The sequence below is a fragment of the Phalangium opilio genome, unplaced genomic scaffold, assembly GCF_054372755.1.
Source record: "Phalangium opilio isolate 3A_F unplaced genomic scaffold, DU_Popi_V2 ptg000009l_1, whole genome shotgun sequence".
Classification (NCBI taxonomy): Eukaryota; Metazoa; Arthropoda; class Arachnida; order Opiliones; family Phalangiidae; genus Phalangium; species Phalangium opilio.
Window position 1 is genome coordinate 14,145,380 of NW_028324146.1, and position 138,631 is coordinate 14,284,010.

At 40.2% G+C, this 138,631-nt stretch overlaps 1 protein-coding gene, 2 long non-coding RNA genes and 67 other non-coding genes across 73 annotated transcripts in view; 7 read left to right on the forward strand and 63 right to left on the reverse strand.

Moving 5' to 3' along the window:
- Positions 1-69,669: 69,669 nt before the first annotated feature.
- Positions 69,670-70,537, reverse strand: LOC149716382 (uncharacterized). Its single transcript, XR_016369398.1, has 3 exons — positions 70,461-70,537; positions 70,281-70,379; positions 69,670-70,176 (listed from the first exon to the last, which is right to left on the reverse strand). It is a non-coding gene; the product is annotated as an uncharacterized LOC149716382 (long non-coding RNA).
- Positions 70,538-71,516: 979 nt separating this feature from the next.
- On the reverse strand, positions 71,517-71,588 carry TRNAE-UUC (transfer RNA glutamic acid (anticodon UUC)). The gene has a single exon. It is a non-coding gene; the product is annotated as a tRNA-Glu (tRNA).
- Positions 71,589-71,804: 216 nt separating this feature from the next.
- On the reverse strand, positions 71,805-71,876 carry TRNAE-UUC (transfer RNA glutamic acid (anticodon UUC)). Its single transcript has one exon. It is a non-coding gene; the product is annotated as a tRNA-Glu (tRNA).
- A 380-nt stretch (positions 71,877-72,256) lies between these two features.
- Positions 72,257-72,328, reverse strand: TRNAE-CUC (transfer RNA glutamic acid (anticodon CUC)). Its single transcript has one exon. It is a non-coding gene; the product is annotated as a tRNA-Glu (tRNA).
- Positions 72,329-73,159: 831 nt separating this feature from the next.
- On the reverse strand, positions 73,160-73,231 carry TRNAE-UUC (transfer RNA glutamic acid (anticodon UUC)). The gene has a single exon. It is a non-coding gene; the product is annotated as a tRNA-Glu (tRNA).
- Positions 73,232-73,761: 530 nt separating this feature from the next.
- On the reverse strand, positions 73,762-73,833 carry TRNAE-CUC (transfer RNA glutamic acid (anticodon CUC)). The gene has a single exon. It is a non-coding gene; the product is annotated as a tRNA-Glu (tRNA).
- An 830-nt stretch (positions 73,834-74,663) lies between these two features.
- On the reverse strand, positions 74,664-74,735 carry TRNAE-UUC (transfer RNA glutamic acid (anticodon UUC)). Its single transcript has one exon. It is a non-coding gene; the product is annotated as a tRNA-Glu (tRNA).
- Positions 74,736-74,964: 229 nt separating this feature from the next.
- TRNAE-UUC (transfer RNA glutamic acid (anticodon UUC)) lies at positions 74,965-75,036 on the reverse strand. The gene has a single exon. It is a non-coding gene; the product is annotated as a tRNA-Glu (tRNA).
- Positions 75,037-75,554: 518 nt separating this feature from the next.
- On the reverse strand, positions 75,555-75,626 carry TRNAE-CUC (transfer RNA glutamic acid (anticodon CUC)). Its single transcript has one exon. It is a non-coding gene; the product is annotated as a tRNA-Glu (tRNA).
- Positions 75,627-76,457: 831 nt separating this feature from the next.
- Positions 76,458-76,529, reverse strand: TRNAE-UUC (transfer RNA glutamic acid (anticodon UUC)). Its single transcript has one exon. It is a non-coding gene; the product is annotated as a tRNA-Glu (tRNA).
- Positions 76,530-77,059: 530 nt separating this feature from the next.
- On the reverse strand, positions 77,060-77,131 carry TRNAE-CUC (transfer RNA glutamic acid (anticodon CUC)). The gene has a single exon. It is a non-coding gene; the product is annotated as a tRNA-Glu (tRNA).
- Positions 77,132-77,961: 830 nt separating this feature from the next.
- TRNAE-UUC (transfer RNA glutamic acid (anticodon UUC)) lies at positions 77,962-78,033 on the reverse strand. Its single transcript has one exon. It is a non-coding gene; the product is annotated as a tRNA-Glu (tRNA).
- A 380-nt stretch (positions 78,034-78,413) lies between these two features.
- TRNAE-UUC (transfer RNA glutamic acid (anticodon UUC)) lies at positions 78,414-78,485 on the reverse strand. Its single transcript has one exon. It is a non-coding gene; the product is annotated as a tRNA-Glu (tRNA).
- Positions 78,486-78,714: 229 nt separating this feature from the next.
- Positions 78,715-78,786, reverse strand: TRNAE-CUC (transfer RNA glutamic acid (anticodon CUC)). The gene has a single exon. It is a non-coding gene; the product is annotated as a tRNA-Glu (tRNA).
- Positions 78,787-79,683: 897 nt separating this feature from the next.
- TRNAE-UUC (transfer RNA glutamic acid (anticodon UUC)) lies at positions 79,684-79,755 on the reverse strand. Its single transcript has one exon. It is a non-coding gene; the product is annotated as a tRNA-Glu (tRNA).
- A 208-nt stretch (positions 79,756-79,963) lies between these two features.
- TRNAE-UUC (transfer RNA glutamic acid (anticodon UUC)) lies at positions 79,964-80,035 on the reverse strand. Its single transcript has one exon. It is a non-coding gene; the product is annotated as a tRNA-Glu (tRNA).
- Positions 80,036-81,317: 1,282 nt separating this feature from the next.
- Positions 81,318-81,388, reverse strand: TRNAE-UUC (transfer RNA glutamic acid (anticodon UUC)). The gene has a single exon. It is a non-coding gene; the product is annotated as a tRNA-Glu (tRNA).
- Positions 81,389-81,768: 380 nt separating this feature from the next.
- On the reverse strand, positions 81,769-81,840 carry TRNAE-CUC (transfer RNA glutamic acid (anticodon CUC)). Its single transcript has one exon. It is a non-coding gene; the product is annotated as a tRNA-Glu (tRNA).
- A 78-nt stretch (positions 81,841-81,918) lies between these two features.
- Positions 81,919-81,990, reverse strand: TRNAE-UUC (transfer RNA glutamic acid (anticodon UUC)). The gene has a single exon. It is a non-coding gene; the product is annotated as a tRNA-Glu (tRNA).
- Positions 81,991-82,370: 380 nt separating this feature from the next.
- Positions 82,371-82,442, reverse strand: TRNAE-CUC (transfer RNA glutamic acid (anticodon CUC)). Its single transcript has one exon. It is a non-coding gene; the product is annotated as a tRNA-Glu (tRNA).
- Positions 82,443-82,520: 78 nt separating this feature from the next.
- On the reverse strand, positions 82,521-82,592 carry TRNAE-UUC (transfer RNA glutamic acid (anticodon UUC)). The gene has a single exon. It is a non-coding gene; the product is annotated as a tRNA-Glu (tRNA).
- Positions 82,593-83,724: 1,132 nt separating this feature from the next.
- TRNAE-UUC (transfer RNA glutamic acid (anticodon UUC)) lies at positions 83,725-83,796 on the reverse strand. The gene has a single exon. It is a non-coding gene; the product is annotated as a tRNA-Glu (tRNA).
- A 380-nt stretch (positions 83,797-84,176) lies between these two features.
- On the reverse strand, positions 84,177-84,248 carry TRNAE-CUC (transfer RNA glutamic acid (anticodon CUC)). Its single transcript has one exon. It is a non-coding gene; the product is annotated as a tRNA-Glu (tRNA).
- Positions 84,249-84,326: 78 nt separating this feature from the next.
- Positions 84,327-84,398, reverse strand: TRNAE-UUC (transfer RNA glutamic acid (anticodon UUC)). Its single transcript has one exon. It is a non-coding gene; the product is annotated as a tRNA-Glu (tRNA).
- Positions 84,399-84,778: 380 nt separating this feature from the next.
- On the reverse strand, positions 84,779-84,850 carry TRNAE-CUC (transfer RNA glutamic acid (anticodon CUC)). The gene has a single exon. It is a non-coding gene; the product is annotated as a tRNA-Glu (tRNA).
- A 78-nt stretch (positions 84,851-84,928) lies between these two features.
- On the reverse strand, positions 84,929-85,000 carry TRNAE-UUC (transfer RNA glutamic acid (anticodon UUC)). Its single transcript has one exon. It is a non-coding gene; the product is annotated as a tRNA-Glu (tRNA).
- Positions 85,001-85,378: 378 nt separating this feature from the next.
- On the reverse strand, positions 85,379-85,450 carry TRNAE-UUC (transfer RNA glutamic acid (anticodon UUC)). The gene has a single exon. It is a non-coding gene; the product is annotated as a tRNA-Glu (tRNA).
- Positions 85,451-85,830: 380 nt separating this feature from the next.
- TRNAE-CUC (transfer RNA glutamic acid (anticodon CUC)) lies at positions 85,831-85,902 on the reverse strand. The gene has a single exon. It is a non-coding gene; the product is annotated as a tRNA-Glu (tRNA).
- Positions 85,903-85,980: 78 nt separating this feature from the next.
- Positions 85,981-86,052, reverse strand: TRNAE-UUC (transfer RNA glutamic acid (anticodon UUC)). The gene has a single exon. It is a non-coding gene; the product is annotated as a tRNA-Glu (tRNA).
- Positions 86,053-87,184: 1,132 nt separating this feature from the next.
- On the reverse strand, positions 87,185-87,256 carry TRNAE-UUC (transfer RNA glutamic acid (anticodon UUC)). The gene has a single exon. It is a non-coding gene; the product is annotated as a tRNA-Glu (tRNA).
- Positions 87,257-87,638: 382 nt separating this feature from the next.
- TRNAE-CUC (transfer RNA glutamic acid (anticodon CUC)) lies at positions 87,639-87,710 on the reverse strand. The gene has a single exon. It is a non-coding gene; the product is annotated as a tRNA-Glu (tRNA).
- A 78-nt stretch (positions 87,711-87,788) lies between these two features.
- On the reverse strand, positions 87,789-87,860 carry TRNAE-UUC (transfer RNA glutamic acid (anticodon UUC)). Its single transcript has one exon. It is a non-coding gene; the product is annotated as a tRNA-Glu (tRNA).
- A 1,132-nt stretch (positions 87,861-88,992) lies between these two features.
- Positions 88,993-89,064, reverse strand: TRNAE-UUC (transfer RNA glutamic acid (anticodon UUC)). The gene has a single exon. It is a non-coding gene; the product is annotated as a tRNA-Glu (tRNA).
- A 380-nt stretch (positions 89,065-89,444) lies between these two features.
- TRNAE-CUC (transfer RNA glutamic acid (anticodon CUC)) lies at positions 89,445-89,516 on the reverse strand. Its single transcript has one exon. It is a non-coding gene; the product is annotated as a tRNA-Glu (tRNA).
- Positions 89,517-89,594: 78 nt separating this feature from the next.
- TRNAE-UUC (transfer RNA glutamic acid (anticodon UUC)) lies at positions 89,595-89,666 on the reverse strand. The gene has a single exon. It is a non-coding gene; the product is annotated as a tRNA-Glu (tRNA).
- Positions 89,667-90,046: 380 nt separating this feature from the next.
- TRNAE-CUC (transfer RNA glutamic acid (anticodon CUC)) lies at positions 90,047-90,118 on the reverse strand. Its single transcript has one exon. It is a non-coding gene; the product is annotated as a tRNA-Glu (tRNA).
- A 78-nt stretch (positions 90,119-90,196) lies between these two features.
- On the reverse strand, positions 90,197-90,268 carry TRNAE-UUC (transfer RNA glutamic acid (anticodon UUC)). The gene has a single exon. It is a non-coding gene; the product is annotated as a tRNA-Glu (tRNA).
- Positions 90,269-90,948: 680 nt separating this feature from the next.
- Positions 90,949-91,020, reverse strand: TRNAE-UUC (transfer RNA glutamic acid (anticodon UUC)). The gene has a single exon. It is a non-coding gene; the product is annotated as a tRNA-Glu (tRNA).
- Positions 91,021-92,153: 1,133 nt separating this feature from the next.
- Positions 92,154-92,225, reverse strand: TRNAE-UUC (transfer RNA glutamic acid (anticodon UUC)). Its single transcript has one exon. It is a non-coding gene; the product is annotated as a tRNA-Glu (tRNA).
- Positions 92,226-92,605: 380 nt separating this feature from the next.
- TRNAE-CUC (transfer RNA glutamic acid (anticodon CUC)) lies at positions 92,606-92,677 on the reverse strand. The gene has a single exon. It is a non-coding gene; the product is annotated as a tRNA-Glu (tRNA).
- A 78-nt stretch (positions 92,678-92,755) lies between these two features.
- Positions 92,756-92,827, reverse strand: TRNAE-UUC (transfer RNA glutamic acid (anticodon UUC)). The gene has a single exon. It is a non-coding gene; the product is annotated as a tRNA-Glu (tRNA).
- A 229-nt stretch (positions 92,828-93,056) lies between these two features.
- Positions 93,057-93,128, reverse strand: TRNAE-UUC (transfer RNA glutamic acid (anticodon UUC)). The gene has a single exon. It is a non-coding gene; the product is annotated as a tRNA-Glu (tRNA).
- Positions 93,129-93,357: 229 nt separating this feature from the next.
- Positions 93,358-93,429, reverse strand: TRNAE-CUC (transfer RNA glutamic acid (anticodon CUC)). Its single transcript has one exon. It is a non-coding gene; the product is annotated as a tRNA-Glu (tRNA).
- Positions 93,430-93,507: 78 nt separating this feature from the next.
- TRNAE-UUC (transfer RNA glutamic acid (anticodon UUC)) lies at positions 93,508-93,579 on the reverse strand. Its single transcript has one exon. It is a non-coding gene; the product is annotated as a tRNA-Glu (tRNA).
- Positions 93,580-93,808: 229 nt separating this feature from the next.
- Positions 93,809-93,880, reverse strand: TRNAE-CUC (transfer RNA glutamic acid (anticodon CUC)). Its single transcript has one exon. It is a non-coding gene; the product is annotated as a tRNA-Glu (tRNA).
- A 78-nt stretch (positions 93,881-93,958) lies between these two features.
- TRNAE-UUC (transfer RNA glutamic acid (anticodon UUC)) lies at positions 93,959-94,030 on the reverse strand. The gene has a single exon. It is a non-coding gene; the product is annotated as a tRNA-Glu (tRNA).
- A 981-nt stretch (positions 94,031-95,011) lies between these two features.
- On the reverse strand, positions 95,012-95,083 carry TRNAE-UUC (transfer RNA glutamic acid (anticodon UUC)). Its single transcript has one exon. It is a non-coding gene; the product is annotated as a tRNA-Glu (tRNA).
- A 229-nt stretch (positions 95,084-95,312) lies between these two features.
- TRNAE-CUC (transfer RNA glutamic acid (anticodon CUC)) lies at positions 95,313-95,384 on the reverse strand. Its single transcript has one exon. It is a non-coding gene; the product is annotated as a tRNA-Glu (tRNA).
- Positions 95,385-96,218: 834 nt separating this feature from the next.
- On the reverse strand, positions 96,219-96,290 carry TRNAE-UUC (transfer RNA glutamic acid (anticodon UUC)). The gene has a single exon. It is a non-coding gene; the product is annotated as a tRNA-Glu (tRNA).
- Positions 96,291-96,821: 531 nt separating this feature from the next.
- TRNAE-UUC (transfer RNA glutamic acid (anticodon UUC)) lies at positions 96,822-96,893 on the reverse strand. The gene has a single exon. It is a non-coding gene; the product is annotated as a tRNA-Glu (tRNA).
- A 531-nt stretch (positions 96,894-97,424) lies between these two features.
- On the reverse strand, positions 97,425-97,496 carry TRNAE-CUC (transfer RNA glutamic acid (anticodon CUC)). Its single transcript has one exon. It is a non-coding gene; the product is annotated as a tRNA-Glu (tRNA).
- A 530-nt stretch (positions 97,497-98,026) lies between these two features.
- Positions 98,027-98,098, reverse strand: TRNAE-UUC (transfer RNA glutamic acid (anticodon UUC)). Its single transcript has one exon. It is a non-coding gene; the product is annotated as a tRNA-Glu (tRNA).
- Positions 98,099-98,177: 79 nt separating this feature from the next.
- Positions 98,178-98,249, reverse strand: TRNAE-UUC (transfer RNA glutamic acid (anticodon UUC)). The gene has a single exon. It is a non-coding gene; the product is annotated as a tRNA-Glu (tRNA).
- Positions 98,250-98,780: 531 nt separating this feature from the next.
- On the reverse strand, positions 98,781-98,852 carry TRNAE-UUC (transfer RNA glutamic acid (anticodon UUC)). Its single transcript has one exon. It is a non-coding gene; the product is annotated as a tRNA-Glu (tRNA).
- A 681-nt stretch (positions 98,853-99,533) lies between these two features.
- Positions 99,534-99,605, reverse strand: TRNAE-UUC (transfer RNA glutamic acid (anticodon UUC)). The gene has a single exon. It is a non-coding gene; the product is annotated as a tRNA-Glu (tRNA).
- A 531-nt stretch (positions 99,606-100,136) lies between these two features.
- Positions 100,137-100,208, reverse strand: TRNAE-CUC (transfer RNA glutamic acid (anticodon CUC)). Its single transcript has one exon. It is a non-coding gene; the product is annotated as a tRNA-Glu (tRNA).
- Positions 100,209-100,738: 530 nt separating this feature from the next.
- Positions 100,739-100,810, reverse strand: TRNAE-UUC (transfer RNA glutamic acid (anticodon UUC)). The gene has a single exon. It is a non-coding gene; the product is annotated as a tRNA-Glu (tRNA).
- A 79-nt stretch (positions 100,811-100,889) lies between these two features.
- Positions 100,890-100,961, reverse strand: TRNAE-UUC (transfer RNA glutamic acid (anticodon UUC)). Its single transcript has one exon. It is a non-coding gene; the product is annotated as a tRNA-Glu (tRNA).
- Positions 100,962-101,492: 531 nt separating this feature from the next.
- TRNAE-UUC (transfer RNA glutamic acid (anticodon UUC)) lies at positions 101,493-101,564 on the reverse strand. Its single transcript has one exon. It is a non-coding gene; the product is annotated as a tRNA-Glu (tRNA).
- A 982-nt stretch (positions 101,565-102,546) lies between these two features.
- TRNAE-UUC (transfer RNA glutamic acid (anticodon UUC)) lies at positions 102,547-102,618 on the reverse strand. Its single transcript has one exon. It is a non-coding gene; the product is annotated as a tRNA-Glu (tRNA).
- A 682-nt stretch (positions 102,619-103,300) lies between these two features.
- Positions 103,301-103,372, reverse strand: TRNAE-CUC (transfer RNA glutamic acid (anticodon CUC)). The gene has a single exon. It is a non-coding gene; the product is annotated as a tRNA-Glu (tRNA).
- Positions 103,373-103,601: 229 nt separating this feature from the next.
- On the reverse strand, positions 103,602-103,673 carry TRNAE-UUC (transfer RNA glutamic acid (anticodon UUC)). Its single transcript has one exon. It is a non-coding gene; the product is annotated as a tRNA-Glu (tRNA).
- Positions 103,674-104,396: 723 nt separating this feature from the next.
- Positions 104,397-104,468, forward strand: TRNAE-CUC (transfer RNA glutamic acid (anticodon CUC)). Its single transcript has one exon. It is a non-coding gene; the product is annotated as a tRNA-Glu (tRNA).
- Positions 104,469-105,451: 983 nt separating this feature from the next.
- On the forward strand, positions 105,452-105,523 carry TRNAG-UCC (transfer RNA glycine (anticodon UCC)). The gene has a single exon. It is a non-coding gene; the product is annotated as a tRNA-Gly (tRNA).
- A 683-nt stretch (positions 105,524-106,206) lies between these two features.
- On the forward strand, positions 106,207-106,278 carry TRNAE-CUC (transfer RNA glutamic acid (anticodon CUC)). Its single transcript has one exon. It is a non-coding gene; the product is annotated as a tRNA-Glu (tRNA).
- Positions 106,279-106,503: 225 nt separating this feature from the next.
- Positions 106,504-106,575, forward strand: TRNAE-CUC (transfer RNA glutamic acid (anticodon CUC)). Its single transcript has one exon. It is a non-coding gene; the product is annotated as a tRNA-Glu (tRNA).
- Positions 106,576-106,804: 229 nt separating this feature from the next.
- TRNAE-UUC (transfer RNA glutamic acid (anticodon UUC)) lies at positions 106,805-106,876 on the forward strand. Its single transcript has one exon. It is a non-coding gene; the product is annotated as a tRNA-Glu (tRNA).
- Positions 106,877-107,701: 825 nt separating this feature from the next.
- On the forward strand, positions 107,702-107,773 carry TRNAE-CUC (transfer RNA glutamic acid (anticodon CUC)). Its single transcript has one exon. It is a non-coding gene; the product is annotated as a tRNA-Glu (tRNA).
- A 1,655-nt stretch (positions 107,774-109,428) lies between these two features.
- Positions 109,429-109,823, reverse strand: LOC149716450 (uncharacterized). The gene is made up of 2 exons (XR_016369400.1): positions 109,691-109,823; positions 109,429-109,628 (listed from the first exon to the last, which is right to left on the reverse strand). It is a non-coding gene; the product is annotated as an uncharacterized LOC149716450 (long non-coding RNA).
- A 27,493-nt stretch (positions 109,824-137,316) lies between these two features.
- The window catches only part of LOC149716451 (uncharacterized), a 2,111-nt gene continuing 796 nt past the window's right edge, over positions 137,317-138,631 (forward strand). Inside the window, exons 1-3 of one of the 4 annotated variants that reach the window (XM_089843936.1) lie at positions 137,317-137,917; positions 137,984-138,334; positions 138,408-138,631. The exon at positions 138,408-138,631 is cut by the window's right edge and continues 97 nt beyond it. In XM_089843936.1, coding sequence (XP_089700062.1) covers positions 138,615-138,631 — 17 coding nt within the window. In that variant the 5' untranslated portion in view covers positions 137,317-137,917; positions 137,984-138,334; positions 138,408-138,614. Of the gene's footprint in view, positions 138,335-138,407 lie in introns of all 4 variants that reach the window. The other 3 variants (XR_016369406.1, XM_089843935.1, XM_089843937.1) reach the window with 3 other exon arrangements.

Below are 138,631 nucleotides of genomic sequence, written 5' to 3' on the forward strand. Positions count from 1 at the left end.
CACGTCGAAATTAGAACCTCTCCGTGACATACGTCACTCGGAGAGGTAAAAAGCATCAGTCAATATACCCCCAGGCTAATTATAAACCCCGCACTCTCAAGAAAATCTCGCGATAAAGATCATTCAGTCCTCAGCTTTTAAACCGTAAAGACCTGCCGTAAGAATGCCCACCAAGATCAGAGATTACCGCGTGAACGCCCGTGTAAGACTAGGGGCTGATTGCTCGGCGGTGTTTGGGGTGAAGGGATGCGAGCCAAGCCTGATTTTGACAAAAAAGGACGGGACTATTGTTACAATCTCGGAAGACGTTCTGAAGGAATTTATGGAGGAGTGGACGGAGATATATTAAGCTATGGAAACTGGCGACTGGGGTAATTATCGTTACTTGAACTTGAAAATAAAAATAACCGTCATGGAGGGGGGTATAGTATTCGACGATGGTAGCGTATTCACTCTAACAAAGGCCGAAGCAGGGAAACTGAACTAGAAATTTAGTTTTATGAGATTTCACTTCAAGCTTTTAAATGATCAAGCCGAAGTTATTAAATGCATGTACGAAGCTATTGTAAAACGCATGAATGATATATATCAAAAATATTATGTAAGTCGTGGTACTATGTCTCCCAATGATTACGACCGTGTAAAAAATTTCCTAGCAGCGTGTATAGTTCCTTCGAGCATTTTCGAAGATTTTTGTAACTTGGTTCGTGACAAAAACTTGACGCGTAAGCTACAATTATATAATTTATTCTACATTTGCTTGAATAACGACGCGTACATTCGCGAATTAATTGGAATTGATTGTGTTCATTAAATGTTTTTGACTAAAATCTGATTCATAATAATACTAAGCCTAGAATAACCTAGCATAAGCCTACCATGATCTACAATAGCATAAGCCTACAATAGCATAAGCCTATCCCTACAGGTACCAGCCACGTGACGTTATCAAAAAATTAGCCGTGACGTCATACCAATACACTAATAGAGTTTTCCTTTGGGTCCTCGCGGAGCGCTCCCACGGAGGAATAAAACTAGGAGATCCTATTCTTCAAAAACAGTCTTTAACGAAGCTGGAAACTACTACTACCATTTTTATTGCTCCTTGGGAGCGCTCCGCGAGGACCCAAAGGAAAACGCTATTAAAATAAATTCAAATTTCCCGTGACGTCATCAATTCCCCCAACCAATCCCATCCCCCCTCCCCGCCAACACCATCACGTGACGTCATCAATTCCCCCCATTCCCCCCAACCCCCGGGATGACGGTATAGATCCAAAAATTTTACCCCCCTTCCTTCCCCCCTTTGGGGGTGGTAAAATTTTTGGTTCTATACCGTTATCCTTACTCTCTAACCTCTAATAATTGCTGCTGATGGAAGGTCGGATTCACCTGGATTCAGTGCTAAATATGGAAGTTACAGCTTTCAAGACACCAAGCACAATAAAATTATACACTTTGAACTGGTTCAAGTAGGTTTTCCATTTTTATCACTAATCAGGTTTGAGTTGATTCGGAATTATCTCATGGCCATAGGCCTAGATTTTGGAAAAACAAATATACCATTTGAAAATTTCAACATCTACCTTTTTGGACGACCCCCAAAACTGCTGACGGGGTTTTGTGGGTCGTCCACAAAGGTAGATGTTGAAATGATTTCTCCCATGCTGTATATCACACCCATCTTCTATAAATTTTATCTTTGAGTATTAAAAATTAAATCGAAAATCTATATTTTTTAGTCAAACGAGGTTGGGGGAAGTGGATACATGGAAAAAGGTCTTATCCGTGGACTAAGTTTTTGAAAGAGAAAAATTTAAATGGGACAGATCGTCACAGATCAATAAGAGCTTATTTACGGGATAACCGTTCAGATATCAAGCACTACTTTGACACCTGGCACATGGCTAAAGGTAAAATATGATGAATTAACCAGTTCACATAAAAATCCTGTTCAAAATTTTCAGGTTTTGGAAATCAATTAAAAGAGCTTGGAAAAAGAAAAAAATACGCTATTCTTAGACAATGGATTGCTAGTATAAAAAACCATATATACTGGCTGGTGAGACAGAGCAAAGGGGATTTGAAATTAATGGAAGCTATTTGGATGTCCATGCTCAACCACATCGCGGATAAACACAGTGGTCACGAGGAACCCTTCAATGCCTGTTTGGTTGGAGATCTAAGTGAAGAAAGACCAAGGAAATGGTTAGTTCAAGACTGTAAGCCCCACAAAACTGGTAGGCTTACCCTAGAGTAATACAGCACTGTTTTTCAATACAATAATTTATTCTCACTCACCCATTCATCGTTTAAAGTTTAAAATAAAAAGTACAAGGTAAAAAGAAGAGCTTCCTCTCTTCGGTGAGCAGCCAAAAGATAAAGATGTCTTCTTCGTCCCCGGCCCCTCCTTTTATAGACACAGGGTCTCGAGTCGGGTCTAAGGGTTCCTTCCCCCTTGACCTTTGGTCAAGGGGTTAAGTCTCTGTCGGGATTCCGACGACGACAGTTTCGCGGTGCAATAGGACTTTCTTAGACCCCCCCTGATAGTTTTACAAGCGTATGCTCGTTCCGCTGCCACCCCAAGCTCGCTAATTTTAACGTTATGAGGAGCAACGGCCTACCAGGGGTAACGCCATTTCGCGTTTGCGATATGGCCGTTACAACTCCCCCACCCAAAAAATACTTATTGGGTAGGGCTGTGCTAACCCAATGCTGGGAAGAAAAGGTCTTCCTCCTCCTCCAGCAATGGCGAAAAATCCAACGCGTCCGAGAATTCGGACGAACTCGACGGGACCGATGACGTATCCGACCACCGTGGAACCGCGGCTGCGGCCCCCCATTCCCCTTACTCAATTTAAATAGCGCGTATGCGCCAAATAAATTAGTCATCGAATATTTATAGGGGTTCCTATAAAACTCGGAAATCGCAAATCAAAAGAGTGTTCCCCCACCCAAAAACTTTACAAAGGGTTTCCTCTGTTAGAACGTAAATTGTACAAATGCCTAAGGGGGCTCTTTTCGCTCTCTCTCCGCTCTCTCCTATCACGTCTAGGCTGAACTTTACTGATAGCATTGTCAGGTGAGTTTTCACCGGCGACTTTGCTATCCAGCGGAGAGTCTCCCGTCCAGGGTGGAGTGTACCGTTTCAAATTTGAGATACCGGCGAATTTTCGCGTAGTTTCCTCCTCCAACCTGTACGTCAACGGGGTTGTTCTTTCCTGCACTACGAATGGGCCGTCGTACTTTTTCGCGAGCGAAGCCGTGAAACCACGACTCGCATCGGAAAGTGGGTGCGTACGGCGCAAAACAAGGTCGCCACGTCGAAAATACACGTGTCTCCGACGCTTGTCGTAGTGCAGTTTCTGCTTCAGCTTCGAGTCCTGCAGGTTATGCCTTGCATGATCGATAACATCATGAAGTCTAACCTTCAGTCTCTCAGCATATAGATCTGGGTTTCGGTTCTGGTAAGTATTTACCGGTTCCAATTCCCAACCTAACGGAGCGCACAGTTCCCTACCGAAATTCATCGCCGCGGGCGTGAACCCAGTCGAGCTTTTTTCAGCCGACCTTAAGGCGAAGCCCAACTCAGGAATACGAGCATCCCAATCCCTATGTTTCTCAATATAAGAAATAATCATAGGCTTGATATTCCTATTCATGCGCTCAGGTGACCGGCAAGGGGCTCGTCATGAAAATATTTAATTGCCTCTAGCCTCGAGCTTCGAGGTAATACTACCTTCCAAGCTTTCTCTAGGGCATCCTCATCCTCCTCGTCCCATGGTGCGAAGTATCTTAATAGCAGACCATCTTGATCCATTACATACTGATCCAATACTGCCCCGGCCTTTATTGCCGTTTCCGGGTCTACAGAGCTTCTAACGCGCTCTAACTCCTCGATTAAACGAGATAACTCTGGATCAGTAGCTTGGGATTTTATTATCGCCTCTATTAAAAGGTAAACCCAACTTGGGTGTGTTATCCCCCACTACTTCATTTGCAACCAATATGACGGCTTCTTCATCGGCCAATTCGGTTTCGATTGGTGCCCGACTTAGAGCATCGGCTGCCAAATTTAATTTACCAGGGCGGTATCGCACCTCGTAATTAAATGGTTGGAGGCCTAGAGACCAGCGGGCTAATCTTCCAACTGGCTCTTTCATCTTTTTAAGCCATTGAAGGGCCTGATGGTCGGTTTCGATTCAACATACATTTTAAATTTCTTGAGAGCGAATACTACTGCAAAACATTCTAACTCTGTAGTGGAATAATTACGCTCTGCTGGAGTCAGCCCACGACTTATAAACCAGATAGGCATTAATCCTCAATCTGTTTCTTGTGCCAATACTGCACCCAAGCCGTGGCTACTAGCATCGGTTTGAATAAGAAATTTCTTATTCAAATCCGGGAGAGCTAATTCCGAGGTACTCTTTACCTTTTCCACTAACTCCCGCATAGCGTTGGTATGGGTTTCCTCCCAACGCCACGTGGAATCCTTCTTAAATAGGTTATACAAAGGATGAGCTATTCCCGCAAAGTTCGGTATAAACTGGCGGTAATAACCTATCATGCCAAGAAATCTTTGTAATGATTTCACGTCTCGAGGGATGGGGAATTCCTCAATCGCTCGAAACTTTTCCGGATTTGGCATACAGCGCCCTGGACCAACCTTGTAACCGAGAAGATTAACGGTATTCGTGCAAAGTTGCACCTTGCTCGGATTAATAGTTAATCCGGCATCTTTAAGGCGGCCTAGAATTTCTCGAATGTGAATCAAATGATCCTCAAACGTCTCGGAATATATGGTGATATCATCATAAAAACCGAGAGCGAAATTCCATTTACAGGGTCCTAACACACGGGCAACTAATCGCATGAAAGTTGCCGGTGCGTTTTTAAGTCCAAAGGGCATCTTTACGAACTCTTAAAGTCCCCTATGGCACACGAAAGCTGTCTTTTGTAAATCGCTATCTTTCATCCTCACTTGGAGGAACCCCTTTGTGAGATCTATTGTCGTGAAATACCGCGCCTTCCCTAAGTACGCTAAAATATCAGGTATCGAAGGCATTGGATACCTATCGGCGGTAGTCACGTCATTTAACCTCCGCACATCTACACAAAGCCGTTTGATCTCACCCGACTTTGGGTTAGCATTCTCAACAAGAACTATCGGGGACGCCCAGGGACTATTGGATGGTCGTATAACTCCCAGTTCCAACAACTCATCAAAAGCCTTGTCGATCTCCTCCCTCTTCTTATTGCTAACCGGACGGGGATGACACGCTATAGGCCTAGCGTCACCCGTCTCTTAAGAGTGCTCAATTAAGGTCCGTCCACACTAGAGGTATTTTTCAGTTTCGCTCGCTCGCTCGCGCGCGTGCTTCGCACGCCAGTTACGCGCCTCGTTCACACACAAAATATTTGCTTTGCACGCGAGATCGCTCTGTACGCAGCACCAAGAAAGTTTGTTTGAAATTTCAAACATTTTTGCGTCGTACGCGCCTACGCAGCCAATCAGGAGAGGCAATGAATCACGTGATCTTTTAAAGATGGCGTCGATCGTTTGAAACACACAGCAAGCAGTGTTTAGAAATGAATAATCTCGTGATATTTTCTCTACTTTTAATAAACCGTAGAAATAAAATGAAAAATAAAAATAGAAGAATAATTTGGGTTTTGGGAAGTATTCGCTGACCGTGAGAAAGACGGAGATTTTCATAATTTAGTCCCGATTTTAAGGATGTTCACAACAGAATAAATAAAGCTGAGAAAGGCAAAGAGCAAACTAGTCTTCGAAGTTCCGACATTTCCTATTGGTTGAAACAAACAGGCGTGGCGCTTGCGCTCGTTACAATGGAAAATAAACTTCTTGTGTGTGGACGAGATGCGAGCGAAGCGTGCCAAGCTAGCGATCAGGCAACGCGTGCGAGGCGTGCGAAATATCTGTAGTGTGGATGGCCCTTTAGCGAGGTTTCGCCAGGTTTCTTTGTGAATATACTTCGGAATTCCGAGAGCATATCCACCAACCTAGCTCTTTCATCTTTGCTACAGGTCGATTTCGACGCTAAAGCTTTTAACACATTTGAGGGGTCTTTTTCGCTTTTGACGATTTCGCCAAAGCAATAAGACGCCCCTTTTTCCATTTCTTCGGTATCGAATGGGATGACTTTTTGAGGGAAGGGGCCGATTGACCACCCACCTTCACTTAACCTAATGTCTATCCCCGTTCCTCGAAGAAAATCCCCCCCAAAAATAACTGAGGGTGTAAGACCTCGGACAATAAGAAAGCGCTGCCTTCTTTTCCCTCCGGGCCAATATACCTGGAGACGGATATCTCCGGCTACGCGGCATGTGCCGCGACCGAATCTAACCATTGTCCTATTAGCTTTTATCGCCATTCCTCGTTCTTCGAATATGGGTATGAATTCATCGCCCAACAAAGAAACTGACGATCCGCTGTCTAACAAGCCAAGGAACGATTGCCCCATAGCTTGAAATCTCAACAATGGGGGAGTATTCCCGCCAAAATCGGAACAGCGATTAACCGATGGCGCGAAAATTCGAGTTTTCGAATTTCTTGCCTGGTTTTTGGCCCTCGTTATTTTGGTTACAATTTTATCACGAGGCCCCTCCCAAGAATAATTCGGAATTCCGATTTTCTTGGTTGCCTCGTTTGCCCATTTCCCGGATTAGTACAATACCTTTTGAAATGGCCGGGTTGGTTGCACTTGTAACAGCGCCCAATACCCCGATTACCTCTCCTTTGGACTGGATTTCCGTCATTGGATTGTGCATTAAAAGTTGCACCAGAACTATTACCTGAGCGAGTATTTACTCCGCTCATCACTTGTCTCTGTACTCTAAAATAAGAGTACGGATCCAAGGCTGCCAATCCTACTCCCACCTGATTTCCCGCAAATGCATTTGCATCCGCAGAAACAGACATAGTGACGGCTTTACTAACGGATTGATGCGATTGCTCAATCGTAGCGCTTGCCCCGTATGCCAAACCAGGTTCTAAGGATTCCGCCATTGACGGTGGGGGTCTGTACTGTACATAACCTCGGCTAGGAGGTCAGATTAAATAATCTTAGCCTCCTCAGCCAATTCAGCAAGGGTAGCGAAAGCTTCCCCCTTAGCATTCTACGGTATGTCGGATGACACTGCCGTAGGACTCGCTGAATTTGTACCGACTCAGACTCCGGTGTTTCTAATCGGTGAGAATACTCCGACAAACAATGGATGTACTGAGTCAACGGTTAATTTTCTCCTTGAGTTCGGTTATCCAACTCAATTTGAATGCGCCTAGAGTAATCAGTAGCCTGATACTCTTTTCTAAAACAATCTCGGAATTCCGAAAGGTTTTTGAAAGCGGCTGAACCCCCCACAAATTTAAACCAGCGATCGGCCGCCCTTGTAAAGACAAAGGGATCACGTGAAAAAGAATATCCTTATCACTATAGCCGGTCGCTGATTGATACCGCAGAAGAGCCTCGAGGAAATCCATCGGAGATTTCTCATCTGCGGGTCCTAAATAGGTTGGAGCGTCTACTCGCAACCTAACCTGGGGAGTTTGCGTTGGATTTCCAACACTACTTGAGGCAAAACCTTGAAAGGCTTGACGCAAGACATCACTAATAATTTGACTCATTTGTAGCTCCGGATCCCTGGACACTGCGCCTTCGTCATTATTAGTGGAACCCCCGGATCTAGTTTCCGGCATAACTAAATAATAGCGAAATCGCTATATCTAATTTTACTAACTCTACTAACTAACTATCAACAAAAGTAGATAGATCCATAAAAACAAAAAGTTTATATCGGCAACCTTTGACTCTGACATGTATTTTGTAGAACCCCCTTTTAACTCAGAACCGTTTCAACCCCCCTATAGATAGAGCTGGTTTCGCGGACTTACACAAGGGAAAATGCGTAAATCGGCTTAAAATATAGTTCGAAAAGACGAACTTCTTGGTAACATTACGCGACTCGTGTTGTATCGGGTTGCCGCTTGCCAGAGCTCGGAGCCAGCTAGGTTGCTAACGACGATTTCTTGTTAGTTATTAGTCGTGTTTACCACTTGATAAAAGGATTAAAATGCCCCGAAAGAAAAGTAATTCAAATTTTAAAAACCAGCAAACACAATGTAACACCCTAATTAAAAATAAACGCGAGATTGGTGTACAAGTTCATATAGACCCGCTGGAAAGCAAAGGCTTAACGTCCAAAGAAATTCAAACTGAGTCTTGTTTTAATAGGGGATTGTAAAAAAGAAAGAGGTCACGTGAAAGTGTTTTCAGTACTGCCAGATAACTTTAAAAAGAAGGCTGGACATATTTAAAACGTCCTACTACACCCCCTCCCCCGCCCATAATCGTTTTTTTTGGTGGGACAAGGCCTAACTGAAAACTTTATTTTGTGGATTTGGGCGCTGCAGATAATTAAACGTTTTAATTTAAAACTGAAGGTGAGTTTTTCTTTTACTACGTGCAATATGAAGTACGTATGCATTACATTGATGTTCATTTTTTATAAATAAACGTCCAACTAAAGGAGCGTCTGCTCAAAGGTTCAAAGCAGCTGCACCACGTGACGAAACACTTTTTAGTGCCTTCCCCCCTATTTGTTTCCCCTCCTAATCTTTTTTACAATCCCCTATTGTTTTAACGTGTCGACTCAATCAGAGATATTTGGATTTAAAGTTCCCTCAGAGAAATGGGACGAAATAAATAGTTTTCAACGTTTGAACCTCTCCGAAAATACACGTAAGAGAAAACTGTTTGTTGATAAAGGAACCTGCATATCCGATGAAGATTTTTACCCAAAACGAGCGCTTCTCCAAAATCAAACCAAACCACAATGTCTGTCAAAATCATTTGATGCTGAGCGTCCTGAATTTACCCTTCCTCTAGCTTTATCAGCTATAAAATGCTTTGTTGAAACTACTTTTAATAACCTTAAGAAACATTCTTCATTATTGTATACATTGACGGAGACCTGACTTCTCTTATATCACACAGTTGAAATTGGTATGAAACATGTAAAAAGCCATGATGGCTTAGTAGATTCTACGGAGATTTACCACAAAAAAGGATTATTGGATGTAGGATCATATTACGATGCTCCAAGACGGTTGCTATTTTGATCCAGAGGGACGTTACTGATATCAACACTTTTCAAGTGTGCGGAAGAATTAAACTACTACCATTTTGAAAATCAAACGCTAATTACTTCAGTAGTGACTGACGCTATTTCCTCCTTGATTGAAAACTACGTTTTTTGTACAGGAATAGATAAGGTACGATAAATTAGGTGTTCGATTTAATAGTTTTTCAGTTTTATTAAAACAATTTGTTGTAAAATAGGGAAATTCAGTTGGAATGGAAGGTACTAAAAATCTTGAGAAGTTTGTTTATCCGTTCGAAAGATACCAGTCTTCTACTTGTTTAACATGGTTCAAGCCACCATCCAATGCCTCCAAGGAAAACATTGCGAACAAGGTTTACCAATGTTCTAATTGCCGCAGTCTTAGCAGGTAAAAATTTACTTGCGTGCAATAAATCTTTACATTTATAATTGTTAATATACAATGAACTTCCAATGTCAGGTATATGTTGGAGTACAGAAAGCAGAAAGAACAGACTACCCCAAAAACCAAACTAAAGCGACAGTCACCTTCATCAAGATGTAGGATTAGTGTTCTTACTCCAAAATCAAAGCGTAAAAGATTGTTGGAAAACAAACGTCAACGCTCAGTTTTAACTCAGAAAGTGAACAATCTTGAAAAAAGGCTACTTGAAACAAGCTTTGAACTGAATATTGATGAACAAATGACCAAAGTTGTTGCTGAAATAAACCTTAAAGGACGAAAAGAACTAGATGAAATTTTTCATATAGCAATGATGAAAAATAAAACCATGGGACTGGCTTTAAAAAAAGCGTGGGAGTTAAATAGTAAACCAGCGCACAAAAATGATTTCTTGAATGACCAAGACAAATGTAAAAAAGGCTCCCAAGGCAATAGATGGAGTCCCCTTACTTACAGACTGGCACTTAGTGTCTATTCTCGCTCACCTGCGGCGTACGAGGCTCTTTCATCCTTTGATTTTTTACAGTTACCAAGCATCCATACTTTAAAAGGCAAAGTTCGAAAGATTGAAAGTAAAGCGGGAATAGACCTCGTACATCTTAAGAAGGAATCGAAGAGGTTTGATGAATTTGTAGACAATCACCCTGAATATGGAAACCCTATCAAAGAAGGTGCGCTTATTTTTGACGAAGTAAAAATCATTGGAAAGTTAATTTGGAATTCGAAAAATGGAGAATTCATGGGAGCTGCTATGGATCCAAGTGAATATACATCTTTGGAAGATTTGTACAAAGTCAACAAGGTTTCTGAGGTTTTGGAAGCACAATACGCTTTACAGTACCTGTGGCGATGCACCACTACATCATACGACATCATAGGCCCATATTTCATGTTTTCTAAGCCAGTAACCCACGCAGCCATTACAAGCACACTTCTGAAGACTATTTTTGCATTCCATTGGCAATAGGGCTATTAGTTTGCGATGGAGGAAGCAGCAATATGGCTTCGTTAAGGCAAAGCTTAGGGTTCACTAAGGCGCTTGAACCTTCTGTAAATGACGATGGATCGTACGACTTTCAGTTTAGCACAAAGGTACGAAATTGGTGTACCAAGGACAGGTGGATTTATTGGATGGTATGTCCGAGCCACCAACTCAAGAATATGGTTAACGCCCTGCATCATTCCCAGTCTGAAGGAACTAGAGATTTTACCAAAAATGGTGTTAGATTTGGTTGGGAGCAAATCAATCAAATGAAAAAAAGAGAAGATGACAGAAGGGACAGTGACGAATTGGTGCAAGTTAAGAGGCTTCAGCAATCCCACATAGAACGAGATTCCTGGACGAAGCTAAATGTAACTCCCGCAAGGATCATGCAGCAAATGGAAGTTTTGGGGGAATTGTACAATTATGCAAACCCAATGTTTGAAAACGTCCCAGTTGACAAGTCAAATGTAATGGCTTGTTACGCATATTTGAAGGCGTGTAATGAAATATTCGAAGAAGGTTTGCTCTCTAAGCAGCCTGTTTCTAATGTAGACTCACCTCCTATACAGTCCATGCTAAAAGGGCTAAAATATTTCGAAGAATGGGCTAGTGAAGGGATGGGAGATAATGAAAAGATGACCAAAAATTCCAAGTTTCTCGCGTGGCAAACGTTTGAGCTACTGAGAATATCAATTTATGGGTTCATTGACTATATAAAAGATTTCACAGCTCGGCATCCTTCTAAATATATTTATCCTGTACGGATTAACGGTTCGGCAGTGGAAACTCTTTTCAGCCAAATGAAGTATGTGACAGCTGGGAAACTAACTAGTATAAACTATAGCAGCGCACGAAGGGCCTTATTGATTAAGGGATGCACAAAATCTTCACAAAATGGAGAGGCGTCCTACCGCAAAGTTGGATTAGACATATGTGAAAAATAAGAAAAAAACATATTTTTACGCTATTTGTGACAACGGCAGGCCAGTGACACGTAACCTCATCCTCGTAGGATATAAGAGAGGTACAATTAGCACTAAAACTAATAAAAAAATATCAAAAATATCAAATTATGCGGTTTAAATTAGGCCTAGCATTTACCGTTTGTAATTGCTTTCTAGAGTATTAAATGATTGATTGATGTTATTATCACAAATATGTTACATTTTATTGGGGTCATTTGTAGTTGCATTTTTGCCCTTTCCTTTCTTTTTCTGCCCTTTGCTTGTTTTGATTATTGGTGCTTTCTCTGTCACAGTGACTGTCTTTTTAGCAGATTGTTTTTTCATACCGTATAACATACAACGCAAATTTTGGCCCCCAACCCCTCTCTTTCCTTTCTTCTCATTTCTGCGGCGTATATCCCCTCTTATTAAATCTGCTATTTTTGCGTGTGTCAATTTCCTCTGAAATACTACTCTAAATGTTTCTAACTGGCTTTCTGTAAAATTGTTCTCTGCAACTTCTGGAATTTTTGACACAATGGCGTGAAACTCGGTCTTTAGCGTATTATCCTCTTTGACAGCTTTTGTGGTTTCCTCTAAAAATAACATAATCATTTGGTTATGGGCTAATTATTTACGTACCAACGTGTACATTTAGTTCTACTTACTAATTACTTTACCAGGGTAAGGACTACTTGTCCAATACCTGTATTGGTCAACAACATTTTTAATGAGTCGTGAAACAAATGGTATTAAGGTGAGGTTCGCAATAAACAAACCACCTTTGTTTATCATTTGTATGACATCAGAAATATCACCAACAGATTGTTCTGAATTTCTAATTGATAATGCAATTTTATATAGCAGATGCGCATTGTCTCTTTGTTTTTGACTAAGTGGTTTCTTGCCCTTTTTAATTTTTTTAAGTACTTGCATGCCTTCTTTATTTACTTTCCAAATTTCACCCATAACCCCGCCTACAAGCCTGTTAATACTGTATAGTCTATCTGTTTTTAGGTGTCGCAATTTACTTTTTTTAGCCTGATTGACGCTAATCTCTTCTTCGTAAGACCTCTTTTGTGAAAAGAGTGCATCAACTTTGTTTGAAACATGATTTTCTAAATCATCGATCCGTTTATTTCTACCTTGAAGTTCAATAACGCGCCAACCAATCCACTGAATAACATTCATTAGTTCACATTCGTATTCCGTATTATATTTTATAATAGGATCCACTCCATATTTTGAAAATACTAGTTTGTTCACCCAATTGCACCATGCATATAAAAAGGAAGAATATCCTCCTCTTGATTTATCAAGTTTCGAGTATAAAAACTCGTATTGGGTTAGCATGCCCTCAATAACTTTTTTTAAACTGCCCGAATCCCTCATAAGTTCAATTTGTTTTAACCTTTTTCCAGACTCGTCAGTTTGAAAAAATTCGTTAGATTGAAAATCTTTTAAAATTAAATCTACATCAACGTTTGGTTCCATTTTGACACTAAGCCTAGGCGTAAACAAATACCCACGTGTTTTTTGAAAGACGCGCAGACGATAAAATTGATAGTGCTAAGGACTGCCGTTTGGATCGCCACCAGCGACATGTACTACTTTAGAAGAAATCGATAAACCTATGACGTGAGAAAGCTCAATGCTTATTGGTTAGTACGTGTAGGGGGGTGAGAGGAGGATCTATCACATCTGATATTACAGGGATTGTACAGCCAAAGGCTAGCTAGCATTGCCGATATAAACTTTTTGTTTTTATGGATCTATCTACTTTTGCTATCAATCAACTAAATCGGCTCGCGACCCAAACACTCTTTCGATTTAAACTTAAAGAAAAATTAAACTAAGTACATGTATTACTCTATTATCTCAAAGCCCCACGTTGGGCGCCAGTTTGTAAGCCCCACAAAACTGGTAGGCTTACCCTAGAGTAATACATCACTGTTTCAATACAATAATTTATTCTCACTCACCCAGTCATCGTTTAAAGATTAAAAAAAAAAGTACAAGATAAAAAGAAGAGCTTCCTCTCTTCGGTGAGCAGCCAAAAGATCAAGATCCTGGTCCCCGGCCCCTCCTTTTATAGACACAGCGTCTCGAGTCGGGTCTAAGGGTTCCTTTCCCCTTGACTTTTGGTCAAGGGGTTAAGTCTCTGTCGGTATTCCGACGAGGACAGTTGCGCGGTGCAATAGGACTTTCTTAGACCCCCCTGATAGTTTTACAAGCGTATGCTCGTTCCGCTGCCACCCCAAGCTCGCTAATTTTAACGTTATGAGGAGCAACGGCCTACAAGGGGTAACGCCATTTCGCGTTTGCGATATGGCCGTTACATGACGTACCGACCTGTGCCAACTTCCCCCCGACCTTTGAATGTAAAAAACTTTGCTGAATGAATAGCCGATGAGACTTGTGGAAGGAGAAGTTGCGGTTTACTTAAGATTTATGCCAAACCCCTTCCCTTCTTTTTCAATCATGAAATAGTGTTAAGTATGGGACTTCTTAAAGATTCCAAGGATAAGAAATTTATGCATGCCGGGTTTTAACAAATGACTTTCTGCATTAACTAAGTGTTTGAAGGTATTGACTTAAAAGCTTATTGAATATACTAAATAACTTTTATATCGACACTAGTCCTCAAGAAATGGAACGCAGCTCCTTATCTGCGTGGCCTGATAGCCAGCATTGCATAAATGTTGAAGTATTTGTCTTGACTAAAATCTTTAAAAATATGAATTGCTTTTGATTAACACTAACCGTATAACCTTTAGATGAAGAAAATCGATGCTACATACATTTGAACAAGTGTCTCAAGTTTTGGCTTTTAGTAAAATTAGAGTCTTAAGTAAAGCCAGGGAGGAAGTAAGGAGAGTCGACTCTAGCATTCTTTAGAAGAGTGACTGGCAACCCTGCTGCTTGTGGCGCCCCTGGCTGTCATACGGAACAAAAATATGGCGCCGCGCATTTGGCTTTCTCGTGAAATAAGGCGGTAGAATAGCAATGGCGGCTTGGCATCATTTCGGAGGTTCAAGTTTTTTAAATTGTACCAATTCCCAAGGCAAATTTTGTGAAAAAATTTCTTTTTTTAACTACCCGAAAGATAGAATAAGGTAAGAAATTCTAATTTTTATAAGTTTGGGTTGAGGAATATTCCTGAAATATTTTCTTAGTAAGCCTTTGTTTTGTTATAGATGTAAACAATGGTTGGAGCAGGGGGGAAGGATTGATTTGTTTGGAAAGGAGGAAGCCGTATTTAATAAGAAATATAAAGTTTGTTGCGCTCATTTTCAGAAGAGCCAGTTTCTAACCTTAAAACCAAGGTATTAGTATTCATCTTAAATATCAATGCATTTGATAATCTCATGAATCTTAATTGTGCGTCTGTAGACCAAGATTATTGTGGAACGCTATTCCCGATAGGTTTGATGCTGGGCAGGCTGACAATGACAAAACTCCAGGGGTTTTGGAATGTAAAGAAATTAAAAGTCCAACAGCATCAGAAATCGGAAGCCCAAAAACTCAAAAGATATTGGAAACTGTAAGCCCCAGAGTTTCCTGTATCGGTAAGTTATAAGTGTGTATCCTCTCTGATGGTATAGTATTACATGCATAGTGGTGAGAAAATATATGAACACTATATATTAATTACAAGAATTAATTGAAAGTAGTAATTAGGAATTATTGTTAATTACTACTATGCTATGTGGTACAAATTCCACAAAGGTATCAAATTGTGAGATTAATGTTAAATTCTTTGTGGAAACAATCTTTCAATGGAGACACTTTTTGTACGTGGGCTAAGAATGTATTTTTCTTTGACATATTGAACAATAAAACTTGGATTAGATGATATTTTAAATGTAACTCCATTAACATCGAGAGAAACTAAAACAGGCGTACAAGCATCTCGTAAAAGACGAAGACTTTCTTATGACAGTGGTAAAATGTTATCCTAGAAGTAATACATAAGGCTAATTAATAATTATTATTGTTTAAACCAGGACCAGGTTCACCACTTAGTCTAATCCCAATTGCCATAAATACCGATGATAATAGACAGAATGGGTCATGTAGTCCTAAAAGAAAAGCTAGGGAAATGGGTGGTTTTGCAAGAGATAAACCTCTATCGTCCCTTTCTAAACGGCCTAGAATGAAACCGAGATCCCTCTTTTCAATCAGCTCTCAGAATATCAATGTAATTAGTAGTTCAAAATCAATACAAGCTAAGCCAGAGACTAGAGCTGTTAAAATCCAAACAGAGAAAAACCTTTCCCCAATCAAAATTAAGCTAAAGCATCTATTGCAAAAGCAAACTAAAAGAAACAAAAGCCCCTTATAAAAAGTGTCTAAAACCAAAATTAGCCAAGAAACATTGATGACAGAAATTAGACGATCTTTTAAAAAGGAAGGCGCTAAATTCTTTGAAATGCAGCTAAGAGCAGCTCAAACAAAAGCCAAGGGTAGAAGGTGGACTCCCAAAGAGAAAGAGCTATGCCTTACCTTACAGAATCATGGCCCAAAAGCTTACATGGTTTTAAAGAAATGTTTATTCTTCCAAGCTCAAGCTCCCTCAAATCTTGGCTTAAAGAAATACCTTGTAAACCTGGCATTGTAAAAGAATTTTGGGATATTTTGGAAAAAAGGCAAAGTGTATGAACGAAAGAGAAAAATTGGCAATTTTGACTTTTGATGAAATATCACTGAAAGAAGGCCTAATGTATAATGAAGCGGAAGATATCATTGAGGGGTACGCTCATTTAGGCACAGATATGCCAAGCGCAGAAGTAGCGAATCATGCGACACTTTTCATGCTTGCTGGAATAACTTCAAAATGGAAACAACCCCTTTGCTATTATTTGACGAATGGTGCCATGAAAAGAAATTCTACATGATCTTCTTATGGATATTCTTCATCGACTTATATCTCTCCTTGGAATAAATCTGAAAGTGGTCATTTATGACCAAGGGACCAATAATCAGAATGTTTATAGAAGATTGAACATAAATGAAACGACGCCTTACATTTATTTAGACAAGAAGAAAATTTTCTTCATGCATGATCCTTCTCATTTGATAAAAAACATTCGAAACAATTTGAAGAATCACGATGCATTAATTGGATCCGCCAGAGCCTCTTGGACCCATATTGAGAGGCTTTTTTTCTTAGACTCAAAGGAAAGTTTAAAAATTGTGCCCAAACTGACGTTGAAACATTTAAATGTGACCGCATTTACGAAAATGAAGGTGAAATTAGCAACCCAAGTTATCAGTCGTAGCGTTGCTACGGGAATCATGTTTTTCATTTTGAAGAAAAAGCTTCCAGCCGAAGCCCAAGAAACTGCAAACTTTCTAATAGAATACGACAAACTGTTTGATTGCCTCAATTCCTCTCGGAAATATGACCCAAAAGAGTACCGATGCGCAATTAGTAAAAAATCCAATCATTTGAAATTTTTGAGAGAAAAATTAACTTGGCTCAATGAGCTGAAATTTGACTCAGAGAGACAGGCGCCAGTCATTCAAGGCTGGAAAACTACTGTGGCATGCGTAATTCAGCTGTCTGAAGAACCTTTTGAAACAGAAAGTTTAGACTGTATTTTTACAGCTCGTTTAAGTCAAGATGTCCTTGACAACACGTTTGGAAAAGTCCGTAGACTTGGTGGTGGTTCAGAACTTCAGTCAATCCAACACCACATTTGTTTAGATTACACTTAAGAAAAATAATGGCCTCTTCACTTTTTCAAGTTCCCGAATCTGCCAATTATGCATCAAGCCCCGACATGTCTAAGAAAGAGTTTTTAGTTGATCTCCTAAACAGTTCAAGTGATCACAATAAGCCTTTGCCTAAAGACCAAGCACCGTTTTATGATCACAATTCTCGTGAAGAACTATCAATAAGCGGTGCCGTCATCCCTGCTTATGAAGATTCAAAGCACGCAAACGTAGTAACATACATAGGCGGTTTTCTTACGAATAAGGTTTTAATGCAACACGAATGTGTTGTTTGCGAAAATGCTTTAAAGAAACAGCATAAAGAATCACACATACAAGGGAGACTCTCACGGTCCTTAAAGCGTACCCTCCTGAAGAAGGAAGCGACGTTGGGGGACTCACTCTTATTACGACCCAATTTTACAAAGTAGTGGAGGAAATGGAGTATATTTTCAAAGAAAAATTCCCCTCATTAGTACTCAAACCTGGAATTGGGGAAAGTCTGGCTAAAGAGCTATTTTCCTTAAAATCATTTCCTCAGTTGTGCGAAATTACGAAACTGAAAATTTTTAAGCTTTTTAACAGGTTAACAATACACCATAATATTCGTCTCAAAAATAGAGAAATTTTTGAGGAAAAGGAGAAAGAAAGAAAAGAAAATGAAAAGAAAAAAAAGAAAAACTCCAAAATATATCTCCTAAGAATCCCAAAACCAAAAAAAGATTCTGGAGCTAAAAAACTTGCAAAGTTAAAACATATTTAAGGTCAAAAAATTATAATTATTGATTAAAATTATAGAAAACCTCAACAATGTGCATTTTTATTACCAAGAAAACGCTAAACACATGCTTCCAACCTTTGCCTATGCCAATCCCCTATTTGAATTTACCGCGTCAAAAATAATAGCAGACGACTTTGTTACGTATGACAGCCAGGGGGCGATGAAATCGACATTAAAAAAACCCGTTGCATAGGCCAAAGGCGGAGTCGACTCTCCTTACTTCCTCCCTGGTAAAGCTCTTTTGGAAACTTTTAACAGACGCAGTTTATCACATATCCCGAACCCGTTCGAACGTTTTACCAAATATTGGCTGCCGGTTAATTTATATAACGTCAGATAAAATTCAATGTTAAGTTTATAAATTACTGTCAATATATGGCAATCAGCATCGCCGAAGCTTCCCCAAGTGTTTTTGATGAGGCCGACTCCCTATCAGTGATAAGAAAAAGCACAGTTATAAAAAGCTGTTGTTTCTGGTAACCCTAGACGATCGTCGCGTACATCGTAACCCCATCGAGAATAATGTATAAGAAGTCAACTTTTAACTTGATTAACTTTACCATAAGATTTTTCAATGAGTCTTAAAACGACTAGGCTTTTCCTTTTAAAGTTGTAATCGCGCGCTTTCACTGAGTCCAGAAAACACACGACTACGTAGTTTCAGTTAATTAATCATTTATTTGTATAGCAAGCCGGTTAATTTATATTTACAATCCGTTAGTAAAGTTAATATATATCTATTACAATCCGATAAAAAACATATAAACAAGCAAATAAAGTTAATTTATATAACAAAACGTATTAAATTGATCTTGATGCCGGTCATCTTCCAACTGCCCTGATTCCCGGGCTACCTTTGAATTTATCCCCTCTGGCCTCGGGGATCGTCCAATCCGGGGCTCGAGCAGACGACAGGTCCAAGGTTCAGTACTCCGGGAATGGGCGCCGTCTAGCGGGGATCCCTGGGGTTATTGTACCTTGCTCCATCTGGTGGTGAACCCTGGTAACGGGCTCCCCGTTACATCCTCCCCCTCTGCAAGAAAGAAGCAGCGGCCCCCGGTAAAAGGGGAAACAGCAGTGGAAGGCCGCAGGGAGTATCTGAAAAGAAATATAGGGAGGGGAAACCCCACCCAAAGCCAGGGAACTGAATTCAACTACACAGGTGGACCACAGATAAGGAGTTACGGAAAAAAACATATTTATTGAATCCCAACGGGGGAAAAGGGGACATGTCCACTTTGGGGAGGGAAACCAAGAAAATAGCCAGTATGGCCTACAAATAACCAAAACAGACAAAGAATACTATATGTGTTAATGTTGTCGTTGTTTTTTTTTTTTGTTAGTCTTAAGTAATAATAATGGTGGCAAAAACCATGTTTTACGGGAAAAGTGATTATTTAAACGTAAAGAGGGAACGACACTGGGTTCCACTAAAAAAAAAAAGGAATGTTACAAAATATGAAAAGAAAACAAAGCGGAAAATCCGGGAAAACAACGCTTAGTCTGAATAACGGAATAACTTTTGAGAGGTGGACCACAAAATAGTGGCCACTTCCGCGACCGGTAACGCCTTGGCCAGCGCAATCCTGTTAATTACAGTCAAGGCCAATCCAGGGGATGGTACAGCTGGGGAAGCTCGGACCAGGGAAAACATTGGCGCCCCTGACTGCGCCAACAGGCGTTCCACCGGGATACCATGCAGGAATATTGTCATGAACTGAGGATCCATGGCCGGGGATAGCGCCAGATATAGGCGTGGGAACCTGGCAAGGAACTTGTTTGCTACTTCACGGCCGCCGGAGAAGTTCAACAATATTGTAACGTGCCCGGGAGGGAGCTCCTCGCCTAGCAGGCGGTAGCATGTGCGAAAAACGTCCTTTTCCTGACGTCCTTCTCGGCATTTGACTAGGACGGGATAGTCATAAAGCGCCGCTAGACGCAGCTGGCGCCGAAATGCCTGACATTGAAGCTCCGGGGGACATAGGTCGATGATCCGGGATGCGTCCAAGCCTATCGCGCCAATCGCGCGGACTTTAGAAAAGGCCAAGGCCTTAATTAAATCGCGTTCAATGCGCTCGTCCTGCAAATACGCCTTAGCGTACAGGGGCGGGATGCCCACTGCACCGAGAACCCCGGGGTTTGCTAATACGGATTGAATGAAATCGATATCGAGTTCATCCGGAATGGCGCCGAAATGGGATATGCATCCTTTAAAATTTCCCGGGAAACGTTCCGGGAGGGTGCGGACGTGCCGGGAAAAATGTTTTAAATCCGTTCCAGTCCGGGATGCGTAACATGGAAGTGAGCAAAAGATATCCACGTAGCGTAGAGGTAGCCCCTCTTCATCTCCTTCGTTCATTGAATGATCAGCTGTAGTAGGGAGGGCTAAGGCCTGCTCCTCCACTACCGGGGTAAGGGAGGCCGCCGAACCCAAATTTTCGGTTGATCCGATACCTAACGCCTGATCACCTGCCACCTCCTCAGTTTCCTCGGTGATCTCATCTTCCAATGTTGACATCGTTGCTGACGCTTGGGGAAGGTCTACGTTCTCAAGTTCTTCGATTATTTCAACTACCTCTGGTTGTATAATCGCCTCGATATTTTCTGCTAACAACGGTTGAGTTGTCGTGTGGCCCGGGACGTCATCGTCGTCACTTGACGCCGCCTCCCTGTCACCAAAAAGTTGCCCCGAATAGATTTTTGGGAATGCGCTAGCCATAGTCTGAAAAGTAAAAAGTGGACTGTAGACAGTTAGTCTCATCACGTGCTTCACCATAAGGCATGGCGAACAATCTCAAACGGGGGGTACGCAAACGGCTGGGGCTTCATACTGAAATTGCGCATGCCCAAGAGTCGGGCTTGGTCGCGATGAGTACCGAGAAAAGCCGCAATTTGTTTGTACGATCGTAACTTCTCCCTAACTGGTTCCGGTGTATAATAATATACATCCCCAATGCGACCTCCGGTATCCTTTCTCAAAACTATTTCCCTTTTCCACCCATACCGAAAAGGAGCCATCAACACATTGTCCTCATCCTCCGGGGCTATCTCCGGCACCGGGTCCTTTTGACTACCACTTTTCCGCCTACCCTCACCGGAAGGACCTGCCACAGCTAGGTCTACCCCTTCCTGTTCCTGTTCCAGATCTCGAATCCGGCGACGGAGGTTATATTCCCGCCGTGGGGTCGGGGTGGGAAGTAAGTCATGTACTACCGAAAAGCTATGATTCGGATCGGGTATATCCGGGTCTATATCTATCGATGTTGGTGGCCCATCACCGATCCCTTCAGCCTGGCTTTGACGGGGCCGGAAGTCATATACTCTAACGGGTACCGTATCACAGACATTCTCCTGTCCTTCCCGGGAATTGGCCTCGTCAAACGACCTTTCATCTTGCGTGACAACCATCTCCGGTCCCTGTCCCTCATCTGGGTCGACGCCGTTCTCCATTTCCTGTGTTACCGGTGGGATTTCTATCTCTGTGGCTTCTTGAGTTTCTAGAACCACCGAGGTCAACAGCAGTTTTAACTTATTGATATGCCAAGTACCGGCCAAGGCGCCTGACTCTAAATCCATGATAACATAGGAAATTGGGGATATCTTTTCGACTACTCTATAGGGACCCTCTCAAGCTGGAGCTAACTTAGCCGAGAACTTAGCTGCAGCGTTCGACAAGCTATGTCCTACTTTCCATACTAACTGCCCCACTTCTAGTTCACCATCGGAATAGTTCCGATCATAAAAGCGTTTTTGTTTAGCGCTCGCTTGCTCATGCATCTCCTGAGCAAAGTCAATGGACAGTTGCCATTCCCGGAGTAGCCCATCCTCATAACCCCTTATTTCTCCTTCTATGTCCTCAGGGACTCCGGCAAATGTACGCTCATCCCAGGGTAACGTCGGCTCATAACCATGATGTAAATAAAACGGAGATGAACCAGTGGAAGTATGTATGGCACTGTTAATGGCCAACTGAATAAGGGGCAAGCTTTCGTCTCACTTCGTATGGACATTCCCGGTATAAATACTCATTATTTCACCTATAACCCTGTTTGCTCGTTCTGTCATATTCGCCTGGGGATGATAAGGGGATGTGAATTTTAACTGAATTTTTAACATGTGACATAAGCGCTTCCATAAGACAGATATGAACTGAGGTCCATTGTCCGATAATAAAGCAGTCATCGTACCATGACGTGAAACATACTGTAATAGAATCTTACATAATATAGGGGCGGTAACACTTCGTGCCGGGAATAGCTCTACATACTTGGTAAAATAATCTACCATTACCACTAAGAACCTATTCTGGGATTTCGTTACTGGTAAAGGACCCATAATATCAATCCCCACTAGATCTCCGGGATGGATTTTATGGGAGGGAATCATTAAACCTGGTCTCTTAGTGTTCCTACTCTTATACCTCTGACAAGTTTCGCATCCCCGGACATAGTCTTTAACCAGGGAATACAACTTAGGATGGTAGTATTTAGCTTGCACCCGTTTATAAGTTGCGGTGCGACCTCTATGACCCGAGAGCGGATGGTCATGGTAGGCTTGACATACCCGGGGTACTATCGCGGTTGGAATAACTACCTTTTCCGGTTGAAACCCTGGGCTATCCGGTATAACATATCCTCTTTAAGTATATACAATTTTGACGCCTTTCCACGTTCCAAGTCCTGTCTAACAGACAGCCAGTACGGATCACTAGCCTGTGCTAGCTTAATATCAGCCTTAGTTGCTACGTCTAACGGGAGACCTACCACTACCGGGTTACACGATACCATATTGACCCGGACTTCCTGGTCTTCCGGACCGGGCGACTGATCTGTGTCGTCCGTTTCTAAAACCTTTGGACTGACCGTGTCCAAATCTGATACCGGGCATCGAGACAAGGCATCGGCAACTACATTTTCCCTGCCGGATTTATGCAAGATTTCAAACGGCATAAACTCCTGTAGTTCCAAAGCCCATCGCATTAGCCTGCTCTTTTTATCTTTTAACCTCAACAACCAACATAAAGCCCGGTGATCTGATAGAACTGCAAACTCTCGCCCTTCAATGTAATGCCTGAATTTACGTACGGCTTCTACTACTACTGCCAGCGCCTCCTGTTCCGGGGTACTATATTTTAATTCAGTAGGTCGTAAAAGGCGACTGGTATATGCAAGAGGTACCTCAACATCCCCCTGGATCTGGGTTAACATACCCCCGATACCGATGCCACTAGCATCCGTGGTAACAATAAACTTCCCCCCAGGGGTTGGGGCCTGCAGCATAGCTGCTTCTGCTATAGCCTGCTTTAAACCCTGAAAAGATTTCTCCTCATCATCTCCCCACCGCCATCGCTGGTGTTTACGTTTTAGACGATTAAGCGAGGCCGTAAGATCGGCGAAGTGAGGGATAAACCGGGAGTGAAACCCACACATTCCCAAGAAGGATGAAACCTGTTTTATGGTTCGGGGTCTGGGAAAGTTCCGAATCACTTCTACTTTCTCAGGATCAATTTGTACCCCTTGTGCGCTTACAACATAGCCGAGTACCGAGACCTTAGAAACTCCGAAGCTCGACTTTCTTAAATTAAGTGTTAAACCGGCGTGTTTCAGCTGCGAAAACACATACCGAAGAGCTTCCAGGTGATTCACCCAGGTGGCGTTAGCGATAACAATATCGTCCAAGTATACTCCAACTCCAAATCGTCTTGCATACTTCAAAACCTTATTCATTAACCGGGAAAAAGTGGAAGGGGCATTCTTTAACCCGAAGGGCATTACTAGCCATTCAAATTTCCCTTCCTTTGTGACAAATGCCGTTTTCTCAATATCATCCGGGTGCATCTCTACCTGCCAGTAACCGGACTTTAGATCAAGCTTAGTAATATATTTGGGCTTTCCCATGGAATCTATGATATCTTCGATGCGTGGCACCGGATAGGGATCGTCTATTGTAACACTATTTAACCGGGTAACATCTATACACATTCGTTTTTCTGTTGTATTTTTCTTACCCACCACTATAGTAGGGGACGCCCACGGACTATCTGAAGGCCTGATTAACCCCTGTTGCAACAAGTCCTTGACCTGAGTGTTTATTTCTTCATTGGCCACCCGGCTATGGTTATATGGTTGGCGATGAATAGGGACAGTTCCTGGTTTTAACTTAATACGGTGTCGCAATAGGTGAGTTCTACCTGGACGACCGGTAAACAGAGATGAAAATTCTTGACAGATACTGATTAAGTCCCCCATTTCCTGTTCCGTCAAGGTACCCATGTTTAATTGGGACACATCAACTGTCCCAGTGTCAAGTTCGTGGTTTTAAGTAAACCCGGACGCATCATCCCGCAAATAAATGAGGGGGAGAGTATACCCACAATACCGGAATTCGTTGCGTTCATGGTCGATGCTAGCTCGCAGCTCGTCCAAGAGGTCCATTCCCAGAATAATTGGGAATTCTATATCTTTCAGAACGTGGAAACGCACCGGTATTGTACCCATTTGTCTCCCCAAATTTATTTCCAAGTCAATATAACCTACAGAAGTCGTAGTTATTCCTTTTTGTATACCCTTGACCATCTTCGACTGAGGAACCACCAATGAAATAACGTCCAATTTAAATAAGAAGTCCCAGGCAACAATACTGAGATCAGCCCCACTATCCAGGAAAGCTATACAGGGTTTACATGCAATCTGAATCGCTATTCCCTTAAGTCGACTGTTGTTAACCTGATCCCCCGGGACGGAATTAAAATGAATTGGGTCTTGTGCATTCCGGCGCACATCCTGAGACCCATACAGGATGCGTCCTAAGCATTTCCCGCACCTGGTGACGGACCTTGGGGGGCCACAGGTGGAAGTGCGGGTAAATTTCTCGGATGCGTCGGGCGAGGAGGTGTTCCTGCCGGTCTGGGGCAATCTCGACGAAGATGGCTAAAACTACCACACCGATAGCAAGCCTGGGATAGTGGTGGTCTATTCGGGCCACTCGTCTGTCCGGTATTACTGCCCGTGGTCCCAGAAGGACCAGAAAAACGTACCCTTGGGCTGGGATTTGAAGGATATCCCCCTGTTCCCCCCTGGGCATACCTTCGGTCTAAACCACTCTGGATACGGCTAAACTCTTGCTGCACTTGAGTCATGGTACGACATAAACCTACTGGCAACAGCAAGGTGATTTCCGGTAAAACATTGGTAGTTAAAACCTCGACTAATTCACGTTCTGAAATCGGCTCCAACAAGGTCTCGTTCAACTGCATAACTCGTCTACGAAATGAATGTAGGTCTTCACCCATACCCTGTTTTAAACTATATAGGGTGATCCTAATTTCTCTGTCTCTTCTGGAGGACAAATATTCGTGGGTGAATTGTTGAAGGAAATATCCCCAATCCCCGGGGCGACTAGCATGGCGGCTAAGATTTTTCCACCAGCTAAGAGCATCTTCCTTTAAGGATAAGGGTATAAATAAGTCTATGTCCTGAGCTGTAAACCTATGATACCGAATAAACATTTCCATTTGACATAAATATTCTTTGGGATCCTCCCTACCCGAAAAACTAGGTAACATAATGGCCGGCCCCAGAACCGGGTTATAACGCGTGCCACTGGCTGGGGTGGCCACTATCTGTATCGGGTTAGTGCGGTTCACCGGCGGGGGTGTAGTAGTTGCAGACACTCTATGAGTTACACGGGGCGGCGTTAGTGGCTGATTGCCCCCCGAAACCTGCTGAGCGAGGGCAGCAGGGGGTGATGGATTAACCCCCATGGTCCTATACGTTACTCGAGGTGGTGTTTGGGGTGGAATGACCACCGGAATATTCTGAGCTGGCGTAGCAGGGGGTGAGGGGTTGGTCCCCATCGTCCTACGAGTTACTGGAGGTGGTGTTTGATGCTGAACTGGCGTAGCAGGGGGTGAGGGGTTGGTCCCCCTCGTCCGAGTTACTGGAGGTGGTGTTCGAGGTGGATTGACTACCGGAATATGTTGAGCTGGCGTAGCAGGGGGTGAGGGGTTGGTCCCCATCGTTCTACGAGTTACTGGAGGTGGTGTTCGAGGTGGGTTGACCACTGGAACATGCGGAGGTCGAAGAACAGGGCCCCTACCCGAGCTATTACCAGATGTTACCATACGAGGAGCTTCCCCCGGAAAATTACGATTTCTAGACCTAGCCGGAATATTAGATACGGCACCCTTATTCCTTGGGGTTACAAAGGGGGGCTGATTGACAGCTCCTGGCTGGTCGAAGGGGGGAGGGGGGCAGAGGCTAATACCTGTCTCTGATGCAAGGGCGACGAGGTTCTCAGTACCTGGATATTTGGAGGGGGTGCCCTTAACGGGAATAAAGGGGTAATTCCCCGCAGTGGCTCCCGATGTAGCTCACCCGTCCCTAGGTCCTCACGAAAAGGACCTACGCGGGTCCGAATTCTTTCGGCTTCAATCCTAGCCCAATTTTGCCAGGCCTTACGTTGTTGAATATCGACAGCATCTAACTCGGAAGGTCGTAAGACACTACTAGACCGGGATAATATACTGGAAGTTGCCCTATGGGGAGGTCCTGAGCCATTAAGGCCCTTATATTCTAAATCACAATCCTTGAGGAACCGGTCCATTAGGTCAAGAGAGCCGGGACGCGCTTGCACCTGACACCCAGCGCCAGGGTTTAATGTTAGGGGTATGGGAGGCCCAGTCTGTTTAATATTGCCAATTGGCAGCTGGGGATTAATACCTTGACGAGGCGGGGGTATATTAAATCCATGTAACGGGGTATGTCGATTATAACCCACGGTAGTACCGATTTCCCGTAATATCAAAAGACCCACATAACCCAGGGTAACAGTAACCGCAAATGGAATAATATACGGTAAAAATATTTGATCAAAGAAAAAATAAAGCCCCATTTTAGATTTGAACAAATAAGAAGACCAATTAAATTAAGAAGGCCTATCTGGCAATAAGACCGAGGCCTAAGATGGCGGCCCCTGAAGTTAAGCTCTACCTATACACAATGACGCGGCCCAAAAACGCTGAGCGACCGAGGCTTAGGATAGATGATTTACGGATTTTATTCCTTTAGATAATTAATTTTGACCCAAAGTAAGAATTAATTCAGTAATCTTACCGAGAAATTATCAATGAATATAGGAAATACCAGGATCAACAAATTATTTAGTAGTATTTATGAAACTAATGGTAACTATTTTACCTTTGATAAATAAAGTCAAATGAGAGTTACAGTAGTTTATTGATGACAAAAGTTTGGGTTAATAGTATTATTTATTTTATGAAATATAAATTGTAACTTTTTAAGGTTATGGCTGTTCAATAATTACTTTCAAATCATTAAAACAATAAATTTGTTTAACAATAAATTTGTTTAACAATATTTTTGTTAAACTTTTTTTCAAAGATAAAACACGCATGATTATTTTATTGGCATGTGCTAAAGATTTATTTTAAAAACACATTTGGTTTGATGATTGCTACGTTTATTTATAGCACGCAATTTGGAATTAAATTTCCCTGGTTGTTATTTATTTATGGTATTCATTATAATTATTTTCCAGAATATAAAAATTTTGTTTTTCACATTTAAAGCTAATAGTTGCGTATTTTTAAAGGGTTTCATTCATAACTTTATAAGGAAAATTATTTTGGACACCAGAAAGGCTTTTGAGAATAATTAGTGATTGCGTCCTGGCTGGCAAAAAATAGACCTTAACAGGGAAAAGCTATGAATAACTATAATTAATTTTAACTGAATCTAAAATGTAAGTTTCACTATGAATATATGAGAGGGATTAAAAAAATGTTCAAAGACAGTCATACGTGAAGGTTGGACTTAAAAAGTGTGAAAAGTTCAACATTAACGTTAGAGCACCAATAATCATTTTGTTAATCTCTCAAGTGAATAATTCAATGATGAAAAAATATTTATACACATTTAATCCTAGGACTGTAAAATTGAGAATATATAATAGCCAGAAAAATAGTAAGCATGGGTTTTAATGTTAAATTATTTTAGGTATAAAAAAGGGAAGGGGGAGTTTGTTAAAATACTGCTAATATACTTAAAGATGCCTTTTAAAAAGGGTAGTGATTTGTTGGTGTAGAATCTGCAGTTCAGCTCAGAGAGTTAATGAAGCGCCTTGTATTTCGTTAGTGACATCTTCAATCCAGTCCATTTTTTTTCTATATTTATTACTATTGAACTAAGATGGCGTTAGTGGTTAATGTCATTAATTGGTAGCTCTTTTTACTGGTTCCATCGCGCTTGGTTTTGTTTTATTGATGTAGAGTCTGCAGTTTAATTCACAGTTAATGAGGAGCCTTGTGTTTCACTATTGAACTAAGATGGCGTTAGTGGTTAATGTCATTAATCGGTAGCTTTTTTACTAGCGCCATCGCGCGTGATTTTGTTTTGTTAATGTAGAATGTGCAATTTAGTTCAGAGAGTTAATGATGTGCCTTGTGTTTGGTAGCGAGATCTCCAGTCCATTTTATTTTTTCTTTTATATTTATTACTTTTGAACTCAGATAGCATTACTGCTTAACGTCATTAATTGACAGCTTTATTTTACTAATTCCATCGAGCTTGTTTTGTTTGGCAAATGTCCGTAAAATAACGTTCATAAGGTGTTTCGATGGAAATCTAAATTGAAGTCCAAGGTGATTATGAGGTTAATCACAGTTGGGTTTTTTAGAGTTACGAGTGAAGTACTTGAGGTTTAATCGGGTGGTGAAGGAGGGGGGATTTGGGGTATTTCACCACCCGCGGACACGGGGTAGTCAGTTCCTGTAGGGTAGGCATGCTGACAAGTCCCTTATTCCCTCAAGACTTTGTCGCCCAGAAGCTTGGCTTACAGGAGTGAGCCCAAACTCCCAACATAGTAAAGTACATAATTTTAGTAACAAACCATTGCTGTTCTAAAGTTTAATAACGTTGAAGCAACTTTTGTTCAAAAAAGTTTTTTTTAGCGAATTCATATCTGTTATGAACTTCTATTGTGTTGATGAACTTGAAGGCAAGGCTTGCCAAGCCGTAACGTAATTATATAGGGAAACCAAAGAGGTGACATGTATTATTTGGCCTTGATACGGCTTGATGTTCTTTAGACACTGACTGAAGCCAATTGAAAGGTTATTTCTTTGAATATCTTTGCTGGTCTTAATCCAAAGACGTTCTCACTCTTTGAACACGCCAGTCTAAAGTGTCTGTTATTTCGGCATAGAAGTTGAATATATTTCTTGATCTGTCTATCGAAGTCTTGTTGTGGTTTTTTTTATAATGATGATGATCATTTTTTTAGCTGTGTAGTTTTAAACTTTTAATTTACTGGTAAAGGCTATGATGTATTATCTTTCTGTTGAAGCTTAGCAGCTGGCACGTGTTGATACAACACGCTTGTAATTGTACGAAAATAGTCTTTAAATTGCATGTTTCAAAGTTGAAAATATGCATCGCTCGTAGCATTTATGTCGAAATAATTTTGTTCTTCGTTATATTAGTTATGTAAAGGGTCGGAGGGGGAGGACGCGAAAGAAAACTTTACCATATACTGGCTATTATATGTTCATTTAAATACGAGATTTTGAGGGTCAATTTTTTTAAATTTTGTCTGGCAACTCTTAGCTTTAAGTTTGGAAACAGTGCTGCTAGAACATGACAATTATTGTTTTGCGCGTGGGTTACCAAAGGGACAATGAAAAGGTTATAAAATTTTGAAGAAAAAAAATTATTCCAAAAGGCTTTGCAAATTCTGCCCCTGTTGGTTTTAATCAATGCCACCCGTCACTCAGACTACTCCAGCTGGTGAGAAACACATAGAGAATATGCAAAACTTCCTGGAATATTAATTGTAAAAAAATGTTTTAGTTATTTTATTTATATATATATATATATATATATATATATATATATATATATATATATATATATATATATATATATATATATATATATAATTGGGGAAATAATTCTTAACCTATATAAAAACAAATTCTTCAACAATAGTAGGATATTAGTTAGTGGGACAAATTAATAAGTTCATATGGCTATTAGATACTTTAAAGTAATTTTTTTAAGTGGTATTAGATTGGGTCGGGTACACATTATTGATAAGTTATACAAAGAAAAGGTTATATTAATAAATAATATTTAAACATAAAATCAGCGTTACAGGGGTTGAAATTGAAAGAGTATAATATTAAATTAAATTAAATTAATTTAGTTTATAAAATCTCGTGGACTTTTTTTGGAACGGTTTGAAATTTTTAATGCAAAAAAAATTATAAGCGTCTTAATGTAAAAAAAATATAGCGCGCTTAAAAGAGAAAAATGGTAGTTGCGAAACTGATATTTAGAGAACTCTTCGAATATATTAATTTTAATCAGTATTTATTTAAAATTTGGGTACGAGTGTCTAAATCTCAGTTCCAAAAATCTGTTCAATGTTAACTAATAATATGAGTTTGTCTCAATAGTTTCACCAGCTTATTAAAGAATTAAATTTAATCACATAGCATTACCAACAGGGGCTACGTTTTTAGCTTGTTTTTACATGACATACCATTGGGGCAAGACAAAACCCTTCACTAGAAAATTTGAAAATTAATTCAAGAATCATCGCCTTTTTTCGTAACAATAGCATGGCCCTACAATCCTCCTTCCTCATCCATTCACGGTTATTATAGTCTGGGCAACATCAAAATTTATCTCGAACCAATGTAAACCCTTAACTTGCTCGAGAATTAACAATTTTAGATAATCATAAATTACTTTAAAGGGAATATGAAACTATTAGTTTATCTTTGACAGATATGATGCTCCTTTCTTGTACGAATATTGAAATTTTAAGCTTTACCCGGGGTAAATTTGATATGGATTCTTCAATCACGTTAGATCCTTTAATGTGTCTGGACTCTTTCCAAGAGCAGAACAGTGACGTCTGTCAAGTTACTGACGAATCTCTCCCTTTTTCTGATCATTGCATCACTGACCTCGTACCAGCTGTTGTCTTTCCTCACAAAGATCACATAATGTCCCTCGGCCAACGATTGACCTTTATGAATAATCACCCCTTTAGTTTTAAACAGCATCTTGCTCAAAGTGACATTTTGATTTTCAAAACTTGATATTTTGGTCGAAATCTTAATTGGTCGACCATCTTTGTAATCACCACGGAGAAGACACAAAAATACGTACTTCCCGCTATATATCAATACATCACGCTCTTGTATTTTTGGGTTGTTACAAAATACGCATGGTTCCTCTGTTAATCTCATCCTTTTTTCTAGAGATTTCCAATCAATTTTATCTCGGTTTTCTAGTGGAAGATTGAAAATGTTGCTTTCAACAATATTCTCCGAATTTGACATTTGGGGCATTTGGTAACGTTTCGTGACTTAAACCAAAAAAGATCTTTCAGAGCCTTAGAGTAATCGGCTTCCATTTCTTGGCTTAGTGTCGTCAAAAGGACCATCAAAAACTCACTGGCGTCTTGTTGATCGTTTTGCGTAAAATGATTTCCAACAGCCATTCTCAGTTCCAACCCTTTACGACTGAAACTTCCTTGAGAACTCTCGATGTCGTTTATCGTGTTATGAAGGCACCGTAAAACTGGTTTTTCAACGAACGATCCATTGTAAGACTTAACCAATTCTCTTAATTCCGGCACTAATAAAAGCAGTTGCAAAACGCTATTAGAATAGCACGTTACTTGATCATCGTTAGCTAAACCCTTCAAGGGAAAACTCTTCAAACTCTGTTAGGCTTTCCTTTTCTTCTTCGGTGTTTCTTCACATCTCTCTTCCTCGCCTTCTAAGAGGCTTTTAGATAGTGTAGGCGCACTTCTTTTCCCACCGCGCCTTTCTTTCGACTCCGTTATTTCCAAAACAGGCAGATCTGGCCTATATTTTTTGCGAAGCCTGTTATACTCCATAATGGCTCGTCCATCCGCCTTAATTTTAGTCGGATCGAACTGTAATAGATGGAGTCCGGCTAAAGACGTCACTCTTGATAAAGCGACGTACGCCATGCCGGTTCCGAATAAATTCGGACCTAAATCCATAATGGCGCATTTTAAACTCATGCCTTGGCTTTTGTGTATCGTAATAGCGTACGCCAGGATGACGGGAAACTGGGAGCGCTTAACGTAAATGTTTGCCATGAGCAAAAATTGAACGCTAATTTTCTCAACTAAAAAATCGGAGATATCATCGTCGTTATTCGGTTCGCGATCTACTCTGAGAAAAATACCACTAACGTTTCCTTGTTCATCCTTTTTGAATGCAGTTACGAAACCCATCGTACCATTTACAACGCCTTTTTCAAAACTGATGTTCCTTCTGACCATTATTCGGCAGCCAACGCAAAGAAGTAACTTGCTCTCCAAACCGCCCGTTTTGGACGGTTCGTTTTCAAGCCTTTGCAACCTCCCGAGAATGTTTTTATTCATTTTTTTGTCACAGTCTGCGAGTCTATCCTGACAAGGAATGCTTTCAACTTTCTCGCCGCTTTTTCGCAGCATTTCAAAGTTGAATTTTTCGCACATGGCTAATTTTGGCATCAAACAAATTGGTTGAAACCCATAATTGGACAGCTTAATGAAAAGCTCCATAGCCACCTCGATGTTGTTTCCTCCCTCAACCAATCTAGATTGTAAGGTTGCAACATCAGCTTCGGAAATATTTCCAATTCTAACTCTGCTTAGAATGTCGCCGTAACTTTGGTCGTTGGCTTGTCTAACATTTTGCGTTAGTTCATCGTATTTAAAAAACTTCCAAAGATCACTTCCTCCGATGCAATTGAATCTGAGTCTGGCTTCTTCGGAAGTGATTTTGATAAACGCGGGATTACCTTGAACCGGAGGCAATTGGAAAAAGTCTCCCAAAACAAGGATAAATACAACTCCACCAAATGGTTGGTTCATTTCCCAAAATTCGTTCAGTCTCAAGTGAACGTGAGTCAGTAACACCGACGAGACCATAGAAATTTCATCAATAATTAACAGTTTTAAATTTCCCAAAGTTTCTTTCATAATGCTCATATTGTCAGAACTCAGGGAATGGTATTCGGCGATACGCCCATGATCTACTGGCAACATTAGTAATCTGTGTAATGTTACGCCATTAACATTCAATGCTGCCAAACCCGTTGGCGCGGCAATTGCCACGCTAGCAGGATTTTGAAAGCGTCGCCTTACGGCGTTGGCGAGAGTGTCGATAAGAAACGATTTGCCAGTGCCACCAGGTCCCGAAACGAAAAGGCACTTGTTTCCAGATTTTTCTCCCTCTTTGGAGAAGTGATCCATGATCTGATCATAAATTCTCCTTTGATCCGAGTTTAGTAACGCCACATTGTCAACAACAGTCTCGAAATTCATTTCCATGTCAGCTTCCACATCAGCCATCGCGTTTCGATAACAATTTCTTTCCCTTGCAGCGCATTTTCATCGTTCTCACTTTCTGCCTCCGAAATTATGGTTTCTGGCTCTTTCGCCTTTTTAGAAGCCTTCCGTTTCTTTTCAACTTCTTTGGAAACCGAGAGTTTGTCGTGATATTCTCTCATGTCCTTCAACACCGAAAGCGAGTTTTCGAAAGCATCGGCGTATGTTTCAAAATCGCCCAATAGCTCATTTTCGTCACGCCATGGTTTGAAGAGGATCAATAGAGCGTGACAATACTGTTCTTTCTCCTCTATCGGATCGTGAATGTAGTGCTCCACTATGTAGGGCTTAATTCTCTTTCTCATGAAACCCAAATTGTTTTTCAACTCGATTACATTCGCATTTTTCTCGACACCATCAGAGTGCTTCGCGTAATCGTAAAACTGACCATATTCCCGCAAACTAATATTTTCCAAGCTGTCGGGTCGATTCGGATACTTCTCGTCGACGAACCCTTTTTGGCAAGTGTCCTTGCTTTCGGGGTCAGTTTCCCTCAAACGAGCGAGTTCCTTGTAACCTTTCAAAATTCTCGATCGGTTTTCTTTCAAGTTAGTGTTTATAAATTTAGTGCTGTCGGACTTGTTGTAAAGATCTTGGCCCAGCATCATATCAAGAGCTTCATAAATTCCTATTTTCTTGCACGTCAAAGATTTCAATCTATAGGCAAATAATTTTTTGGACAAACTTTCATTCCCTAACTCGGCAAAAGTTTGGTCCATGTCAGCTCGGTCTCCCTTTGTCACGTACGCAGTGACATAGTTTGCCACAATTTCCGATTTGTCAGCGACAAATTGCAAATCCATATTGGCTTTGGAAGCCAAAATAAGCGTGGGATTATAATCATTTATTAACTCTTCGTGCTGTTTTCTCGGCAAGTCGTACAGTCGTTTCTGCACCTTTTTTATCTTACGATGACGAGTAACTGATCTGACGGAATTCATAGTGGCAACGTTTGTTACGTTTCGAGGGAAACCGTAACGACACACTTTTGATCCCTTTTTAGAATTTTTCACCTTCTTATAACAACTGGAGGTGCATTTGTGAGTTTGAAATTTTTTTACCAGCCGGTGCAGCTCCGGACTTACCGATGCGCTTGGCATCGAACACTTGACGTGTTTTTGCACGTAATCCAAAATAGTCTCGGCCGAAGAAGTTCCAATCTTTGGAGCGTCCTTGGCCCACAAAAGCATGTGGTAGTGAGGTAAACCTCGAGATTGGTATTCAACCCGCCAAAAATGATGTTCTATCATGCCAAGAACTGGATTTTGCTTACACAAGACAAAGTTGTTTAACAGCGACCGCACTTTGTTGTGAAAGTGCAAATTGACGCTAAGTGGATCAAAATTCAACAATTCAGCCACCGTCATCGACTCTACTCCTGGAACGTCTGAATTCACTTTTCTCAAGTGATCGTGCAGTTCCACGTCATCATATTCGGCCGGATTAAAAGTCAAGAGCCAGGTTGGAGGGCCAAATTCCCGAATCATCGCTAGAACGGATCTAAGGACTTTATACCAGTAGTCCTTAGTACCTCGAATATGGCCCAAGAAAGTAGCTTAATTACTCTCAAGTTCTTTATCGCCAGATTCAACCCGACTGAGCAAATTTTCAACTCCAATTGGCCTGGGTTTTTTAACACGAAGAACGTAGTTCAAACTGTTAGAAATCGCTTTCATTTCGCATTCTTGATAAGAATGAAACAAATAGGCGTAATCTCGTCTAAAAATTGGACTTTTGTTCAAAAGACGGGATAAACGATACTCGGTTTCCGTTATTTTTCCAAATGGTCTACCATCGTGCTTGCCAAAGCGACCCTGAGGGAACAAATGAACGAAGCTCATGTATTCCAGTTTTTTGTCCCAAGTGCTAACTGGCTCGGCTTCGACGCGCTTCATTTGGTAAGTACCCAATAAATCGTTCGGTGGTTGGACGTTCACCGGATGAATAGAGTAGTGATCGTACAGATCATTGGCTTCGTATTCGGAAAGTTTTCGCAACAAAGCATCGGGCTGCGTTAAAATTGCGTAGGCGTCGTCTGCTGCAAGGTTCAAGTGATTTTCACCCTGCACGCCCATATTTGAAGCGTTTTGGCCAGCTTGCATGTCGTGACCGCTATTCACCGCTTCCATTGGAAGCGCAGCGGGAGCACGTGGCACCGCATCACAGCCATCGTTGATCAGCGCTAGTGGATCTGTCACGCTCAGTAATTCATCGGGAGTCAATGAATTTTCTCCGCCATCAAGATTTGCGTCCCACAAATATAATCCTCGTTCATTGCCGAAATATCAATGTCTTTGTAAAATGGATTAATTTTTTTTAGCAAACTGAATGCTTTCCACATTTTTTCGAGGCAAACAACCTGCTGCCAAACCTTTTTGTCCGCAGTGGGAACGCCATTTACCAAGATATGCAGTTCGTGATTTTTGGGCAATGTCTTGGGAATCATCTTAAAATTTTTCTCCACTGGTATTGGAAGATAAATTACTCTTCCCTTTAAAGCTTTAACCGTACCAAACTGCATGTTGGAATTGGTTTTGGTACCTAACCGCACCACAGTGTGGAACGGCTTCACAAGCTGAATTAAAACTTTCTCAATCATATTTAAAGAGGGGACATCTGGCGGAGGATTGTCAACGGCCAAGTTGTTCAGAAAACATCTAATGGGAACTTTACCCTTTCCCAAATCCGTGGCGCAGTAACGACATAGAAGCATGTCTGCTTCTCTCGTGTCGGAATTATTCATTATCCAACCAGCCCTTAAAATCAAATAGGCCTCGTTATCAAAAACGGCACTGTTTACCAGTTTTTCTACCGCTCTTAAATCAGATTTTTTCAGTAATCTTAAACAGCAGTCGCAGGGTGTATCGTGAAATTCGTTGGTATGTAGCATTGCCCGAGCGAATTGATTCTCGTAAAGACTCAAGATTTCATTTTCATCGAGACTCGGCCGAGGAGCGTTAACGCTTCCTGTAGGAGCATCGTTTTGTTCCTTATTCAAATTTTTTCCACGTGTGACAAGGATTTTTCTCAATTCCGCCATGACTTTTGTCAGAGACTCGTAATCACCATGTTCAATTTCAGTTGAAATTTTAGTTAAAGCGTTGAGCAACGCTTTGACGCGATAAATATTATTCAGAATACTTCTTTTTCCCGAATAATGAGGAGCAAGTTCAGCGAAAGAACGCAAATGACTTTAGCACTCTTCGGTATCAGCGCAGTAAGCAGTGTGTTATAGAAACGGAACTATTTTCACGACTATTTCGTCCCCATCTGGTGGTATAGACACGTTTGATTTTGCGCAAAATGGTTTTCTTAATTCGCAAAGGTCCAAATCTGACTCAAAAATTTTAGTCAAAGATTTTTCATTGGCAGTCGCAACTGTGTTTACGAAAGCTAGTACTTTCGAAATGGCTTGATTTCTAACTTTGCAAATATGACTGCATTCCCAATAAGCTGTTTTGGTTTGGGTTTCAATGAACCCATCTTCGTTGATCACTAAATTTGCTTTGGGGTTCTTCTCCTCATTCTCAACAACGTTGAAAAGATTCGTAACAACCCCCGACTCATTAATTTGTAAGACTCGTTCAATGACATGAGTTTTGTCATTGTTTCTTATTTCAACGAAATTTCCCATTTCATCAACAAACAGTTCTTTAGTCGAATTGGAAGCACGGTCTCTCAGAACCTTTCGTACACTACCATCAGAATTCAATTGAAAAATTTTGGTATAGCGTGACTCATTTTTCAGTATTCTGCCATTATTCCCAATTGCATAATAGGTAATTTCATGAAAATAGGCTTCTTTTAGGCTACTGTGAAGCCTTTTCCCACCCACAACTTCCGTCAAATTGTCACAAGTGACTGACCCAATTTCTTTGATTTTTTTGACAAAATCCTTAAATTCGCTAACCATCCCTGATAGTTGGGCGTGGTATGCCGAATACATTTGCCTTTTCAAATGCAATATTTTACCAGCTAACAATTGGCATTTTAGCTTATAAGAGACAAATTTGGTGCATCTTTTACTAGTCTCACCGTCAAAAGACTTCAATACTGCCAGCTTTTCAGTTAAACGTGTGACTAGAAACCGTTTGTAACTTTCGGCTATAAATTTCTTGTTTTTCGTCTTGAAAATCCCCGCATTAAGGAGTCTTTTCACAAAGACAAATTTATCCCGTTTATTTGGTTTTCTATTTTTTGAGCGCAAATTAGCGTCTCCACCTGGCGGCATAGTTCTCTTTGGTTTTTTCCCTGTCTCAAGTAGAGATTTACGCTCCACATAGTTTCTCTTAAACAACGCCTTTGTTTTTAAGATAGTACCGTTTACACTTAAGTTTGTTAGTTTTATCATCTTTCAATGATTTACTCTGAACTTGCGATTTTAACTTGGCTTCCACTCTTCTTTTTTGCATTACTAAGCGCATATATATTTTCTTTTGTTGTTTTCGAGAAACCATTTCGAATATTCGTAAAGAAATATAACACAGTTCTGTATTTTTGAAACAGTTCTTAATTCCACACATCAATTTTCAACTTGTGTTTGCAAAGAACCTGAATTAGCTCTTGCACAAAGAACACCTTTGATCCGGAAAGAAATACAATAAAGCGTTGCACAAAGAACGCTTTGGAACCACAAAGCTATCCAATAAAGCGTTGCACAAAGAACGTTTTGGAACCACAAAGCTATCCAATAAAGCGTTGCACAAAGAACGTTTTGGAACCACAAAGCTATCCAATAAAGCGTTGCACAAAGAAAACTTTGGAACCACAAAGAAGTACAATTATATACACTCTTAAATAAAAACAACATACAGTGAAATGTAATAAAAAGTATTAGGCTTAACGTGAAGGGAAAAAAGAATAAAAATTAAACAAGAGAAAAAATGTAAATAATTTAATACAGACGTTGTAAAGTAATGGAACTAATAAAAGCAGTTATTAACCCTTAAAAGATTAATTAGAAATGAAATTAATTGTAAGTCTTAGTAGTAGCAGAGGAAAATGTGTTGGAGAATACGTACCAAAAGTCCAAAACACCGAAAGGCACCCGAAAACGTGGCGCACTGGAACGTAAAAAAGGCTTAGTTAAAAAGTCACAGTTGTGTACAGGACCGAAAATAAGCACAAGAACATTTATAGGCTGGGCCGGAAATAAGCACAGGACACTGGACATTGTGCAATAAAATTTTAAAATGTCCCATAATAGTTTTAAAAACACAGGGCGGCTCCTTTATGGAGCTCGGCATTCACACAAATATTTAAATTTTTAATCATTATTATTACTCCTCTTTTATTTTACACTAACAGTGCATAGCCCACTCGATCACGCGCTCCACGACGGAGGAGTGCGTGATCGAGTGGGCTATAGTCAGTGTCTCAACTTTCAAATTTTAAGGAACGAAAGTGAGTTCTATGCCGAAATTTATTTAAGAATTAATTTTCTTTTATTTGTTTTTAAGCTAAGTCATATATTTAACAACTTGAAGGTTTATTTATATGAATTAGTTTGAAAATAGATAGTAAGCACTTTCTAACGTTAATTGTGATTTTTTTTTAATTCCTTGTTAATCGGCCAAGGCTTATAAAATGGACAGTTGGCATATAACCGGCAACGTTTACGTTACAAATAATGACGGCGGTCGTGGTGGTCGAGGCGGTCGCGGTGATCGAGGCGGTCGTGGTGGTCGAGGCGGTCGCGGTGGTCGAGGCGGTCGCGGTAAACGTGGGGGGCGTCCACGAATATGCTACTTATGCAAAGAAGCAGGGCATATTATTAGAAATTGCCCTGCCCTCAAAGGTAGGGATCCTTTTTTTAGAAGCTGTTAGTTTGACCATGGATAAAGAATGCGCGTGAGGGAATTTGTTTTCACGCTATAGGATAGGCAACTCCCTATCTCGAACGACAGCTAATTCTGTATATACTCTGTTACAAACACGGTTGTCAGAACGCGAAAAGCTAAGTCTCAATATGTAACGTAGCTTTTTACGCGTTGACAAGAGACGAGGAAAATAAGAATCTTCAGGATTTAAAATATCCGCGATTTTTTTTAGCTCGAGTGCATGGACCTCTAGGCCTTAGGCAATTTCACACGTATTTGAAACCAAGGCCTAAAGGTCCGTGCAGGCGACGGCGTGCACTGGAAGTAAGGAACTCGCGTCTCGCGCATATTTTAAACGTGAAGTTACTGAAATTTTTCGTCTCTTAACATTACGTACAAAGCTACGTTACATAGAGACCTAGTTTTGAGCGTGCTGATAACCGTTGCTGTAACAGAGTATAATACAGAATAAGCTGTCGTCCGAGACATATAGTTAATTATTTGCCCTATATGTGTCATTTAAATATTATAACAAGTTAGAACCAATTAATCAATAAGATCAATTCACTCTTGATCAGCGTGGGAAATAAGGCGGTGGCACAGGGCAAATGACCAGTTTAAAAATTGCCTGGACCAGTTTAGAAATTAAATCGGATAGGGTCAGTGGTCCACTTGACCACTAATAAAATTCAAGGGTAACCAGAGTCCAGATATTATCTCAACTGCTTGAATTATCCACTTAGTTATTTTAGCAGACGACGCGTCCTGGTCAATGGTCATGGACCAGTTTATTTATTCCAGGCCAGGGGGGTCGCTGGCTCCATGTCCAGTTTCAAAAAAATCCTTATTTCCCACCCTGCTCTTGATACTACCAGCATGTATTTTAAGAAATGATACAACTCCGTGGTTGCAAGACTGGCAGCACAACACTATCTCTCATGACTAGTTAATTGTAAACACTGGGCCTTTTTTTATCCAAATTCTAGTTCCTAAACTATATTTAGTTTTCACATATGGGGGATTCATACCATTTACGCCAGGAGGGCAGGCTACCTGGAAGACAAAAACCCCTTTTACATTTTTTCCTCCAGGCGCCTCCTGGCCTTCAGGTGTAAATGGTATGAATCCTCCTTGTGTTTAATAATTGTTAGACCAAATGAATGACTTAGTAAACAAACAGATAGTCTCAATTCAATAAAGATAGTTAATAGCCTATTTATATTATTGGAAAAGAAAAAAAGGAGGAGGGCAAGGAGAAAGGAGAGGGGGCGTCAAAGAACGCCCCCCAGGATGTCGTCATCCAAATGGAGGAGGAGGCTGTCGCCAAACAGACAGTTTAATTTTTTTTTTGTAAGTAAAGTAAATAATTAAAGTTCTTAGAAATAATGTAAAGAATTATATTAAACTGGGGCACTGGAAAAAATGTTAACAGTTTTTAATGTGTTAGACATGAATATCATATAACATATTAAAACATTTAGGTACAAATATAATGAATGACGAAATATAGCTTCTTAAGCCCTAAAACTCTGAGCATATTTCTCCAGAATAGGCAAAACTTTGGTTAGGGCTAAAATGTACTATTATCAAAAGCGCATAGACAGAAAGTGAAGAACATTAAAGCTTTCCAGAATTTAGCAACGGTATTCGTGTAAACTGAGAAGCAAGGGGGGACACAAATGGGTGGTTGGTGAGCCTCGTTTTCAACTACCAATCGAATCAGAGATATATTAGGTCATCGTTAATGTCACGTGACAAGTGGAAAGTAGTTCGCGATGGTAGCGGCTCCTGGGGATAGTGGGGAATACTATTGAGAAATCGGCTGCTTAACTAGGCTTAACGGTTGTTCTTTAGCGCTCTTTCGGTTCAATCGTCGTGGAATTTTCAAGTTTCGTTAAGTTGAATTTTGATATTGCTTTTCATGCATTCTATTGCACCTTTAAGTTTTCCGTCTTTATCAATCAGGAAAAAGTCATCCTTTTCGTAGCTTTGTAAAATGTTTGCTAAATTCAAATCTGACATTTTGACAAATGTGCATGCCGATTCCCGACTCACTAAATGACGAGATTATATTAAGCCTTGGAATTAAACTATAGCAGACGACGTGAAAATAAAGAAATAAGTGAACTATAATTCGAGCCAACTTACGGATGTACCTTGTGTAAAACTACGCGAAAGTAACTCTCCGCCGCGGCATAAGACCAACTCTTCCCGTCGCTCTGTAAGGGGGACGGAAATCTTGAATCGACTATGGGGGAACTCATTTTTTCACGTTGCGGTTTAGGCTTCTCGTTCTTCACTTTCTGGTTATCTATGCGCTTTTGCTATTATGAGTAAAGTCTCATAGTTATGGATTAGCCAGGACGTTGTGGGTGACAATGAAGGGACCTGTTGCTAATACGCGCGAAAATTTAAACTTCAAACTAGCCTTATAATTAGTTGTTACCGGCTTTTCTACCAGTATTATATGGTTAATTTAATTTCCTATGTTCCAATAAAATTCTTCTTAGACTATAATTTTTCTTCTTGTTTTATATAGGATCATTATTCACCGGTTTTTTTTTAATTTTATTTTGTAAAAATCATTAAAATTCCATTGTTTTAAAATTATTAAAATTACATTGTTTTAAAATTATTAAAATTACATTTTTTTTAAAATTATTAAAATTACATTGTTTTAAAATTATAAAAATTACATTTTTTTTAAAATTATTAAAATTACATTGTTGTAAAAAAATTACATTGTATTAAAATTAGAAAAATTACTAAATCCGTTTTCTATTAATCATTTAAATTTGGTCTATTATTCCAATTTCTTAATTCATACGCGGGGGGGGGAATGGTGTGCAGTTTTATAATGATTTAATCCATTTTTATATATTAATTCAACATTTGTTAATCATTGTAATATTTAATAAAACATGTTCTTAAATATAATGTGTTTCTAATGATTAATTAGAAAACTACAATATCTTTGATATTCAACACCAAAATTTGAGTAGAAATGTTATATTTGTTTTTATCGTTAAGCTTATAGGAAATCCATCATGAACGTCATGCGTAATTTCCAAGCTATAATGTGCTTTTTACTACCGTTAAAAACTTAAAATTGCATTTAAAATAAAAATTTATTTACTTGATTTTATTCCGTGTGGTGGCACTGAGTATAAAACTAACTGGGAACTCAATAAACCGCAGTAATTTTTACCTTGAATGAAGAATTTTAATGTAAATAATGCAAATGTAAAATGTTTTTAAATGAAATAATCTATACAGTTCTGTTTGTCATAATTTCCCTTGAAAAGTTATCGCCAAAGTTTCTGCAGCGGAGGTGTAACCTTTACAGCTTATATTAATGTGTCGTAGCTGTCACAGAAAACAATGTAGTAATTGATTCATCTACCAGTAAGATTAATAATTAATTTGATTATAATTTATTTTAACCTACCTACAGTAATCTTAATGACTGGCTTTTATCCCAAATAAGTGAAGTTGATGTTGCCTATCGTATAACAACAACATCAACATGATTATCATTATCATAACGCTATTTTGACCGAGGCTTAGCGAAATTCCTTAAACAGCGTTATAAAATAAAAAGCCTGAGAATGGGATTCTCTTAAAAACCAGAATCAAGACCCATAAGTGTAAGGTAACAAATTGGACAAATCTCTATCATCCTTATTCTACAACGAAACCAAGAGTTAAGAGAACAATGAATAATAAACACGAAAAATCATAATTTTGTTTACAAAAGTGTTCTCACATATGCTCTGCTTCCCAGTACGAGTGAAAAACTACTATACAGACAGTCGTCGAGAGCAATCTGGGAAATAGCACACTTTCTCTGGTCCAAAACCAGTTTATTAATTGCTTTGACTAGTTTTTTAATTCAAAAAGTGGGGGGACCAGTTTATTATTTAGGACACTAGGGGAGACACTGGTCCCAAGGACTAGTTTAAAAATTATCCTTACTTCCCAGACTGGTCGAGAGTTCCCTAAATAGGGACTTAGAAATAGCACACGTCCACTGGTCCAAAACCAGTTTATTAATTGGTTGGACTAGTTTTTTAATTCAAAAAGTGGGGGTTACTGGTCCTCGTGACCAGTTTATTAATTGCAAATCTATAGGAGAACAAAGACTGGGACCACTCCGGAGACCAGTTTATTATTTAGGACACTAGGGGGTCACTGGTCCCAAGGACTAGTTTAAAAATTATCCTTATTTCTAAGTCTGGAGCTAACAGCTGGCAAGGGGGAAGAGATAGTCTGACGTCACGCAGCCCCCTTCTGGTTGGCATTTTTGCGCGTAGAATACTGTTTCCAACCGTTAGGGGGGATGAAACTACACTAAGATATAGAAGGTTGTGACGTTTCAGGGTCAGAACTGTTAGCTCCCTATTCTCCTATTACCAAACAACCAATCAAAAAAGGAATTTAAGTCCCCTTTATGACGTCGTAACTGGGAAAACAAGATTGCTGGTATCAGGGTGGGAAATAAGGATTTTTTTAAACTGGACATTGGGCCAGCGATCGCTCTAGCCCAAGGTCCTTAAAATCGCAAAGCTCTATTTGCATGACCACTGACCAGGGCGCGTCGTCTGCTAAATTGAAGAAGTGGATAATTACAATATATTAGCTAATGTCTGGACTCTGGAAACCTTTGAATTTTCTTAGTGGTCCTGTGGACCACTGACCCCCTGCGATTTAATTTTTAAACTGATCCACGCAATTTTTAAACTGGTCATTTGCAGGGCCTGAAATAAGCACAGGACACTGGACATTGTCCAATAAAATTTTAAAATGTCCTATAATTTTTTCAAAAACTACGGGGGTCACTGGACGTTTTGACCAATAAATTTTCCGAAGTTTTGATAGCTTGACTATGATGATGGGACACTGTTTTTGCACACTCCAGTGGACAATGTCCTATAAATTTTCCAGTCAAAAGGGGGGATCACTGGACACATGTCCTATAAGAATTTTTTCTTATTTCTGGCCCTGGTCATTTGCCCTGTGCCAACGCCTTATTTCCCACGCTGGCTGGTATTTCGCGGTTGGTTTTCGCCTATAGGATCGGCAACTCCCTATCTCGAACCAGGGCTGGAAATAAGAAAAAATTGTTATAGGACATGCGTCCAGTGACCCCCCTGTTTGACTTGAAAATTTATAGGACAATGCCCACTGGAGTGTGAAAAATAGCGTCGAATCTCCATAGTCAAGCTATCAAAACTTCTGAAAATTTATTGGTCAAACTGTCCAGTGACCCCCTTATTTTTCCAAAAAATTATGGGACATTTTAAAATTTTATTGGACAATGTCCAGTGTCCTGTGCTTATTTCCGGCCCTGTCTCGAACGAGAGCTTAATCTGTATATACTCTGTTACAGCATCGGTTGTCAGCACTCGCAAAGCTAGATTACATAGAGACTTAGATTTGTACGTGCTGTCAAGAGGCGAAAAACGTCTGATCTTCAGGATTTAAAATATCCGGGAGTTTTTTGCAGACTTAGAAATAGCACACGTCCACTGGTCCAAAACCAGTTTATTAATTGCTTGGACTAGTTTTTTAATTCAAAAAGTGGGGGTTAACTGGTCCTCGGGACCAGTTTATTAATTGCAAATCTATAGGAGAACAAAGGCTGGGACCACTCCGGAGACCAGTTTATTATTTAGGACACTAGGGGGTCACTGGTCCCAAGGACTAGTTTAAAAATTATCCTTATTTCTAAGTCTGGAGCTAACAGCTGGCAAGGGGGAAGAGATAGTCTGACGTCACGCAGCCCCCTTCTGGTTGGCATTTTTGCGCGTAGAATACTGTTTCCAACCGTTAGGGGGGATGAAACTACACTAAGATATAGAAGGTTGTGACGTTTCAGGGTCAGAACTGTTAGCTCCCTATTCTCCTATTACCAAACAACCAATCAAAAAAGGAATTTAAGTCCCCTTTATGACGTCGTAACTGGGAAAACAAGATTGCTGGTATCAGGGTGGGAAATAAGGATTTTTTTAAACTGGACATTGGGCCAGCGATCGCTCTAGCCCAAGGTCCTTAAAATCGCAAAGCTCTATTTGCATGACCACTGACCAGGGCGCGTCGTCTGCTAAATTGAAGAAGTGGATAATTACAATATATTAGCTAATGTCTGGACTCTGGAAACCTTTGAATTTTCTTAGTGGTCCTGTGGACCACTGACCCCCTGCGATTTAATTTTTAAACTGATCCACGCAATTTTTAAACTGGTCATTTGCAGGGCCTGAAATAAGCACAGGACACTGGACATTGTCCAATAAAATTTTAAAATGTCCTATAATTTTTTCAAAAACTACGGGGGTCACTGGACGTTTTGACCAATAAATTTTCCGAAGTTTTGATAGCTTGACTATGATGATGGGACACTGTTTTTGCACACTCCAGTGGACAATGTCCTATAAATTTTCCAGTCAAAAGGGGGGATCACTGGACACATGTCCTATAAGAATTTTTTCTTATTTCTGGCCCTGGTCATTTGCCCTGTGCCAACGCCTTATTTCCCACGCTGGCTGGTATTTCGCGGTTGGTTTTCGCCTATAGGATCGGCAACTCCCTATCTCGAACCAGGGCTGGAAATAAGAAAAAATTGTTATAGGACATGCGTCCAGTGACCCCCCTGTTTGACTTGAAAATTTATAGGACAATGCCCACTGGAGTGTGAAAAATAGCGTCGAATCTCCATAGTCAAGCTATCAAAACTTCTGAAAATTTATTGGTCAAACTGTCCAGTGACCCCCTTATTTTTCCAAAAAATTATGGGACATTTTAAAATTTTATTGGACAATGTCCAGTGTCCTGTGCTTATTTCCGGCCCTGTCTCGAACGAGAGCTTAATCTGTATATACTCTGTTACAGCATCGGTTGTCAGCACTCGCAAAGCTAGATTACATAGAGACTTAGATTTGTACGTGCTGTCAAGAGGCGAAAAACGTCTGATCTTCAGGATTTAAAATATCCGGGAGTTTTTTGCAGACTTAGAAATAGCACACGTCCACTGGTCCAAAACCAGTTTATTAATTGCTTGGACTAGTTTTTTAATTCAAAAAGTGGGGGTTAACTGGTCCTCGGGACCAATTTATTAATTGCAAATCTATAGGAGAACAAAGGCTGGGACCACTCCGGAGACCAGTTTATTATTTAGGACACTAGGGGGGTCACTGGTCCCAAGGATTATTCATTATCCAACCAGCCCTTAAAATGAAATAGGCCTCGTTATCAAAAACGGCACTGTTTACCAGTTTTTCTACCGCTCTTAAATCAGATTTTTTCAGTAATCTTAAACAGCAGTCGCAGGGTGTATCGTGAAATTCGTTGGTATGTAGCATTGCCCGAGCGAATTGATTCTCGTAAAGACTCAAGATTTCATTTTCATCGAGACTCGGCCGAGGAGCGTTAACGCTTCCTGTAGGAGCATCGTTTTGTTCCTTATTCAAATTTTTTCCACGTGTTTTTGCACGTAATCCAAAATAGTCTCGGCCGAAGAAGTTCCAATCTTTGGAGCGTCCTTGGCCCACAAAAGCATGTGGTAGTGAGGTAAACCTCGAGATTGGTATTCAACCCGCCAAAAATGATGTTCTATCATGCCAAGAACTGGATTTTGCTTACACAAGACAAAGTTGTTTAACAGCGACCGCACTTTGTTGTGAAAGTGCAAATTGACGCTAAGTGGATCAAAATTCAACAATTCAGCCACCGTCATCGACTCTACTCCTGGAACGTCTGAATTCACTTTTCTCAAGTGATCGTGCAGTTCCACGTCATCATATTCGGCCGGATTAAAAGTCAAGAGCCAGGTTGGAGGGCCAAATTCCCGAATCATCGCTAGAACGGATCTAAGGACTTTATACCAGTAGTCCTTAGTACCTCGAATATGGCCCAAGAAAGTAGCTTAATTACTCTCAAGTTCTTTATCGCCAGATTCAACCCGACTGAGCAAATTTTCAACTCCAATTGGCCTGGGTTTTTTAACACGAAGAACGTAGTTCAAACTGTTAGAAATCGCTTTCATTTCGCATTCTTGATAAGAATGAAACAAATAGGCGTAATCTCGTCTAAAAATTGGACTTTTGTTCAAAAGACGGGATAAACGATACTCGGTTTCCGTTATTTTTCCAAATGGTCTACCATCGTGCTTGCCAAAGCGACCCTGAGGGAACAAATGAACGAAGCTCATGTATTCCAGTTTTTTGTCCCAAGTGCTAACTGGCTCGGCTTCGACGCGCTTCATTTGGTAAGTACCCAATAAATCGTTCGGTGGTTGGACGTTCACCGGATGAATAGAGTAGTGATCGTACAGATCATTGGCTTCGTATTCGGAAAGTTTTCGCAACAAAGCATCGGGCTGCGTTAAAATTGCGTAGGCGTCGTCTGCTGCAAGGTTCAAGTGATTTTCACCCTGCACGCCCATATTTGAAGCGTTTTGGCCAGCTTGCATGTCGTGACCGCTATTCACCGCTTCCATTGGAAGCGCAGCGGGAGCACGTGGCACCGCATCACAGCCATCGTTGATCAGCGCTAGTGGATCTGTCACGCTCAGTAATTCATCGGGAGTCAATGAATTTTCTCCGCCATCAAGATTTGCGTCCCACAAATATAATCCTCGTTCATTGCCGAAATATCAATGTCTTTGTAAAATGGATTAATTTTTTTTAGCAAACTGAATGCTTTCCACATTTTTTCGAGGCAAACAACCTGCTGCCAAACCTTTTTGTCCGCAGTGGGAACGCCATTTACCAAGATACGCAGTTCGTGATTTTTGGGCAATGTCTTGGGAATCATCTTAAAATTTTTCTCCACTGGTATTGGAAGATAAATTACTCTTCCCTTTAAAGCTTTAACCGTACCAAACTGCATGTTGGAATTGGTTTTGGTACCTAACCGCACCACAGTGTGGAACGGCTTCACAAGCTGAATTAAAACTTTCTCAATCATATTTAAAGAGGGGACATCTGGCGGAGGATTGTCAACGGCCAAGTTGTTCAGAAAACATCTAATGGGAACTTTACCCTTTCCCAAATCCGTGGCGCAGTAACGACATAGAAGCATGTCTGCTTCTCTCGTGTCGGAATTATTCATTATCCAACCAGCCCTTAAAATCAAATAGGCCTCGTTATCAAAAACGGCACTGTTTACCAGTTTTTCTACCGCTCTTAAATCAGATTTTTTCAGTAATCTTAAACAGCAGTCGCAGGGTGTATCGTGAAATTCGTTGGTATGTAGCATTGCCCGAGCGAATTGATTCTCGTAAAGACTCAAGATTTCATTTTCATCGAGACTCGGCCGAGGAGCGTTAACGCTTCCTGTAGGAGCATCGTTTTGTTCCTTATTCAAATTTTTTCCACGTGTGACAAGGATTTTTCTCAATTCCGCCATGACTTTTGTCAGAGACTCGTAATCACCATGTTCAATTTCAGTTGAAATTTTAGTTAAAGCGTTGAGCAACGCTTTGACGCGATAAATATTATTCAGAATACTTCTTTTTCCCGAATAATGAGGAGCGAGTTCAGCGAAAGAACGCAAATGACTTTAGCACTCTTCGGTATCAGCGCAGTAAGCAGTGTGTTATAGAAACGGAACTATTTTCACGACTATTTCGTCCCCATCTGGTGGTATAGACACGTTTGATTTTGCGCAAAATGGTTTTCTTAATTCGCAAAGGTCCAAATCTGACTCAAAAATTTTAGTCAAAGATTTTTCATTGGCAGTCGCAACTGTGTTTACGAAAGCTAGTACTTTCGAAATGGCTTGATTTCTAACTTTGCAAATATGACTGCATTCCCAATAAACTGTTTTGGTTTGGGTTTCAATGAACCCATCTTCGTTGATCACTAAATTTGCTTTGGGGTTCTTCTCCTCATTCTCAACAACGTTGAAAAGATTCGTAACAACCCCCGACTCATTAATTTGTAAGACTCGTTCAATGACATGAGTTTTGTCATTGTTTCTTATTTCAACGAAATTTCCCATTTCATCAACAAACAGTTCTTTAGTCGAATTGGAAGCACGGTCTCTCAGAACCTTTCGTACACTACCATCAGAATTCAATTGAAAAATTTTGGTATAGCGTGACTCATTTTTCAGTATTCTGCCATTATTCCCAATTGCATAATAGGTAATTTCATGAAAAAAGGCTTCTTTTAGGCTACTGTGAAGCCTTTTCCCACCCACAACTTCCGTCAAATTGTCACAAGTGACTGACCCAATTTCTTTGATTTTTTTGACAAAATCCTTAAATTCGCTAACCATCCCTGATAGTTGGGCGTGGTATGCCGAATACATTTGCCTTTTCAAATGCAATATTTTACCAGCTAACAATTGGCATTTTAGCTTGTAAGAGACAAATTTGGTGCATCTTTTACTAGTCTCACCGTCAAAAGACTTCAATACTGCCAGCTTTTCAGTTAAACGTGTGACTAGAAACCGTTTGTAACTTTCGGCTATAAATTTCTTGTTTTTCGTCTTGAAAATCCCCGCATTAAGGAGTCTTTTCACAAAGACAAATTTATCCCGTTTATTTGGTTTTCTATTTTTTGAGCGCAAATTAGCGTCTCCACCTGGCGGCATAGTTCTCTTTGGTTTTTTCCCTGTCTCAAGTAGAGATTTACGCTCCACATAGTTTCTCTTAAACAACGCCTTGTTTTTAAGATAGTACCGTTTACACTTAAGTTTGTTAGTTTTATCATCTTTCAATGATTTACTCTGAACTTGCGATTTTAACTTGGCTTCCACTCTTCTTTTTTGCATTACTAAGCGCATATATATTTTCTTTTGTTGTTTTCGAGAAACCATTTCGAATATTCGTAAAGAAATATAACACAGTTCTGTATTTTTGAAACAGTTCTTAATTCCACACATCAATTTTCAACTTGTGTTTGCAAAGAACCTGAATTAGCTCTTGCACAAAGAACACCTTTGATCCGGAAAGAAATACAATAAAGCGTTGCACAAAGAACGCTTTGGAACCACAAAGCTATCCAATAAAGCGTTGCACAAAGAACGTTTTGGAACCACAAAACTATCCAATAAAGCGTTGCACAAAGAACGTTTTGGAACCACAAAGCTATCCAATAAAGCGTTGCACAAAGAACGTTTTGGAACCACAAAGCTATCCAATAAAGCGTTGCACAAAGAACACTTTGGAACCACAAAGAAGTACAATTATATACACTCTTAAATAAAAACAACATACAGTGAAATGTAATAAAAAGTATTAGGCTTAACGTGAAGGGAAAAAAGAATAAAAATTAAACAAGAGAAAAAATGTAAATAATTTAATACAGACGTTGTAAAGTAATGGAACTAATAAAAGCAGTTATTAACCCTTAAAAGATTAATTAGAAATGAAATTAATTGTAAGTCTTAGTAGTAGCAGAGGAAAATGTGTTGGAGAATACGTACCAAAAGTCCAAAACACCGAAAGGCACCCGAAAACGTGGCGCACTGGAACATAAAAAAGGCTTAGTTAAAAAGTCACAGTTGTGTACAGGACCGAAAATAAGCACAAGAACATTTATAGGCTGGGCCGGAAATAAGCACAGGACACTGGACATTGTGCAATAAAATTTTAAAATGTCCCATAATAGTTTTAAAAACACAGGGCGGCTCCTTTATGGAGCTCGGCATTCACACAAATATTTAAATTTTTAATCATTATTATTACTCCTCTTTTATTTTACACTAACAGTGCATAGCCCACTCGATCACGCGCTCCACGACGGAGGAGTGCGTGATCGAGTGGGCTATAGTCAGTGTCTCAACTTTCAAATTTTAAGGAACGAAAGTGAGTTCTATGCCGAAATTTATTTAAGAATTAATTTTCTTTTATTTGTTTTTAAGCTAAGTCATATATTTAACAACTTGAAGGTTTATTTATATGAATTAGTTTGAAAATAGATAGTAAGCACTTTCTAACGTTAATTGTGATTTTTTTTTAATTCCTTGTTAATCGGCCAAGGCTTATAAAATGGACAGTTGGCATATAACCGGCAACGTTTACGTTACAAATAATGACGGCGGTCGTGGTGGTCGAGGCGGTCGCGGTGGTCGAGGCGGTCGTGGTGGTCGAGGCGGTCGCGGTGGTCGAGGCGGTCGCGGTAAACGTGGGGGGCGTCCGCGAATATGCTACTTATGCAAAGAAGCAGGGCATATTATTAGAAATTGCCCTGCCCTCAAAGGTAGGGATCCTTTTTTTAGAAGCTGTTAGTTTGACCATGGATAAAGAATGCGCGTGAGGGAATTTGTTTTCACGCTATAGGATAGGCAACTCCCTATCTCGAACGACAGCTAATTCTGTATATACTCTGTTACAACAACGGTTGTCAGAACGCGAAAAGCTAAGTCTCAATATGTAACGTAGCTTTTTACGCGTTGACAAGAGACGAGGAAAATAAGAATCTTCAGGATTTAAAATATCCGCGATTTTTTTTAGCTCGAGTGCATGGACCTCTAGGCCTTAGGCAATTTCACACGTATTTGAAACCAAGGCCTAAAGGTCCGTGCAGGCGACGGCGTGCACTGGAAGTAAGGAACTCGCGTCTCGCGCATATTTTAAACGTGAAGTTACTGAAATTTTTCGTCTCTTAACATTACGTACAAAGCTACGTTACATAGAGACCTAGTTTTGAGCGTGCTGATAACCGTTGCTGTAACAGAGTATAATACAGAATAAGCTGTCGTCCGAGACATATAGTTAATTATTTGCCCTATATGTGTCATTTAAATATTATAACAAGTTAGAACCAATTAATCAATAAGATCAATTCACTCTTGATCAGCGTGGGAAATAAGGCGGTGGCACAGGGCAAATGACCAGTTTAAAAATTGCCTGGACCAGTTTAGAAATTAAATCGGATAGGGTCAGTGGTCCACTTGACCACTAATAAAATTCAAGGGTAACCAGAGTCCAGATATTATCTCAACTGCTTGAATTATCCACTTAGTTATTTTAGCAGACGACGCGTCCTGGTCAATGGTCATGGACCAGTTTATTTATTCCAGGCCAGGGGGGTCGCTGGCTCCATGTCCAGTTTCAAAAAAATCCTTATTTCCCACCCTGCTCTTGATACTACCAGCATGTATTTTAAGAAATGATACAACTCCGTGGTTGCAAGACTGGCAGCACAACACTATCTCTCATGACTAGTTAATTGTAAACACTGGGCCTTTTTTTATCCAAATTCTAGTTCCTAAACTATATTTAGTTTTCACATATGGGGGATTCATACCATTTACGCCAGGAGGGCAGGCTACCTGGAAGACAAAAACCCCTTTTACATTTTTTCCTCCAGGCGCCTCCTGGCCTTCAGGTGTAAATGGTATGAATCCTCCTTGTGTTTAATAATTGTTAGACCAAATGAATGACTTAGTAAACAAACAGATAGTCTCAATTCAATAAAGATAGTTAATAGCCTATTTATATTATTGGAAAAGAAAAAAAGGAGGAGGGCAAGGAGAAAGGAGAGGGGGCGTCAAAGAACGCCCCCCAGGATGTCGTCATCCAAATGGAGGAGGAGGCTGTCGCCAAACAGACAGTTTAATTTTTTTTTTGTAAGTAAAGTAAATAATTAAAGTTCTTAGAAATAATGTAAAGAATTATATTAAACTGGGGCACTGGAAAAAATGTTAACAGTTTTTAATGTGTTAGACATGAATATCATATAACATATTAAAACATTTAGGTACAAATATAATGAATGACGAAATATAGCTTCTTAAGCCCTAAAACTCTGAGCATATTTCTCCAGAATAGGCAAAACTTTGGTTAGGGCTAAAATGTACTATTATCAAAAGCGCATAGACAGAAAGTGAAGAACATTAAACCTTTCCAGAATTTAGCAACGGTATTCGTGTAAACTGAGAAGCAAGGGGGGACACAAATGGGTGGTTGGTGAGCCTCGTTTTCAACTACCAATCGAATCAGAGATATATTAGGTCATCGTTAATGTCACGTGACAAGTGGAAAGTAGTTCGCGATGGTAGCGGCTCCTGGGGATAGTGGGGAATACTATTGAGAAATCGGCTGCTTAACTAGGCTTAACGGTTGTTCTTTAGCGCTCTTTCGGTTCAATCGTCGTGGAATTTTCAAGTTTCGTTAAGTTGAATTTTGATATTGCTTTTCATGCATTCTATTGCACCTTTACGTTTTCCGTCTTTATCAATCAGGAAAAAGTCATCCTTTTCGTAGCTTTGTAAAATGTTTGCTAAATTCAAATCTGACATTTTGACAAATGTGCATGCCGATTCCCGACTCACTAAATGACGAGATTATATTAAGCCTTGGAATTAAACTATAGCAGACGACGTGAAAATAAAGAAATAAGTGAACTATAATTCGAGCCAACTTACGGATGTACCTTGTGTAAAACTACGCGAAAGTAACTCTCCGCCGCGGCATAAGACCAACTCTTCCCGTCGCTCTGTAAGGGGGACGGAAATCTTGAATCGACTATGGGGGAACTCATTTTTTCACGTTGCGGTTTAGGCTTCTCGTTCTTCACTTTCTGGTTATCTATGCGCTTTTGCTATTATGAGTAAAGTCTCATAGTTATGGATTAGCCAGGACGTTGTGGGTGACAATGAAGGGACCTGTTGCTAATACGCGCGAAAATTTAAACTTCAAACTAGCCTTATAATTAGTTGTTACCGGCTTTTCTACCAGTATTATATGGTTAATTTAATTTCCTGTGTTCCAATAAAATTCTTCTTAGACTATAATTTTTCTTCTTGTTTTATATAGGATCATTATTCACCGGTTTTTTTTTAATTTTATTTTGTAAAAATCATTAAAATTCCATTGTTTTAAAATTATTAAAATTACATTGTTTTAAAATTATTAAAATTACATTTTTTTTAAAATTATTAAAATTACATTGTTTTAAAATTATAAAAATTACATTTTTTTTAAAATTATTAAAATTACATTGTTGTAAAAAAATTACATTGTATTAAAATTAGAAAAATTACTAAATCCGTTTTCTATTAATCATTTAAATTTGGTCTATTATTCCAATTTCTTAATTCATACGCGGGGGGGGGGGGGAATGGTGTGCAGTTTTATAATGATTTAATCCATTTTTATATATTAATTCAACATTTGTTAATCATTGTAATATTTAATAAAACATGTTCTTAAATATAATGTGTTTCTAATGATTAATTAGAAAACTACAATATCTTTGATATTCAACACCAAAATTTGAGTAGAAATGTTATATTTGTTTTTATCGTTAAGCTTATAGGAAATCCATCATGAACGTCATGCGTAATTTCCAAGCTATAATGTGCTTTTTACTACCGTTAAAAACTTAAAATTGCATTTAAAATAAAAATTTATTTACTTGATTTTATTCCGTGTGGTGGCACTGAGTATAAAACTAACTGGGAACTCAATAAACCGCAGTAATTTTTACCTTGAATGAAGAATTTTAATGTAAATAATGCAAATGTAAAATGTTTTTAAATGAAATAATCTATACAGTTCTGTTTGTCATAATTTCCCTTGAAAAGTTATCGCCAAAGTTTCTGCAGCGGAGGTGTAACCTTTACAGCTTATATTAATGTGTCGTAGCTGTCACAGAAAACAATGTAGTAATTGATTCATCTACCAGTAAGATTAATAATTAATTTGATTATAATTTATTTTAACCTACCTACAGTAATCTTAATGACTGGCTTTTATCCCAAATAAGTGAAGTTGATGTTGCCTATCGTATAACAACAACATCAACATGATTATCATTATCATAACGCTATTTTGACCGAGGCTTAGCGAAATTCCTTAAACAGCGTTATAAAATAAAAAGCCTGAGAATGGGATTCTCTTAAAAACCAGAATCAAGACCCATAAGTGTAAGGTAACAAATTGGACAAATCTCTATCATCCTTATTCTACAACGAAACCAAGAGTTAAGAGAACAATGAATAATAAACACGAAAAATCATAATTTTGTTTACAAAAGTGTTCTCACATATGCTCTGCTTCCCAGTACGAGTGAAAAACTACTATACAGACAGTCGTCGAGAGCAATCTGGGAAATAGCACACTTTCTCTGGTCCAAAACCAGTTTATTAATTGCTTTGACTAGTTTTTTAATTCAAAAAGTGGGGGGACCAGTTTATTATTTAGGACACTAGGGGAGACACTGGTCCCAAGGACTAGTTTAAAAATTATCCTTACTTCCCAGACTGGTCGAGAGTTCCCTAAATAGGGACTTAGAAATAGCACACGTCCACTGGTCCAAAACCAGTTTATTAATTGGTTGGACTAGTTTTTTAATTCAAAAAGTGGGGGTTACTGGTCCTCGTGACCAGTTTATTAATTGCAAATCTATAGGAGAACAAAGACTGGGACCACTCCGGAGACCAGTTTATTATTTAGGACACTAGGGGGTCACTGGTCCCAAGGACTAGTTTAAAAATTATCCTTATTTCTAAGTCTGGAGCTAACAGCTGGCAAGGGGGAAGAGATAGTCTGACGTCACGCAGCCCCCTTCTGGTTGGCATTTTTGCGCGTAGAATACTGTTTCCAACCGTTAGGGGGGATGAAACTACACTAAGATATAGAAGGTTGTGACGTTTCAGGGTCAGAACTGTTAGCTCCCTATTCTCCTATTACCAAACAACCAATCAAAAAAGGAATTTAAGTCCCCTTTATGACGTCGTAACTGGGAAAACAAGATTGCTGGTATCAGGGTGGGAAATAAGGATTTTTTTAAACTGGACATTGGGCCAGCGATCGCTCTAGCCCAAGGTCCTTAAAATCGCAAAGCTCTATTTGCATGACCACTGACCAGGGCGCGTCGTCTGCTAAATTGAAGAAGTGGATAATTACAATATATTAGCTAATGTCTGGACTCTGGAAACCTTTGAATTTTCTTAGTGGTCCTGTGGACCACTGACCCCCTGCGATTTAATTTTTAAACTGATCCACGCAATTTTTAAACTGGTCATTTGCAGGGCCTGAAATAAGCACAGGACACTGGACATTGTCCAATAAAATTTTAAAATGTCCTATAATTTTTTCAAAAACTACGGGGGTCACTGGACGTTTTGACCAATAAATTTTCCGAAGTTTTGATAGCTTGACTATGATGATGGGACACTGTTTTTGCACACTCCAGTGGACAATGTCCTATAAATTTTCCAGTCAAAAGGGGGGATCACTGGACACATGTCCTATAAGAATTTTTTCTTATTTCTGGCCCTGGTCATTTGCCCTGTGCCAACGCCTTATTTCCCACGCTGGCTGGTATTTCGCGGTTGGTTTTCGCCTATAGGATCGGCAACTCCCTATCTCGAACCAGGGCTGGAAATAAGAAAAAATTGTTATAGGACATGCGTCCAGTGACCCCCCTGTTTGACTTGAAAATTTATAGGACAATGCCCACTGGAGTGTGAAAAATAGCGTCGAATCTCCATAGTCAAGCTATCAAAACTTCTGAAAATTTATTGGTCAAACTGTCCAGTGACCCCCTTATTTTTCCAAAAAATTATGGGACATTTTAAAATTTTATTGGACAATGTCCAGTGTCCTGTGCTTATTTCCGGCCCTGTCTCGAACGAGAGCTTAATCTGTATATACTCTGTTACAGCATCGGTTGTCAGCACTCGCAAAGCTAGATTACATAGAGACTTAGATTTGTACGTGCTGTCAAGAGGCGAAAAACGTCTGATCTTCAGGATTTAAAATATCCGGGAGTTTTTTGCAGACTTAGAAATAGCACACGTCCACTGGTCCAAAACCAGTTTATTAATTGCTTGGACTAGTTTTTTAATTCAAAAAGTGGGGGTTAACTGGTCCTCGGGACCAGTTTATTAATTGCAAATCTATAGGAGAACAAAGGCTGGGACCACTCCGGAGACCAGTTTATTATTTAGGACACTAGGGGGTCACTGGTCCCAAGGACTAGTTTAAAAATTATCCTTATTTCTAAGTCTGGAGCTAACAGCTGGCAAGGGGGAAGAGATAGTCTGACGTCACGCAGCCCCCTTCTGGTTGGCATTTTTGCGCGTAGAATACTGTTTCCAACCGTTAGGGGGGATGAAACTACACTAAGATATAGAAGGTTGTGACGTTTCAGGGTCAGAACTGTTAGCTCCCTATTCTCCTATTACCAAACAACCAATCAAAAAAGGAATTTAAGTCCCCTTTATGACGTCGTAACTGGGAAAACAAGATTGCTGGTATCAGGGTGGGAAATAAGGATTTTTTTAAACTGGACATTGGGCCAGCGATCGCTCTAGCCCAAGGTCCTTAAAATCGCAAAGCTCTATTTGCATGACCACTGACCAGGGCGCGTCGTCTGCTAAATTGAAGAAGTGGATAATTACAATATATTAGCTAATGTCTGGACTCTGGAAACCTTTGAATTTTCTTAGTGGTCCTGTGGACCACTGACCCCCTGCGATTTAATTTTTAAACTGATCCACGCAATTTTTAAACTGGTCATTTGCAGGGCCTGAAATAAGCACAGGACACTGGACATTGTCCAATAAAATTTTAAAATGTCCTATAATTTTTTCAAAAACTACGGGGGTCACTGGACGTTTTGACCAATAAATTTTCCGAAGTTTTGATAGCTTGACTATGATGATGGGACACTGTTTTTGCACACTCCAGTGGACAATGTCCTATAAATTTTCCAGTCAAAAGGGGGGATCACTGGACACATGTCCTATAAGAATTTTTTCTTATTTCTGGCCCTGGTCATTTGCCCTGTGCCAACGCCTTATTTCCCACGCTGGCTGGTATTTCGCGGTTGGTTTTCGCCTATAGGATCGGCAACTCCCTATCTCGAACCAGGGCTGGAAATAAGAAAAAATTGTTATAGGACATGCGTCCAGTGACCCCCCTGTTTGACTTGAAAATTTATAGGACAATGCCCACTGGAGTGTGAAAAATAGCGTCGAATCTCCATAGTCAAGCTATCAAAACTTCTGAAAATTTATTGGTCAAACTGTCCAGTGACCCCCTTATTTTTCCAAAAAATTATGGGACATTTTAAAATTTTATTGGACAATGTCCAGTGTCCTGTGCTTATTTCCGGCCCTGTCTCGAACGAGAGCTTAATCTGTATATACTCTGTTACAGCATCGGTTGTCAGCACTCGCAAAGCTAGATTACATAGAGACTTAGATTTGTACGTGCTGTCAAGAGGCGAAAAACGTCTGATCTTCAGGATTTAAAATATCCGGGAGTTTTTTGCAGACTTAGAAATAGCACACGTCCACTGGTCCAAAACCAGTTTATTAATTGCTTGGACTAGTTTTTTAATTCAAAAAGTGGGGGTTAACTGGTCCTCGGGACCAATTTATTAATTGCAAATCTATAGGAGAACAAAGGCTGGGACCACTCCGGAGACCAGTTTATTATTTAGGACACTAGGGGGGTCACTGGTCCCAAGGATTATTCATTATCCAACCAGCCCTTAAAATGAAATAGGCCTCGTTATCAAAAACGGCACTGTTTACCAGTTTTTCTACCGCTCTTAAATCAGATTTTTTCAGTAATCTTAAACAGCAGTCGCAGGGTGTATCGTGAAATTCGTTGGTATGTAGCATTGCCCGAGCGAATTGATTCTCGTAAAGACTCAAGATTTCATTTTCATCGAGACTCGGCCGAGGAGCGTTAACGCTTCCTGTAGGAGCATCGTTTTGTTCCTTATTCAAATTTTTTCCACGTGTTTTTGCACGTAATCCAAAATAGTCTCGGCCGAAGAAGTTCCAATCTTTGGAGCGTCCTTGGCCCACAAAAGCATGTGGTAGTGAGGTAAACCTCGAGATTGGTATTCAACCCGCCAAAAATGATGTTCTATCATGCCAAGAACTGGATTTTGCTTACACAAGACAAAGTTGTTTAACAGCGACCGCACTTTGTTGTGAAAGTGCAAATTGACGCTAAGTGGATCAAAATTCAACAATTCAGCCACCGTCATCGACTCTACTCCTGGAACGTCTGAATTCACTTTTCTCAAGTGATCGTGCAGTTCCACGTCATCATATTCGGCCGGATTAAAAGTCAAGAGCCAGGTTGGAGGGCCAAATTCCCGAATCATCGCTAGAACGGATCTAAGGACTTTATACCAGTAGTCCTTAGTACCTCGAATATGGCCCAAGAAAGTAGCTTAATTACTCTCAAGTTCTTTATCGCCAGATTCAACCCGACTGAGCAAATTTTCAACTCCAATTGGCCTGGGTTTTTTAACACGAAGAACGTAGTTCAAACTGTTAGAAATCGCTTTCATTTCGCATTCTTGATAAGAATGAAACAAATAGGCGTAATCTCGTCTAAAAATTGGACTTTTGTTCAAAAGACGGGATAAACGATACTCGGTTTCCGTTATTTTTCCAAATGGTCTACCATCGTGCTTGCCAAAGCGACCCTGAGGGAACAAATGAACGAAGCTCATGTATTCCAGTTTTTTGTCCCAAGTGCTAACTGGCTCGGCTTCGACGCGCTTCATTTGGTAAGTACCCAATAAATCGTTCGGTGGTTGGACGTTCACCGGATGAATAGAGTAGTGATCGTACAGATCATTGGCTTCGTATTCGGAAAGTTTTCGCAACAAAGCATCGGGCTGCGTTAAAATTGCGTAGGCGTCGTCTGCTGCAAGGTTCAAGTGATTTTCACCCTGCACGCCCATATTTGAAGCGTTTTGGCCAGCTTGCATGTCGTGACCGCTATTCACCGCTTCCATTGGAAGCGCAGCGGGAGCACGTGGCACCGCATCACAGCCATCGTTGATCAGCGCTAGTGGATCTGTCACGCTCAGTAATTCATCGGGAGTCAATGAATTTTCTCCGCCATCAAGATTTGCGTCCCACAAATATAATCCTCGTTCATTGCCGAAATATCAATGTCTTTGTAAAATGGATTAATTTTTTTTAGCAAACTGAATGCTTTCCACATTTTTTCGAGGCAAACAACCTGCTGCCAAACCTTTTTGTCCGCAGTGGGAACGCCATTTACCAAGATACGCAGTTCGTGATTTTTGGGCAATGTCTTGGGAATCATCTTAAAATTTTTCTCCACTGGTATTGGAAGATAAATTACTCTTCCCTTTAAAGCTTTAACCGTACCAAACTGCATGTTGGAATTGGTTTTGGTACCTAACCGCACCACAGTGTGGAACGGCTTCACAAGCTGAATTAAAACTTTCTCAATCATATTTAAAGAGGGGACATCTGGCGGAGGATTGTCAACGGCCAAGTTGTTCAGAAAACATCTAATGGGAACTTTACCCTTTCCCAAATCCGTGGCGCAGTAACGACATAGAAGCATGTCTGCTTCTCTCGTGTCGGAATTATTCATTATCCAACCAGCCCTTAAAATCAAATAGGCCTCGTTATCAAAAACGGCACTGTTTACCAGTTTTTCTACCGCTCTTAAATCAGATTTTTTCAGTAATCTTAAACAGCAGTCGCAGGGTGTATCGTGAAATTCGTTGGTATGTAGCATTGCCCGAGCGAATTGATTCTCGTAAAGACTCAAGATTTCATTTTCATCGAGACTCGGCCGAGGAGCGTTAACGCTTCCTGTAGGAGCATCGTTTTGTTCCTTATTCAAATTTTTTCCACGTGTGACAAGGATTTTTCTCAATTCCGCCATGACTTTTGTCAGAGACTCGTAATCACCATGTTCAATTTCAGTTGAAATTTTAGTTAAAGCGTTGAGCAACGCTTTGACGCGATAAATATTATTCAGAATACTTCTTTTTCCCGAATAATGAGGAGCGAGTTCAGCGAAAGAACGCAAATGACTTTAGCACTCTTCGGTATCAGCGCAGTAAGCAGTGTGTTATAGAAACGGAACTATTTTCACGACTATTTCGTCCCCATCTGGTGGTATAGACACGTTTGATTTTGCGCAAAATGGTTTTCTTAATTCGCAAAGGTCCAAATCTGACTCAAAAATTTTAGTCAAAGATTTTTCATTGGCAGTCGCAACTGTGTTTACGAAAGCTAGTACTTTCGAAATGGCTTGATTTCTAACTTTGCAAATATGACTGCATTCCCAATAAACTGTTTTGGTTTGGGTTTCAATGAACCCATCTTCGTTGATCACTAAATTTGCTTTGGGGTTCTTCTCCTCATTCTCAACAACGTTGAAAAGATTCGTAACAACCCCCGACTCATTAATTTGTAAGACTCGTTCAATGACATGAGTTTTGTCATTGTTTCTTATTTCAACGAAATTTCCCATTTCATCAACAAACAGTTCTTTAGTCGAATTGGAAGCACGGTCTCTCAGAACCTTTCGTACACTACCATCAGAATTCAATTGAAAAATTTTGGTATAGCGTGACTCATTTTTCAGTATTCTGCCATTATTCCCAATTGCATAATAGGTAATTTCATGAAAAAAGGCTTCTTTTAGGCTACTGTGAAGCCTTTTCCCACCCACAACTTCCGTCAAATTGTCACAAGTGACTGACCCAATTTCTTTGATTTTTTTGACAAAATCCTTAAATTCGCTAACCATCCCTGATAGTTGGGCGTGGTATGCCGAATACATTTGCCTTTTCAAATGCAATATTTTACCAGCTAACAATTGGCATTTTAGCTTGTAAGAGACAAATTTGGTGCATCTTTTACTAGTCTCACCGTCAAAAGACTTCAATACTGCCAGCTTTTCAGTTAAACGTGTGACTAGAAACCGTTTGTAACTTTCGGCTATAAATTTCTTGTTTTTCGTCTTGAAAATCCCCGCATTAAGGAGTCTTTTCACAAAGACAAATTTATCCCGTTTATTTGGTTTTCTATTTTTTGAGCGCAAATTAGCGTCTCCACCTGGCGGCATAGTTCTCTTTGGTTTTTTCCCTGTCTCAAGTAGAGATTTACGCTCCACATAGTTTCTCTTAAACAACGCCTTGTTTTTAAGATAGTACCGTTTACACTTAAGTTTGTTAGTTTTATCATCTTTCAATGATTTACTCTGAACTTGCGATTTTAACTTGGCTTCCACTCTTCTTTTTTGCATTACTAAGCGCATATATATTTTCTTTTGTTGTTTTCGAGAAACCATTTCGAATATTCGTAAAGAAATATAACACAGTTCTGTATTTTTGAAACAGTTCTTAATTCCACACATCAATTTTCAACTTGTGTTTGCAAAGAACCTGAATTAGCTCTTGCACAAAGAACACCTTTGATCCGGAAAGAAATACAATAAAGCGTTGCACAAAGAACGCTTTGGAACCACAAAGCTATCCAATAAAGCGTTGCACAAAGAACGTTTTGGAACCACAAAACTATCCAATAAAGCGTTGCACAAAGAACGTTTTGGAACCACAAAGCTATCCAATAAAGCGTTGCACAAAGAACGTTTTGGAACCACAAAGCTATCCAATAAAGCGTTGCACAAAGAACACTTTGGAACCACAAAGAAGTACAATTATATACACTCTTAAATAAAAACAACATACAGTGAAATGTAATAAAAAGTATTAGGCTTAACGTGAAGGGAAAAAAGAATAAAAATTAAACAAGAGAAAAAATGTAAATAATTTAATACAGACGTTGTAAAGTAATGGAACTAATAAAAGCAGTTATTAACCCTTAAAAGATTAATTAGAAATGAAATTAATTGTAAGTCTTAGTAGTAGCAGAGGAAAATGTGTTGGAGAATACGTACCAAAAGTCCAAAACACCGAAAGGCACCCGAAAACGTGGCGCACTGGAACATAAAAAAGGCTTAGTTAAAAAGTCACAGTTGTGTACAGGACCGAAAATAAGCACAAGAACATTTATAGGCTGGGCCGGAAATAAGCACAGGACACTGGACATTGTGCAATAAAATTTTAAAATGTCCCATAATAGTTTTAAAAACACAGGGCGGCTCCTTTATGGAGCTCGGCATTCACACAAATATTTAAATTTTTAATCATTATTATTACTCCTCTTTTATTTTACACTAACAGTGCATAGCCCACTCGATCACGCGCTCCACGACGGAGGAGTGCGTGATCGAGTGGGCTATAGTCAGTGTCTCAACTTTCAAATTTTAAGGAACGAAAGTGAGTTCTATGCCGAAATTTATTTAAGAATTAATTTTCTTTTATTTGTTTTTAAGCTAAGTCATATATTTAACAACTTGAAGGTTTATTTATATGAATTAGTTTGAAAATAGATAGTAAGCACTTTCTAACGTTAATTGTGATTTTTTTTTAATTCCTTGTTAATCGGCCAAGGCTTATAAAATGGACAGTTGGCATATAACCGGCAACGTTTACGTTACAAATAATGACGGCGGTCGTGGTGGTCGAGGCGGTCGCGGTGGTCGAGGCGGTCGTGGTGGTCGAGGCGGTCGCGGTGGTCGAGGCGGTCGCGGTAAACGTGGGGGGCGTCCGCGAATATGCTACTTATGCAAAGAAGCAGGGCATATTATTAGAAATTGCCCTGCCCTCAAAGGTAGGGATCCTTTTTTTAGAAGCTGTTAGTTTGACCATGGATAAAGAATGCGCGTGAGGGAATTTGTTTTCACGCTATAGGATAGGCAACTCCCTATCTCGAACGACAGCTAATTCTGTATATACTCTGTTACAACAACGGTTGTCAGAACGCGAAAAGCTAAGTCTCAATATGTAACGTAGCTTTTTACGCGTTGACAAGAGACGAGGAAAATAAGAATCTTCAGGATTTAAAATATCCGCGATTTTTTTTAGCTCGAGTGCATGGACCTCTAGGCCTTAGGCAATTTCACACGTATTTGAAACCAAGGCCTAAAGGTCCGTGCAGGCGACGGCGTGCACTGGAAGTAAGGAACTCGCGTCTCGCGCATATTTTAAACGTGAAGTTACTGAAATTTTTCGTCTCTTAACATTACGTACAAAGCTACGTTACATAGAGACCTAGTTTTGAGCGTGCTGATAACCGTTGCTGTAACAGAGTATAATACAGAATAAGCTGTCGTCCGAGACATATAGTTAATTATTTGCCCTATATGTGTCATTTAAATATTATAACAAGTTAGAACCAATTAATCAATAAGATCAATTCACTCTTGATCAGCGTGGGAAATAAGGCGGTGGCACAGGGCAAATGACCAGTTTAAAAATTGCCTGGACCAGTTTAGAAATTAAATCGGATAGGGTCAGTGGTCCACTTGACCACTAATAAAATTCAAGGGTAACCAGAGTCCAGATATTATCTCAACTGCTTGAATTATCCACTTAGTTATTTTAGCAGACGACGCGTCCTGGTCAATGGTCATGGACCAGTTTATTTATTCCAGGCCAGGGGGGTCGCTGGCTCCATGTCCAGTTTCAAAAAAATCCTTATTTCCCACCCTGCTCTTGATACTACCAGCATGTATTTTAAGAAATGATACAACTCCGTGGTTGCAAGACTGGCAGCACAACACTATCTCTCATGACTAGTTAATTGTAAACACTGGGCCTTTTTTTATCCAAATTCTAGTTCCTAAACTATATTTAGTTTTCACATATGGGGGATTCATACCATTTACGCCAGGAGGGCAGGCTACCTGGAAGACAAAAACCCCTTTTACATTTTTTCCTCCAGGCGCCTCCTGGCCTTCAGGTGTAAATGGTATGAATCCTCCTTGTGTTTAATAATTGTTAGACCAAATGAATGACTTAGTAAACAAACAGATAGTCTCAATTCAATAAAGATAGTTAATAGCCTATTTATATTATTGGAAAAGAAAAAAAGGAGGAGGGCAAGGAGAAAGGAGAGGGGGCGTCAAAGAACGCCCCCCAGGATGTCGTCATCCAAATGGAGGAGGAGGCTGTCGCCAAACAGACAGTTTAATTTTTTTTTTGTAAGTAAAGTAAATAATTAAAGTTCTTAGAAATAATGTAAAGAATTATATTAAACTGGGGCACTGGAAAAAATGTTAACAGTTTTTAATGTGTTAGACATGAATATCATATAACATATTAAAACATTTAGGTACAAATATAATGAATGACGAAATATAGCTTCTTAAGCCCTAAAACTCTGAGCATATTTCTCCAGAATAGGCAAAACTTTGGTTAGGGCTAAAATGTACTATTATCAAAAGCGCATAGACAGAAAGTGAAGAACATTAAACCTTTCCAGAATTTAGCAACGGTATTCGTGTAAACTGAGAAGCAAGGGGGGACACAAATGGGTGGTTGGTGAGCCTCGTTTTCAACTACCAATCGAATCAGAGATATATTAGGTCATCGTTAATGTCACGTGACAAGTGGAAAGTAGTTCGCGATGGTAGCGGCTCCTGGGGATAGTGGGGAATACTATTGAGAAATCGGCTGCTTAACTAGGCTTAACGGTTGTTCTTTAGCGCTCTTTCGGTTCAATCGTCGTGGAATTTTCAAGTTTCGTTAAGTTGAATTTTGATATTGCTTTTCATGCATTCTATTGCACCTTTACGTTTTCCGTCTTTATCAATCAGGAAAAAGTCATCCTTTTCGTAGCTTTGTAAAATGTTTGCTAAATTCAAATCTGACATTTTGACAAATGTGCATGCCGATTCCCGACTCACTAAATGACGAGATTATATTAAGCCTTGGAATTAAACTATAGCAGACGACGTGAAAATAAAGAAATAAGTGAACTATAATTCGAGCCAACTTACGGATGTACCTTGTGTAAAACTACGCGAAAGTAACTCTCCGCCGCGGCATAAGACCAACTCTTCCCGTCGCTCTGTAAGGGGGACGGAAATCTTGAATCGACTATGGGGGAACTCATTTTTTCACGTTGCGGTTTAGGCTTCTCGTTCTTCACTTTCTGGTTATCTATGCGCTTTTGCTATTATGAGTAAAGTCTCATAGTTATGGATTAGCCAGGACGTTGTGGGTGACAATGAAGGGACCTGTTGCTAATACGCGCGAAAATTTAAACTTCAAACTAGCCTTATAATTAGTTGTTACCGGCTTTTCTACCAGTATTATATGGTTAATTTAATTTCCTGTGTTCCAATAAAATTCTTCTTAGACTATAATTTTTCTTCTTGTTTTATATAGGATCATTATTCACCGGTTTTTTTTTAATTTTATTTTGTAAAAATCATTAAAATTCCATTGTTTTAAAATTATTAAAATTACATTGTTTTAAAATTATTAAAATTACATTTTTTTTAAAATTATTAAAATTACATTGTTTTAAAATTATAAAAATTACATTTTTTTTAAAATTATTAAAATTACATTGTTGTAAAAAAATTACATTGTATTAAAATTAGAAAAATTACTAAATCCGTTTTCTATTAATCATTTAAATTTGGTCTATTATTCCAATTTCTTAATTCATACGCGGGGGGGGGGGGGAATGGTGTGCAGTTTTATAATGATTTAATCCATTTTTATATATTAATTCAACATTTGTTAATCATTGTAATATTTAATAAAACATGTTCTTAAATATAATGTGTTTCTAATGATTAATTAGAAAACTACAATATCTTTGATATTCAACACCAAAATTTGAGTAGAAATGTTATATTTGTTTTTATCGTTAAGCTTATAGGAAATCCATCATGAACGTCATGCGTAATTTCCAAGCTATAATGTGCTTTTTACTACCGTTAAAAACTTAAAATTGCATTTAAAATAAAAATTTATTTACTTGATTTTATTCCGTGTGGTGGCACTGAGTATAAAACTAACTGGGAACTCAATAAACCGCAGTAATTTTTACCTTGAATGAAGAATTTTAATGTAAATAATGCAAATGTAAAATGTTTTTAAATGAAATAATCTATACAGTTCTGTTTGTCATAATTTCCCTTGAAAAGTTATCGCCAAAGTTTCTGCAGCGGAGGTGTAACCTTTACAGCTTATATTAATGTGTCGTAGCTGTCACAGAAAACAATGTAGTAATTGATTCATCTACCAGTAAGATTAATAATTAATTTGATTATAATTTATTTTAACCTACCTACAGTAATCTTAATGACTGGCTTTTATCCCAAATAAGTGAAGTTGATGTTGCCTATCGTATAACAACAACATCAACATGATTATCATTATCATAACGCTATTTTGACCGAGGCTTAGCGAAATTCCTTAAACAGCGTTATAAAATAAAAAGCCTGAGAATGGGATTCTCTTAAAAACCAGAATCAAGACCCATAAGTGTAAGGTAACAAATTGGACAAATCTCTATCATCCTTATTCTACAACGAAACCAAGAGTTAAGAGAACAATGAATAATAAACACGAAAAATCATAATTTTGTTTACAAAAGTGTTCTCACATATGCTCTGCTTCCCAGTACGAGTGAAAAACTACTATACAGACAGTCGTCGAGAGCAATCTGGGAAATAGCACACTTTCTCTGGTCCAAAACCAGTTTATTAATTGCTTTGACTAGTTTTTTAATTCAAAAAGTGGGGGGACCAGTTTATTATTTAGGACACTAGGGGAGACACTGGTCCCAAGGACTAGTTTAAAAATTATCCTTACTTCCCAGACTGGTCGAGAGTTCCCTAAATAGGGACTTAGAAATAGCACACGTCCACTGGTCCAAAACCAGTTTATTAATTGGTTGGACTAGTTTTTTAATTCAAAAAGTGGGGGTTACTGGTCCTCGTGACCAGTTTATTAATTGCAAATCTATAGGAGAACAAAGACTGGGACCACTCCGGAGACCAGTTTATTATTTAGGACACTAGGGGGTCACTGGTCCCAAGGACTAGTTTAAAAATTATCCTTATTTCTAAGTCTGGAGCTAACAGCTGGCAAGGGGGAAGAGATAGTCTGACGTCACGCAGCCCCCTTCTGGTTGGCATTTTTGCGCGTAGAATACTGTTTCCAACCGTTAGGGGGGATGAAACTACACTAAGATATAGAAGGTTGTGACGTTTCAGGGTCAGAACTGTTAGCTCCCTATTCTCCTATTACCAAACAACCAATCAAAAAAGGAATTTAAGTCCCCTTTATGACGTCGTAACTGGGAAAACAAGATTGCTGGTATCAGGGTGGGAAATAAGGATTTTTTTAAACTGGACATTGGGCCAGCGATCGCTCTAGCCCAAGGTCCTTAAAATCGCAAAGCTCTATTTGCATGACCACTGACCAGGGCGCGTCGTCTGCTAAATTGAAGAAGTGGATAATTACAATATATTAGCTAATGTCTGGACTCTGGAAACCTTTGAATTTTCTTAGTGGTCCTGTGGACCACTGACCCCCTGCGATTTAATTTTTAAACTGATCCACGCAATTTTTAAACTGGTCATTTGCAGGGCCTGAAATAAGCACAGGACACTGGACATTGTCCAATAAAATTTTAAAATGTCCTATAATTTTTTCAAAAACTACGGGGGTCACTGGACGTTTTGACCAATAAATTTTCCGAAGTTTTGATAGCTTGACTATGATGATGGGACACTGTTTTTGCACACTCCAGTGGACAATGTCCTATAAATTTTCCAGTCAAAAGGGGGGATCACTGGACACATGTCCTATAAGAATTTTTTCTTATTTCTGGCCCTGGTCATTTGCCCTGTGCCAACGCCTTATTTCCCACGCTGGCTGGTATTTCGCGGTTGGTTTTCGCCTATAGGATCGGCAACTCCCTATCTCGAACCAGGGCTGGAAATAAGAAAAAATTGTTATAGGACATGCGTCCAGTGACCCCCCTGTTTGACTTGAAAATTTATAGGACAATGCCCACTGGAGTGTGAAAAATAGCGTCGAATCTCCATAGTCAAGCTATCAAAACTTCTGAAAATTTATTGGTCAAACTGTCCAGTGACCCCCTTATTTTTCCAAAAAATTATGGGACATTTTAAAATTTTATTGGACAATGTCCAGTGTCCTGTGCTTATTTCCGGCCCTGTCTCGAACGAGAGCTTAATCTGTATATACTCTGTTACAGCATCGGTTGTCAGCACTCGCAAAGCTAGATTACATAGAGACTTAGATTTGTACGTGCTGTCAAGAGGCGAAAAACGTCTGATCTTCAGGATTTAAAATATCCGGGAGTTTTTTGCAGACTTAGAAATAGCACACGTCCACTGGTCCAAAACCAGTTTATTAATTGCTTGGACTAGTTTTTTAATTCAAAAAGTGGGGGTTAACTGGTCCTCGGGACCAGTTTATTAATTGCAAATCTATAGGAGAACAAAGGCTGGGACCACTCCGGAGACCAGTTTATTATTTAGGACACTAGGGGGGTCACTGGTCCCAAGGACTAGTTTAAAAAATTTCCTTATTTCTAAGTCTGGTTTTTTGTCTCGAGTGCACGGACCTCTAGGCCTTTTAGTTTCGAATACGTGTAGTAGGCTGTAGGTAAATTAACACGCATTTGAGACTAAGGCCTAGAGGTCCGTGCACTCGAGGTAAAAAACTCGCGGGTATATTATTAAATTGTAAGCATTATACTTCTTTCACCCTTCAACCTAAATGATTACATTAATGTGCAGGGAATTCCTAATTAACTGACATTGTTTTTATTGTTATTATTTTTTTTATATTACATTATCCATTTTTGTTCTCGTATTACTCTACTCCTTTATTGTCTTTCCGCAAATTGCCTAATGTATTGAATTCCGATGATCACACATACGTCATATTGTTGACTTTGTGAACAACACATTCAATAAATAAATTATTGACACTGACATAAACGATTATTTACACTGACATAAATGAATCATTTATACTGAAAATAATGAACAAACATGTATACTGACATAAATGAATCATGTCATGAATGAATGAATGAATGAATGGAGTCATTTAGCTACTGTTGTCTAATATTAATAATATCTATTAAAAATTGTCAATTTATTTATAAATTAGCATTAACAATTTTGTCCATATAACAAATTTCCACACATCTCAAATAAAAAAAATTTCTGTTAGGGTTAATTTAACCCGACGGCACTAGATGCTCCGCTAACCGTAGCAAAATAAACTGTTTTTCTGCAAATCAATAATTTTACAACATTAGGAACATTGGTTTTTTTAAACTGAGTTATGGGCAGTGACTGGACACGCAAACAATTTATTTATAATTAAATTTTTACCTAATAACAAATGTTGGGCATTAAATACTGATTTCAACATTCCATTATTCGTTGTTCAGAAAACTATGTTAACGCTAACGCAGAATTTTCTCCACCAAACTGATGGAAGTATTTTGTTGAAATAAAAGAAAAATACTAGCAGCATTCTAGGAAATTATTTACTATTTTTTATTTACTCACAATAGTCTATTTGGTTAGAAACCATTGTTCGTTGGTTGGCTCGCGTTAAGTGGCGTCGTACCAAACTGAACTTCATCAATCAAGTTTTAGCAACCAAAAATACTAAAATTAGACCAAATTACTTTCCTAAAGCTTCACAAAGATTATAAACGCTATTTAAGGCGACGATTTAGACTCGAGTCTTTGATGGCGTCGCCGACTTAAGCTATCGCCGTTTCAACGTCACGGCATTATTAAAGCCGTGTTATCCCGCTCTCTATAGGCCATTTCATCCAAAAAGCATTATGAAGAGACTCACAAACTATTATGAGGCAACTAAACGTTAAAATACGCCAATTTTGGTCGCGCTGATATTTTCTAGTAAATTAGCGTATCCATGATATAAAATCGCAAATCGAGTTATGTTCTAAATGTTATCAAAATTAATACTTAAACTTAATTATTTTCCATGAAAATCGCTTAGCGGAATGAGAAATGTTGTACCTTTCATTTAAGACCGTTCCCAAAACTAACAAACGAATAGATTTTCTAACATCGGATTAACCGGACGGTTCTTTTTCAAAAATTTCCCATGTTATTTCTATGGGAAAAATTCCTGTTTTTCATAAAAAGGTGTGATGAATTTTATGGAAATGAAAACCACCCTTAGCAACTTTATTTTTTATAAGAAAAACTAATAAATGGATCTTTTTGAAATTTTAACCACATATTTAGGGCCCGAACTGTAGTTCTGTGGATTTTTTTCAAAACAGTAAACTTAATACAAAAAAAGTTACATCCAATCAAAAAACCACCCTAATACATTAAGGGCAGTATGAAGTCTTATCTAAGAGAGCTACCGCTCTCTCAGAATTCCTATAAATGTGTCTTTAACTTTATTCTTGAAAAGCTGTACAAAGTACAGTCTCCGATACCGGGAATCGAACCAGGGCCTTCTGGGTGAAAGCCAGGTATCCTACCCACTAGATCATATCTGACTTGCTCAACCAAGTCTTAGTTCTATTCATAAACCTATATCCTTAAGTCTATTCTTGAAAAGCGGTACAAAAGCGCTCGCTCCGATACCGGGAATCGAACCCGGGCCTTCTGGGTGAAAGCCTGATATCCTAGCCACTAGACCATATCGGACTGGTTTGAGCAACCCTAGATATAATTCCTATAAATGTGTCTTTAAATTTATTCTTTAAAAGCGGTACAAAGCACAGTCTCCGATACCGGGCCTTCTGGGTGAAAGCAAGGTATCTTACCCACTAGACCATAACGGAATGGTTGGCACAACCCTAAATATTATTCCTATAAATATGTCTTTAAGTTTATTCTTCAAAAGCGGTACAAACGCACTCGCTCCGATACCGGGAATCGAACCCGGGCCTTCTGGGTGAAAGCCAGATATCCTAGCCACTAGACCATATCGGACTGGTTTCAGAAACCCTAGATATTATTCCTATAAATGTGTCTTTCAATTTATTCTTCAAAAGCTGTACAAAGCACAGTCTCCGATACCGGGAATCGAACCCGGGCCTTCTGGATGAAAGCCAGGTATCCTACCCACTAGACCATATCTGACTTGCTCAACCAAGTCTTAATTCTATTCATAAACCTATATCCTTAAGTCTATTCTTGAAAAGCGATACAAAAGCACTCGCCCCGATAATGGAAATCGAACTTGAGCCTTCTGGATGAAGGCCAGATATCCTAGCAACTAGTCCATATCTGACTTGCTCAACCAAGTCTTAATTCTATTCATAAACCGATATCCTTAAGTCTATTCTTAAAAAGCGGTACAAAAGCACCAACTCCGATACCGGAAATCGAACCCGGGCCTTCTGGGTGAGAGCCAGATATCCTAGCCACTAGACCATATCGGACTTGCTTTACCAAGTCTTATCTCTATTCATAAACCTATATCCTTAAGAATATTCTTGAAATGCGTTACAAAGCACTCGCTCCGATACAGGGAATCGAACCCGGGCCTTCTGGGTGAAAGTCAGGTATCCTAGCCCCTAGACCATATCGTATTTGCTCAGCCAAGTCTTAATTCTATTCATAAACCTATATCCTTAAGTCTATTCTTCAAAAGCGGTACAAAAGCACTCGCTCCGATACCGGGAATCGAACCCGGGCCTTCTGGGTGAAAGCCAGGTATCCTACCCACTAATCATATCTGACTTGCTCAACCAAGTCTTAGTTCTATTCATAAACCTATATCCTTAAGTGTATTCTTCAAAAGCTGTACAAAAGCACTCGCTAAGATACCGGGAATCGAACCCGAGCCTTCCGGGTGAAAGCCAGATATCCTAGCCACTAGACCATATCGGACTTGCTCAACAAAGTCTCAATTCTATTCATAAACCTATATTCTTAAGTCTATTCTTGAAAAGCGGTACAAAAGCGCTCGCTCCGATACCGGGAATCGAACCCGGGCCTTCTGGGTGAAAGCCTGATACCCTAGCCAGTAGACCATATCGAACTGGTTTGAGCAACCCTAGATATTATTCCTATAAATGTGTCTTTAAATTTATTCTTTAAAAGCGGTACAAAGCACAGTCTCCGATACCGGGAATCGAACCCGGGCCTTCTGGGTGAAAAAAAGGTATCCTACCCACTAGACCATATCGGACTGGTTAGCACAACCCTAAATATTATTCCTATAAATGTGTCTTTAAGTTTATTCTTCAAATGCGGTACATAAGCAGTCGCTCCGATACCGGGAATCGAACCCGGGCCTTCTGGGTGAAAGCCAGATATCCTAGCCACTAGACCATATCGGACTGGTTTCAGCAACCCTAGATATTATTCCTATAAATGTGTCTTTCAATTTATTCTTTAAAAGCTGTACAAAGCACAGTCTCCGATACCGGGAATCGAACCCGGGCCTTCTGGGTGAAAGCCTGATACCCTAGCCAGTAGACCATATCGAACTGGTTTCAGCAACCCTAGATATTATTCCTATAAATGTGTCTTTCAATTTATTCTTTAAAAGCTGTACAAAGCACAGTCTCCGATACCGGGAATCGAACCCGGGCCTTCTGGATGAAAGCCAGGTATCCTACCCACTACACCATATCTAACTTGCTCAACCAAGTCTTAATTCTATTCATAAACCTATATCCTTAAGTCTATTCTTGAAAAGCGATACAAAAGCACTCGCCCCGATAATGGAAATCGAACTTGAGCCTTCTGGATGAAGGCCAGATATCCTAGCAACTAGACCATATCTGACTTGCTCAACCAAGTCTTAATTCTATTCATAAACCGATATCCTTAAGTCTTTTCTTAAAAAGCGGTACAAAAGCGCCAACTCCGATACCGGAAATCGAACCCGGGCCTTCTGGGTGAGAGCCAGATATCCTAGCCACTAGACCATATCGGACTTGCTTAACCAAGTCTTAATTCTATTCATAAACCTATATCCTTAAGAATATTCTTGAAATGCGGTACAAAGCACTCGCTCCGATACCGGGAGTCGAACCCGGGCCTTCTGGGTGAAAGCAAGATATCTTAGCCACTAGACCATATCGGACTGGTTTAAGCAACCCTAGATATTATTCCTATAAATGTGTCTTTAAATTTATTCTGGAAAAGCTGTACAAAGTACAGTCTCCGATACCGGGAATCGAACCAGGGCCTTCTGGGTGAAAGCCAGGTATCCTACCCACAAATCATATCTGACTTGCTCAACCAAGTCTTAGTTCTATTCATAAACCTATATCCTTAAGTGTATTCTTCAAAAGCTGTACAAAAGCACTCGCTAAGATACCGGGAATCGAACCCGAGCCTTCTGGGTGAGAGCCAGATATCCTAGCCACTAGACCATATCGGACTTGCTTAACCAAGTCTTAATTCTATTCATAAACCTATATCCTTAAGAATATTCTTGAAATGCGGTACAAAGCACTCGCTCCGATACCGGGAATCGAACCCGGGCCTTCTGGGTGAAAGTCAGGTATCCTAGCCACTAGACCATATCGTAGTTGCTCACCCAAGTCTTAATTCTGTTCATAAACCTATATCCTTAAGTCTATTCTTGAAAAGCGGTACAAAAGCACTCGCTCCGATACCGGAAATCGAACTTGAGCCTTCTGGTTGAGAGCCAGATATCCTAGCAAGTAGACCATATCGGACTGGTTGGAACAATTCTAAATATTATTCCTATAAATGTGTCTTTAAGTTTATTCTTCAAAAGCGGTACAAAAGCACTCGCTCCGATACCGGGAATCCAACCCGGGCCTTCTGGGTGAAAGCCAGATATCCTAGCCACTAGACCATATCGGACTGGTTTGAGCAACCCTAGATATTATTCCTATAAATGTGTCTTTAAATTTATTCTTTAAAAGCTGTACAAAGAACAGTCTCCGATACCGGGAATCGAACCAGGGCCTTCTGGGTGAAAGCCAGGTATCCTACCCACTAGATCATATCTGACTTGCTCAACCAAGTCTTAGTTCTATTCATAAACCTATATCCTTAAGTCTATTCTTGAAAAGCGGTACAAAAGCGCTCGCTCCGATACCGGGAATCGAACCCGGGCCTTCTGGGTGAAAGCCTGATATCCTAGCCACTAGACCATATCGGACTGGTTTGAGCAACCCTAGATATTATTCCTATAAATGTGTCTTTAAATTTATTCTTTAAAAGCGGTACAAAGCACAGTCTCCGATACCGGGCCTTCTGGGTGAAAGCAAGGTATCTTACCCACTAGACCATAACGGAATGGTTGGCACAACCCTAAATATTATTCCTATAAATATGTCTTTAAGTTTATTCTTCAAAAGCGGTACAAACGCACTCGCTCCGATACCGGGAATCGAACCCGGGCCTTCTGGATGAAAGCCAGGTATCCTACCCACTAGACCATATCTGACTTGCTCAACCAAGTCTTAATTCTATTCATAAACCTATATCCTTAAGTCTATTCTTGAAAAGCGATACAAAAGCACTCGCCCCGATAATGGAAATCGAACTTGAGCCTTCTGGATGAAGGCCAGATATCCTAGCAACTAGTCCATATCTGACTTGCTCAACCAAGTCTTAATTCTATTCATAAACCGATATCCTTAAGTCTATTCTTAAAAAGCGGTACAAAAGCACCAACTCCGATACCGGAAATCGAACCCGGGCCTTCTGGGTGAGAGCCAGATATCCTAGCCACTAGACCATATCGGACTTGCTTTACCAAGTCTTATCTCTATTCATAAACCTATATCCTTAAGAATATTCTTGAAATGCGTTACAAAGCACTCGCTCCGATACAGGGAATCGAACCCGGGCCTTCTGGGTGAAAGTCAGGTATCCTAGCCCCTAGACCATATCGTATTTGCTCAGCCAAGTCTTAATTCTATTCATAAACCTATATCCTTAAGTCTATTCTTCAAAAGCGGTACAAAAGCACTCGCTCCGATACCGGGAATCGAACCCGGGCCTTCTGGGTGAAAGCCAGGTATCCTACCCACTAATCATATCTGACTTGCTCAACCAAGTCTTAGTTCTATTCATAAACCTATATCCTTAAGTGTATTCTTCAAAAGCTGTACAAAAGCACTCGCTAAGATACCGGGAATCGAACCCGAGCCTTCCGGGTGAAAGCCAGATATCCTAGCCACTAGACCATATCGGACTTGCTCAACAAAGTCTCAATTCTATTCATAAACCTATATTCTTAAGTCTATTCTTGAAAAGCGGTACAAAAGCGCTCGCTCCGATACCGGGAATCGAACCCGGGCCTTCTGGGTGAAAGCCTGATACCCTAGCCAGTAGACCATATCGAACTGGTTTGAGCAACCCTAGATATTATTCCTATAAATGTGTCTTTAAATTTATTCTTTAAAAGCGGTACAAAGCACAGTCTCCGATACCGGGAATCGAACCCGGGCCTTCTGGGTGAAAAAAAGGTATCCTACCCACTAGACCATATCGGACTGGTTAGCACAACCCTAAATATTATTCCTATAAATGTGTCTTTAAGTTTATTCTTCAAATGCGGTACATAAGCAGTCGCTCCGATACCGGGAATCGAACCCGGGCCTTCTGGGTGAAAGCCAGATATCCTAGCCACTAGACCATATCGGACTGGTTTCAGCAACCCTAGATATTATTCCTATAAATGTGTCTTTCAATTTATTCTTTAAAAGCTGTACAAAGCACAGTCTCCGATACCGGGAATCGAACCCGGGCCTTCTGGGTGAAAGCCTGATACCCTAGCCAGTAGACCATATCGAACTGGTTTCAGCAACCCTAGATATTATTCCTATAAATGTGTCTTTCAATTTATTCTTTAAAAGCTGTACAAAGCACAGTCTCCGATACCGGGAATCGAACCCGGGCCTTCTGGATGAAAGCCAGGTATCCTACCCACTACACCATATCTAACTTGCTCAACCAAGTCTTAATTCTATTCATAAACCTATATCCTTAAGTCTATTCTTGAAAAGCGATACAAAAGCACTCGCCCCGATAATGGAAATCGAACTTGAGCCTTCTGGATGAAGGCCAGATATCCTAGCAACTAGACCATATCTGACTTGCTCAACCAAGTCTTAATTCTATTCATAAACCGATATCCTTAAGTCTTTTCTTAAAAAGCGGTACAAAAGCGCCAACTCCGATACCGGAAATCGAACCCGGGCCTTCTGGGTGAGAGCCAGATATCCTAGCCACTAGACCATATCGGACTTGCTTAACCAAGTCTTAATTCTATTCATAAACCTATATCCTTAAGAATATTCTTGAAATGCGGTACAAAGCACTCGCTCCGATACCGGGAATCGAACCCGGGCCTTCTGGGTGAAAGCAAGATATCTTAGCCACTAGACCATATCGGACTGGTTTAAGCAACCCTAGATATTATTCCTATAAATGTGTCTTTAAATTTATTCTGGAAAAGCTGTACAAAGTACAGTCTCCGATACCGGGAATCGAACCAGGGCCTTCTGGGTGAAAGCCAGGTATCCTACCCACAAATCATATCTGACTTGCTCAACCAAGTCTTAGTTCTATTCATAAACCTATATCCTTAAGTGTATTCTTCAAAAGCTGTACAAAAGCACTCGCTAAGATACCGGGAATCGAACCCGAGCCTTCTGGGTGAGAGCCAGATATCCTAGCCACTAGACCATATCGGACTTGCTTAACCAAGTCTTAATTCTATTCATAAACCTATATCCTTAAGAATATTCTTGAAATGCGGTACAAAGCACTCGCTCCGATACCGGGAATCGAACCCGGGCCTTCTGGGTGAAAGTCAGGTATCCTAGCCACTAGACCATATCGTAGTTGCTCACCCAAGTCTTAATTCTGTTCATAAACCTATATCCTTAAGTCTATTCTTGAAAAGCGGTACAAAAGCACTCGCTCCGATACCGGAAATCGAACTTGAGCCTTCTGGTTGAGAGCCAGATATCCTAGCAAGTAGACCATATCGGACTGGTTGGAACAATTCTAAATATTATTCCTATAAATGTGTCTTTAAGTTTATTCTTCAAAAGCGGTACAAAAGCACTCGCTCCGATACCGGGAATCCAACCCGGGCCTTCTGGGTGAAAGCCAGATATCCTAGCCACTAGACCATATCGGACTGGTTTGAGCAACCCTAGATATTATTCCTATAAATGTGTCTTTAAATTTATTCTTTAAAAGCTGTACAAAGAACAGTCTCCGATACCGGGAATCGAACCCGGGCGTTCTGGGTGAAAGCAAGGTATCTTACCCACTAGACCATATCGGACTGGTTGGCACAACCCTAAATATTATTCCTATAAATGTGTCTTTAAATTTATTCTTCGTATGCGGTACATAAGCAGTCGCTCCGATGCCGGGAATCGAACCCGGGCCTTCTGGATGAAAGCCAGGTATCCTACCCACTAGACCATGTCTGACTTGCTCAACAAAGTCTTAATTCTATTCATAAACCTATATCCTTAAGTCTATTTTTCAAAAGCGGTACAAAAGCACTCGCTCCGGTACCGGGAATCGAACCCGGGCCTTCTGGGTGAAAGCCAGATATCTTAGCCACTAGGCCATATCGGACTGGTTTAAGCAACCCTAGATATTATTCCTATAAATGTGTCTTTAAATTTATTCTTTAAAAGCTCTACAAAGAACAGTCTCCGATACCGGGAATCGAACCCGGGCGTTCTAGGTGAAAGTCAGGTATCCTAGCCCCTAGACCATATCGTATTTGCTCAGCCAAGCCTTAATTCTATTCATAAACCTATATCCTTAAGTCTATTCTTAAAAAGCGGTACAAAAGCACCAACTCCGATACCGGGAATCGAACCCGGGCCTTCTGGGTGAGAGCCAGATATCCTAGCCACTAGACCATATCGGACTTGCTTTACCAAGTCTTATCTCTATTCATAAACCTATATCCTTAAGAATATTCTTGAAATGCGGTACAAAGCACTCGCTCCGTGTTATCCCGCTCTCTATACGCCATTTCATCCAAAAAGCATTATGAAGAAACTCTCAAACTATTATGAGGCAACTAAACGTTAAAATACGCCAATTTTGGTCGCGCTGATATTTTCTAGTAAATTAGCGTATCCATGATATAAAATCGCAAATCGAGTTATGTTCTAAATGTTATCAAAATTAATACTTAAACTTAATTATTTTTCATGAAAATCGCTTAGCGGAATGAGAAATGTTGTACCTTTCATTTAAGACCGTTCCCAAAACTAACAAACGAATAGATTTTCTAACATCGGATTAACCGGACGGTTCTTTTTCAAAAATTTCCCATGTTATTTCTATGGGAAAAATTCCTGTTTTTCATAAAAAGGTGTGATGAATTTTATGGAAATGAAAACCACCCTTAGCAACTTTATTTTTTATAAGAAAAACTAATAAATGGATCTTTTTGAAATTTTAACCACATATTTAGGGCCCGAACTGTAGTTCTGTGGATTTTTTTCAAAACAGTAAACTTAATACAAAAAAAGTTACATCCAATCAAAAAACCACCCTAATACATTAAGGGCAGTATGAAGTCTTATCTAAGAGAGCTACCGCTCTCTCAGAATTCCTATAAATGTGTCTTTAACTTTATTCTTGAAAAGCTGTACAAAGTACAGTCTCCGATACCGGGAATCGAACCAGGGCCTTCTGGGTGAAAGCCAGGTATCATACCCACTAGATCATATCTGACTTGCTCAACCAAGTCTTAGTTCTATTCATAAACCTATATCCTTAAGTCTATTCTTGAAAAGCGGTACAAAAGCGCTCGCTCCGATACCGGGAATCGAACCCGGGCCTTCTGGGTGAAAGCCTGATATCCTAGCCACTAGACCATATCGGACTGGTTTGAGCAACCCTAGATATTATTCCTATAAATGTGTCTTTAAATTTATTCTTTAAAAGCGGTACAAAGCACAGTCTCCGATACCGGGCCTTCTGGGTGAAAGCAAGGTATCTTACCCACTAGACCATAACGGAATGGTTGGCACAACCCTAAATATTATTCCTATAAATATGTCTTTAAGTTTATTCTTCAAAAGCGGTACTCGCTCCGATACCGGGAATCGAACCCGGGCCTTCTGGGTGAAAGCCAGATATCCTAGCCACTAGACCATATCGGACTGGTTTCAGAAACCCTAGATATTATTCCTATAAATGTGTCTTTCAATTTATTCTTCAAAAGCTGTACAAAGCACAGTCTCCGATACCGGGAATCGAACCCGGGCCTTCTGGATGAAAGCCAGGTATCCTAGCCACTAGACCATATCTGACTTGCTCAACCAAGTCTTAGTTCTATTCATAAACCTATATCCTTAAGTGTATTCTTGAAAAGCGGTACAAAAGCGCTCGCTCCGATACCGGGAATCGAACCCGGGCCTTCTGGGTGAAAGCCTGATATCCAAGCCAGTAGACCATATCGAACTGGTTTGAGCAACCCTAGATATTATTCCTATAAATGTGTCTTTAAATTTATTCTTTAAAAGCGGTACAAAGCACAGTCTCCGATACCGGGAATTGAACCCGGGCCTTCTGGGTGAAAGCAAGGTATCCTACCCACTAGACCATATCTGACTTGCTCAACCAAGTCTTAATTCTATTCATAAACCTATATCCTTAAGTCTATTCTTGAAAAGCGATACAAAAGCACTCGCCCCGATAATGGAAATCGAACTTGAGCCTTCTGGATGAAGGCCAGATATCCTAGCAACTAGACCATATCTGACTTGCTCAACCAAGTCTTAATTCTATTCATAAACCGATATCCTTAAGTCTATTCTTAAAAAGCGGTACAAAAGCACCAACTCCGATACCGGAAATCGAACCCGGGCCTTCTTTGTGAGAGCCAGATATCCTAGCCACTAGACCATATCGGACTTGCTTTACCAAGTCTTATCTCTATTCATAAACCTATATCCTTAAGAATATTCTTGAAATGCGGTACAAAGCACTCGCTCCGATACAGGGAATCGAACCCGGGCCTTCTGGGTGAAAGTCAGGTATCCTAGCCCCTAGACCATATCGTATTTGCTCAGCCAAGTCTTAATTCTATTCATAAACCTATATCCTTAAGTCTATTCTTCAAAAGCGGTACAAAAGCACTCGCTCCGATACCGGGAATCGAACCCGGGCCTTCTGGGTGAAAGCCTGATATCCTAGCCAGTAGACCATATCGAACTGGTTTGAGCAACACTAGATATTATTCCTATAAATGTGTCTTTAAATTTATTCTTTAAAAGCGGTACAAAGCACAGTCTCCGATACCGGGAATCGAACCCGGGCCTTCTGGGTGAAAAAAGGTATCCTACCCACTAGACCATATCGGACTGGTTAGCACAACCCTAAATATTATTCCTATAAATGTGTCTTTAAGTTTATTCTTCAAATGCGGTACATAAGCAGTCGCTCCGATACCGGGAATCGAACCCGGGCCTTCTGGGTGAAAGCCAGATATCCTGCCACTAGACCATATCGGACTGGTTTCAGCAACCCTAGATATTATTCCTATAAATGTGTCTTTCAATTTATTCTTTAAAAGCTGTACAAAGCACAGTCTCCGATACCGGGAATCGAACCCGGGCCTTCTGGATGAAAGCCAGGTATCCTACCCACTAGACCATATCTGACTTGCTCAACCAAGTCTTAATTCTATTCATAAACCTATATCCTTAAGTCTATTCTTGAAAAGCGATACAAAAGCACTCGCCCCGATAATGGAAATCGAACTTGAGCCTTCTGGATGAAGGCCAGATATCCTAGCAACTAGACCATATCTGACTTGCTCAACCAAGTCTTAATTCTATTCATAAACCGATATCCTTAAGTCTATTCTTAAAAAGCGGTACAAAAGCACCAACTCCGATACCGGAAATCGAACCCGGGCCTTCTGGGTGAGAGCCAGATATCCTAGCCACTAGACCATATCGGACTTGCTTAACCAAGTCTTAATTCTATTCATAAACCTATATCCTTAAGAATATTCTTGAAATGCGGTACAAAGCACTCGCTCCGATACCGGGAATCGAACTCGGGCCTTCTGGGTGAAAGCCAGATATCTTAGCCACTAGACCATATCGGACTGGTTTAAGCAACCCTAGATATTATTCCTATAAATGTGTCTTTAAATTTATTCTTTAAAAGCTGTACAAAGCACAGTCTCCGATACCGGGAATCGAACCCGGGCCTTCTGGATGAAAGCCAGGTATCCTACCCACTAGACCATATCTGACTTGCTCAACCAAGTCTTAATTCTATTCATAAACCTATATCCTTAAGTCTATTCTTGAAAAGCGATACAAAAGCACTCGCCCCGATAATGGAAATCGAACTTGAGCCTTCTGGATGAAGGCCAGATATCCTAGCAACTAGACCATATCTGACTTGCTCAACCAAGTCTTAATTCTATTCATAAACCGATATCCTTAAGTCTATTCTTAAAAAGCGGTACAAAAGCACCAACTCCGATACCGGAAATCGAACCCGGGCCTTCTGGGTGAGAGCCAGATATCCTAGCCACTAGACCATATCGGACTTGCTTAACCAAGTCTTAATTCTATTCATAAACCTATATCCTTAAGAATATTCTTGAAATGCGGTACAAAGCACTCGCTCCGATACCGGGAATCGAACCCGGGCCTTCTGGGTGAAAGCCAGATATCTTAGCCACTAGACCATATCGGACTGGTTTAAGCAACCCTAGATATTATTCCTATAAATGTGTCTTTAAATTTATTCTTTAAAAGCTGTACAAAGCACAGTCTCCGATACCGGGAATCGAACCCGGGCCTTCTGGATGAAAGCCAGGTATCCTACCCACTAGACCATATCTGACTTGCTCAACCAAGTCTTAATTCTATTCATAAACCTATATCCTTAAGTCTATTCTTGAAAAGCGATACAAAAGCACTCGCTAAGATACCGGGAATCGAACCCGAGCCTTCCGGGTGAGAGCCAGATATCCTAGCCACTAGACCATATCGGACTTGCTTAACCAAGTCTTAATTCTATTCATAAACCTATATCCTTAAGAATATTCTTGAAATGCGGTACAAAGCACTCGCTCCGATACCGGGAATCGAACCCGGGCCTTCTGGGTGAAAGTCAGGTATCCTAGCCCCTAGACCATATCGTATTTGCTCAGCCAAGTCTTAATTCTATTCATAAACCTATATCCTTAAGTCTATTCTTCAAAAGCGGTACAAAAGCACTCGCTACGATACCGGGAATCGAACCCGGGCCTTCTGGGTGAAAGCCAAGTATCCTACCCACTAATCATATCTGACTTGCTCAACCAAGTCTTAGTTCTATTCATAAACCTATATCCTTAAGTGTATTCTTCAAAAGCTGTACAAAAGCACTCGCTAAGATACCGGGAATCGAACCCGAGCCTTCCGGGTGAAAGCCAGATATCCTAGCCACTAGACCATATCGGACTTGCTCAACCAAGTCTGAATTCTATTCATAAACCTATATTCTTAAGTCTATTCTTGAAAAGCGGTACAAAAGCGCTCGCTCCGATACCGGGAATCGAACCCGGGCCTTCTGGGTGAAAGCCTGATATCCTAGCCAGTAGACCATATCGAACTGGTTTGAGCAACCCTAGATATTATTCCTATAAATGTGTCTTTAAATTTATTCTTTAAAAGCGGTACAAAGCACAGTCTCCGATACCGGGAATCGAACCCGGGCCTTCTGGGTGAAAAAAAGGTATCCTACCCACTAGACCATATCGGACTGGTTAGCACAACCCTAAATATTATTCCTATAAATGTGTCTTTAAGTTTATTCTTCAAATGCGGTACATAAGCAGTCGCTCCGATACCGGGAATCGAACCCGGGCCTTCTGGGTGAAAGCCAGATATCCTAGCCACTAGACCATATCGGACTGGTTTCAGCAACCCTAGATATTATTCCTATAAATGTGTCTTTCAATTTATTCTTTAAAAGCTGTACAAAGCACAGTCTCCGATACCGGGAATCGAACCCGGGCCTTCTGGATGAAAGCCAGGTATCCTACCCACTAGACCATATCTGACTTGCTCAACGCAGTCTTAATTCTATTCATAAACCTATATCCTTAAGTCTATTCTTGAAAAGCGATACAAAAGCACTCGCCCCGATAATGGAAATCGAACTTGAGCCTTCTGGATGAAGGCCAGATATCCTAGCAACTAGACCATATCTGACTTGCTCAACCAAGTCTTAATTCTATTCATAAACCGATATCCTTAAGTCTATTCTTAAAAAGCGGTACAAAAGCACCAACTCCGATACCGGAAATCGAACCCGGGCCTTCTGGGTGAGAGCCAGATATCCTAGCCACTAGACCATATCGGACTTGCTTAACCAAGTCTTAATTCTATTCATAAACCTATATCCTTAAGAATATTCTTGAAATGCGGTACAAAGCACTCGCTCCGATACCGGGAATCGAACTCGGGCCTTCTGGGTGAAAGCCAGATATCTTAGCCACTAGACCATATCGGACTGGTTTAAGCAACCCTAGATATTATTCCTATAAATGTGTCTTTAAATTTATTCTTTAAAAGCTGTACAAAGCACAGTCTCCGATACCGGGAATCGAACCCGGGCCTTCTGGATGAAAGCCAGGTATCCTACCCACTAGACCATATCTGACTTGCTCAACCAAGTCTTAATTCTATTCATAAACCTATATCCTTAAGTCTATTCTTGAAAAGCGATACAAAAGCACTCGCCCCGATAATGGAAATCGAACTTGAGCCTTCTGGATGAAGGCCAGATATCCTAGCAACTAGACCATATCTGACTTGCTCAACCAAGTCTTAATTCTATTCATAAACCGATATCCTTAAGTCTATTCTTAAAAAGCGGTACAAAAGCACCAACTCCGATACCGGAAATCGAACCCGGGCCTTCTGGGTGAGAGCCAGATATCCTAGCCACTAGACCATATCGGACTTGCTTAACCAAGTCTTAATTCTATTCATAAACCTATATCCTTAAGAATATTCTTGAAATGCGGTACAAAGCACTCGCTCCGATACCGGGAATCGAACCCGGGCCTTCTGGGTGAAAGCCAGATATCTTAGCCACTAGACCATATCGGACTGGTTTAAGCAACCCTAGATATTATTCCTATAAATGTGTCTTTAAATTTATTCTTGAAAAGCTGTACAAAGTACAGTCTCCGATACCGGGAATCGAACCAGGGCCTTCTGGGTGAAAGCCAGGTATCCTACCCACTAATCATATCTGACTTGCTCAACCAAGTCTAAGTTCTATTCATAAACCTATATCCTTAAGTGTATTCTTCAAAAGCTGTACAAAAGCACTCGCTAAGATACCGGGACTCGAACCCGAGCCTTCCGGGTGAGAGCCAGATATCCTAGCCACTAGACCATATCGGACTTGCTGAACCAAGTCTTAATTCTATTCATAAACCTATATCCTTAAGAATATTCTTGAAATGCGGTACAAAGCACTCGCTCCGATACCGGGAATCGAACCCGGGCCTTCTGGGTGAAAGCCAGATATCCTAGCCACTAGACCATATCGGACTGGTTTCAGCAACCCTAGATATTATTCCTATAAATGTGTCTTTCAATTTATTCTTTAAAAGCTGTACAAAGCACAGTCTCCGATACCGGGAATCGAACCCGGGCCTTCTGGATGAAAGCCAGGTATCCTACCCACTAGACCATATCTGACTTGCTCAACCAAGTCTTAATTCTATTCATAAACCTATATCCTTAAGTCTATTCTTGAAAAGCGATACAAAAGCACTCGCCCCGATAATGGAAATCGAACTTGAGCCTTCTGGATGAAGGCCAGATATCCTAGCAACTAGACCATATCTGACTTGCTCAACCAAGTCTTAATTCTATTCATAAACCGATATCCTTAAGTCTATTCTTAAAAAGCGGTACAAAAGCACCAACTCCGATACCGGAAATCGAACCCGGGCCTTCTGGGTGAGAGCCAGATATCCTAGCCACTAGACCATATCGGACTTGCTTAACCAAGTCTTAATTCTATTCATAAACCTATATCCTTAAGAATATTCTTGAAATGCGGTACAAAGCACTCGCTCCGATACCGGGAATCGAACCCGGGCCTTCTGGGTGAAAGCCAGATATCTTAGCCACTAGACCATATCGGACTGGTTTAAGCAACCCTAGATATTATTCCTATAAATGTGTCTTTAAATTTATTCTTTAAAAGCTGTACAAAGCACAGTCTCCGATACCGGGAATCGAACCCGGGCCTTCTGGATGAAAGCCAGGTATCCTACCCACTAGACCATATCTGACTTGCTCAACCAAGACTTAATTCTATTCATAAACCTATATCCTTAAGTCTATTCTTGAAAAGCGATACAAAAGCACTCGCTAAGATACCGGGAATCGAACCCGAGCCTTCCGGGTGAGAGCCAGATATCCTAGCCACTAGACCATATCGGACTTGCTTAACCAAGTCTTAATTCTATTCATAAACCTATATCCTTAAGAATATTCTTGAAATGCGGTACAAAGCACTCGCTCCGATACCGGGAATCGAACCCGGGCCTTCTGGGTGAAAGTCAGGTATCCTAGCCCCTAGACCATATCGTATTTGCTCAGCCAAGTCTTAATTCTATTCATAAACCTATATCCTTAAGTCTATTCTTCAAAAGCGGTACAAAAGCACTCGCTCCGATACCGGGAATCGAACCCGGGCCTTCTGGGTGAAAGCCAGGTATCCTACCCACTAATCATATCTGACTTGCTCAACCAAGTCTTAGTTCTATTCATAAACCTATATCCTTAAGTGTATTCTTCAAAAGCTGTACAAAAGCACTCGCTAAGATACCGGGAATCGAACCCGAGCCTTCCGGGTGAAAGCCAGATATCCTAGCCACTAGACCATATCGGACTTGCTCAACCAAGTCTGAATTCTATTCATAAACCTATATTCTTAAGTCTATTCTTGAAAAGCGGTACAAAAGCGCTCGCTCCGATACCGGGAATCGAACCCGGGCCTTCTGGGTGAAAGCCTGATATCCTAGCCAGTAGACCATATCGAACTGGTTTAAGCAACCCTAGATATTATTCCTATAAATGTGTCTTTAAATTTATTCTTTAAAAGCGGTACAAAGCACAGTCTCCGATACCGGGAATCGAACCCGGGCCTTCTGGGTGAAAAAAAGGTATCCTACCCACTAGACCATATCGGACTGGTTAGCACAACCCTAAATATTATTCCTATAAATGTGTCTTTAAGTTTATTCTTCAAATGCGGTACATAAGCAGTCGCTCCGATACCGGGAATCGAACCCGGGCCTTCTGGGTGAAAGCCAGATATCCTAGCCACTAGACCATATCGGACTGGTTTCAACAACCCTAGATATTATTCCTATAAATGTGTCTTTCAATTTATTCTTTAAAAGCTGTACAAAGCACAGTCTCCGATACCGGGAATCGAACCCGGGCCTTCTGGATGAAAGCCAGGTATCCTACCCACTAGACCATATCTGACTTGCTCAACCAAGTCTTAATTCTATTCATAAACCTATATCCTTAAGTCTATTCTTGAAAAGCGATACAAAAGCACTCGCCCCGATAATGGAAATCGAACTTGAGCCTTCTGGATGAAGGCCAGATATCCTAGCAACTAGACCATATCTGACTTGCTCAACCAAGTCTTAATTCTATTCATAAACCGATATCCTTAAGTCTATTCTTAAAAAGCGGGGTACAAAAGCACCAACTCCGATACCGGAAATCGAACCCGGGCCTTCTGGGTGAGAGCCAGATATCCTAGCCACTAGACCATATCGGACTTGCTTAACCAAGTCTTAATTCTATTCATAAACCTATATCCTTAAGAATATTCTTGAAATGCGGTACAAAGCACTCGCTCCGATACCGGGAATCGAACCCGGGCCTTCTGGGTGAAAGCCAGATATCTTAGCCACTAGACCATATCGGACTGGTTTAAGCAACCCTAGATATTATTCCTATAAATGTGTCTTTAAATTTATTCTTTAAAAGCTGTACAAAGCACAGTCTCCGATACCGGGAATCGAACCCGGGCCTTCTGGATGAAAGCCAGGTATCCTACCCACTAGACCATATCTGACTTGCTCAACCAAGACTTAATTCTATTCATAAACCTATATCCTTAAGTCTATTCTTGAAAAGCGATACAAAAGCACTCGCTAAGATACCGGGAATCGAACCCGAGCCTTCCGGGTGAGAGCCAGATATCCTAGCCACTAGACCATATCGGACTTGCTTAACCAAGTCTTAATTCTATTCATAAACCTATATCCTTAAGAATATTCTTGAAATGCGGTACAAAGCACTCGCTCCGATACCGGGAATCGAACCCGGGCCTTCTGGGTGAAAGTCAGGTATCCTAGCCCCTAGACCATATCGTATTTGCTCAGCCAAGTCTTAATTCTATTCATAAACCTATATCCTTAAGCCTATTCTTCAAAAGCGGTACAAAAGCACTCGCTCCGATACCGGGAATCGAACCCGGGCCTTCTGGGTGAAAGCCAGGTATCCTACCCACTAATCATATCTGACTTGCTCAACCAAGTCTTAGTTCTATTCATAAACCTATATCCTTAAGTGTATTCTTCAAAAGCTGTACAAAAGCACTCGCTAAGATACCGGGAATCGAACCCGAGCCTTCCGGGTGAAAGCCAGATATCCTAGCCACTAGACCATATCGGACTTGCTCAACCAAGTCTGAATTCTATTCATAAACCTATATTCTTAAGTCTATTCTTGAAAAGCGGTACAAAAGCGCTCGCTCCGATACCGGGAATCGAACCCGGGCCTTCTGGGTGAAAGCCTGATATCCTAGCCAGTAGACCATATCGAACTGGTTTAAGCAACCCTAGATATTATTCCTATAAATGTGTCTTTAAATTTATTCTTTAAAAGCGGTACAAAGCACAGTCTCCGATACCGGGAATCGAACCCGGGCCTTCTGGGTGAAAAAAAGGTATCCTACCCACTAGACCATATCGGACTGGTTAGCACAACCCTAAATATTATTCCTATAAATGTGTCTTTAAGTTTATTCTTCAAATGCGGTACATAAGCAGTCGCTCCGATACCGGGAATCGAACCCGGGCCTTCTGGGTGAAAGCCAGATATCCTAGCCACTAGACCATATCGTACTGGTTTCAGCAACCCTAGATATTATTCCTATAAATGTGTCTTTCAATTTATTCTTTAAAAGCTGTACAAAGCACAGTCTCCGATACCGGGAATCGAACCCGGGCCTTCTGGATGAAAGCCAGGTATCCTACCCACTAGACCATATCTGACTTGCTTAACCAAGTCTTAATTCTATTCATAAACCTATATCCTTAAGTCTATTCTTGAAAAGCGATACAAAAGCACTCGCCCCGATAATGGAAATCGAACTTGAGCCTTCTGGATGAAGGCCAGATATCCTAGCAACTAGACCATATCTGACTTGCTCAACTAAGTCTTAATTCTATTCATAAACCGATATCCTTAAGTCTATTCTTAAAAAGCGGTACAAAAGCACCAACTCCGATACCGGAAATCGAACCCGGGCCTTCTGGGTGAGAGCCAGATATCCTAGCCACTAGACCATATCGGACTTGCTTAACCAAGTCTTAATTCTATTCATAAACCTATATCCTTAAGAATATTCTTGAAATGCGGTACAAAGCACTCGCTCCGATACCGGGAATCGAACCCGGGCCTTCTGGGTGAAAGCCAGATATCTTAGCCACCAGACCATATCGGACTGGTTTAAGCAACCCTAGATATTATTCCTATAAATGTGTCTTTAAATTTATTCTTTAAAAGCTGTACAAAGCACAGTCTCCGATACCGGGAATCGAACCCGGGCCTTCTGGATGAAAGCCAGGTATCCTACCCACTAGACCATATCTGACTTGCTCAACCAAGTCTTAATTCTATTCATAAACCTATATCCTTAAGTCTATTCTTGAAAAGCGATACAAAAGCACTCGCCCCGATAATGGAAATCGAACTTGAGCCTTCTGGATGAAGGCCAGATATCCAAGCAACTAGACCATATCTGACTTGCTCAACCAAGTCTTAATTCTATTCATAAACCGATATCCTTAAGTCTATTCTTAAAAAGCGGTACAAAAGCACCAACTCCGATACCGGAAATCGAACCCGGGCCTTCTGGGTGAGAGCCAGATATCCTAGCCACTAGACCATATCGGACTTGCTTAACCAAGTCTTAATTCTATTCATAAACCTATATCCTTAAGAATATTCTTGAAATGCGGTACAAAGCACTCGCTCCGATACCGGGAATCGAACCCGGGCCTTCTGGGTGAAAGCCAGATATCTTAGCCACTAGACCATATCGGACTGGTTTAAGCAACCCTAGATATTATTCCTATAAATGTGTCTTTAAATTTATTCTTGAAAAGCTGTACAAAGTACAGTCTCCGATACCGGGAATCGAACCAGGGCCTTCTGGGTGAAAGCCAGGTATCCTACCCACTAATCATATCTGACTTGCTCAACCAAGTCTTAGTTCTATTCATAAACCTATATCCTTAAGTGTATTCTTCAAAAGCTGTACAAAAGCACTCGCTAAGATACCGGGAATCGAACCCGAGCCTTCCGGGTGAGAGCCAGATATCCTAGCCACTAGACCATATCGGACTTGCTTAACCAAGTCTTAATTCTATTCATAAACCTATATCCTTAAGAATATTCTTGAAATGCGGTACAAAGCACTCGCTCCGATACCGGGAATCGAACCCGGGCCTTCTGGGTGAAAGTCAGGTATCCTAGCCACTAGACCATATCGTAGTTGCTCACCCAAGTCTTAATTCTGTTCATAAACCTATATCCTTAAGTCGATTCTTGAAAAGCGGTACAAAAGCACTCGCTCCGATACCGGAAATCGAACTTGAGCCTTCTGGTTGAGAGCCAGATATCCTAGCAAGTAGACCATATCGGACTGGTTGGAACAATTCTAAATATTATTCCTATAAATGTGTCTTTAAGTTTATTCTTCAAAAGCGGTACAAAAGCACTCGCTCCGATACCGGGAATCGAACCCGGGCCTTCTGGGTGAAAGCCAGATATCCTAGCCACTAGACCATATCGGACTGGTTTGAGCAACCCTAGATATTATTCCTATAAATGTGTCTTTAAATTTATTCTTTAAAAGCTGTACAAAGAACAGTCTCCGATACCGGGAATCGAACCCGGGCGTTCTGGGTGAAAGCAAGGTATCTTACCCACTAGACCATATCGGACTGGTTGGCACAACCCTAAATATTATTCCTATAAATGTGTCTTTAAGTTTATTCTTCGTATGCGGTACATAAGCAGTCGCTCCGATGCCGGGAATCGAACCCGGCCCTTCTGGATGAAAGCCAGGTATCCTACCCACTAGACCATATCTGACTTGCTCAACCAAGTCTTAATTCTATTCATAAACCTATATCCTTGAGTCTATTTTTTAAAAGCGGTACAAAAGCACTCGCTCCGATACCGGGAATCGAACCCGGGCCTTCTGGGTGAAAGTCAGGTATCCTAGCCCCTAGACCATATCGTATTTGCTCAGCCAAGTCTTAATTCTATTCATAAACCTATATCCTTAAGTCTATTCTTCAAAAATGGTACAAAAGCACTCGCTCCGATACCGGGAATCGAACCCGGGCCTTCTGGGTGAAAGCCAGGTATCCTACCCACTAATCATATCTGACTTGCTCAATCAAGTCTTAGTTCTATTCATAAACCTATATCCTTAAGTGTATTCTTCAAAAGCTGTACAAAAGCACTCGCTAAGATACCGGGAATCGAACCCGAGCCTTCCGGGTGAAAGCCAGATATCCTAGCCACTAGACCATATCGGACTTGCTCAACCAAGTCTGAATTCTATTCATAAACCTATATTCTTAAGTCTATTCTTGAAAAGCGGTACAAAAGCGCTCGCTCCGATACCGGGAATCGAACCCGGGCCTTCTGGGTGAAAGCCTGATATCCTAGCCAGTAGACCATATCGAACTGGTTTAAGCAACCCTAGATATTATTCCTATAAATGTGTCTTTAAATTTATTCTTTAAAAGCGGTACAAAGCACAGTCTCCGATACCGGGAATCGAACCCGGGCCTTCTGGGTGAAAAAAAGGTATCCTACCCACTAGACCATATCGGACTGGTTAGCACAACCCTAAATATTATTCCTATAAATGTGTCTTTAAGTTTATTCTTCAAATGCGGTACATAAGCAGTCGCTCCGATACCGGGAATCGAACCCGGGCCTTCTGGGTGAAAGCCAGATATCCTAGCCACTAGACCATATCGGACTGGTTTCAGCAACCCTAGACATTATTCCTATAAATGTGTCTTTCAATTTATTCTTTAAAAGCTGTACAAAGCACAGTCTCCGATACCGGGAATCGAACCCGGGCCTTCTGGATGAAAGCCAGGTATCCTACCCACTAGACCATATCTGACTTGCTCAACCAAGTCTTAATTCTATTCATAAACCTATATCCTTAAGTCTATTCTTGAAAAGCGATACAAAAGCACTCGCCCCGATAATGGAAATCGAACTTGAGCCTTCTGGATGAAGGCCAGATATCCTAGCAACTAGACCATATCTGACTTGCTCAACCAAGTCTTAATTCTATTCATAAACCGATATCCTTAAGTCTATTCTTAAAAAGCGGTACAAAAGCACCAACTCCGATACCGGAAATCGAACCCGGGCCTTCTGGGTGAGAGCCAGATATCCTAGCCACTAGACCATATCGGACTTGCTTAACCAAGTCTTAATTCTATTCATAAACCTATATCCTTAAGAATATTCTTGAAATGCGGTACAAAGCACTCGCTCCGATACCGGGAATCGAACCCGGGCCTTCTGGGTGAAAGCCAGATATCTTAGCCACCAGACCATATCGGACTGGTTTAAGCAACCCTAGATATTATTCCTATAAATGTGTCTTTAAATTTATTCTTTAAAAGCTGTACAAAGCACAGTCTCCGATACCGGGAATCGAACCCGGGCCTTCTGGATGAAAAAAAGGTATCCTACCCACTAGACCATATCGGACTGGTTAGCACAACCCTAAATATTATTCCTATAAATGTGTCTTTAAGTTTATTCTTCAAATGCGGTACATAAGCAGTCGCTCCGATACCGGGAATCGAACCCGGGCCTTCTGGGTGAAAGCCAGATATCCTAGCCACTAGACCATATCGGACTGGTTTCAGCAACCCTAGATATTATTCCTATAAATGTGTCTTTCAATTAATTCTTTAAAAGCTGTACAAAGCACAGTCTCCGATACCGGGAATCGAACCCGGGCCTTCTGGATGAAAGCCAGGTATCCTACCCACTAGACCATATCTGACTTGCTCAACCAAGTCTTAATTCTATTCATAAACCGATATCCTTAAGTCTATTCTTAAAAAGCGGTACAAAAGCACCAACTCCGATACCGGAAATCGAACCCGGGCCTTCTGGGTGAGAGCCAGATATCCTAGCCACTAGACCATATCGGACTTGGTTAACCAAGTCTTAATTCTATTCATAAACCTATATCCTTAAGAATATTCTTGAAATGCGGTACAAAGCACTCGCTCCGATACCGGGAATCGAACCCGGGCCTTCTGGGTGAAAGCCAGATATCTTAGCCACCAGACCATATCGGACTGGTTTAAGCAACCCTAGATATTATTCCTATAAATGTGTCTTTAAATTTATTCTCTAAAAGCTGTACAAAGCACAGTCTCCGATACCGGGAATCGAACCCGGGCCTTCTGGATGAAAGCCAGGTATCCTACCCACTAGACCATATCTGACTTGCTCAACCAAGTCTTAATTCTATTCATAAACCTATATCCTTAAGTCTATTCTTAAAAAGCGGTACAAAAGCACCAACTCCGATACCGGAAATCGAACCCGGGCCTTCTGGGTGAGAGCCAGATATCCTAGCCACTAGACCATATCGGACTTGCTTAACCAAGTCTTAATTCTATTCATAAACCTATATCCTTAAGAATATTCTTGAAATGCGGTACAAAGTACTCGCTCCGATACCGGGAATCGAACCCGGGCCTTCTGGGTGAAAGCCAGATATCTTAGCCACTAGACCATATCGGACTGGTTTAAGCAACCCTAGATATTATTCCTATAAATGTGTCTTTAAATTTATTCTTGAAAAGCTGTACAAAGTACAGTCTCCGATACCGGGAATCGAACCAGGGCCTTCTGGGTGAAAGCCAGGTATCCTACCCACTAATCATATCTGACTTGCTCAACCAAGTCTTAGTTCTATTCATAAACCTATATCCTTAAGTGTATTCTTCAAAAGCTGTACAAAAGCACTCGCTAAGATACCGGGAATCGAACCCGAGCCTTCCGGGTGAGAGCCAGATATCCTAGCCACTAGACCATATCGGACTTGCTTAACCAAGTCTTAATTCTATTCATAAACCTATATCCTTAAGAATATTCTTGAAATGCGGTACAAAGCACTCGCTCCGATACCGGGAATCGAACCCGGGCCTTCTGGGTGAAAGTCAGGTATCCTAGCCACTAGACCATATCGTAGTTGCTCACCCAAGTCTTAATTCTGTTCATAAACCTATATCCTTAAGTCTATTCTTGAAAAGCGGTACAAAAGCACTCGCTCCGATACCGGAAATCGAACTTGAGCCTTCTGATTGAGAGCCAGATATCCTAGCCACTAGACCATATCGGACTGGTTTGAGCAACCCTAGATATTATTCCTATAAATGTGTCTTTAAGTTTATTCTTCAAAAGCGGTACAAAGAACAGTCTCCGATACCGGGAATCGAACCCGGGCGTTCTGGGTGAAAGCAAGGTATCTTACCCACTAGACCATATCGGACTGGTTGGCACAACCCTAAATATTATTCCTATAAATGTGTCTTTAAGTTTATTCTTCGTATGCGGTACATAAGCAGTCGCTCCGATGCCGGGAATCGAACCCGGCCCTTCTGGATGAAAGCCAGGTATCCTACCCACTAGACCATATCTGACTTGCTCAACCAAGTCTTAATTCTATTCATAAACCTATATCCTTAAGTCTATTTTTCAAAAGCGGTACAAAAGCACTCGCTCCGGTACCGGGAATCGAACCCGGGCCTTCTGGGTGAAAGCCAGATATCTTAGCCACTAGACCATATCGGACTGGTTTAAGCAACCCTAGATATTACTCCTATAAATGTGTCTTTAAATTTATTCTTTAAAAGCTGTACAAATAACAGTCTCCGATACCGGGAATCGAACCCGGGCGTTCTAGGTGAAAGTCAGGTATCCTAGCCCCTAGACCATATCGTATTTGCTCAGCCAAGTCTTAATTCTATTCATAAACCTATATCCTTAAGTCTATTCTTAAAAAGCGGTACAAAAGCACCAACTCCGATACCGGGAATCGAACCCGGGCCTTCTGGGTGAGAGCCAGATATCCTAGCCACCAGACCATATCGGACTTGCTTAACCAAGTCTTAATTCTATTCATAAACCTATATCCTTAAGTCTATTCTTCAAAAGCGGTACAAAAGAACTCGCTCCGATACCGGGAATCGAATCCGTGCCTTCTGGGTGAAAGCCAGATATCCTAGCCACTAGACCATATCGGACTGGTTTAAGCAACCCTAGATATTATTCCTATAAATGTGTCTTTAAATTTATTCTTTAAAAGCTGTACAAAGAACAGTCTCCGATACCGGGAATCGAAACCGGGCCTTCTGGGTGAAAGCAAGGTATCCTACCCACTAGACCATATCGTATTTGCTCAGCCAAGTCTTAATTCTATTCATAAACCTATATCCTTAAGTCTATTCTTGAAAAGCGATACGGAAGCACTCGCTCCGATAATGGAAATCGAACTTGAGCCTTCTGGATGAAGGCCAGATATCCTAGCAACTAGACCATATCTGACTTGCTCAACCAAGTCTTAATTCTATTCATAAACCTATATCCTTAAGTCTATTCTTAAAACGCGGTACAAAAGCACCAACTCCGATACCGGGAATCGAACCCGGGCTTTCTGGGTGAAAGTCAGGTATCCTAGCCACTAGACCATCTCGTATTTGCTCACCCAAGTCTTAATTCTGTTCATAAACCTACATCCTTAAGTCCATTCTTGAAAAGCGGTACAAAAGCACTTCTTCCGATACCGGAAATCGAACTTGAGCCTTCTGGTTGAGAGCCAGATATCCTAGCAAGTAGACCATATCGGACTGGTTGGCACAACCCTAAATATCATTCCTGTAAATGTGTCTTTAAATTTATTCTTTAAAAGCGGTACAAAGCAGAGTCGCTCCGATGCCGGGAATCGAACCCGGGCCTTCTGGGTGAAAGCCAGATATCCTAGCCACTAGACCATATCGGACTGGTTTCAGCAACCCTAGATATTATTCCTATAAATTTGTCTTTCAATTTTTTCTCTAAAAGCTGTACAAAGCTCAGTCTCCGATACCGGGAATCGAACCCGGGCCTTCTGGATGAAAGCCAGGTATCCTACCCACTAGACCATATCTGACTTGCTCAACCAAGTCTTAATTCTATCCATAAACCAATATCCTTAAGTCTATTCTTGAAAAGCGATACAAAAGCACTCGCTCCGATAATGGAAATCGAACTTGAGCCTTCTGGATGAAGGCCAGATGTCCTAGCAACTAGACCATATCTGACTTGCTCAACCAAGTCTTAATTCTATTCATAAACCTATATCCTTAAGTCTATACTTAAAAAGCGGTACAAAAGCACTAACTCCGATACCGGGAATCGAACCCGGGCCTTCTGGGTGAAAGTCAGGTATCCTAGCCACTAGACCATATCGTATTTGCTCACCCAAGTCTTAATTATGTTCATAAACCTATATCCTTAAGTCTATTTTTCAAAAGCGGTACAAAAGCACTCGCTCCGATACCGGGAATCGAACCCGGGCCTTCTGGGTGAAAGCCAGATATCTTAGCCACTAGACCATATCGGACTGGTTTAAGCAACCCTAGATATTATTCCTATAAATGTGTTTTTAAATTTATTCTTTAAAAGCGGTACAAAGCACAGTCTCCGATACCGGGAATCGAACCTGGGCCTTCTGGGTGAAAGCAAGGTATCTTACCCACTAGACCATATCGGAATGGTTGGCACAACCCTAAATATTATTGATATAAATATGTCTTTAAGTTTATTCTTCAAAAGCGGTACAAAAGCACTCGCTCCGATGCCGGGAATCGAACCCGGGCCTTCTGGATGAAAGCCAGGTATCCTACCCACTAGACCATATCTGACTTGCTCAACCAAGTCTTAATTCTATTCATAAACCTATATCCTTAAGTCTATTCTTGAAAAGCGATACAAAAGCACTCGCTCCGATAATGGAAATCGAACTTGAGCCTTCTGGATGAAGGCCAGATATCCTAGCAACTAGACCATATCTGACTTGCTCAACCAAGTCTTAATTCTATTCATAAACCTATATCCTTAAGTCTATTCTTAAAAAGCGGTACAAAAGCACCAACTCCGATACCGGGAATCGAACCCGGGCCTTCTGGGTGAGAGCCAGATATCCTAGCCACTAGACCATATCGGACTTGCTTAACTAAGTCTTAATTCTATTCATAAACCTATATCCTTAAGAATATTCTTGAAATGCGGTACAAAGCACTCGCTCCGATACCGGAAATCGAACCCGGGCCTTCTGGGTGAAAGTCAGGTATCCTAGCCACTAGACCATATCGTATTTGCTCACCCAAGTCTTAATTCTGTTCATAAACCTATATCCTTAAGTCTATTCTTGAAAAGCGATACAAAAGCACTTCTTCCGATACCGGAAATCGAACTTGAGCCTTCTGGTTGAGAGCCAGATATCCTAGCAAGTAGACCATATCGGACTGGTTTGAGCAACCCTAGATATTATTCCTATAAATGTGTCTTTAAATTTATTCTTGAAAAGCCGTACAAAGAACAGTCTCCGATGCCGGGAATCGAACCCGGGCCTTCTGGGTGAAAGCCATGTATCCTACCCACTAAACGATATCGGACTGGTTGGCACAACCCTAAATATTATTCCTATAAATGTGTCTTTAAGTTTATTCTTCAAATGCGGTACATAAGCAGTCGCTCCGATACCGGGAATCAAACCCGGGCCTTCTGGGTGAAAGCCAGATATCCTAGCCACTAGACCATATCGGACTGGTTTCAGCAACCCTAGATATTATTCCTATAAATGTGTCTTTAAGTTTATTCTTCAAATGCGGTACATAAGCAGTCGCTCCGATACCGGGAATCGAACCCGGGCCTTCTGGGTGAAAGCCAGATATCCTAGCCACTAGACCATATCGGACTGGTTTCAGCAACCCTAGATATTATTCCTATAAATGTGTCTTTAAATTTATTCTTTAAAAGCTGTACAAAGAACAGTCTCCGATACCGGGAATCGAACCCGGGCGTTCTGGGTGAAAGTCAGGTATCCTAGCCCCTAGACCATATCGTATTTGCTCAGCCAAGTCTTAATTCTATTCATAAACCTATATCCTTAAGTCTATTCTTGAAAAGCGATACGGAAGCACTCGCTCCGATAATGGAAATCGAACTTGAGCCTTCTGGATGAAGGCCAGATATCCTAGCAACTAGACCATATCTGACTTGCTCAATCAAGTCTTAATTCTATTCATAAACCTATATCCTTAAGTCTATTCTTAAAGCGCGGTACAAATGCACCAACTCCGATACCGGGAATAGAACCCGGGCTTTCTGGGTGAAAGTCAGGTATCCTAGCCACTAGACCATATCGTATTTGCTCACCCAAGTCTTAATTCTGTTCATAAACCTATATCCTTAAGTCTATTTTTCAAAAGCGGTACAAAAGCACTCGCTCCGATACCGGGAATCGAACCCGGGCCTTCTGGGTGAAAGCCAGATATCTTAGCCACTAGACCATATCGGACTGGTTTAAGCAACCCTAGATATTATTCCTATAAATGTGTTTTTAAATTTATTCTTTAAAAGCGGTACAAAGCACAGTCTCCGATACCGGGAATCGAACCTGGGCCTTCTGGGTGAAAGCAAGGTATCTTACCCACTAGACCATATCGGAATGGTTGGCACAACCCTAAATATTATTGCTATAAATATGTCTTTAAGTTTATTCTTCAAAAGCGGTACAAAAGCACTCGCTCCGATGCCGGGAATCGAACCCGGGCCTTCTGGATGAAAGCCAGGTATCCTACCCACTAGACCATATCTGACTTGCTCAACCAAGTCTTAATTCTATTCATAAACCTATATCCTTAAGTCTATTCTTGAAAAGCGATACAAAAGCACTCGCTCCGATAATGGAAATCGAACTTGAGCCTTCTGGATGAAGGCCAGATATCCTAGCAACTAGACCATATCTGACTTGCTCAACCAAGTCTTAAATCTATTCATAAACCTATATCCTTAAGAATATTCTTGAAATGCGGTACAAAGCACTCGCTCCGATACCGGAAATCGAACCCGGGCCTTCTGGGTGAAAGTCAGGTATCCTAGCCACTAGACCATATCGTATTTGCTCACCCAAGTCTTAATTATGTTCATAAACCTATATCCTTAAGTCTATTTTTCAAAAGCGGTACAAAAGCACTCGCTCCGATACCGGGAATCGAACCCGGGCCTTCTGGGTGAAAGCCAGATATCTTAGCCACTAGACCATATCGGACTGGTTTAAGCAACCCTAGATATTATTCCTATAAATGTGTTTTTAAATTTATTCTTTAAAAGCGGTACAAAGCACAGTCTCCGATACCGGGAATCGAACCTGGGCCTTCTGGGTGAAAGCAAGGTATCTTACCCACTAGACCATATCGGAATGGTTGGCACAACCCTAAATATTATTGATATAAATATGTCTTTAAGTTTATTCTTCAAAAGCGGTACAAAAGCACTCGCTCCGATGCCGGGAATCGAACCCGGGCCTTCTGGAAGAAAGCCAGGTATCCTACCCACTAGACCATATCTGACTTGCTCAACCAAGTCTTAATTCTATTCATAAACCTATATCCTTAAGTCTATTCTTGAAAAGCGATACAAAAGCACTCGCTCCGATAATGGAAATCGAACTTGAGCCTTCTGGATGAAGGCCAGATATCCTAGCAACTAGACCATATCTGACTTGCTCAACCAAGTCTTAATTCTATTCATAAACCTATATCCTTAAGTCTATTCTTAAAAAGCGGTACAAAAGCACCAACTCCGATACCGGGAATCGAACCCGGGCCTTCTGGGTGAGAGCCAGATATCCTAGCCACTAGACCATATCGGACTTGCTTAACTAAGTCTTAATTCTATTCATAAACCTATATCCTTAAGAATATTCTTGAAATGCGGTACAAAGCACTCGCTCCGATACCGGAAATCGAACCCGGGCCTTCTGGGTGAAAGTCAGGTATCCTAGCCACTAGACCATATCGTATTTGCTCACCCAAGTCTTAATTCTGTTCATAAACCTATATCCTTAAGTCTATTCTTGAAAAGCGATACAAAAGCACTTCTTCCGATACCGGAAATCGAACTTGAGCCTTCTGGTTGAGAGCCAGATATCCTAGCAAGTAGACCATATCGGACTGGTTTGAGCAACCCTAGATATTATTCCTATAAATGTGTCTTTAAATTTATTCTTGAAAAGCCGTACAAAGAACAGTCTCCGATGCCGGGAATCGAACCCGGGCCTTCTGGGTGAAAGCCATGTATCCTACCCACTAAACGATATCGGACTGGTTGGCACAACCCTAAATATTATTCCTATAAATGTGTCTTTAAGTTTATTCTTCAAATGCGGTACATAAGCAGTCGCTCCGATACCGGGAATCAAACCCGGGCCTTCTGGGTGAAAGCCAGATATCCTAGCCACTAGACCATATCGGACTGGTTTCAGCAACCCTAGATATTATTCCATTAAATGTGTCTTTAAGTTTATTCTTCAAATGCGGTACATAAGCAGTCGCTCCGATACCGGGAATCGAACCCGGGCCTTCTGGGTGAAAGCCAGATATCCTAGCCACTAGACCATATCGGACTGGTTTCAGCAACCCTAGATATTATTCCTATAAATGTGTCTTTAAATTTATTCTTTAAAAGCTGTACAAAGAACAGTCTCCGATACCGGGAATCGAACCCGGGCGTTCTGGGTGAAAGTCAGGTATCCTAGCCCCTAGACCATATCGTATTTGCTCAGCTTAGTCTTAATTCTATTCATAAACCTATATCCTTAAGTCTATTCTTGAAAAGCGATACGGAAGCACTCGCTCCGATAATGGAAATCGAACTTGAGCCTTCTGGATGAAGGCCAGATATCCTAGCAACTAGACCATATCTGACTTGCTCAATCAAGTCTTAATTCTATTCATAAACCTATATCCTTAAGTCTATTCTTAAAGCGCGGTACAAATGCACCAACTCCGATACCGGGAATCGAACCCGGGCTTTCTGGGTGAAAGTCAGGTATCCTAGCCACTAGACCATATCGTATTTGCTCACCCAAGTCTTAATTCTGTTCATAAACCTATATCCTTAAGTCTATTTTTCAAAAGCGGTACAAAAGCACTCGCTCCGATACCGGGAATCGAACCCGGGCCTTCTGGGTGAAAGCCAGATATCTTAGCCACTAGACCATATCGGACTGGTTTAAGCAATCCTAGATATTATTCCTATAAATGTGTTTTTAAATTTATTCTTTAAAAGCGGTACAAAGCACAGTCTCCGATACCGGGAATCGAAACTGGGCCTTCTGGGTGAAAGCAAGGTATCTTACCCACTAGACCATATCGGAATGGTTGGCACAACCCTAAATATTATTGCTATAAATATGTCTTTAAGTTTATTCTTCAAAAGCGGTACAAAAGCACTCGCTCCGATGCCGGGAATCGAACCCGGGCCTTCTGGATGAAAGCCAGGTATCCTACCCACTAGACCATATCTGACTTGCTCAACCAAGTCTTAATTCTATGCATAAACCTATATCCTTAAGTCTATTCTTGAAAAGCGATACAAAAGCACTCGCTCCGATAATGGAAATCGAACTTGAGCCTTCTGGATGAAGGCCAGATATCCTAGCAACTAGACCATATCTGACTTGCTCAACCAAGTCTTAAATCTATTCATAAACCTATATCCTTAAGAATATTCTTGAAATGCGGTACAAAGCACTCGCTCCGATACCGGAAATCGAACCCGGGCCTTCTGGGTGAAAGTCAGGTATCCTAGCCACTAGACCATATCGTATTTGCTCACCCAAGTCTTAATTCTGTTCATAAACCTATATCCTTAAGTCTATTCTTGAAAAGCGATACAAAAGCACTTCTTCCGATACCGGAAATCGAACTTGAGCCTTCTGGTTGAGAGCCAGATATCCTAGCAAGTAGACCATATCGGACTGGTTTGAGCAGCCCTAGATATTATTCCTATAAATGTGTCTTTAAATTTATTCTTGAAAAGCCGTACAAAGAACAGTCTCCGATGCCGGGAATCGATTCCGGGCCTTCTGGGTGAAAGCCATGTATCCTACCCACTAAACGATATCGGACTGGTTGGCACAACCCTAAATATTATTCCTATAAATGTGTCTTTAAGTTTATTCTTCAAATGCGGTACATAAGCAGTCGCTCCGATACCGGGAATCAAACCCGGGCCTTCTGGGTGAAAGCCAGATATCCTAGCCACTAGACCATATCGGACTGGTTTCAGCAACCCTAGATATAATTCCCATAAATGTGTCTTTCAATTTATTCTTTAAAAGCTGTACAAAGCACAGTCTCCGATACCGGGAATCGAACCCGGGCCTTCTGGATGAAAGCCAGATATCCTAGCAACTAGACCATATCTGACTTGCTCAACCAAGTCTTAATTCTATTCATAAACCTATATCCTTAAGTGTATTCTTCAAAAGCTGTACAAAAGCACTCGCTAAGATACCGGGAATCGAACCCTAGCCTTCCGGGTGAAAGCCAGATATCCTAGCCACTAGACCGTATCGGACTTGCTCAATCAAGTCTGAATTATATTCATAAACCTATATCCTTAAATCTTTTCTTGAAAAGCGGTACAAAAGCGCTCGCTCCGATACCGGGAATCGAACCCGGGCCTTCTGGGTGAAAGTCAGGTATCCTAGCCACTAGACCATATCGTATTTGCTCACCCAAGTCTTAATTCTAATCATAAACCTATATCCTTAAGTCTATTCTTGAAAAGCGGTACAAAATTACTCGCTCCGATACCGGAAATCGAACTTGAGCCTTCTGGGTGAGAGCCAGATATTCTAGCAAGTAGAAAATATCGGACTGGTTGGAACAATTCTAAATATTATTCCTATAAATGTGTCTTTAAGTTTATTCTTCAAAAGCGGTACAAAAGCAATGGCTCCGATACCGGGAATCGAACCCGGGCCTTCTGGGTGAGAGCCAGATATCCTAGCCACTAGACCATATCGGACTGGTTTAAGCAACCCTAGATATTAATCCTATAAATGTGTCTTTAAATTCATTCTTGAAAAGCTGTACAAAGAACAGTCTCCGATGCCGGGAATCGAACCCGGGCCTTCTGGGTGAAAGCCATGTATCCTACCCACTAAACGATATCGGACTGGTTGGCACATCCCTAAATATTATTCCTATAAATGTGTCTTTAAGTTTATTCTTCAAATGCGGTACATAAGCAGTCGCTCCGATACCGGGAATCGAACCCGGGCCTTCTGGGTGAAAGCCAGATATCCTAGCCACTAGACCATATCGGACTGGTTTCAGCAACCCTAGATATTATTCCTATAAATGTGTCTTTCAATTTATTCTTTAAAAACTGTACAAAGCACAGTCTCCGATACCGGGAATCGAACCCGGGCCTTCTGGATGAAAGCCAGGTGTCCTACCCACTAGACCATATAGGACTTGATCAATCAAGTCTTAATTCTATTCATAAACCTATATTCTTAAGTCTATCCTTCAAAAGCGGTACAAAAGCACTCGCTCCGATACCGGGAATCGAACCCGGGCCTTTAGACTTGGTTGAGCAAGTACGATATGGTCTAGTGGCTAGGATACCTGACTTTCACCCAGAAGGCCTGGGTTCGATTCCCGGTATCGGAGCGAGTGATTTGTACCGCTTTTGAAGAATAGACTTAAGGATATAGGTTTATGAATAGAATTAAGACTTGGCTAAGCAAGTCCGGTATGGTCTAGTGGCTAGGATATCTGGCTTTCACCCAGAATGCCCGGGTTCGATGCCCGGTATCGGAGCGAGTGCTTTTGTACCGCATTTCAAGAATAGACTTAAAGACACATTTATAGGAATAATATTTAGGGTTGTGCCAACCAGTCCGATATGGTCTAGTGGTACCTGGCTTTCACCCAGAAGGTCCGGTTTCGATTCCCGGTATCGGAGCGACTGCTTTTGTACCGCATTTGAAGAATAAACTTAAAGACACATTTATAGGAATAATATTTAGCGTTGTTCCAACCAGTCCGGTATGGTCTAGTGGCTAGGATATCTGGCTCTCACCCAGAAGGCCCGGGTTCGATTCCCGGTATCGGAGCGAGTTCTTTTGTACCGCATTTCAAGAATAGACTTTAGGATATAGGTGTATGAAAAGATTTGGACTTGGTTAAGCAAGGCCGATATGTTCTAGTGGCTAGGGTATCTGGCTTACACCCAGAAGGCCCGGGTTCGTTTCGCGGTATCGGAGCGAGTGCTTTTGTACCGAATTTCAAGAATAGACTTAAGGATATAGGTTTATGAATAGAATTAAGACTTGGTTAAGCAAGGCCGATATGTTCTAGTGGCTATGATATCTGGCTTTCGCCCCTAAGGCCCGGGTTCGATACCCGGTATCGGAGCGAGTGCATTTGTACCGCTTTTGAAGAATAGACTTAAGGATATATGTTTATGAATAGAATTAAGACTTGATTGAGTAAGTCCGATATGGTCTAGAGGCTAGGATATCTGGCTTTCACCCAGAAGGCCCGGGTTCGATTCTCGGTATCTGAGCTAGTGCTTTTGTACCGCTTTTCAAGAATAGACCTAAGGATATATGTTTATGAATAGAATTAAGACTTGGTTGAGCAAGTCCGATATGGTACAGTGGCTAGGATACCTGGCATTCACCCAGAAGGCCCGGGCTCGTCTCCCGGTATCGGAGCGAGTGCTTTTGTACCGCATTTCAAGAATAGACTTAAGGATATAGGTTTATGAATAGAATTAAGACTTTGTTGAGCAAGTCCGATATGGTCTATTGGTTAGGATACCTGGCTTTCACCCAGAAGGCCCGGGTTCTAATCCAGGTATCGGAGACTGTGCTCTGTACAGCTTTCAAAGAATAAATTTAAAGACACATTTATAGGAATAATATTTAAGGTTGTTCCAACCACTCTGATATGGTCTAGTGGGTAGGATACCTGGCTTTCACCCAGGAGGCCCGGGTTTGATTCCCGGTATCGAAGTTAGTACCTTTGTACCGCTTTTGAAGAATAGACTTAAGGATATAGGTTTATTAATAGAATTAAGACTTAATTAAGCAAGTCCGATATGGTCTAGTGGCTAGGACATCTGGCTTCCACCCAGACGGCCCGGGTTCCATTCCCGGTATCGGAGCGAGTTCTTTTGTACCACATTTCAAGAATATAATTTAGGATATAGGTTTATGAAAAGAATTAAGACTTGGCTAAGCAAGGCCGATATTTTAAAGTGGCTAGGGTATCTGGCTTTCACTTAGAAGGCCTGGGTTCGTTTCCCGGTATCGGAGCGAGTGCTTTTGTACCGCGTTTCAAGAATAGACTTAAGGATATAGGTTTATGAATAGAATTAAGACTTGGTTAAGCAACGCCGATATGTTCTAGTGGCTATGATATCTGGCTTTCACCCAGAAGGCCCGGGTTCGATTCCCGGTATCGGAGCGAGTGCTTTTGTACCGCATTTCAAGAATAGACTTAAGGATATAGGTTTATGAATAGAATTAAGACTTGTTTAAGCAACGCCGATATGTTCTAGTGGCTATGATATCTGCCTTTCGCCCAGAAGGCCTGGGTTCGATTCCCGGTATCGGAAAGAGTGCTTTTGTACCGCATTTCAAGAATAGACTTAAGGATATAGGTTTATGAATAGAATTAAGACTTGGTTAAGCAACGCCGATATGTTCTAGTGGCTATGATATCTGGCTTTTGCCCAGAAGGCCCGGGCTCGATTCCCGGTATCGGAGCGAGTGCTTTTGTACCGCTATTGAAGAATAGACTAAAGGATATATGTTTATGAATAGAATTAAGACTTGATTGAGTAAGTCCGATATGGTCTAGAGGCTAGGGTTTCTGGCTCTCACCCAGAAGGCCCGGGTTCGATTCCCGGTATCGGAGCGAGTGCTTTTGTACCGCTTTTGAAGAAAAAAAACTTAAAGACACATTTATAGGAATAATATTTAGGGTTGTGCCAACCAGTCCGATATGGTCTAGTGGTACCTGGCTTTCACCCAGAAGGCCCGGGTTCGATTCCCGGTATCGGAGACTGTGCTTTGTACCGCTTTTAAAGAATAAATTTAAAGACACATTTATTGGAATGATAACTAGGGTTGCTCAAACTAGTCCGATATGGTTCAGTGGCTAGGATACCTGGCTCTCACCCAGAAGGCCCGGGTTCGATTCCCGGTATCGGAGCTAGTGCTTTTGTACCGCTTTTCAAGAATAGACCTAAGGATATAGGTTTATGAATAGAATTAAGACTTTGTTGAGCAAGTCCGATATGGTTTATTGGTTAGGATACCTGGCTTTCACCCAGAAGGCCCGGGTTCTAATCCCGGTATCGGAGACTGTGATTTGTACAGCTTTTAGAGAATAAATTTAAAGACACATTTATAGGAATAATATTTAAGGTTGTTCCAACCACTCTGATATGGTCTAGTGGGTAGGATACCTGGCTTTCACCCAGAAGGCCCGGGTTCGATTCCCGGTATCGGAGCGAGTTCTTTTGTACCGCATTTCAAGAATATAATTTAGGATATAGGTTTATGAAAAGAATTAAGACTTGGTTGAGCTTTTCCGATAAGGTCTAGTGGCTATGATATCTGGCTTTCACCCAAAGGCCCGGGTTCGATTCCCGGTATCGGAGACTGTGCTTTGTACCGCTTTTAAAGAATAAATTTAAAGACACATTTATAGGAATAATGTCTAGGGTTGCTCAAACCAGTCCGATATGGTCTAGTGTCTAGGATATCGTTCTCTCACCCAGAAGGCCCGGGTTCGATTCCCGGTATCGGAGCTAGTGCTTTTGTACCGCTTTTCAAGAACAGACTTAAGGATAGAGGTTTATGAATAGAATTAAGACTTGGTTGAGGAAGTCCGATATGGTCTATAGGCTAGGATATCTGGCTTTCACCCGGAAGGCCCGGGTTTGATTCCCGGTATCGGAGCGAGTTCTTTTGTACAGCTTTTGAAGAATAAACTTAAAGACACATTTATAGGAATAATATTTTGGTTTGTGCCAACCAGTCCGATATGGTCTAGTGGTACCTGGCTTTCACCCAGAAGGCCCGGGTTCGATTCCCGGTATCGGAGACTGTGCTTTGTACCGCTTTTAAAGAATAAATTTAAAGACACAATTATAGGAATAATATCTAGGGTTGCTCAAAGCAGTGCGATATGGTCTAGTGGCTAGGATATTTGGGTCTCACCCAGAAGGCCCGGGTTCGATTCTCGGTATCGGAGCGAGTGCTTTTGTACCGCTTTTGAAGAATAAACTTAAAGACAGATTTAGTGGAATAATATTTAGGATCGTTCCAACCAGTCCGATATGGTCTTGTTGCTAGGATATCTGGCTCTCACCCAGAAGGCCCGGGTTCGATTCCCGGTATCGGAGCGAGTGCTTTTGTACCGCTTTTCAAGAATAGACTTAAGGATATAGGTTTATGAATAGAATTAAGACTTGGTTGAAGAAGTCCGATATGGTCTAGTGGCTAGGATACCTGCCTTTTACCCAGAAGGCCCGGGTTCGTTTCCCGGTATCAGAGCGAGTGCTTTTGAACCGCATTTCAAGAATAGACTTTAGGATATAGGTTTATGAAAAGAATTAAGACTTGGCTAAGCAAGTCCGATATGGTGTAGTGGCTAGGATATCTGGCTTTCACCCAGAAGGCCCGGGTTCGATTCCCGATATATTTTAAGAAACGTTATTCTTAAAATGATTTTAAATATAGCTATTGTTGACGTTTGACTTCTAGCGTAAACCGTTTTCACAAATTTTGGAAATTTAGGGTATATAAAGCGATTGATTGACTAATGGTAGGAATAAGCGCTATTGCGTGACCCTTTGGTCGAAGCCCAGCCATTGGGAGGCTATAGTCGTTTCTCGTAACTTAGCCGATCGCGCGTACATCTTAATCTCAACGATGATAATGGAGTAGAAGCCAATGTTTCAGATTGGCGTGTATGTGGTATACACAGAAGACTATATGATGGTGTTGTCAGAAGTCAATAAGTACAGCTAAACGTGTATGTCGTATATACCGTTAGAAAAACAAGATTGGAGATTGCGTAATGAAGTAGAATTTTACCTCTCCGAGTGACGATGACGTCACGGAGAGGTATTGCACTGAACGTATCTGTGTGTCTGTCTGTTACCGTGTTCGCAGTTGGCAAGTCGATGCAAACGTGTTCGCAATTTCCGGACCGCATTCGCAGTATACAGAAATTTGAAAAATGTTACTTCGTTGCTATATCCAACTTATTTAAGGTCTATCATTAACTATCCGTTACACCTTCATCTACTGTCTAACCACCAATTGTTTCATCTACTGTCTAACCACCAAATGTTTCAAACAATGCCAACCGGTATTTAATAGCTTCTAACAACAACACAATGCAATAGTCTTTCGTGTACACCACATACGCCACACGCAGCGAGCGGCTAGGGTTACGAGAAACGTCTAGCCTCCCAATGGCAGAGCTTCCCCCAAAGATTCACGCAATTGCGCATTTTCTTACCTCTTAGTGTGAATCAATCACCTTTTAATTCACAAAAGTTCTGATATAGGTGTTCCCTAGAAGTATAACGTTAAAATGCGGCGGAGCACCGTCGTGCCCAAACTACATGTCTCGTCGCAAAACCAATGGTACGTCGTCTAGTAACTGGAAAAATTTTCTTGCAGGAATCGCAATTATGCCTCTCTGTTAAGCCTTGGTTCCAAAAAGAACGGTCCAATTAGATGATCACCCACAATTCCGCACCAGACATTCAAGCTGAATTGAACTTGGTGAGCCCTAACACTAGTAGCGTGCGGTTTTTGTTGCGCCCACTGATGCTTGTAGTACATGTTCAATATGCCGTCACGGGAGAAACTTGCCTTACCAGTAACTTAAAGGTTAGGTGGTAAGTTAATATCTTGACGTCGAGCCATAAACCATTGACAAAAGTCTAGTCGTCTCGGATAATCCGTTTCGTTAAGTGCTTGGACCTTTTGTAGATGGTAAGGATGAAATTAATTTTCTCGTAGAATTCGCCAGACAAGTGCGTGAGTTACCCCCGATTGCCGCCCAACTTTCCTGGTGTTTGTTACCCTCTGCGAGACCATACATCAGATGCATATCCGCATACTCTGCATTTGTATTGGAAGCTCAACGTTTGTACCAGGACCGCTTCCTTCAAAGACAGTTGTCCAATCAACAAACTATCCAAGCTGTCGACAGACGATTGAGAGAGGGAGGAAAGATCCAACCTGCGGGAACGTGGGGCTATAGCTCAAGACGTTCCTGAAGTTGTGGTGGAACAAGTACTCACCATATTCGAGGATGGTCCCGCAACAAGCACCAGGAAAGTTGGGCGCCAATTGGGGGTAACTCTAGCGAATTCTCCGAGGAGATAAATTTCATCCTTACCATCTACAAAAGGTCCAAGCACTTAACGAAACGGATTATCCGAGATGACTAGACTTTTGTCAATGGTTTAGGGCTCCATGTCATGATATTACCTTACTATCTAACCTTTTAGTTACTGATGAGGCAAGCTTCTCCCTTGACGGAATATTGAACATGCACAGCAAGCATCAATGGGCGGAACAAAATCCGCACGCTACTAGTGTTAGGGCTCACCAAGTTCAATTCAGCTTGAACGTCTGGTGCGGAATTGTGGGTGATCATCTAATTGGACCGTTTTTCTTGCAACCAAGGCTTAACGGAGAGGCATAATTGCGATTTCTGCAAGGCAATTTGTTCCAGCTTCTAGACGACGTACCATTGGCTAAGCGACGAGACATGTGGTTTAGGCACAACGGTGCACCACCGCATTTTTCGCTCCTAGTTAGGGCCCATCTTAAATAAACTTTCCCTTTGAGGTGGATAGGCCGTGGTGGAACGGTTGCGTGGCCTGCCATATCTCCAGACCTAAACCCTTGCGATTTCTTTCATTGGGGCTACCTTAAGGACTTAGTTTATGAACGTGAAGTGCGAAGCCATACGCTACACTCCAGGGATTTTCGAACGGGTTAGACAGTCGTTAATTCGACGTGCCCAAGTCTGTATCAACGCCGACGGAAAGCAATTCAAACACTTTTAGGAATTACTTCCTGATTCCGTTTAATAATGAAATTAACATTATGGTACTTGATGGTTTCTTGTCACATTTAATCTTCTCTGTGAACATCTAAAACGAAAACGTAGTAAAGCCATACTTTGAGGTCAAGTAGTTCTGGCCAAAGTTTAGTGTCTTACTTGAAATGTTTACGTACCACTTCTCAATGAAAAGCTCTGCATTTAGCTGGTCATAGTTTAAGACCGTTGCACACGTTTATGCACCATTGCTAGTAGTTAACAACCTTATTATTTATCTTATATCTCGGTCATTAGCTTATGAATAAATTGGACAACAATTTGGTCATTTGTACAATTCTACCTCCACTATGCGGACGATTTACGTTGTTCTAAGGCCTATTTTCAAGGGCCCATAACGTAGCAACGAAGCACGTTAGACTAATGGTCCAAAGACATTTTTCACTCAGTTTGACCCAACGAACAACCTCCTTGATTTCTTCCAGACCTTTTAGAAACACCCTGTATATGCCTTATTCATAACATTGTTCATAATTGTGCCTCTTTTACAGAGTTTTGGAGCTCTATGAATACCATATTAATTTTAGAGCCTGTTGGGCATATAGTGGATTCCGAATTTTCAGATGACGACACGTTAGAGGAGTTAAATGTTGTACCTGATCCTTTTTGGAAGCGTAAAGGCTGTATGGCTCATTCGCTACAACTAGTAATCAACGCCATTATTAAAAAGGACGCTGATGCCACTGCTTTTATTAAAATCATTAATGATATTATTGGCTTTTTTCGTAAATCACTTATTTGGACAGAAGAATTAAAGAAACGAACTGACGGTAGGGACTTAATTCCCCTTGTTGGAACTAGATGGAATGTTCTCTTTTACGCCATTGAGCGTATATCTGAGGTATATCTTAATAGGATCGTTATCTTCTTAAAAGGACGTTATCTTCTTTTGTTTTGAGTAGCTTCGTAAAACAGAATAGCCTCACAAACTCAGCAACTATGGCACATTGTGTTTTTCCAAGCTGCTTAATGATAATATATTGAACGTATGATGTTGCAACATGAAAGTCTCGTTTAATTAATTAGCCAAACATGATTGCTGCTGTCAAAGCCGTTATCATCAAGGCAAAGGAAGAAAAGGACCTTTCGATTGATTTTTCCACTCTTCACACTGGCATGTTTGAAGAGGTTAAAAAAATACTGCATTTACTTAAACCTTTAAAGGACACAACAGATCGACTGCAATCTAACGGTATATTAGCACCTGAAATAATCGGGGAACTACTTCAGGCCTTCGACAAGGTCTACGAATGCCGAGCAATTCACTTTGACGAAATACTGTTTTGGACGTGGACTTTGTGACAAGCACGTTGCTAGATCCAAGGCAAAAGCTAGCACCATTTGATGGTAGCTATCCTAAAAAATGCAGATTTCATATCTTTTTAATTTCGCTGAACACATTGCACATTTCATATTGTAACCCTCTGTATGATAATTTAACTAAGGGAGAAAGCTCCCGAGAGCCAAAAAAAAGAATAAAGACAACTTACTTTATATATCCAAATTAGAAGAATAATCTTCTAATACTTTAATGGTAATATTGAATATACAAAAAAAGGATAAACCCGACGGAACTATACTCTTGATAGTTAATTACAAAACTAGTGCTCCGTTCGAGAGCTGACTTCGGAATGAATTTAATACTGAGAAAAATCACAGTGATATTGCTAGGAGGAGGAGCATGTAGCATGGAGGTATAACACCCTGCCAGATCCAAGGAGTAGAACTCCAGGAATCTGGCAGCCATGCTACATCCCCCCCTCTTTAGGAACTCTTTTATACTATCAAAAATTTAAGTCATTAGAAAAAGAAAAAGGGTTACCCCGAGGAACCCGGAACATTTTGGCAGGGGTTTATCACAAGTTATCGCACTAATAATAATCCTTAGAATCAAGGTATCAAAAAAAAGAAAAAGGGCATTCTCCCTGGGGTTGATATTGTTTTCGTTTATTCAGGTGTTATGTTCTTGGATTTCTGCTCAGCCTCTTTCATTTTGGTTTCTAGACGGGATTGTCTGCGCGCTTCCCTCCGTTCTAAAGACGCTTTACTTCGTCTACCCGGGCAGTCTGAGACGGCGTGTTGTCCCATTTTTCGGCATCGATAACAAATCGATGTAGACCATATGAAAGGGTGTTTGGCACCCGGTACCCTCGAAGGGAGTAGTATCCTTGGAGGAACTTTAGGGGTCCACCCCATCGTCCCGAATCGTTCCCAATTTCGGTCGTCCTCGCTGTCTTCGTCATCAGCAGAATGAGCGGGAATCCCTTGGCATGGTGAAGATGCTACTTTCGGTTCCGGTTGGATATGCTGAGGAGGATGGCGAAGGAATCGTGTTAAAGACCAAGGGTCTTCTTCTCCCTGAGGAGGAGAGGCAGAAGGGTAAAACCCAGGGGACTGATCCGGGATGGAAATAGGGTCAGAAATCTGCTCCATTTCTTCTCTGGATTCTGCTAATATAAGGACATCCTCATCCTCTTCCTTAAACGGGCAGGAATCTGCTACATGGCCCTTTGTATAACAAGATGAGCACGAATCGGTTGAGTTGATGTATTTATTCGGCATATAGCAGTCGGTGGCCTCATGGCCGAATTCCTCGCAATTGCGGCATTGGATGAGGTTTTTTGTATCGCTTGGGCAATAGTTTTCCAAAATTTCTAGGGATTGCTCTGTTTTGCTCATTGGTTTAGGTTGGTTTCTTTTTTTCATTTTGAATTCCTTTGGAAGGGCGAATTCCCAGTTAGAAGCCATCTGTAATTATATAATGTTAATAGCGTCTCTTAGAGGCTTGGGAAATGAATTCCCATGGGAAAAAGGAGATTGGCTCTCGGGAGAAACAAAACTATTCCCTTTGTAGGTTCTTTATCTTATTATTATCAAGGTAAACCTGAACTTCATAAGGTGACCTTAACCTTTTATCATCAGGAGGTCGATAGTAGATATCTACTTCATTACCTCCGGGCTGAACCGTCGCCCTCTTACATACCTCTCGGCGCCACCCCAATTTAAAAGGTTCTAAATAAATGTCGGGTAGTGTAGCCCTATTTAGACGGGGAATTCTCATTGCTTCTGACAACGTGGTCGATGAACTGTCAGACGCACTCAGTGATTGGGATAGGGATTGAGGAATAGGTTCAGGGGTTGATACTTCTTCTGAGAGAGGAGATATCTGTTCATGTGGTGCTAGTTCTTCCGAAAAACCAGAAGAAGGAGAATGGTCTAACGCTGGTTCCGGTACTGTATGATCAGAAGACGTTGATTTATCCTCCGGCGTTAGAATTTCTTCCGAAAAACTGGACGTTGACTTATGTAGCCCTGGTTCCTCGACTGATTCTTGATCAGAAGGGGAAGCCTCCCCTGCCGCACAAGGCGGACTATCGTTAGTAGGATGATCGAGCTGAAAAGCCCTCATATCGTGGTTAGTACGAAGGAGGAGAGGAGGGTCTTCAAAAGGGCCATGCCCGGTTCACTATCAGTGTCTGTAGGTTGATGTGAATCATCGTGAACTGCAGGAGGGATCAATTGATCCTCCGTTTGATCTTCTACGGTACGTGATGTCGAGGTTCGATGGACATCTGGAATAACAGGAATAATCGGTTGATTGGTTTCCTGACCGTCCTGGGGTGACGGTGACGTAGAAGATGATGATGTTTCAGATGACGTGGTTGAGGAAGTCTCTTCAGGGTGGTGGAGCGCTCTATCACCATCCGTAGAAGGACCAGGTTCAAGGTCATCGGCTATTTCTGATTGAGAAACTGGGGCAATTCCGGCGTTTTCGAAGACGGCGACATTCGTCCAGTAGAGTTTGAGATGCTCTAAGTTAACTTTCCCTATGTTCTGCCCTGAGTTAGCGTCTTCTAACTCGTAGACTACGGGAGAATGTTTTGCTACTATCTTAAAGGGACCTGCCCATTTAGGACTAAGCTTTTTCATAAGTTGCCCTGTCGTACTTGATAAAGGATGTGTTTCCATCCATACTAAAGTTCCTACCTCAAACTCTAAAGGGTCATGACGAAGGTCATAATACTTCTTTTGGTGAGCTTTAGCTAACTTAGACAATTCATTACTGAATGCTAATTGTTCCTTAAGAACCTTCAAAGCCTTACTACGACTAGGGTCATCTGGGTCCTGAATGGGTTCTTCAATATCTAAATCCCAAGGGAGACGTGGCTCCCGCCCTAAATTCAGAAAAAAGGAAGATCTTCCCGTAGTTTCATGGGGTGCGGAATTTATTGCGAATTGAAGATGGTCAAGGGATTCATCCCATCTATCATGGTGATTCCCTACATAGAATGATATTAATTCGCCTATTACTCTATTTACTCTCTCAGTGGGATTTCCCTTAGGAGTATAGGGGGTGGTAAACTTTGGGTTTATTTTAAAAGCTCTGCACGTCTGCAGCCAAAGTTTCGAGGTAAATTGTACCCCTCTATCACTAAGGATAGCTTTAGGAGCTCCCCACCTAGTGATAATAGATTTAAATGCCTGAACACAGGTCTTAGCAGTAATAGTTTTTAGTGGTATCATTTCCACGAATTTGGTCATATAATCGACGAAAACTATTAAATATTTATAATGGTGTCTACTTGAAGGGAAAGGTCCCATTATGTCGACACTAATTTGGTCCCAAGGACTGGTTATTTCTGAGGGTTGCATTAGCCCTGGCTTTTTCCTATTTCTAGCCTTGAATTGTTGGCATAGTGAACACCCTCTAACATAATCCTGAACATCACTAATTACAGTGGGCCACCAATATCTATAAGTTACTTTACTAAGGGTCTTATCTTTGCCCCTGTGAGCTGATAAAGGGTGGTCGTGTAACAACCTCATAGCTTCTAGCCTTAACCGAGGAGGTAAATAAATCTTTTCAGGATGATTCCTGTACGGTCTTCTATAAAGAAGATCATTCTTTATTTCAAACATTTTATTCCTAACTGGGTTAGGTCCTTGCAAGGAATTAATAATAGGGGACGCAAATGGGTCTTCCCTTTGAGATGTTCTGACATCTTCTATCGTAAAAACTGAGTATAAGGATCTAGGACCTGGAGAACGTATTCGACCTTCAACAGACTCACTAGAGGAAGTTGATTTACTACTACTACCGGTAGAATTTTGACTAGTACTACTACTAGTTTGATCTAAATTAGAAGTAGAATTAGAAGTAGAAGAACTGAAGTTTATGCTCAAAACGTTAATCGGGGCCCTCGACAAGGCGTCAGCTACTACGTTTTCTACTCCTTTTTTATGTTTTATGGTAAAATCAAAAGTCTGAAGGTACATTGCCCATTTGACTAGACGAGAATTGGGTTCCCTAATGTTAAACAACCACTGTAAAGCCTGATGGTCAGTGAGGACAGTGAATTTACGACCTTCTAGAAAGGGCCTAAACTTTTTGACAGCCCAACATATGGCTAAACACTCCTTCTCGCTAGTGGAGTACCTTGTTTCAGCATCTTTTAGCCCTGTACTAGCATAAGCTATAGGGACTTCTATATTATCCTGTAATTGGGAAAGAAGGGCACCTAACCCTGCATCACTAGCATCGGTAGTTAAGATGCACGGGGAATCCCTTCTAAAGGAAGCTAAGGGGTGAGCCTTACAAATGGCTTCCTTAATTTTTTCGAACGCCTGTTGCTGTTCGAATCCCCAAACAAATTTCTGATCCTTCCTTTTAAGCTTATTAATAGGAGCTACTATTTGGTAGTAGTGGCTAATAAACCTATTATGCCAACCTGCCATCCCTAAAAATCTTTGAACTTCCTTAATATTTTTAGAAGGAGGAAATTTTTGAATGGCTTCTATCTTAGAAGGATCTATATGCACCCCTTTTTCATTTACAATGTGACCAAATATGGTAGCTTCTTTCTGAGCAAAACGACATTTCTTTAACTGTAGGGTGAGACCCGCTTCCTTTAGCCTATTTAAGACATACTCTAAACACGTTAAGTGTTGATCCCAGTCTTCGCTAAGCGATATTAAATCATCTAAATAGTCTATTAATTGGAAGTAATCTGCATCCCTAAAAATTTCGTCAATTAGACGCTGAAAGGAGCTAGGGGCGTTACATAGCCCAAACGGGAGTACATTGAACTCGTACTTTCCCATGTGAGTCACGAAGGCAGTTTTTTCTCTGCTCTTAGGGTGCATTTCCACTTGCCAGTACAGTGATTTAAGGTCAAGTGTTGTTATATATTTAGGTCTTCCAACCCTAGCTAACATGTCCTCTATATTAGGTAAAGGATAAGGGTCCTTAATGGTAACCTGATTAAGTTTTCTGTAATCAATGCAAAACCGATAGGGTTTACCCCGTTTTGTTTGATCAACTAAAACTACGGGCGAAGCCCAAGGTGAAACTGAAGGTCTGATTATCCCGTCATCTAACATTTCCCTTACATGTTGTTCAATAATTTTCCTTTTCTGGTCATTCACACGATAAGGCTGAGATTTTATGGGCGGGTTATTTCCCGTATGAATCTCATGGAAGACTAACCCTGTTCTTCCTACCTTATCAGAAAACAACTCAGGAAATTTCAATAAAAGGGCTTCTAGTTGATGGCGTTGCTCATCAGTGATAGGGGCTGCAGAAACTGCGTCCCTAATACTATTTACAATCTCCTTATCTATGGGATCCTTTTCTGATGGTAATGAAAAAGGGATCCTTAAGTTACCCACTAAACATTGAGCTGACTCAAAATCTAACTTGACCCTATTTTCCTCAAGAAAATCTTGACCCAATATAAAGTCACTATTTAGGGAAGGAACTATGTAAAATTTAAATTTAAACTGTTTCTCACTTTCAATTGACTTAAGAGTAAATTCTAACTCGTGAGAACCTTTTGTGAACGTATAACGGCCGTCGCCCCAAACTACACAATCTAATTCTTCATCTTCAGGTAATTCTGAAGAATTTCTATGTTTACAGATTTTTTGCCACTGGTCAAGACTAACAAAAGAGGCATCGGCCCCACTATCTAATTTAGCGTGAACTGTCGCGTGTTCAAAAGTAACGGGAATGGTAACCCTTTCGAACTGATTCAATCCTCAAGGGAAACGCGACACGCTTCTTATTAGGAGAATTTATTGGGCACCGGGAGAGGGACCACGTGGGACCTCTCCCGTCTGGGCTTCCCCCGACTGGATCATATTTTTATTTGGACAATCGGGTGCAAGATGACCAGGTTCCTGACAACTGTAACAGGTGATCGTACGTGTAGAGGGGTAAGACAAGGCCAACTGACGACCTGGAGATTTTGATCTTTGATTATAATATCGGTTATAAGATCTTTGACCTCTATTTGAAATGTTTTGAGCTCTAGCTTGAGACCTAGAGTCTAAGGGTTTCAAGGGATATTCCCATTTAGGATGTGATGGGGAAGTAGGACAAGGGCTTTGACAATGCCCGGGGGAACACTGATTATGGGCAGAGCCTTTATTAGCTGGGCAAGAAGACTCAGCTTTAACTTTAGGTTTAGGGGTGACTTCCTCTTTTCCCTTTTCTCAGCGTTCTTTCTCCTAACTTCAATATCCTTTTCTATTGTTTTACAGGAATTTCTCAACTGTTCCATAGTAGTAAATTGAAGGAAAAGGAGGGGAGTTCTAAGTTCATCTTTTAAATTACTCTTTATTATAGGAACTAATTCCTTTTCGGAGAGGGGATGGGTCATCCCTAGATTCAGCTTCATAACTTCCCCGAAGAATTCCTCTACCGACTCCTTATCTTTCTGACTTCTATGGTTTATTTCTATCTTAAGTTTAGAATCAGCTTCGGAATCTCTAAACTGAACCTTAAAATGTCTCTTAAACGTATTCCAAGTTAAATGAGGATGGGAAGGTCTTAATCTACACATTTCGTCATATTGACGGGCTAAATCCCTGTACCAATACAAGGCAAGTCCTCTTAAAAGGAGAGGCAATGCAGCTACCCTTTCTTCATTTGATAGCTTGTGAAATTTAGCATACTCCTCAAAAGCAGCTAAAAATTCAGTGGCATTATCGTTAGACGATCCCATAAAGGCTAACCTTTCTGGCGGTTCAATAGGGACATTTCCCGATTGAGGGGTTGAACCTCTATTTATTAACATGGGTAGATCCCTAACTAACCTATCAAAACTAGTAGCTAGAGCTTTTTGTATTGCTACATTTTGGGTTGAATTATCTGCCAGTGTTTGGAGCAAGGGCAATATAAAAGCTTTTAATTCCTCTTCGGGAGTGTCTGGTCCTAATTTGGGTTCCGATAGTTCTAGTTTCTGGTTTAGGCAAGACATTAGCAGAACTAATTTTATGCTTAACAATTGTGGACTCTGATTTAGGAGGATCAAGGGAATTAATCCCAGTTTGAGGAGGGAAATTAGAGGGAGTTAAACATCCCTTAGGGGCAGGAATACTCTTATGAGGGAATAACAAGTAAGGAGAGAAGTTAGGCTCTGAAGAGGCTGCAGTCCTCTTTTTTGAATCTTCTTCGTCTCTCTCTTCCTCAATACGAAGCTTCCGGTTAAATTCCTCCAATGGATCATCTGTTTCAGGCGGTGCTAGCATGTCGCCATCGTCTTCCATAGACGTAAACAGATCTTCTTTTGATTTATCTTCCCTTTTCTTTAAGATTAAGTCCTCGTCCTCATCCTCAGATGTTTGAGGCGATCTCCATGTTTGATTGTTAGCGTCCGAGTAAGCCATGATTTATATAATTAATTTACAATACCCAAAATAAGTGACAACAAACAAGTTAAGTTAAGTTTATTCAATATAATTAGTAAGTCATCTAAATTCAATGATTTTATTACTAAGATAATTTTATTTCCAATTTGTTATTTAATTTAATTCTGATTAAGTTAGATTTAATTTAATACAATTATCTTATTAACTATCTATCAATGTGGAAGCCAAGGCTTAGAGCCACATGGGGGGCGGATATCTTAACCGACAATGATAAACAGTATTTCTTCGGGACTGACCGAGGCTTAGTCGAGTCCCTGTTCGGGCGCCAATTTATGTAACCCTCTGTATGATAATTTAACTAAGGGAGAAAGCTCCCGAGGGCCAAAAAAAAGAATAAAGACAACTTTCTTTATATATCCAAATTAGAAGAATAATCTTCTAATACTTTAATGGTAATATTGAATATACAAAAAAGGGATAAACCCGACGGAACTATACTCTTGATAGTTAATTACAAAACTAGTGCTCCGTTCGAGAGCTGACTTCGGAATGAATTTAATACTGAGAAAAATCACAGTGATATTGCTAGGAGGAGGAGCATGTAGCATGGAGGTATAACACCCTGCCAGATCCAAGGAGTAGAACTCCAGGAATCTGGCAGCCATGCTACAATATCTTTTTAATTTCGCTGAACACATTGCACACTTCATATCTTTTTAATTTCGCTATTGCACATTACCGTAGCTATTGTTGATTTAATTAAAACGATGCAATCGTGATCCTATATTGCTTTGTTTGCAGAATACTTCAGCATCCCTTCCTGGGGTGAGCATTATCAACGAATAAAATTCCCAATGAAGAGCAAGGCCAAAGATATAGTATCAACCTTACTGTTAAAGGAAAGTAATGTGCGTACAGCCGTGGATGCGCAGGTTTCCAAAAAGCAGTCAGGGAAACTAGGCTACTTGACACGTGTTCCGTCACCCATGGCTCCCAATGGCCCAGCTAAAGAACTTGATATTTATCTCGCGGAAGATCTTTGATATCCATCAGCCGATAAAGATGACGACGGTATTCCAGAGTCGCAGGCCATCCTTGACTACTGGCGTGATAACGCAAAAAGATTTCCTCACCTTTCTAATCTCGCCAGGTGCTACTTGTCCATTCCAATTAGTTCTGCTGATGTTGAAAGATCATTTAGTATGGCTGGAAATTATCAGAGAGCGAGAAGGGCAAATCTGTCATTGAAACACGTTGCAAACATCTTGACGTATACGTAATATCGAACGGGCCAAATAAAATGCATGACAGACTTGCAAATATGAACATTTCAATAATTTCAATGACAATTGTTGGTTTAGTATAGAAGCATCCTAACGTATTAAAATTAATCGGTCATTTTACACATTTTGTCTAACTAAATTAATATCGTACTAAAGTAAAATACTATTAAGTCGAATTGCCTTAGTTCTGTTTTTATTTGACGAACTTAAGGTAATATTACGGTGAAATATTGAATATCTCTGTAAAATGTCAATAATATTAAAATTGTTATCTCTTAACCGCAAAATCCGTGGAAATGTTTTCCTTTTCCTTTTCTAAAAGAATATGATATCTGCGTTATTGAACATTCTCATAAAATACACGAAGCATTTTAGAGGAAAGGAACAATGCTTCGCGCTTGCTTCGAAGCAAACGCGCCGCGAGTGCAGATGAGATTCAGTAATGTAAACATATGTACCGAAAAACTTTATCCCATTCACACTCTAAACATGAAGTACATAACGTTTTCTATGTTTCGTTGAAGTTCAACAGCAAATTTCATAAAAACTAAAAAAGTTCTTTAGATAAATGTTATTATCTTTCCAAATTTTCTATCTTCAACTAAGAAACTACTTTCCCAAAAGGGGGTACATATTTATTTATCCTTCTGAAGATAATAATAGTTTTGCCTTTATAAAAGTAAGACACTCTGAAATGTTTGTTTTGCTCATATTTGAAATTATGTTTTTTTCGAAAAGCAAATATTGTTAAATGTATATTTTGCGAATTTGCCCACCTCTGATCTCGAACAACTCTACTGAAAGTTTCTTGGCTAACTGCCAGGAAAAGCTCTTGATCAATGCCAGTTTGATATGATCCAGTCGCGTAAAAGCCTAATGCAATCAAGATCTAAAAGACTGATTTACACTTTTTTGTGAACAAGGTTAAACAAAAATTTTAAGGGATTGAGATGAATAAGCCAGACACTGCTTGATTGATTTGAAGCTTCATTTTAATTTTTTCATCGCATCTCTACTAAGCCTTGGTTCCAATCGTTCGCAAATTTTATTAACCAAGCACCGATATAATCGAAAAAGTATAATAAATTGAAAAGTTGGTAGTTCAAAAGCTTTCTCAGGATCTCTTAAAACTCTGTCTCTTCTCAATGCTCTTTGATTTTCTAGTTTTTGCGACGCAAAATTTCGAGGTACATAAAAACATTCGCAGCCACGTTGACCATGAAACTACCTCTTTAAAAAACGATAGTGTTTCCACCTTTCGGCCAAAAAATGTTTTTCCGCGAAATTTCAAAGTCGTAAAATATTGCAAAGCTTATAAGTTTTTTTCGTACAAAATTAAACAACAGAAAACAAACTAAAAAAAGTCCCCTTTCATGTCGACCTTTTATATGGCAGAAAGTCCCTTCGATAAAATTTTAACAACAAGATTTACCCTGTTGTTTATTTATCACACGCTTATCAAAATAGTTCTACGATAATTTTGAATGCAAAAGTTGTAGAATACCGATTTGTTGATAACTTGTCGAACTTACGATAAATACGAGTTATTGTATGCGATAACTTGAAAAATACAGTGAATTGGCTCCAATATCATATTTAAATACGAACGAGGAAGAAGTCGAGAATGGTTCAAGTGTACTGCAGTGAATTCACAAAGTTTGCAAACCTGTTTTTGGCATTTTGCAGAAGTAAAATAGTTTTTTTGAATGAAAATATTGAAAATAAAATATAAAGATATGCTGATTCAATAAATTATTATTTCTGTATACACAATTGATTTGAGTAACTTCTTAATCAAAAATCTTCGGAGCCATAATACCTAATTTTTTTAGTAATATTCAACAAGTTTAATTACAGACTTAAAATTAATTTCAAACTTAGGGGCAATACCATTACATCTAAAATCCACTAGACAGTTTTGTAAAATACAGGATTCTCATTGTATTCATCATAGACAGAAAACTCAGGTGAAACGTTCACACATACAATATATTTGGCCTATCTCACGTTGACTATTTGAGGTTTGATTAATTCTCTCATTAACGTTTAAGCGCAAACCGGGCTTCGTGTTGGCGAAAATTTTCTAATATTTAATGACAACTGTTTTTTGGTATAATGACTGACAAAGAAACACGGTTGTTAGACTATAACGACAGAGACTAGTATAAATTAAGCAGCTTCTCTATGAACATTATTGGTGTTCCTAAAAAAAGTGGGTCTACAATATCTGTTATATAATTAATATTAAATCATAATTTCTTAAAATTAAATTTTTTCTAAATAGATGGCGGTAAGGTATCAGATCAATAAATAGAAATATTTAATGTAAGCAAAAGAAAAGAGTTAAGGGTTTTTAGTAGATAACATAGGAGGAACCTTACTAGTCACCTCAATTATGACTTATTAAACAGTAATGTGGGGTGGCGTAGCAGTTAGCGCTTTCGCCTTGCAGCAAGAGGATCCCGGACTGTGACACCGGGTGAAAAATCTGGGAACAAATCCTTCTGCGTAGAGTTTGCAAGATCTCCTAGCTTGTTAAGAGGAGTTTTGCTCTGCAACTTTTATCATTTCAAATCATAACCACAATTTAAAATTCTGCACATACTAGGGTGGATTCACGGTTGACGTAACTATTGGTTTATTTTGAAACGCGCTCGGATTTAGAGTATTACTCTTTTTTATTTTTTAATCAGGAAAAATGTTAGAAAAAAATTGCTCCCATTTTTGGAAAAACAGTTTGTGACACGCCACAATAATCATTCATGCCACAAAATAAAAAACGATCGCTCCTATTGGGAAAGCTCGGAAAATAACTAAACTATGTGTATAGCTTTATCTCTGATAGATCTGTTTGCGTTCCTTATTCGGTTGCGAGGGTAGATCCGTTCAAAACGAATTCAACTAATGTGAAATAAACATTGCGCCGTTACCAAATCGTTAGTACGCCTCAACTTGAGAACGAACCCAATTAGCTGCGATTATGTAACACTAGATTTCACTCCTAAATATGCTAATAAGATAGCATTGATTGATTGAATGCAGTTCGGCAGGAGTATTATTTAATGGACATCGCAAATAACTACACAGCAAACTCTCTTGACGTGAGTTTCAAGCAATTAATATTAAAATTCTAGCCACTCCCTAAATAATACCAATTTTCGCTTATGCCAAACCCAATTACAGTATGCTATGATCATAACAATAATTTAGTTGATTTTGGTTAGACGCCATCTTAACTAAACAGCGAATGCTCCTCGATTGAACATGAACTTGATACGCTGTCTTTGTTACCAGTGTTCGGCTCATGTTATAGTGAAGTGCCAAGGAGAGATATGTGGCTATTTGATTGAATTCCTCCATATTCTAAAGGGTTTTAACAATATCAGGTAATAAAATTTGGAGTCAGTTTTCATGTTGTTTTTGCAATCCAATACGCACATTCCTCAACATATTTTAACAGCGTTACTATTAATCCGAGTACGGAAAATGCATGGGGAGCAAAAGTTGGTAATGTGTGGAATAAAGTTCTTGGTATGCTCCAAAGAAATGTCAGTCGTTGTGTAATAAGAAATACTCCATCAGCTTTTTCCTAAAGTGATGCAATGATCGCTTTCCTAACATTAAACACAGGAAGGAGATTTTACTTTAAACCCATTGTCCAAGAATCGTTTCAATTCATTTCCTACTTTACACCCGTTTTTGATTGTGAGGACGCAAATATTACTCGGAACAAATCAGTCAAACGGAAATGATATTTATTCTGTTACTGACAAATGGGTAAATTTGCATTACTAATTTCTAAATAAAATTGAAGTTGTAAACGCTGATAACGGCACGAACTGCCGAAGATTGAAGTTTCTTTTACCGTGAAATTGGTGGTGTCGAATATCGTACTTGATCTTTGATTAATGTAGATAGTTGTGGTTCTCTGTGGTCTGACTCTGCTAGTTTACATGGCAGGGAAACTGAGCTCTAAATACGGAAAAGTGAAATCGGAACTTCCTCCCGTGTTTTTGTTGCAATGTCTACTGTGTATCGTTATCTTATTACGATTATAGTATGCTTAATTAGTCATACTAAATAATTAGTTTCAACATAAGTAACTAACTAGTTTATTGAGAGAACCAAGACGTGGTAACTACGCATCGCTACTCCGTTGCATCCTCTTGTACAATCTCTTGTTTACATTCATAGAGATGTCAGCGCCGTATTTTTAACTTATGGTCCTTTAGGAGTGACCGCGAAATACTATATAATAATGTTACATTTTTCCTTTGTTTTTGTTTTTTGAACAAGTTATGGACACACTGAAGGTGGTTAAAGCTACTGATTAATAAAAAACTATAATGATAATAAAACCTAAACAGAACAAAAAACAAGTTATTTCGATGTTGAACTAGATATCCAGCCTGTGAGGGACCTTTCTGACCTGACTAGAACGGCGTTACTGGGAACGTGTAAAACCTTTAAAATCAAACTCTTCGTCAGTTTTAAATTTTAACCTTGTTTCAAGGTTTGAAGTGCAATGGAGTGACTCGGTTTCTTTCTGTCGTGTGGAGTCTCATCTCAATATTCCTGGACCATCTTTTGATATTAATGTTTCAAATTTGGTGTTTACTTTTTAATTCAGCTTTACTACATTTATATAATAATAATCTAAGCTTTTGTCTATGAAGGGATTTCCACACTAAGCCTGTGGCTTATTTACAGGTGGGTCCTTTTACAATGCGTAGGAGAGTGGTGGCTAGCCCCTTTGCCACAGCTAACCCACAGCGCCCTATACTAACTATTACCGTTAACCTCTGCTAGATGGAAAGGGGAAACCGGGTTAGACCGCGGAGGAAAACTCCTTTTAACAAGTGGGAAGAGAACTTGCAAACTCGACGCAGAAGGATTTGTTCCAAGATTTTCACCTGGTGTCACAATCAGGGATCGAACCCGGGATCCTCCTGCTGCGAGTGTTAATGCCGCACAAAGAACAGATCATGAAAGGTAAAAATTTTGGGTGGAATCAAATGGTAATTTATTAACAATATGACAGTTTAGTAGAGTTCTATAATAGTATCGCGTTTGTTTATAGGTTAAATACATCATAGTCGCGGATTTCGAATCGTTTTGACAAAGGTGGCAACTTGCCTGCCAGAAACATCGCTATCTTCAACCACCACTTTGGCGCTACATATAGCTTGTGGGTTCTCACACACAATTATTGGCCCAACTGGTAGTTTCAATCCAGTGTATCAGTAATTTACTCACCTAACAATATACTATTTCCAGGGAAACTTTTTAAACACAAGACGTATAGGGGGTGTGACGGAGGCATAAAATTTTTAAAAATGCTCCTGGATGAATCAAAAATTATAACTGAAAAATTGAAGGAAAATATTCCAATGGAGCTAACGGCAGAAGAGGCCTCATTGAAGAATCGTTCTTGGAAACATCGGTGAAAACACGTGACCATGATCACTATACCGGAGCGTAAAGGGGAGGGCGTGTCAGAGTTGTAACTTGAAGTTAAAAGCGCCAAAATTCATCCCAGTCGTGATGCACAATTTAAGCAGGTTATGTAGATAATTACTAATAATCAGTTTTTAGAGAGAAGCTTAACTAACATTTATATTTTACAGATATGATGCTCATCTCATCATTCAACACATTGCCACCATAAAAACACAAAGATAGACTGAGTAGCGTCTAATAGCGAAACGTATATTTCATTCTCGCTTCATAGATAGCATCCGTTTTCTACCTGCATCGCTAGAAACCCTAGTTTCAAATTTAGCTAAAGGGGACCTCTAAAATTCCATTTATTGAGCTCGGTTTTTAACCAGAAGAAGTAAAATTACTTCTACAGAAGGGTGTATATCCATATTCGTACATGGATTCCGAGGATCATTTTAGGGAGGCACAGTTACCACCAATCAACTGCTTCCATAACGACTTAACAGATGAGCCGCTGAGCTGTAGCGATTATAAGCACGCCCAGAACGTGTGGGGTTCATTTAACGTTAAAAATTTTGGTAAATATTAATAATACAATGAAAGTAATATTTGAATATACAAATCAAAAGAAATATTTAAATATACAAATCGAAAGTAATATTTGAATAAACAAATCGAAAGTAATATTTGAATGTACAAATCGAAAGTAATATTTGAATACACAAATCCAAATTACTTATTTGCTCTTATAGGTGGGTATCACGACCTGTACGTGTTGTCAGACACACTCCTCCTAGCCGATGTGTTTCAAAATTTTCGTCGAATTTGTATGACGTATTATCGTCTGGACCCGGTCCATGCCTATACACTTCCTGGTTTTGCCTGGAATGCAGCCTTGTGTATGACCAAGCTGTGCTTCGACCTATTCCTGGATGAGGAAATGCACCTTTTTATAGAAAAAGGAATTCGAGGTGGAGTGTCAATGATCAGTCACCGCTTTGGAGAAGCTAACAACAAATATTAAAAAGCATACGACAACTCGAAATCGGATAGCTATATATGTTATCTAGGTATGAATTTCAGGAAAACATAATTTCGTACAATGTTAAACTAACGAATATTAAAAATAGATTGCAACAACCTCTACGGAACTTTTATGTGTGACCCCCTGCCAATGAAACAGTTTCGATGGGTTGAACCTACCAAGAACTCCGAGCGCGACATTTTAGACTGCCCTGACACCGCACAGGAGGGTTCTATAGTCGAAGCTGATTTAGAGTACCCAGAGAGCCTTTCATGCTAGTCACAACTGCTATCCACTAGCTCCGGATTCGATGAGGATAAAACCGGAATTCCTCTCCGAATACTCTAAAGGGCAGATGACTGAACTTAACATTCCAATCAAGGAATCATTACCCAAACTGGTCCCCAACTTCTTTAAAAAGGAGAGGTACACTATCGTTACCTTAAATATTTCACATAAAAGGGGTTGAAAATCACCCATATTCACCGCATATTGAAATTTGAACAAGGGGCTTGGTTAAAGGCATACATTAACTTCAACACGGAGAAGAGAACGAAGGCGACCGATGATTTTGAAAAGGAATTTTTTAAACTAATGAGTAACTCTGTATTCGGTGCGTAGTAAAATTATTTATTTTATAGTAGGCTCAATATATCTTCTTCCCCACTCTTTCAGGGAAAACCGTGGAAAACCTTCGAAATCGTCAAGATTTCAAATTGGTGACCACCCCAGCAAAGGCGGTTAAAAAAGCCACTTCACCCGCGTTTGAAAAATCTACAAATTTTCATAATGAACTGGTTGATATCCACTCCACCAAGAAAAAATTGGTGTTAAACCGACCGATAAACACCTGGTTTGCCATCCTAGATCTATCAAAACTCCTTATGTATCAATTCCACTACGATGTAATTAGAAAGGAGTATGGTGACAAGGCAAAACTCCTTTTGACGGATACCGATATGTTTTAAGAGATTATGTAACATTTACCAATAATAACCTTATGTATAATTACAGACAGCCTCACCTACCAAATTGAGACGAAGGATCTTTACGTTGACTTTGCCGCTAAAGCGGATATGTACGACTTCACGGGTTACCCTCGGGATCACGCTCTTCACAGTGACGTCAACAAAAACGTCTTGGGTAATTTAAAGACGAGATAGACGGTACCCCGATCCAGTAGTTCTGCGGACTCAAAGATGTACAGTATTTTATCGGCCAAAGGTGGAAAGAAGACACGCAAGGGGGTTTGCAAGCGCGTTGTAAAGAAACGCGTCCGGCACGCGCATTACCGCGAGTATTTGTTCAACCGCGAGCTGACCACCGCGGAGATGATTAGAATTGTCAGTGACAAACACGTTTTAAAAACTGACAGCGAGAATAGAAGCCCTGAGGGAGAAGGGTCGTTACATCCTTCCACCATAACTTGTAAGTAATTTGTGAAAGGAATGAAACGTGATATTGATATATTTATATCTATATATATATTCTTTTTTTCAAGTTTATCCAAGTGTGTAGACCACTACCATATAGGGAGTCGGCGGTTGTGCGTGTATCATCAATGCACGAATTTCGCAGCAATCACAGCTTTTAAAGGCTCACAACAGGTTCACAAATGTCACGATGGAATTGAGCCATCAGTCTTCTGCTACGCGGGATGAACACCTCCGCCTGCTTTCCCCGTCTCTTACACAACGTGTCAACGACCTGGTTTACGTTTTCGACATTTACAGAGGCAATGTTCAAATTGACATGTCTGACCTAATCGTCCATTCAACGAATTTACGCACAAGAGGACATCATGCTAAACTGGTTAAACCTGTGGCTAAGTCATTTTCTAAGGCTAGTCATTTTACCTCAAGGGTAATCAACGATTGGAACTCGCTGCCAGAATAAATATTATCTTTAGAATGTTCAGTGCATTTCCGTCGAAGTATTACGGATTGGATTCGTAAGAGTTCCTAAATTCTTATTTTTATTCTAATTGTTGTTTGTTTTATTTAATGTACCTTATGCTTTTGGGTGGTTGCGCACAAGCCGACTTGTCTTAGGGACCCGATATCTCAGTTCGAAATAAATATATAAATAAATAAACATTTTTACACAATATGGCAACCAGTCAAATATCTTGGCCCACGAGACTTTGGATGGATGGAATGCCTAGTTTTAACAAAGTCCACTTCTGCATGTATAAAGTACCTATTAGATATGAGTTTTCATTTCATCCTTACATGCAAACTAACTAGCGATTGTATTGAAATGTTTTTTTGCAATCATACGGCAATCTTCCCTGGGGAACAATCTGTTGGAAGCAATGGCATCCATTTTTACCATGCAAAATATTCTAAGGTGTGGCTCCAAAAAGCTTTGAAAATCTGTCGGTGCAAACGTTGCTGGTGGCCCATTGGACCGAATGTCACATTTGACCGATTCCCCTTTGACAGAATATAGCCAAAATGTGCGATTTTATAATCATGAAATCTTCATGTAATTTAACGATAAATATCCTGCAGTTTTTACAAACGGAATTAAAAAATGCAACTTTAATTTAATTTTTTTTAACAATGAAACCCCATTTATAATGCTTACATCTATCAATACACTCTCCTTTATAAAGACTGACATTGCATTATTACATAGATGTAATAAAAATTTAAACATTGATGAACAAATAAATGTATTACATTTTCCTGTATTTCGTTTTACGTTTTGAAAGTAGTAGTAATCCTTCCATTAAAACCTAACCTAACATAAACAAACAAACATTTTACCGTATTTTAATAAGATTACCCGAAAAAAATAGGATACCTCTTGCTTAGGGTAGAAATAAAATAAAATAATATAACAACATTGGGTTACAATAAATGAACAAATTAGCAATAATTTGGAAAAGCAGCTGTATTTAGCTGTTAAAGCATACCCAATTTAGTAATATTTTGGAAAAGGGGGGAATTTACTCAGTTGATATTAACAGGGATAGATAGACTTTCTTAAGACGGAATAAACAATGTTTGGCCTTTACTTCAGTCCGACTCATAGACGAGTATATAGTCCCTTCCTTCAACACGTAACCAAAAAATTAAATTATCTTATTGGCTCACAAAAACTACGTATTGGTGACGTTGCTGACGGGGAGGGCCAAAAATACGTAATTCCTGTTTAACTCTGTCGCTATGACTACGACCCCTCTTGCGTTGTACCATAGCCCACTCGATCACGCGCGACACGACGCAAGCTGCTCGCGCTATAGCTATAGAGCGCGGATCGAGTGGGCTATGGTTGTACAGATAAGCGTCTTCACAGGGGTTCAAAATGGAGCCGTCTAAATGCGAGGGTCCAGGTAATTATTCGGGAATTGTTTTTAATAGCAATTAAGAAGGTTGTTAGTGAATTTGGTGCCGGTGTTTTGGATTTGGAGTACATCTGTAAAGGTGAAAAGTGTTCGCTAATTCTTTCTTAAGCCAATCATTTATACTATCCTCATGATTTTGTAAACGAATTTGATAAAGTTAACCAAGGCTTAGTGAATGGTCAGGAGTTTTGTGAGCTTAGTGTTTGGTTAAAACCTGTTCTTGCTGTAATATCTATGAAGACTTTTACTCAATTCTAACTCACTTTTAATTTTCTTGGGTCTTCCCCGTCTTTTTTCAGTTGCAAGCCCTATGTCTTGTGTAACTTCCATTTTTAAACAATGTTATTTCAAAAATTTCAATCCGAGCCATTCCAACTTGGCAGACGAATGGGCAGACGGACAGACGACGTTTATTTGACCCGGATATACATACAACGCCATTACGAAAATAAGACCCGCCTCTTCTTTCATACCCCTCCGTCACGGGTAAGGGAGTCGTGGACTAGGATGCGCACCCGAATAACCCTGTTACCCATTCCGTCTTAAAAAGGTCTATCTATCCCTGATATTAACAAAAACAGGCGAACATTTAGCCGTTCATAAAAGAATTCACGTTTACGAGTACAGATTATTACCATTTAATATTGAAGATTACTTTTGTCTTATTTTATTTATTCCTGGCGAATAATTATAACAATAATAAAGAAATAATCTATGCCCACAGTAGTTAAATAAAGAGAAATAATTTATAAATCTATAAATTTTTAATAAAACAGAGCACAACTCATGACGACTTAACCAAAGGAATGACCAAAATATTCTCGGCCGCATGGCGTCACGCGGGAGTGCGGTCACGTGTCAGGGTAGAAATAGTAGTCAGACTATTTTCATCCGGGAGGGAGATGAGAATAGCGTACGAGCTATTTTCACCCGGGTGGGGGTGTGATAATGCCGTATAAGCTATTTTCAACCGGGGGAGTGAGAATAGCGCGTAGGCTATTTCCACCCAGGGATGAGAATAGACACTCTCTTTTTGAAAACACAAACCGTACCTAACTTAACCCAAAATGTATGATTTAAGGTAATTTTAACAAAATTCATTCCGTGTAAATTATTTTATTTTTACATGTTATTTTAGGTTAGGTTTTGGTTTGGTTAGGTGTGGTACTGCGGTTTGTATTTTTAAAAATGCGATTCTTTGATCACTGAAACTTCGAATGTTTGAAGCTATATTTGTATTTATATATTTTTGTAACGGACGCGTGCGCATGCGCCGCTGCGTGAATCATCATATATATATATATAGTTTTTCAATGTTAATTATTAATTATTGTTTGCGCTCATTATAATGGTGTGCAATGAATAGAGGAAGGCGGAAGCTTTCTTTTGGTATATGATTTATTAAGTTTGGAAGAACAGGGGCTATTCTTGAATTTTGCCTCTCCGGCTCTTTGGGTAAATGTTCCAATCGAAGTTTTTTCGCCGCAACATTAGAGGGTGCTTTGTTTGTCGATGATGTTGTGGATGGCTTAGGGTTAGCAGCTGCTCTTTGGGTAAATGTTCCAATCGAAGTTTTTTCGCCGCAACATTAGAAGGTGCTTTGTTTGTCGATGATGATGTTGCGGATGGCACAGGGGGCCGAACTTTTTTCGCCGCAACATTAGATTGTGCTTTGTTTTTCGACGATGATGTTGCGGATGGCACAGGCGGACGAAGTTTTTTCGCCGCAACATTAGAGGGTGCCTTGTTTGTCGATGATGACGTTGCGGATGGCACAGGGGGCCGAAGATTTTTCGCCGCAACATTAGAGGGTGCCTTGTTTGTCGACGATGATGTTGCGGATGGCACAAATTAGCAGCACCGGTTTTATTGGTATTTTCTAGCGCTCTTTTCAAAAAGTTTTTACCGATTTCAAATTTAAGCTTTAAAGGCCAAGACTTACTTCGTTCTTTTCGGTTTTTTTTTGTCAAAATTCCTTTTCATCGTCCATCCTGTTATTTTTATCGTCCCTGTGGAGGGCATGTCTTCTCTGCTTGAGAACTCCCTTGCCCTTTCGGACACCAGCTTTCCGGAACAACATAGCCCAACACTCCCAAACTTCCATTCTAGTCTACCTGTTACTCCAAAGGAAGTACATAGGCTTCGCAAGGACTTATCTACCTCTATTTGTGCAGCTGCTATCTCACAAAAACGCAGGGTGACAACTGTATCGAAGGCTATACCCTTTCCCGTAAGGACAGGCTTGGCAAAGCCGGTGGGGGAGTCATGGTCTACGTTCGTTCACACTTCATAGTTTATAAACTAAATTTACACCTACAATTTGAGGAATCGATTTGGTTGACGATAAAACCCCCAGATTATACTACATGGGTTAACCTAGGATGTGTCTATCGTGCGCCTACCACTTCCCTAGATGCCACTACACGTCTCTTCTAAAACATCTCCTCCGTGTGTGGTCGGTCGCCAGAGCTTCTACTAGTTTGCGACTTCAATCTACCTAATATCTAATGGACAAGTATGAAACTTAAGAAGCTAGCCCCCAGAGAGCACGTCCTTCTCTTGGATTGTTTGCTCAAAAATTTACTACGCCAACACGTGAATCGTCCAACCCGTCACAGTCAAGCTCGTACTCGTAGATCCGCCCCTAGCGTTTTGGACCTGGTCATAACTCCACCCTCCACGTACCTGACGTCACTTTATTCTTGACCGTAGGCGGAAGTGACCATCAATCTTTACTCATCCGCTGGGATCTCTGACCAAGCATTTCCTCATGATTATGATTATTCCAAGGGCGATTACACCGCACTGAACTCTCTGATCGCCAAAGAAGACTGCTCAATATTACCTACCCTCCCTATGGAGGAGGCTTGGTTATACTTTAAGGGACGAGTTTTCGCCTTCATAGAACGCTGTATTCCCTTGTTTGTTGGCCGATCCGCATCTAAACGCATAAAACTTCCCCGCCCCATCAGGCGTGAAGTTAACTTAAATATCAAGCTCTGGCGGAAATTATGTAAATTGGATGCAACAAAACAATATGATGCTCATGTCTCAGCGCTTAAGGCGTACAAAGATCAAGTGAATAATGTGAAAAAGCTTATTTTCCAAGCTCGTTCTCTCCTAACTCGCAAGAAGTTTTCGGTCATCAAGATCTGTCCACGAGCTTTTTACCGTTTTGTACGGAAAGAAATCAGAGTACCGAAATCGCGCCTCAATATAGTGGTTGATTTTAATAATCTAACAGATTCTGATCTCCGTATGGCGAATTAGATCATTGAAGTATTCGTCAGTAATTTCAACCGTTGTGTTACTGGCGGGTCTACCCTACCTGATCTGAACCAGATACCTATGGATGATTACACCCCTTCCTTCAAAGATATACGAACTATCCTACAAAAATTGGACATTAAATCCTCTTCTGGCCCGGATGCTATACCTAACCGCCTGCTAAAGTACTGCTCTTCGACGATTTTTCGCCCCCTCCACGCATTGTTTCATATATCACTGACTCAGGGCCGTCGAGAGAGGGGGGCAATTCGGTCCATTTTCCCGGGGCCCGTCCCTTTCGGGGGGCCCGGCCGGTCCTCGATCTTTGCTAATTCTAGTGGATAATGGTTGTGAAAATTTAAATATAATACTTAAATGTTATCTTCAACTAGAGCCTAAATAGCAAAAGACAAAAAAAGAGAGAGAAGAGTGGTAGATTCATAACTTGAGCTTTCTCTTAAAATGCTCTCAGTCCTTAATTCTCCCCTTTTCTTACTAAGTATGAATCACTGAAAGTAAATTATAAACTAAGGTAAAAGTTTTATTTCTCACTGGAATCACCCTATATAGGCTACGGAAAAGCTTCAACTTTTTTACAACTCTTTCCTTGCTGTGGATAATCGGGTAGGCATAAATTTTCTTAAATAGATCATAAGCCAGCAAGACATATACCAAAGCTTTCTAATTTCAAAGTTGATGGTTATGGGTTTAAGCAAAGTAGTCTAATAATTTAACAACACAACAAGTATTACAGACAGCGTCTTGCAGTTCCTCGTAAATGGGTTGCTTAGTTGTAACTTGATATTTTGTGAGTAAAATTAGGGAAGCCTAAAGAGTATCATAAAAATAAGTTCTACTGAACTAATTATCCGTACTAAAACAATAACATGTAAAAATATGACCAGCTTCGCTTTGTAAGATGTTCTAAGATCCCATTTACAGCCAAGTTTTATGTACAATTTGGCTGTGTAACAATATGTTTTATATTTAGTGTATAAATTAAAAATATTTAAATGAAACTTGGCTGTCCATAGGATGTCAGAACTTACACGGTGAAGCAGTTTCAAAACGAGCCTTTGCATTTTTTTGCACGTCGGTGTTTTGTTAGGATCGCACTTCTTATTATGGGTAGATTTTAAAGTGAGAAATAAAAACCATTTGACGAAATTGCAGTATTTTTAAATTTTTCCTTAATTCTTATATTAAATACTAAAATAATCCCAAATTTTAGGTTTCTACCTCTCCTCGAATTGCCTCAGACTTTTCATGATCGATCATTGAAAGATATAATGAAAATTTGACTTAAGGTATTTTTAAAGTATATAGAGGTAGGAACAGTAAGTACAATCAGTTTATGAAATTTCAGACTTTTACCTCTAACCAAAATGAAGATACCGGCGCTTTAAAAAAGCATAGGTTGCTACGAAAAGAGAGTGTTTGGAGGGCTTTTGGCGAGTGTACGGAGTGCTTTATTTGGCAGACGCACCACTGCACACACAGATATTTACCCTCCCAATGCGTTGGTGCGGAGCCTCCGAGATATCAAGGCCCGTGTCTATCGCGAAGCGAGAATAATTTTTTAACTAATTTAGTTCGCCTAGTTTTATCACTTGGGGGCGCTTTAAGCATCGTAAAATAAAAATAAGTTCAGCCTCATGACCCCGTTGACTGCTACAATATTAGGGCAACGAATAGGTCGCGGATAGTAAAAAAACGTTTTAGAAAATTTCCGACGACCTTTATTAAACAATCATGCCAAAGAAGTAAAGGATAAAAAGCTTAGGTTAAAAAATGAAAGGTTACCTAGGAGTAAAAAAAATCCTCTTATGGTATAATAAAACTGTGAATTAGGAACGGTTACACCCATTTCACCTAATTTAAAACACCCATTCCCATTTACCCAAACCTCATTTAACCCAATTCCCAGTTCTCCTATTCCAATTAACCCAATATTGCATACCCAAAAAGACCCAAATAGAGTAGAATTTGATGGTTTTATTTATTTATTGTTTCATTCCATAAGGGATACACTTACTTGAAGTGTATAACCGCTCCAAAGAGGAAGAGACGTCGTCGAAACCAAACCAAACCTAACCTAACATAACATAACGGTAATGTTTTGGAAAAGGCATATTATTTGAGAAGTCAATGAAGCTAAACATCAATATTTTTGAAAAGGCGTACCATAGTTAAATGATTTATAAAATATTTCTAACCTAACTTAACCAACCCTAACCTAACATAACAGTGATGTTTTGGAAAAGGCATATTATTTGAGAATTCAATGAAGCTAAACATGAATATTTTGGAAAAGGCGTACCATAGTTAAATGATTTACAAAATATTACTAACCTAACTTAACCAACCCAAACCTAACCTAACATAACAGTAATGTTTTGAAAAAGGCATATTATTTGAGAAGTCAATAAAGATAAACATCAATATTTTGGAACAGGCGCACCATAGTTAAATGATTTATAAAATATTACTAACCTAACTTAACCAACCCAAACCTAACCTAACATAACAGTAATGTTTTAGAAAAGGCATATTATTTGAGAAGTCAATGAAGCTAAACATCAATATTTTGGAAAAGGCGTACCATAGTTAAATGATTTATAAAATATTACTAATCTAACCTTACCAAACCTAACCTACATAACCCTAACTCAGAATTACGGGGGCATATTTTCCTTTCGAAGTTTTCAGCCATTCGACTTCCATATTTAATAAATCACACTGATCAACAGTCTCTTATATAATAATTTTAAAATATTGCTTTTTTAATGGAAAATACGAATTAATAAAACGGGTATGTTATTTGTGCCAAATTCCTGTTTTATCGCCTTTTGTGGCAAACGGGAATTGTGAGAAATACATTTGGGTGAATCGGGAATATATGATTTGGGTTAAATTCTTCTGATTGGGACAAATGAGATTGGGTGATATGGGGGGACACCTTAGCGACTTCATAAAGTTTTGTTTTACTAAAAAAACAACGATGTTAAAATCTCATAATGAATTTTGTTGTCTACCAAAAGATTCAATAAAAAATAAATAGCCCCTAAAATAATTACGTTAATTTAAGAGTGAAAACTTTCTCTTCCATAAATTTTTTTATAATTGACCCCTAAAATATCAACGACAATTTAATGAAGACCTCCTTCACAACTGTAATAAAAGAACAATTTAGTACATATTAGGCCTGTGCGAGTACTCGATTGAAGGCGAGTACAAAAGGTTTTTCGGTCGAACCCCTTTCTGCCGGGTCTCCGTCGTGATTTCCGTCGAGTGCGAGTCTAGCTAAAATGTAGCAGGTGATATATTGTAAAACCAGCCCCACTGATGTCAAGTACATTAAACTTAACTTGTTTGAGCGAGTTGCCTCTGTTTCTATTTAGGTAAGGTGGTGAAATATTTTTGACTGTGATAAATGAGATGAACTTAAATTGGCATCATTTAATAATAGAGCTATTTCAATTCGGGGGTAAGGAGAGTTTTTGAGTCGGGGTTTCGTCAGACCCCGCCTAGGTGCCTTATTGTGCGCGAAATTTAGCATAGAGGTTTACAGTGGCCCACACGGAGGGAGGGTGACTATGACGATGAAACCGTATATATTGATTATCAGACTGATTTGGATGAAGAACCAGATGACGTTTAAAATGTATCATTTTTGTATCTTTATTTGCATTAAATAATAATTTAACGTTAGAAGGTTTCATTGAATGAGTGTGAATTAAAATGTGCCTACATAGAGCTATATCAGTTGAAGGGGGAAACGTCACAGTTGGGCCTGCCAATAAACGGAGCCGATTTTCACCCTCCCTCTGTGCGGGCCACTGTAGAACTCTAATCTTAATTTTGCGCACAATAAGGCACCTAGGCGGGGACTGGCGAAACCCCGCCTCAAAAACTCTCCTTACCCCCGAATTGAAATAGCTCTATTATTAAATGATGCCGATTTAAGTTCATTTCATTTATCACAGTCAAAAATATTTCACCACATTACCTCGAAAACTCGCTCAAACAAGTTAAGTTTAATTTACTTGACATCAGTGGGGCTGATTTTACCCGCTACATTTAAGCTAGACTCGCAGTCGACGGAAATCACGACGGAGACCCGGCAGAAAGGGGTTCGACCGAAAAATCTTTACGTGGAGCCCGACGGAATTTCCGCTCGGCCGGGCGCAAGTTGTGTTCTATTTTTCGGTCGTGTTCGGCGTTACGCCGGTGTCTCACCCAATGAAATTATCCCACTGACTACGTAATAAATTTCAAGAGTGCACGCATACGCTAGATAGATTGATAGCCGCCATATATTTTTTTGGTCGGAAACATGCCACGAAGAAAGAAAAATGTATCTAATGGAATAATATAGAGGTAAAATGTTAATAAGAAGGTCTTTATTGAGGAGCTTAGAAAATATACTTTCTTGTACGATCTAAGCGACAATGGGACAGAGATACCAATTCAGAGTGCGAAATAAATGTTATGGAAACCACTCTAATCTGTCACGTGACCCAAAAATATCTACCGCCAAACTCAAAATTCAGTCCTAATGTGAACAGTCTACAGCGTAAGGTAAAATTTCTATCAAATGCTGCGTGATTTGCGTCGGTTTTTTTCGGTCGAGTGGGAATCTAGCTTTATGAGGCACGAAGTTGTCATAGTCTGAAGCAAGAATCATGCCGTCAGATTAAACCTAAGCCGCGTATTTTCCAGTCAGATTTTATATTCTGTTATTTAGCACGACCAGATCTATCAAACAACACCGGATTCATATATGTACCTACTGAGGTAAGAATTCATACCTCATTTGACCATTTTAACCCCCGTCTGATTTATTGATGGCCCCCTTTGATGACGTCAGATTTCATATATTTGGAATCGCCATTTCCAGTTCTATCATTTGCCACCTTTTTTATTCATGTACCTCATGAGGAAAGAAATCATACCTCATTAGGGTCAAACATGACCCCGCCCCCTCAAATGCTCCAGCTGTGACGCGTAAGACGGCCTAATCTATTAATGAGCATCAAAACTGAACTCATTCCAATGGTCAGACCTTTTGTACTTTATGAGGAGGATTCATAC